This window comes from Acipenser ruthenus, chromosome 9 (assembly GCF_902713425.1).
Source record: "Acipenser ruthenus chromosome 9, fAciRut3.2 maternal haplotype, whole genome shotgun sequence".
NCBI lineage: Eukaryota > Metazoa > Chordata > Actinopteri > Acipenseriformes > Acipenseridae > Acipenser > Acipenser ruthenus.
Genome location: NC_081197.1, coordinates 35,556,232 through 35,700,410, shown reverse-complemented (window position 1 = coordinate 35,700,410; position 144,179 = coordinate 35,556,232). Strand labels below are relative to the sequence as shown.

General features: G+C 36.9%; 5 protein-coding genes across 12 annotated transcripts in view; 3 read left to right on the top strand and 2 right to left on the bottom strand.

Moving 5' to 3' along the window:
* LOC117405696 (ATP-dependent (S)-NAD(P)H-hydrate dehydratase-like) overlaps window positions 1-4,418 on the top strand; it is a 12,585-nt gene extending 8,167 nt beyond the window's left edge. For both annotated transcript variants that reach the window (XM_034008978.3, XM_034008979.3), the window contains 6 exons: window positions 952-1,060; window positions 1,890-1,940; window positions 2,041-2,145; window positions 2,616-2,736; window positions 3,111-3,231; window positions 3,631-4,418. In XM_034008978.3, coding sequence (XP_033864869.1) covers window positions 952-1,060; window positions 1,890-1,940; window positions 2,041-2,145; window positions 2,616-2,736; window positions 3,111-3,231; window positions 3,631-3,775 — 652 coding nt within the window. In that variant the 3' untranslated portion in view covers window positions 3,776-4,418. The remainder of the gene's footprint in view (window positions 1-951; window positions 1,061-1,889; window positions 1,941-2,040; window positions 2,146-2,615; window positions 2,737-3,110; window positions 3,232-3,630) is intronic.
* Window positions 1-18,538, bottom strand: part of cars2 (cysteinyl-tRNA synthetase 2, mitochondrial) — a 21,580-nt gene extending 3,042 nt beyond the window's left edge. For 2 of the 5 annotated variants that reach the window (XR_009329486.1, XR_009329485.1), the window contains exons 1-15: window positions 16,762-18,538; window positions 16,195-16,245; window positions 15,531-15,648; window positions 15,275-15,346; window positions 15,066-15,171; window positions 13,516-13,599; window positions 12,827-12,965; window positions 12,589-12,722; window positions 10,657-10,724; window positions 9,400-9,466; window positions 9,176-9,314; window positions 8,643-8,766; window positions 8,317-8,415; window positions 6,473-6,730; window positions 5,221-6,055 (exon numbers count right to left, since the gene is read on the bottom strand). Coding sequence is in view for 1 of the 5 variants with exons in the window: in XM_034008973.3 (XP_033864864.1) it covers window positions 5,984-6,055; window positions 6,473-6,730; window positions 8,317-8,415; window positions 8,643-8,766; window positions 9,176-9,314; window positions 9,400-9,466; window positions 10,657-10,724; window positions 12,589-12,722; window positions 12,827-12,965; window positions 13,516-13,599; window positions 15,066-15,171; window positions 15,275-15,346; window positions 15,531-15,648; window positions 16,195-16,245; window positions 16,762-17,144 (1,914 nt within the window). In the remaining 4 variants the exon portion in view is untranslated. Of the gene's footprint in view, window positions 1-5,211; window positions 6,056-6,472; window positions 6,731-8,316; window positions 8,416-8,642; window positions 8,767-9,175; window positions 9,315-9,399; window positions 9,467-10,656; window positions 10,725-12,588; window positions 12,723-12,826; window positions 12,979-13,515; window positions 13,600-15,065; window positions 15,172-15,274; window positions 15,347-15,530; window positions 15,649-16,194; window positions 16,246-16,433; window positions 16,549-16,761 lie in introns of those variants that run through there. The other 3 variants (XR_009329487.1, XM_034008973.3, XR_009329488.1) reach the window with 3 other exon arrangements.
* A 359-nt stretch (window positions 18,539-18,897) lies between these two features.
* Window positions 18,898-23,104, top strand: LOC117405487 (inhibitor of growth protein 1-like). The gene is made up of 2 exons (XM_034008581.3): window positions 18,898-19,459; window positions 21,783-23,104. The coding sequence occupies exons 1-2, from the start codon at window positions 19,324-19,326 to the stop codon at window positions 22,481-22,483; spliced, it is 837 nt and encodes a 278-aa protein (XP_033864472.1). The 5' UTR covers window positions 18,898-19,323; the 3' UTR covers window positions 22,484-23,104.
* An 8,961-nt stretch (window positions 23,105-32,065) lies between these two features.
* On the bottom strand, window positions 32,066-55,141 carry ankrd10a (ankyrin repeat domain 10a). The gene is made up of 6 exons (XM_034008241.3): window positions 54,716-55,141; window positions 48,349-48,501; window positions 47,477-47,568; window positions 39,965-40,206; window positions 39,254-39,340; window positions 32,066-33,273 (listed from the first exon to the last, which is right to left on the bottom strand). The coding sequence occupies exons 1-6, from the start codon at window positions 54,911-54,913 to the stop codon at window positions 32,828-32,830; spliced, it is 1,218 nt and encodes a 405-aa protein (XP_033864132.1). The 5' UTR covers window positions 54,914-55,141; the 3' UTR covers window positions 32,066-32,827.
* Window positions 55,142-62,346: 7,205 nt separating this feature from the next.
* Window positions 62,347-104,313, top strand: LOC117405885 (rho guanine nucleotide exchange factor 7-like). Of its 3 annotated transcripts, XM_034923667.2 has the most exons (22): window positions 62,347-62,740; window positions 63,777-63,860; window positions 70,696-70,780; window positions 71,281-71,414; window positions 74,028-74,229; window positions 76,032-76,120; window positions 79,039-79,133; window positions 79,509-79,604; window positions 80,790-80,912; window positions 88,229-88,367; window positions 89,543-89,602; window positions 91,164-91,310; window positions 92,177-92,263; window positions 92,382-92,460; window positions 92,794-92,933; window positions 93,537-93,761; window positions 94,662-94,755; window positions 95,163-95,252; window positions 97,853-98,029; window positions 102,957-103,056; window positions 103,566-103,620; window positions 104,130-104,313. In XM_034923667.2, the coding sequence occupies exons 1-22, from the start codon at window positions 62,573-62,575 to the stop codon at window positions 104,250-104,252; spliced, it is 2,592 nt and encodes an 863-aa protein (XP_034779558.1). In that variant the 5' UTR covers window positions 62,347-62,572; the 3' UTR covers window positions 104,253-104,313. The 3 variants fall into 3 exon arrangements, with proteins under 3 accessions (XP_034779558.1, XP_034779559.1, XP_058885900.1); XM_034923668.2 differs by lacking the exon at window positions 97,853-98,029 and having other exon boundaries at window positions 62,352-62,740; XM_059029917.1 differs by lacking the exons at window positions 62,347-62,740; window positions 63,777-63,860; window positions 70,696-70,780; ... (1 more) ...; window positions 74,028-74,229; window positions 76,032-76,120 and adding an exon at window positions 77,266-77,458.
* The last annotated feature ends 39,866 nt before the right edge of the window (window positions 104,314-144,179 follow it).

Sequence of the window (144,179 nt, the reverse complement as noted above, 5' to 3'; positions counted from 1 at the left end):
CCACCAAACAAAGTGCTTCAGCCAATTGGGAAGGCCATTTACACTGTGAGACAAAGACAGAACATCTGTAATGGAAAGAAGCATACATCTGAAGAACTACATTGATGCTGATTACCTTACTATGGCAACTGTTTCAGTTAAGATAATCGTTGATAGATGAAATGGTAGCCGTATTAATCCAGAGGTGATAGACAAAGAGAAGGAGATGTGATACCTTTTATTGGACTAACTAAACAATCATTAATCACAAGATTTCAGACCTCAAAGGTTTCTTCTCGGACTACTCTCACCTGAAGAAGAGACCTTTAAGGTCTTGAGAGCTTGTGATTAATGATTGTTTAGTTAGTCCAATAAAAGGTATTGCATCTCCTTTGTCTATCTAGTTAAGATAATGAATTGTTTGCCTTTCCTCAAAGCGGGTCTGCCTGTTTCGCAAAACCCTTCTGACTTGACTCTTTACAGCACTGCCTGACACACACGCTTCTCGCTGCCTCTACCCTGTATGCACCATTTGGTCTCTTTACAGTTTAATAGTTACAGTAGAGGCAGCATGCTGTTTTCACTGTACTCTTCTGTCCAACAGTTGTAAGCAACTGTGGTTTTGTCTTCAGGTTTTCCCTTTACTAACTCACTTTTGCAGAGTGAATAGAGTTGCACTTCACTTGTTTCTAAAATCACCTCACAAAAAAGGGGTGAGGTTGGAGGAGGGGTGGGGGTCAATAAAGAACATTAGTAAATAATGGTAAATAATGATCAAATTAAAGCAAGAAAATGACGGAGAGCACGCATAGTAGGATATTAAACCGGAAAAATAAATGAACTTGCTAAAATGCAGATGATATAAATTATTATCACGTCCCTTAGAAAGGGAACTTAGTTTTGTTATCTTTGTGTATTCTATGTTTATTTTATGTGCATGTGCCATTTTATCTGTGAAATATTTTCTTGCAGTGACAGCCCTAATGCAGTTGAGGAAGTTGAGAAGTGGTTGTCCAGGCTTCATACTGTAGTTGTGGGACCAGGGTTAGGCAGAGATGATCGCCTGCTCGGAAATGCTAAGGTATGTGAATGTTTTAACTGAGTGAGCCCATTAAGTTGTGTATGAAACAAAAAGTTCTGTATCAGTCTTCAGTTTTACTTAATAATTTTCTGAACATATCAAGCAATGATTATCATTTAATTAAAAGAAAAGCTAGTAAAGTAGATAAAAAAAGTAAAAATTAGTTTGTTACATCGCTTTGTGAAATTTAGGCAAGTAACAGATGTGCAGTACATTTAAGTTCTGACATGCTCTATTAAATTCATTTTTTTATTAGAGTAGCCTGCAATAACTGCTGATTTTGAATACATAATTTAAAGTACATTTAAGAAATAAAATTTCATTATCTTCATCAATGGGTCTGAAATGTGCAGTTTTGAAAGAAACACATGTAAAACATGATGTCTTGTACTACACTGGAGTAACTGTAATGAAACGTGGTTGGTCACATTCTTTGCAACAAGTTATTGAGAGTGTCAATATGGGGACAGTGGAAGTTGTCTGTTGTTCTGTCATTTTATACCTAACACACAAAGAAATAAATATCATAATCCATGTTAATTTAATAAAATGGCACTAGATCTCTAATCAGGGTTTATTGCATTAGTGGTCTGAATCTCAGGTGTCTAGTGCAAGTGTTTTTATTATGTATGAAACTGGGCCACAGCCTTTGAGTTCTCTGTTGTTCTGGTGTTCATTACAGACATTGATCTATTCAGAAAATAAACAAGGAGGGTTGGGCCCTATAACCCCCAGTACAGAAGTGCTGCTATTAAAGTGATCTGGGATTGGTTAGATTGAGTTCTGTTTCATTTTCAATTGTGCCACATTGTCTCCTTGTTTATTCCAGGCTATTATAGAGAAATCCAAGGCTCTGGGTATTCCTGTCATTGTTGATGCAGTAAGTACTCATTGAGTTTCTTTTACAGTAGCATAGTTTTGATTGTGTGTTTTTCTTCTCAGTTCCTAAGACTGTGTTCTTTTTTACATTTTTTGGACAGGATGGATTATGGCTTATTGCTCAGCAGCCATCTATCATTCAAGGTTACCAGCGCGCCATTCTGACTCCTAATTACATGGAATTCAGTCAGCTGTATGAAGCAGTGGTAAGCACACTTTCATAGCAACGGGTGTTAAAGGATGATATTTTACTGTTGATATCCACTACTGGATGTGATATACTTGCACTGTAATCTAGCCTTTTTTCCCCCCAGTGTCCTTAATAAATGTCTCAATGGACTTTTTCCAGTAAAGAAATTAAGCTGCAGTTTAATTTTGTGTGCAAATGGATATTGGATAAAAATGTTAATTGAAATTGTACCTACACTTATTTGTATTCCCCAATTAGTCAACATGTAGTCTCTTGATAGATTGACTCTGTACTTTAATGTCCTGTTCCAAACTGAATGGATTGTTAGATAAATCCAATTGTACACAGAGACATTGACAAAAAACATTTAGTTGAACTGTTTGTCTTCAATTTTAGAACCGTTTTGTTAAAATTGTAAATGAGTCTGATTTATGGGTAATGCAGTACTTTTAATACCTGTACTAAAAAGATCTATCTTGTATACAGTGCAGGGACTCTGTGGACAGCAGTGATAATCAAAGAAATGTTGTGAGGCTTAGCCAAGCTATGGGAAATGTGACTATTGTCCAGAAAGGTGAAAAAGACATTATTTCTGATGGAGATAAGGGTAAGTACCACCGCAGTCAAATAAACACTGAAAAGTTTTCCTGAATGTAACCATAATACAGAATATAATAAGAAAATTAAAGCCTGTGATTCTTTCAGAGAAGAATGTACTGTGTTCAGCATAATGAAGTACAACAAGAAGCTTGTTTTAAATACTTCTGTAATGTGCTCAGGACTCCAAAATAACAAAGTGTCACACTCGCAGTAGACAGCTCTGTGTTCTGTGCTCTGTGCTCTGTGAACTTATCAACAGTTACTGAGTATGATAACATATTTGCATTACAGCTTCAAAAGTGAACTAAGTGGAAAGCGCTTTGATAGGGTCTAAGCTGTTTCTGCACCAGATTGAATATCTTCTCTCTTCTCTTTATGTAGTAATTGTATGTAGTCATGAAGGTAGCAGCCGTCGATGTGGAGGACAAGGAGATCTACTTTCTGGCTCTCTTGGAGCGCTGGCACACTGGGCATTTATGTCTGGACCAGAAAAAACTAACGGGTAAGAAGTTTGTCCTACTAATGGTCATCCTACGATACCTGGAGTGGTTAAGTGAACAATAGTATTGTGATGTTCAGTGTCTGTTTACAGTATTTCAAACCTTAGAATGTATATAAAATGTACACACGAGTCTCGTAAATATAAAAATAATAAAGGAACACACAAAGTTGGAGTAAACTGACCCTAATATTGTTTTAGTGAACGTGATTACCATAACTTACTGGTTGCAATATGAATTCAGAGCACTGTGTAAAGTATAATTTAATGTGTGCAATTTTGTGTATCGCTCCCGTAAAACACATGGGTAGCCCTTCTACAATTCAAGATATCATTTCCAAAGAACCGTACTTAAAAACAATAATACAAGTAATAGTTAATTGTTTCCTATTTGTTTGCCAGGCTCAACCCTTCCCTTGTGGCTGCATTGGGAGCCTGCACCCTTACCAGACAGTGTAACCACCAGGCCTTCCACAAACATGGACGCTCTACAACAACAACAGACATGATTGCAGAAGTCGGCCCTGCCTTTAAAAAACTTTTTTAAACATAATTTAGGACACGGTTCAGAGGAACGAAAGTAGAAGTGTCAATATCCTGTCCCTCGTAGTAAACGATTTCAGGCGCCACGCTTTAGAAGGGCAGCAGAAGCTTAGTTAGCTGTTTTGAAATTGCGCACACTTAAGAAGATAATTTAGCTGTAGATTTTCAAAACACTTAACGGTAACTTCCTCATTACAGGAGAACTGCAAGGTTTTCTTAAGTTTCATCTGAAGTTTGTACAAAATTCAGTTGTATAAAATATCTGAAATTTGGTCAAATTCTACTTTTAATAAACGTATATATATAGTCTGGGCTCACTGCATTCTTTGTCACATATTTAGTCTACACTTCAGCGTTCTTTAGTAACAAGGGGGCTTGGTTCACTGCTTATGCCTAAAACGGGACAATCACACGCATGTAAATAACTGCAATAAAATATATTTTCTTCATTTTTATTTTTGTAATCATGGTATAATGTGCTGACACTGGAAATAAGTGGGCTAAGTTTTTTTTTAACAGTCTGGGATCCAAGGTTCTTGAGAGTGCACTGTCTCTTGTATTTGCAGGTTTCTATGCCTGCCTTATGGTCAGAAAATAGTTTTTCAATGTAAACCAACCAATAAAGTATTCCTAATTTTGAGAGTTAACCTTTAGAAGTCGATTGCCTGTCTCTTACCAAGGGACCCTTTACACGTGACATTCAACAGGGACGCCACATATTAAGGAATGATGAAATGGTTCAAATGGTGAGATACAAATATTGTACAAAGTCCTTTTTGATCTTGCTAACGTAGATAAATTGTTAATACATAACATGCTTTATTAATGGTTTTAAAGGATGAGATGGCTTAAGGGTTTAGTTGCATTGGTTTCTTAGTTCTGCAACTCTTCTCTCCCCACCCCTTTTAGGAAAATACAGTTGACTTTTTATGTTGTGGTAATCCAGACCCCCCACCAGTGACTGAACGCTTGGCTAATGTAACTGTAATATTGGCTATTCAAATTTGGAGCGGACACACAGCCTTCATCTCCCAAACCAATCGGGGCCCTGGATGCCTTCACCCTGACCTAGAACAGAGTTTCATTACAACTGGACATGCATTTCTCAAGATACAGCTGAAAAATTTAAATGTAACAGATATTACTGTTTTAACATTATTAAGACAGCTTTTCCAGCTGTGAAAGTACCAAACATTAAGCCAACAAGTGTACTGCCTCAATAAAGAAGAAACTTAAAAAGCAACATAACCTCAGTATGGCAGCCATTTTGGGTTAGAGGCCTAATACCATGGTCACCAACACATAGAGGATGAAAGGTTCATAACCCTGCAAATATGAAATCATGTTCAAATGATTTCTGAGATATGAGGCTTTGACACTGGTGGCCAAAAGGGTTATGACACAATCAAATGTGATCCAGGGGATCATAGAATACATATGAAGCGTTACCTTTTTATTATACATTAACCAGTCACGACTCTGATATGGTAGCCATCTTCAGTCACAGGTCAAAAAGAAAGAAGCCATTAGATGGTGCCTGCAGACTTTCCACAATACTAAAAATGTTAAGTTTCTTCCTGAAATGGGTTATGAGATATATATATATATAGAGAGAGAGAGAGAGAGAGAGAGAGAGAGAGACACACACACATAAATGAAAACACAGTATTGTATGTAATGCGTATCCTACAGTGGCTGTATTGTAAATAAAAGCATACATGTGTTCTACTACATTAACTATCTTGTCATGCTCAACCTGAAACAATGATGTACTTTTCTATCCTTGCAAAACACACTAAAAGTACAATCCCCAAATGAGTTGTGTATTCCTTAATTTCATATCAGACAATTCCAAAAGACGTGGCATGGCTATTGCATGGCTAGCTGTTGATTGACAACCTAGTATTCTTTCCTTTGCATAAATATTAAAAAAAAAAAACACATGAAATCTTGAAATTAATATCTGTAAGCACTGTCAAATTACTGCCTGCCTTGCCTAAGAAAGTGCTGTATTTAATTATTTTAACATTTATGTGTGTAGTAATTACAAGATTACCAATACATTTTATATTCTGCGCTTTTAACATTACAAGGCTGATTACAATCACATAAATACTGCAGACTTATCTTGTCAAACACAAATCCAAGGTTTCACAGTCAATTGTTTTTAATGTGCAGAGCATTGCAGCTGTAATGGGACTTCTGTATAGCACTAGTTTGCCTCTTCCTTTTGCAGCTCTGTCCTCTTCTCTGTTATTTCCCACGTTGAGGTGTTACCTCTGTCCTGTAAATATAGAACAGAGAGACCTAAAACTAATCCACATTTTACAGGCGTTGATCTTAAAATATTTTTCAGCATAGCTCACAATGCTTATATACAGCATTATGGATTTCTCTGTCAGGAAATTCAGCTTATACACCAGCAAAAATAAATACTGCATGCTTTTAATATGTTACATTATTTTTACATGCTCTGCTAACTGAAAATTGCAGCTTAAGCACACACCATTGTATGTAATGAATACTCAAAACCTGCAAATGCTACAACCAGCAACTACTCAAGACATTCCGAGTTGCTTGTAATTACAGTAATGTTTTAGCTTTTTAAATGTCTATTTCAGAAATATATCTTTTTACATTTTTGGTCGTTAAAGTCCTGTCCCCCTCCCATTTTGTTATGAAATAAGGACTCAGTGCTCACCTTAATGTTAATTCCAAGGGGTGCGAGGTCCCTCCGAAGGACATCACAGGCCTTCAGAAGAGGTTCCCGCTCCCGTATCTGCTGCTTCCTGTGCTCCTTTAGCTGGGACTTCCTCTCCTCGGACAGCTGACTGCAGTCAGATAAAACTGGAGCAAGTTCATCGGTAGCCAGGGCATAACTGCGAACCTGGCTTCGAAAACTCACCAACTGTTCAACAACACTAGGAAGAGTGCCATGTGAACTTTCTCCTGTTACACACTAGTAAACAAACAAAAAAACAGAATGGGGAAAAGGACGGTTTAACTTTCACATGATAACTGACTTGAATTTATTTATGTGAAACCACTACACAAACAGGGTTGGGGTCAATTCCTGTTTTTCAATTCCAAATCCATTTCTAATTCCTTTTTAAAATCAATTCCTAATTCCAATTCCTTCGAAGGAACTGGAATCGGAATTGATATTTTAGAGACATAATAATTGTTGCGATTGTTCAACTGCTTTCATTTGAAGCCAATTTAATTGACTAGCAATGACTTAAACTGAAGTAATGTGTTGGCACTGCGAGCTCATTTTAACAGAATACTGCACTGGGATTAATTAAACAGGAATGGGAATTGGAATTGATTTTAAAAAGTAAATGGAAATATAATTGGAATTTGAAAACATGAATTTACCCAACCCTGTACACAAAGAAACATTTCCAAGCAACACGTACGCCCTATGCAGAAAATGGAAGATAACACTACAATAGCATTGAGTGGCGCCAGTGTTGAAATACGTGATACAGACATAGCCTGTTTGCATGACAATATCAGTGAAAGTGTTTATTATAGCAGCGATTAAAACAATGTAGGATATGCCACATTTCACAGTAACATCGGCTCAAAGAAGGCTAAATGTTTCTCAAAGCAGAATATGCTGGGACATTTTGGGAAGCATTTTCTTGCTTCCAAAAACACAGAAACATCCACAGCATACTCAAGGTATTTAACTTTGAACTGCAAATAAAATAATAAGAAAAAACACAGGCCTTGACAATTCTGGCCCTAGTTATATTAACTTGTTTCTGAAGTGTAACCTTCTAATTGAAAAATGACTGCTTTTATGGAAGGTATTTCTTAACATACTGCATGCATACTGTACCAGTCAGTGCTAGCAGCTTACTTCCAGGACAGCTGTTTGGCAGTAATGAGCCAGGCCCGAAAGGCCCACACACCCTTTAGATCAGCTGAACTGACCCCAACATTTTTTGATCCTGTAGAATTTTTTTTTTTTTTTTTTTTTAATTTAGTCATTGCCAACTATTTTTATTATTTTCTCCCAATTTGGAATGGCCAAATATTTTTAGGCTCAGCTCACCGCTACCACCCGTGCTGACTCGGGAGGGCGAAGACGAACACACGCTGTCCTCCGAAGCGTGTGCCGTCAGCCGACCGCTTTTTTTTCACACTGCGGACTCACCATGCAGCCACCCAAGAGCTACAGCGTCGGAGGACAACGCAGCTCTCGAGCAGCTTACAGGAAAGCCCGCAGGCGCCTGGCCAGACTACAGGGGTCGCTGGTGCGTGGTGAGCCGAGGACACCCTGGCCGACCTAACCCTCCCTCCCCCCGGGCGACGCTCGGCCAATTGTGCGCCGCCCCCTGGGAGCTCCCGTCCACGGTCGGCTGTGGAATAGCCTGGACTCGAACTGGCGACGTCCAGGCTAGAGCGCATCCACGCGGAGTGCCTTTACCGGATGCGCCATTTGGAAGCCCTCAGAAATCTTTTAAAATACATACTTACTGGCTTTGTTTGGTGCTGTTTTGCATTAGTAAACATGCTGTGTTTTTTGGTACTGACCGTATTCTCCTTTACAGAAACACCCACTGTGTCCAAGAATCCCTCTATGTAAGAAAGAATGGCTCCAAACACAGCTGGGCTTCTGGAAGACTGACCTCCCTGTTTGAAAAACACACGGGGGGAAAAAATCTACCTGATTTAAGAACAACAAATTCACATTACGAAAACATCTTTCTTTATATTCTGCAAATCTAAATAAGCTCAATCGTTTCCTATTTCACTTTCTTTGATACCACCACATGCCTATCAGAATAAAGAATAATTTAGATATTTAATGCAAGTGGACAGCTGCCATTTCTGAGCTTTTACTATCCTGAAAAGGTTACCTTAGTAACAGCCTGAAGCTGCCGGTTGCCATGGTGAATGAGGCCCATAATTTCATCAATAGCCCTTGGGGTGTCAAAGTCATCTGTCAGTGCTGTCTGAACATTCACTTTTGCAGCCGCTAACCTTGGGAATAAAAATCACAATTTCATAATTTTTTTTTCATCCTTACAATAATATACAATACCTTACTGGAATTTAATATATCCTGTTTACTCTTTCATATATCGGCCATAAGCAAACGCAATACGGGTGCCATTGTCTCCATCGTTCATTAGATTGGTAACATCTGCTTAGGTTAAGAGGGTAAAAAGAGGTGTTTGGGTTAACAGAGGGAAAGGAGGCCCACTGATACAAAATCATCCTTATCAGTAAGTGAAGCGACATTCAAATTGGGTAGAAAAACAGGGTTAATATATATATATATTTTTTTTATACAACCAACCAAAAAAACACAGCTGAGCAATTAAGTGAGCAGAAATAAACAATTCTATATGTTTCATTGTCAGGTTCAGGCTATTTTACATCTCCTTACCTTTCCCACAAAAAGCCTTCATCAACACTCTGGCACAACAATTTTCCTGTCATGTAAGCACCCGCATCACTGAAAAATGACGAGATGGAACTCAGAACGCTTTTAGCTTCATTCATACTGGCATCGCTGTAGTCAATTGCTGGAATACAAAAATAAAGCTTGACAAAAAAGTAGAACATGTTTGATACTGTGATCATACTGCAAAATCAAAGATATAACCATACCTGATCTGTACTTGGTAAGAAGGCAAAACATTCTGAATTCATTTGCTGAAAATGTCTGGAAAAAGTCCTGGGACAAATAAAAATAAGATGCTCAACAAGAATTCAAGGTAATGTATAAATTAATCTCTAAACACAAAAAAGAATGCAGCACATAGCAACCACTGGGAAGAGGCTGATATAGTTGACACCAAGGGCATTTACAGCAATAACAACAATATCTGCAGATATAGTCGTTTCTAAAGGTTTCTTTAACTGTATGCAGCATTTACAGACACTAGGGGGCCTCCTTTAACCTGGAATATTCAAAATGATAACACTGAAGAGGAAACATGATCTATTACTTCCAAGGCTGTTTAAAATGGACAAAGTACCAGGATAGATTATTTTTATGATTTCTTTTTAATAATTATAAATTATTAGAAAAATTATAATATATATATATATATATATATATATATATATATATATATATATATATATATATATATATATATATATATATATATATATATATATATATAGACACACACACACAGTGGTTTGCAGAAGTATTCACCCCCCTGCAAAGTTTTCACATTTTGTTGAATTACAAATAATGTATGCACAGTTTTTCAAACAATCTTTTTTTATTCAAAGTTGTTGTGGTTAAACTGAACACTGTTACAGAGGACAAGGTTAAATGTCAGCAAAACTTGCAAAGAAAATGTACAAAATGAAATTTACTGGTTGCATAAGTATTCAGCCCCTTAAGTCAGTACTTGGTAGAAGCACCTTTTGCAGCAATTACTGCTATGAGTCTTTTTGGATAGGTCTCTACTAGCTTTGCACAGTAGGATGGTGACATTTTTGCCCATTCTTCACAGATAAATTGCTCCAGTTCTGAACTCCCTAACCCATGGGAGGGCCAGAGCCAATGAGACGCTCCCTTCGGAATCCCCAGCGAACACCAGCGACTTCACACAGCCAGGACCCAAACCTGCGCTGTATGAGTCACCTACACACCATGCGGCTGTGCTTTTACCAGGTGAGCCATTTGGGGACCCCAGGATTAGATGATTTCATAAAGTAAAATACAAAATTCTTAAATTTAACATCACGTATTAACCTTTTTACAGTACTTACATTATAAAAAAAAATCAGGGTTCTGGATTGTCCTAGTAACACAGGAACAACAATCCATCATATTTGATTAAGCAAATATCTACATCAAAAAAGGACACGGCATTCTCATACCATGCAACACAAATATATAGTTACCTTTATTGTGATGAAGTTTTTTAAAGATTTGGACATCTTCTCTTCACTTCCTTTAAGATGCAAATGTCCTAGAAATAAGGAATATGCTAAATCGTTCAACATTCATTATGAATTACACTTACAGCATTGATGAAAATATCATCATAAACGAATAAATGAGTTACATTATTTTACACCTTTTAGTTTTAGGGGGGGGTGATCTTTAGCTATCACTTTTCACTGTTGGGCTAAACACAAGAAACTCTTATCAGGTGGCATGCTACATTGCAGCAAACAGCAAATATTAAAATAAATGGGTCTTAATACCTCTCACTATAATCAATGTAAAGTCACTGAAGCGTTTCTCAATAGTATTAAAGGATATTATAACAGGGATGGAAAGAAGACTCCAATTGCATAAAAATTGCTAATCAAGCATGTATTGAAACCTGGAATGGGTGAAACTGTTATGCAATAGGAGTCTTATTCCCATCCCTGTTATAATTATAACAACAATTACATATTAATTTTTAATAAAGGCAAAGCAAATATAATTTTGAAGGTCATAAATAAGATTCTTGGTCATGACTGTAAACAGACTTGTCCATGTGCCAAAGACAGTGCCAACTGTTTTCATAAATCACGTGAGGCTGAAAGAAATGGAAAGATTGCAAGCGATACACTGTCTTACTTTATACATTTATGCACATACTGTATTTATCCCAATATGCAGTACACCACAAAACAAAACAGGAAGTACAGGAGCAACTCTGAATGCCATCAAATGAAATACTGACCTCAAGTCAGTTACGCTAGAAAAACAAAAAATAAACACGCTCAATAGTGAGAAACAAGGACTGTGACCCTGTTATTGATAGCATAAATAGGTCAAGCCACATCTTCCATCCACTGTTTATGGTTATACTGAGTGAAGAGAATGCACCATGGAGCAATAAGACCCGGAAGACAGCAACAGCCTCCTATTTTCTGTTCTGAATGCCCCTTTATCTAATCTCCATTTGTGACCCCTGGTCCTTGTTTCTTTTTTCAGGTCAAAAAAGTCCACTGGGTCGACATTGTCAATACCTTTTAGAATTTTGAATGCTTGAATCAGATCGCCACATAGTCTTCTTTGTTCAGGACTGAACAGATTCAATTATTTTAGCCTGTCTGCGTATGACATGCCCTTTAAACCCAGAATAATTCTGGTCGCTCTTCTTTGCACTCTTTCTAGAGCAGCAATATCCTTTTTGTAGCGAGGTGACCAGAACTGAACACAATATTCTAGATGAGGTCTTACTAATGCATTGTAAAGTTTTAACATTACTTCCCTTGATTTAAATTCAACACTTTTCACTATATATCTGAGCATCTTGTTGGCCTTTTTATAGTTTCCCCACATTGTCTAGATGAAGACATTTCTGAGTCAACATAAACTCCTAGGTCTTTTTTCATAGATTCCTTCTTCAATTTCAGTATCGCCCATATGATATTTATAATGCACATATTTATTGCCTGCGTGCAGTACCTTACACTTTTCTCTATTAAATGTCATTTGCCATGTGTCTGCCCAGTTCTGAATGTTGTCTAGATCATTTTGAATGGCCTTTGCTGCTGCAACAGTGTTTGCCACTCCTCCTATTTTTTGTTGTCTGCAAATTTAACAAGTTTGCTTACTATACCAGAATCTAAATCATTTAATTACCACCTCAACAGTATTTATTCTTGTACAAAGACTATGCAGTGCTGTAGGTTTGGGTTGACTTGTCAGACATCCAGAGTGCAGACTTCACTAAACCCCTTGGCCTGTCCTATTTGTGGATCTATCTTTTCCTGTGTCCAATTCCTGTATATTAGTACAAAATAGCCCAACATTTCTAATAATTTCCATATACAAACCTAACTGAACCCAGAAGCAGTTATGAGACAATTACAAAGATATTACAAATGTACCTGAGTGCAGAAAGTAGTTTCCCCATTGAGCACACTGATGATAAGCTTCACATTGTGCAATTTCATTTTCATGATGTGGAAAGGCAAGGTCTATCCCGCCAGAATGAATATCCAATTGACTTCCAAAAACAGTGCTGCGGATCAAAAATGAAACAAGCTAGGATGTGCTGGAGGATGAATTTATTAGAATAAATGCATGTGAATAAAGTCATTTGTATGACCTAAAAACAGAGCTGACCTTGCTATTGTGGAGCATTCAATGTGCCAGCCAGGTCTTCCTTTTCCCCATGGAGACTCCCAGAATGGTTCCTGCGGCTTGGATGCCTTCCAAAGGGCAAAATCCCTGGCATTTCGCTTATCAGTGTCACCTGTGTCACCTGAACAGAACATCTGCTTTAACAAGGCAACAGAAATAACATACAGGGTCCAAGCAAATGTTTATTGTAAGGCTAGTGTAATTCTTTAAAAAATCTTATGAGCTCTTCAATCAAAAAGATTGACTTGGCATTCCTCATACTAAGCTACGCAGGTTTAAATTAATGGCATCAATCAGTTCAATATATATATATATATATATATATATATATATATATATATATATATATATATATATAATAAAAAATAGGTATTTGAAATAGAGTGTCTATTGAACATCTTAAAACTAAACAGGTATTTAAACACTTACATTTTGGAAACAATTCAATATCTCTTACCATGAACGATTAACCAGTGTGAGAATGGTACAGTTGATATTTTCACAAGCAGACTTTAGTACTCCACTATAATGCACATATTGGCCTTGAACATATTGTAGGTTGCTGGCCAAGACCTGATCTAGCCAAGCTTTCATCCATGATTTAGACCACTCCTTTTCATCTCCAGTTTTCTTTCAAGGTGTATGTACACTATCATAAAACACCAACATACCTAGCTCCCCTCCGGAGTCAACAAACCCGCCCATTAGCTTTCCATATCGACTTCCAATTGACTTGATGTCAAAATAGACACTGCCTATGGTAAAAGAAATGTTACATTTATGTACATTTACTTCCAGATTATGACAGTAATGTTTCCTAAAAATGGTTTGTGGACCAATGAACAGCACAATTCACTACAAAAAAGATGCAATGTGTATTATACTGTGTGATTAAAAAGTCACTGGACAAAGGGAATTGGTTTTGTTTTATTTCAAATGTTTTGCAGGGCAAGGAGCTACTTGGTTTGGGCATGAAATAGTGTTGAGTTATCTCTAGTGTTATGTATTTTGTTGTTGTTTAGATTCACACTGTATAATTTTCTTTTTCAATCACATCCCGGTGACTTTTTCGAAGGTTTTAAGCTCCCCTGTGGCCTAAATTGAGCTCTCCGAATCTTCTCAAAGCTCCAAGTTCATCAGGTACACCAGAGCGTAACAAACAGCCTGTCCCCCTGCAACACCCGACCTCCAGCGAATGAAAGAAATGCATCAGCTATAATTAGCACTTCAGTAACATGGTATTCCTTGCATTCACTAGGGGTGCAGCCTGATGCTTACTATGGGGGTCCTGATACTGTTAAAATGAAACAAGTCTGTTAAACATTTGTAAATTTCGCAACAAGGCAGGCTGTCTTTCCCTCATTTGCCCTAATGTATAAAACTGAGTACAAATCAATGGCAATAACATTCCGTAACGTATGACCTAAATGTCGATTGAAAGCAAATTTTACTTTCACTTGGAATACTGGCATTTTATAGTGCCGTACTGCCGTGAACTGACACAAAACATGTTTGTTTGTCAGGTTTAATCAGAAGTTAAATCCCAGGACTACATTCCCACAATACACTGCAGAGACGTTACACACATTGTGAAATGGACAAATTTTTATGTAAACAAGCAAAGTAAAAATCAGGAAGTGAAATTTAAATAATTGTATACCAAACAAATAAAATAAAGGTAAGACAAATAATCACACATAACATATGGGTTTAAGTTGGTTCGATCATGACAGGTAAATCACACGGTCAGATTGTTATTACTCAATAAGTGTACACAAGGGCAAACAAGGGAAAGCTTTGTTTTGTTTGAAATTAACACATTTGTATTCCATTTAAATGAATGCCTTAATACATGTTAAAGGGAATTACTCAGAAAGCCAGGTTATCTGCACACCCCTAAAGTGCTACACTGGTGTAGCAGATGTACATGGAGGTTAGACATGTTATGAGAGCTCTTTTGAGACCATAGAGGTGCTTTAGACTTTGGAGTTCACCGGGATGTGATGACAGAAACCATACATGATAGTTGGGCTGCTGTCATGCATTACGTCACTTAACAAATTTCAAACAGTATCTGCAACTTCTGTGTTACTCAATTAATAAATGTGTTTGTCCCCCTTGGACAACTGAGTTCTGAATCACCATAAAACACACAAATCAGATATTTGCATCTGTCCGTGAAAATCATTTTGAATTGTAAAATGTAAATAGAAACACACACCTTTGGGTGTTGCATAAGCATGCTGGTTGTTTATTATGCCTTCTATAAAAGCAATGATTTGTGGAATATTCTCAGTAACTCTCATATAAACTGTAGGAGGAAGTACCTGAAACAAAGACAAAGCAATCAGTGGTTTAACTACAGGCTATCCACATACTGCAGAAATCACAGAACTTGACCCATTTCCATTTGTATAATGAAAGTTTTACCTTGAGCGCTGCCATATCACTCTTAAACTCCTCTTCATAAAGTCGAGCAAGAACTGTTGAAGACATGTTTAACTGTAAAAAGAAAAAGAGTATGTTTAAAACCATCACATGATATCTCTACAACCCCAATACGTTTTTAGGGACCAGCACAGTATATTGTATGTTGATGTGTACGGGATGCATTTTGGTGCATGGCGTATTTTGTTTGCAAGCATACATATTTTTTCTTAACAGTCTTTAACAAATGAGTATTTACCTCAGAGGCTCTTTTAATAATCTTGTCATCAATGTCAGTAATGACCATCACGTGGATAACATTGATTCCAAATACTCTGGTAAGAATCCTTTGCACAATATCAAACCTAACATAGGAACTGAAGACAGAAAAAAAACAAGTCAACAGTCAGGAAAACTAAATTTAAAGCAATTAAATGTAGAACTTGACAATTGTTGAAATAATAATCAATTATCCCCATTTTTTTGGATGAGTAAGAGACAGAAAGTGATACTAACGAGGGAAAATGTTGCAAAAACACGACTTAACCTTAGCTATCGACATGCCCTGCTACTAACTATGAACTCTTAAGCCCCCAGGTGCCAATAATTATTATTATTATTTCATCATTAAAACCTTAGATTGAAACGTTTAACCCTACTAGCTAAAAGTGTCAGATGCCCAAAAAATAGATTGCTTTTGTTAATATCACTGAGAGAATGTATTTGATTCTTTGCTTTTTTAGTTAGGACAGATACAGCCATCATAAAACATTTCTGGCAGGTTTCTCCATTGGCCTTAGCACTTTGTATTGTTGGCTTAATGTGGTGTAGATCACCTGGTAGCGATGTTTAAAAAAAAAAAAAAAAAAAGGAAATGAAGAAGTTAATAACATGTCGTTAGTTCAATAGTAGTAAATGCTTACCAAGCATGTCCAAGATGGGCATGATCATATACTGTAGGACCACAGCTATACCTTCAAATGAAACAAACACGTGTTCAGTGTACTTTTTAAAGGGTCACATCTGCTTGCACTGAGATCTTAAGTTGAATTTATGAATGACATATTTAATGATGGCGGATTGACCTCTGTTTACCATTGCATTTCTGTTGTGTAATTTCTATAATGTGAATAAAGTTTGTTTTTGGGGGCTGGGAACTAACCTTTTTCACTGCCCCTTTGGTCCTGGGCCATACAGTACCATACAGATATTGATAAATTCACATCACAGTTATCTTAATGTAAACTAGATGTATCCACCACCATAAAGCTTTTATTCTGAAATGACATTTATAAGAGAAATATAAGTGGTTTTTAAAGGATAGAAAAACACATCATAATATGTATCTGGGCTATATTCATGTTTTCTTAGGGTTGTTCAGGTAGACAAACTCAATCATAAGCTAGCTAACCTACCCACATTTTATAGGGAAAATCTGCAGCAGTAAAAATATGTTCTTAATTAAAAAAAAAAAAAAAAAAAAACAGTACCAGGTCGCAATTCCTTCTTTTGCCAGTATTAGAGGTTCTTTTCCTTTAGTGAGGCTGTTATATGTCTTTAAGCCGGTGTCAAATCCCATTGGTTTTTGCCATTTCTTCTCGGATCCTGTACACAACGTGTCGGATCTTAAATGGTTCACTTTGTTAAAGCATTGCACATTTATTTTCTGGAACGTCCTTGCTTTGAAAGATGACAACTCAAACACTCGTGTTTTGCTTGTGAGTCTCCAGAAAGGCAGCAAATGATTGATTATGCACATTCTGATTTTTAAAAAAACATAGTCTCCTTCATTCACAATAACTTTCTGAATATGGACTGGTAAAAAAACAAAAATAAAACAGTTACAATTAAATTGCAGTGTTTGTACAAACATAGGTCACTTATGTACAGAGCCACAAACACACAGCTAATTCTCTCTCATCTCATGCTATAGCAGCGTTTTTTTCACTGCAATAGATCGAATTTACTCGTATAAACAACAGTGAACTCACAGCCTTAGCACAGACTACATATGGACCAGAAATAGTTAAACATAACCAGAACTCAAAGCGTGCAGTCTCCACATTCTGATCTTGTCCCTCAAGTTCCGGCAGCACTCGCTAAGGCCAGTTTCCTTCAGTACAATGGGCGGGGTTAAATCTGTCACACATTTAGGAGGGTATGAGAAGAGGACAATCGGTTTCTGGCTGTAGTCTGACTACACAGAACAGTCGTAAACCATACAAGCAGAGAACCAGGAAGAGGAGGGGCAAGTCCTTCAACAAAGCCGGTTACAAAGATGGACCCCTGATTCTGCAAGACAGAGAACATGCCAAGGCAGTAAAATAAAAAGCACCTTAATGAACATTCGGGCATTGCAATGTCATCGATCAGCATTGTTTTTAGTATATGAACAAGGCAATAAAACACATTAGTAAAAATGTAGTTATATTTATGTTTAACATAGCCTGTGCTTCAGGAATCACAGTGATGTTTCACAAAAAACTGAATTACGAATATTGTCCGACGTAATTTGTATGTGTTATATAAGTATACAAGTGGCGTAGTAGTCTGTATTAGACTTAGAATGGATTTTATATATAACTCAGACCTGTCTCACCACATTATAGTCGTCATTGACAAGTATACAGAAAAAAATGTTATATTGTAGCCTTTTCACTATACGAAGCGCTTTAAAATAATAATAAAAAAATTAAACAACAAAAAAATAGCAGGATGGCTTACAGCTCCTCCCATGAATATCCGGTATACTCTCTCACGTTTTACAAACAACAAACTCAGCAACGGCGACCGCCGCTAGCTGATTGAAATACGTAACTACTCTCCTGCGTCACACACTCAATGGCCGCTGCGGCTGCAAGGGGTTATAACTACAACGTGTGGAAACGTCTTTAATGCGACTTATACTAGCTTACTGATTCTAGTTTACTAATCGATTTCATTTAACGGACTGATCATAATTCACTCTACATCTGCTGTTTACGTAACTTTAAATGTGCTCAACAGTATAAACATTCCTCTGTCTCTCATGTTGCTACGATACAGCGCATGCCCATTAAAGCCGCCCCTTCCCTTCCACTCTGATTGGTTAGAAAACGTTAGCTATGGCCAATTCAGAACGGTAACTGTTGTTTTGATTGGCTTTATTATTGTAATTCCCGGTTTGGTGCTTTTACATTTGGTTCTGTTTAATGAAATACGCATAGGTGTAGTAACATATTACTCATGTTAGGTGTAAGACTGTGAAAACACTTAAATAATTCAAGTAAAAAAGAAATGCCACAATGCAGCTCAGCCCAGATATTCGCCCCCATTCCACGTAATCTAACAAGTTCAACACTAACAACAATAAAGGGTAAATGCGCGCCATGGTGACTTTAGTACTAAACGGTTCATGAATGCTACATAAGTGAACACCAAAGGTATACCCATGCTGAAGTAACATGTAGACATTTTTAAGACTGCACTTCAAAAAGCAGGAAACCGCATTACTTTCAAAAATGTTCAATGCAAGGTGGGTTGCTCCTGGGCCCATTTTTAGAGCCATTTAAGAAAATGTTGTTGACATAATCCACGATCGAGCTGCCTGGTATTCAATGCTGTGCTGCCAGGATAAGAGGAGACTCTCTTCATGAATATTCATAGCATGTAGAAGCAGCGCCTGCGCACCGCGCCATCGAGTGTTTCCCAAGTGTTTGAAACTGGTATTTGGTTTTCCACGTTGGACCAAGTGTAACAGCAATACACATTGATCGCTGTGTTTCTTACCAGAGGAGAGAGGGGGATTGAACAAAAAGGATTAATACTGTGTTATGCTTCTCAGAAGACATCTACGTTTATTTCAAATATACATTTGTTTCTTTTTTTCTGCGTTCAAGCGAGAGGAGTCTAGCGTAACCAACCCCAGACTGTCTCTGACAGCCATTCACTCTGCTGCTGAACTGAGGAGAAGGAGATATTTCGGTCTCATTTTTCAATATCTGATTACCAAATGTAGTTTTACTAGCGTCTTTTTTGTATTCCTTTGTGTTTTGTGAAGAAGAAGAAAAAAAATGCTGAGCCCTACGAATGGGGATCCGCTCCACGTTGTTAACTATGTGGAGGACTATTTGGACTCGATCGAGTCTTTGCCTTTAGACATGCAGAGAAACGTCTCTTTGATGAGGGAAACTGACGCTAAATATCAAGGTAAGATATTAGTTTAATTTGGTTTAATATGATGTTTTCTTGTGCCATTCCCTGGCAGCCTTCTGATCTTCTCTAGCGTCAGAACCACGGGGCAGAACAAAAGATGATCACCTTTTAAACAGTCAAATGAGAGAAAACTCATTCTTAGAAAGACCCCGGGCATGTAAACTTTATTTGGCAAAATATTTATTTGAGATGCAGTTGTATTATAAGGTCTTTAACAACAAAGTGGAGATTAGACTGAAGCACAACAACATTTAGGAATGTACAATATTCATGATGGCTGTGTTGACTGTGTAGTAAATGGTGTTTGTAGTGGTGGGCAGGGTTTTTCTTTCTCTTTAAAAAGGGATTAGTTAGCAAATTCAAAACGGTTCGCATGTCTGGAGATGTCGACGTTTGTTTATCGTCATTTAGTACCCTAACTAGCCGTTATTCAAAATAAAACCTGATGTATACTGTTCACGCTTTAGTTTCAAGCAGCTAGGTCGTTATTTTTAAAGTTTAAAGGGAATTAATTTTACAAACATTTGTTGATTTGTGTTAAATAATAAACAATAACTAGAAAAAAACGACGTTTAAAAAAATACCGTGTGAAGGGAAACAAAGTCAAAGGATCATTGAGCTTGTCGCGGCAGTGACACACCATCAAGATTGTGCTGTTAAAACTACACGAAAATAAAGCTGTTAACTGCGTGGGGCTGTAAAAAAAAAAATAAAAACAAAAAAAAAACCTCCAGGAAGGTCTTGTTCTGGGTTCTTTTTCTTTTAAAATGCAACGTATGTTCGTGTACAGACAAGTTGTGTTTGTTTATTTCGTTACCGATTAGTTCAGCACTTATCCCGTTTGTAATATTTAAAATGTGTTTAAATGATTGAATTATCGAACGTTTATTTGTTAACTTAACGTTTTATGTATTGACCGGGTAATTTCGTAAAATGTAATAGTATTTCATTTCTCTAACTAGAAACCCTTCTCCTTTTTTGAAAGCGCCCACCGCGCTTGGCTACAACTGCGTCTTCTTCCATTTAATATACACCGGACGTATTTGCATATCAATTTTAGCCACGCCCTTGTACAATACTGATTGGTCTAAAACTGTAACCGGGTCCGCTTTTTGTTGTTTTCCTGTGCCCGATTGGTTTAGTTTTTAATGGTTTCAGTTTGGTTCCTGCCTACAATACGTCAGTTTAGGGAGAAGCATTGAGGGCTTTGCTCTGCTTTAGTCCCTGGTTGGTAGTTTATTGTACTAGGAGGCGGTGTTTGATTGTTACTCGATTGTTGATTGGATAATGTGAGTGCCAATCACAAGTATACCCTAGCCTTTTAGGTATAAGAACAATGCTTAATATTCCGGGCGGGCAGTGATGTAAACCATTCAAGAGAAAGAAGCTTCTTGAAATAGAGGCAATGTTGTCGTTCTTATTGTGCATTAGTTATAATCTAAATGGCATATTTGTCGCACTAAATATTGCCCATAGGTATTTTTCTTTCACAATTAAACACGAAAGCTATTCTTTTTTTGTGTCACTTTCATATTTTAGATCATGTGCGACAAGGAATCCACAGCATTACGTCAAATTAGAATAGTCGCAAGATAATAATAATAATTATTTTTTAATATGGCATTTATTTATTTAGCAAAGTTGAATGGTGTGCATTGTTCTGGAACTGCGTGTGTTGTGTAATAAATAAAAAAGGAACATTATTCCCAGGAAGTGTTGGCTTATATTACCACTAATTGTCTTAACACAACAAACGGAAGAGGTAGATGATATTGTAGGCGCGGATAATTGACCTGCCGCGCCTAACAATATTACGGCATTAGGATAAATAAAACAAATGGATTATTTTGTCTGACAATCACAAGCAACTCTGATTTATTTGACATAATGTTTTGCTTCACTCTTTCTTGCACCGTATTAGATGCATATTTTATACGTGCTATTTCTGACTTTGCCTCCATTGTTATCTATATGAGCCCGTGTGAGTTTGTACAGTAATCCTGGGGGTCTTCACAAAGAATGTAATTTACATGATTTCATTAAATAATAAAACATCTAAAGGACATTGATTAGCTCAAGTAATTGAGTGTCAGATTCTTATGAGTATAAGAATGTAGGGAATATGTACTGTCCAATAAAGCTATACATTTTATTGATTTAAACTTTATTTTTGTTTACCATTTAAACATTTCAACTTTTTTTATGTAGGTCATGGTGATAGACTTTTTCCTGATACCGATGGCTCTAATTCTATTCATACTGCCGTGCCAGGGAATATGTATGTGACTGACTGGCACACTTGTTTTCCTTCTTGCAGAGATTTTAAAGGAGCTAGATGAGAATTACGAGAAGCACAAGAAAGAGACAGACCCGGTGCAGAAGAAGAGACTGCTGCAAAGCATCCAGAGAGCGCTGATCCGCAGCCAGGAGCTGGGGGACGAGAAGATCCAGATAGTGAGTCAGATGGTGGAGCAGGTGGAGAACCGAACCCGGCAGGTGGACAGTCATGTGGAACTCTTTGAGACTTGCCAGGAGCCCATCGAAAGCACAGTCACCCCAGGAAAAACCAGCCAAGAGAAATCCAGAAACGAGACTGTGAGCACAAACGAGAAGCCCAGCAATAAGAGATCCAGACGGCAGAGGAACAATGAAAATCGGGAGAACGCATCCAACAATCACGAGGAGGAGATCACAACGGGAACGCCCAAGGAGAAGAAAGCAAAAACGTCCAAGAAGAAGAAGCGATCAAAGGCCAAGGCGGAGAGAGAGGCTTCCCCCGCAGACCTACCCATTGACCCCAACGAGCCAACCTACTGCCTGTGTAACCAGGTCTCTTACGGGGAAATGATCGGCTGTGATAACGACGAGTGTCCGATTGAGTGGTTCCACTTCTCTTGCGTGGCACTTAACCATAAACCCAAGGGTAAATGGTACTGCCCCAAGTGCAGAGGGGAGAATGAGAAAACAATGGACAAATCTCTTGAGAAATCAAAAAAAGAAAGGGCTTACAACAGGTAGTTTCATCCCAATCCAAGGTAGTCTTTACAGAGTGTAAAAGAAACATATTTATGATGAGGGTCATCATTCATTTGAAGTGCAAGGATTGTTACAATTTCAATTCTAAGTGTGGTAGGGGTAGATCTTTATTCAGAGGCATATTTGAAAGTGCTGAATGGGTCTAGCCCTACCTGCCTGCTGTTAAAGATTGGTCAGATCACGATGAAAGAGATGTGGCGTTACTCAGTTGACCTAAACAGCAGCTGTATTGAATGTACCAAATAGCTAAAGAACTAACTTTAAAGGATTCTGCGCAACTGGAATATTTGAATGTGGAAAATATTTCATTACCACTGCTGTTTAGGTCACTTGGTCAATCTGCAGTGTTCATTTACATCAATTAAACTAGCAATGGGAGGCACCATAACATTTTTCTCAGCAGTTTTCAGATTTACAAATCAGTAATGCCACTATTATTGAACTTACACTCATTTCCTTTCCTACTTGCAAAAAAAGTGTATCTCTGGGTTTGTGTTTTGAAACATGCTAAAGTGTGTTTTTTTTTTAAATTCACTAAATGGTTTAAACTGTTGCTGTATTTAATGTGCCAGTATTCATCTAGTCATATATATATATATATATATATATATATATATATATATATATATATATATATATATATATATATATATATATATATATATTCTCCAAAGCATATTGTCTTTCAAAAAGACAATTTATACAAGTACCTAGTAATGGGTATCAATACTGCCTTTATTTGAGTAAATGAAGATATTTGTACTATCTTATCCACCTTAAACCATTGGACCACATCAGTAAAGTTATAAAAATGATTTGCGTTCAAGGAAATACCCCCCCCCCATTGGCACAAACAATGCAGCAATGATTTATTTGAGGTCAAAAGTCTGGTTAAATATAGCATTTTTGTACTTACCTTGCACACACAGGTTTTTGTTTTGTTTTAATGTAAATATATGAAAGCCAACTGGTCATCTAAAAAATTAAAATAGTACCTAAGAATACAAATGTTTTCTGGTATATCTTGTTTTTTTAAAAAAAAAAAAGAAAATATTTAATGTGAAATTGCACTTCCTGTATTGAAAATCTAATTGGCAACATTGTAATTGTGTTACTGTACAGGTGTAATACCAATATTAAATAGAACAAATGAACAGCTACATATTTGAATTTGTCAAAGTGCTTGATTACACTAAAGGGCATTGGAAATGTTCAAGTCTCCTTTTACGATTGAATTTTTCAGAAATATTGTACCTTATGAATCCATTAAGCGTTCATGTCCGATGCAGGAGGTGACGTGGCGACACAACAAAAGGTATGGCTAATTATCTGCAGGTAATGGCTGCTGCAGAGTTGGGGTCACTTGTGGTGTCCCAGCACCCAGAGAATTTTAATGGTTATTCAAGCTGCTGTTGACCAGTCAAAATCCATCTTTACAATCTGCATTGTTATGCTTGATTGCATGATGCGTTTGTTTAGTGATTTACTTGCTGAATTTAGCATTACCTCTTGGGGGGTGTTTCTATGCATCTCTATTGATTCCTTGTTCACTGCCACTCAAGTATAAATTGCTTGTAATTCCGGGACTGTAGTTTTCACACACTTTAAACTATGCAGGTATATGATAATCTCCTATTCAAAATGGTTGCCTGGCAGCCATCTTGTAGGTTTTGTTTCTGGTAGTATCTTCAAAATGGCTGAGTGAGATTTCCCAGACATATAGTACTGCGGATTTTATTCATTATGACAGTCATGTTGCCCCTTTTTATGTACTTGTTTGGAGTACTAGCCTGTAAAATTTCGATGCACAGGTGCCACTGGGTTGGGAATAGCACTTGTTAGCCTAGTTTTCTTGATCGTCACATTTGTTGGGCATTATTTTAAAATCATGCAGTGGTACCAATTGCCCTACATATTTTTATTGTGTAGAGTTGATGCTGTTTATTATATTAACCTTTTATATACAAACACTAGGTTTCAAGACCTCCAAGGCCTCTTCTTTTGTTATAAGTGGTAGTTTTAAATTGTTATTAACATTGTCAGTAATAATAGTTCTGTTTCACTTTTGTAGTAAGTTTCAGGTTTTATGAAAATGTACCTTTGGCAATGCTATCAGTGGTAAGAGACAAAGACATAGTGGTATAGATGACCCAAAACTGCATTTTCATTCAAGGTATTACCCCTCACATTCCCCACCCGTGGGAATGCAAGGAGGCCATGTGGTCCAGTGGTTAAAGAAAAGGGCTTGTAACCAGGAGGTCCCTGGTTCAAATCCCCCCTCAGCCACTGACTCATTGTGTGACCCTGAGCAAGTCACTTAACCTCCTTGTGCTTTGTCTTTCGGGTGAGACGTAATTGTAAGTGACTCTGCAGCTGATGCATAGTTCACACATCCTAGTCTCTGTAAGTCGCCTTGGATAAAGGCATCTGCTAAATAAACAAATAATATAAATAAGTAACATAATCTTTGGGAAAGTCTAGTCAGAAGTAGTCTTTAATAAATATAAAAAACACTTGTTTATTAAGGGTATTTTGTCATTTTTTTATTTACAAGTGCTGACAAATTTGATATAACCAGTGCAAAATCTGTACAACTTCAAACGTATATACAGCAAGTACATAAAAAGTGTTCATACAAATATTATAGCCCACAACACAGCTGGACTCATTTTTGTCATTGGCTTGGTCTTTACAGTAAAAATGATAGCATACAGAGAGAAAAAGGATAGCATACTAACAGAACGCAGTAAGAACACAGGTGGCATGCTTGAAGTGTTTTGTACCTGCCTTTCATTTACACAGTAAATAAAAATTCTCCTTCAAACAATGTTTCACACAGACAGACTTGGATGTACAAACCTGTACAGATTTATTAATGCGCACTCCCTCTAAGAAAATCAAGTACAGCTACAAGGAAAGTTCTGCAGACAAGTTATAACTAATCAACTGGGTGGCACAAGTTTTCTAATGTGTGCATGCTCACATGAGTGATCTTTTGAGTGTGTGATGCAGCTTGTGTCCATACACAGAAGCACAATTCTAAGGGGCAAAGTTCTAAGACTTAGTTTAGTGTTCTTGAAAAATAACTTGGTCAGCTGTCTCTCCAGCTTTGCTCTACTATTGCTGAAACCCGCTTTTCGTATATTCTCTTTTGTTTTCTAGCAGCTTGTTATGCAGTTTGAAGAACATACCGCTTTCCGCACTAAAATGGATAACGATTTCAGATTTGTATATTAAAATTTGTTGACAAATCAGCAACAGTGCAATAGACATCACTGGTTCACTTGACATGGAATGGATCTAAGGTTGAAGTACCTACATACATGTTTTACAGACTATTTATTTAATCTAAAAGCCAAGTTGTTGTATATTTAGATCTGAAAGAGGTTTGATCTGGAACTTCTGTGCTCAGATAAGACTGAAATCAAGATACTGAATTGTTTTGATGAAAGACCATTTAACTTATGAATAACAACATAAATAAGGATTGCTTACCAAAACAAATCAAACTGACAGCACTAACCTTCAAAAAATAAAATATAAAATTACAGAAATTAAACGTTTTAAAGTTTCATATTTAAAATGTTATATCCCTAAAGGTACTGCTTTATGTGCTACAGCTTACAAGTAAGTAATAACATACCATTTGGGTGAAACATTCAAAAACATGAAACCTACATTACTTTAAAAATACGCTTACACGGGCAGTAATTCAATTCATTGGTATTTTATTAGAAATGACAGACTTTACACATTAAAAGCATGATGTTGATAAACAATATGGTTTGCTGATCAATAGAAATACAAATTTAAAACTTTTCCAGGATCTGCATAAGAAAGTACCAGTGAGTGGCCTCCCATAAAAATGTAGGACATCCAATCCTCAACACTTAAAAGGTTCATTATGCATATGACCATTGAATCTCAGCTTTAATTCTGGCTTAAATAGGCCTAAATAGCCAAATAAATTAACAGAAACAAATCCTTACATCCTAATCAATATATATGTATGTCGTGGATAAAAAGCATTAGGCTGAGTTTTATGGACTCTACTTTATAAATTCATACCTGACTTGCTTTTACAGTTCAAACCCACTCTGCTATGGAACATAAATATTATCCTTTCTGACATAATTACAATTTATTTAATTTATGTAATTTTTTTAAATTTATTTATAACTTTCTCTCTCCATAAAGAAATCCTCATTTACAAGAGGGCACTGAGGTGCTGCAGTATATACTCTGGTGGATAAAATGAACCACTAAAGTCTATAATTATAGAAATGCAAAATACATCTGGAAAGAATATTTTGGAAAAGGAATCCACAATGAGGCCTGGAATATTATACAACAGTAAGTTTAAGTAAGACAATGCACAATAAGGAGGGAATCCAAAACAAAGTTGAACTCCATTTTGGAATGTCATCATGAACAAATTAATTTCTGTGAGATACAGTCCATTTACCTCAAAGTATGCACAACGCAATCTCTCTCCACAATCTACAGTATCTAAAGAAAACGAATATATCTTTTTTCTTTTTACCAGAAAGGGATAATTGTTTATCAATGCCTTCTAACTTGTTCATAGGTGGCATTGAAGTTGCAAATTCAAAATTAGCGCGACCTATATGATGAAAAGTTAATGAACATAAACATGAATAGTTTAATGAACATTGGAACGTGGCCTTAAGACCTAGATGTCATGAGATTAGTTAATAAGGTGATAACATCATGATAGTGTATATCAAAATGACTAATTTACAGTATTTATTTATTTATTGCATTTATATAACGTTTATATAAACGTATAGCAAAGCACTGTACAGTACATAGCAGAAAAAACGAACCACAATACATTTGTATAGCATGTCACACATATAACTGACACAATCAGACCATTTAAATAAATAACAAATAACAGTAAAAAACATAATAATAATAATAATAATAATAATAATAATAATAATAATAATAATAATAATACAAAAGCAGCAATTTTAAAAAGTTACATTAAAAACCCACTAAGTGGGTAGTTAAAATCACTGCTTCAGAAAGCATGTTAATAAATATTTCTATAAAAAAGAACTGACCAATGCGTCTTCATTTACTCGACTATCACGCCATTCCACAGCATGATGTTGTTTTCTGAGGGTGCTCCACTCACACCAACAGGAGGATCTTCTTGTAACCTTAAATAAAGATACAGCAACACTTACAGATCATGTCCGATCTTACACGAAAAATATGAATCCTTGGTCTCTGTTATTTACAAAATGTTTCCATTGTTTCTCCCTCAGTGAATTCTACATCAGAACCTTTTGACAGCGAAATTTGCAGCCCATTCCTGCCTTGCCACTAGGTCACTCGTTTTAGCAAAAGACACGTTTCTGCTATGCTTGTGGCGCTGGGGGGGCTGGGGGGTGGCAATAAACCGCACTCAGACTTGGAATGTTTCAGAAACACTTAACGATGAAACACATTACCAACACATAACAATAAGTCTATATACGCCGTGTGTACTTTATACGTTGAAACACATTACCAACACATAACAATAAGTCTATATACGCCGTTGTGTACTTTATACGTTTTCTAACAGCACCAGTAGTACTAATTATTATTGTTATATTTACCCATAAGGCGTCGGTAGAACTAACGATTTATGGTGTCGACATTGCTAGATGGTGGCCATGTTTGTCAGCGTCAGTATCATAAAAATACAGCTGCTGTGAAAAACAGCCAAGCCACCCGCTTATATAACAAAATACAACCAGACTACATCACTTTTAATCCCTAACTTATTAAATAATAACAGCTACACCCATTCCCTCCCACTCGTCCTCCCTCTGCCCTAAGGAAATAACTCAAGCCGAATTTGAGAGAAAGACAAAAATGGAAAATCACGACTCTGTCACTGTAAAGAAAAAACGGGGGCGGCGAGCTTAATAGGAAAACGTCGTCTTCCAAAAAATGCGCCAATACATTTTTAATTACATTTACTCAAGGATTAACGTTTCAAATAAAATATGCTACTTTTGACGTCCCGCAGCACGAAAGTGCAATTTCACAACACACATTGAACATCTCTCTTCTGGGGGCAAGTTAAGGTCAGTCACCAAAGAGGCGGGTCGTGGTTAGTTGCTCATGTGGTTCAAGAGCAGGGCTGTCCCTCTTTAATGTTCCTGGCTTTGTGACTGTATCGGCTGGCTACATGTGACTAACACACGTTATAAATAGGAGACGGTAAGTACGACAGGAGAGTGATACAATGGTGTGTTTGAGGAGGTATTTGGAATTGGTACTGAACCGGTTATCTGTCATCGGAATTGGACATTTGATTCAGATCCTGGTTCCCAAACTATATAAGGGGGAGTGTTATATACATATAAACAGGTCCTACAGTTCTACATCAGCATAAAAAACAATTAGAAAGACCACAACATTCACGGAGCAAAAAATAAGTCAAACTTAACTCATCACAGCCGCGATCAGTCAGTCGTCCAAAACTTTTCATAAAAACTGTGAACGAGTCAATTACAGTTATCAACTGTATTTTTGACAGAAATGTATTCGATCATTTTTTTTAATGGTTTTACGTTTTTTTTAATAATCAGTCGGAGCGGTTTTGCAAGTATGCCGTCAAATTTTCCACAACGGGATGGTCATTCCTTTTGCGTCGTTGTGGTGCGCAGGTTCTGTCTTCTGTCTCCACTGTCAATGCTGAATGTCCTGTGAATGATAAATATTCCAAAAACAAAAAAAATTACTATGTATAGGTTGTAATGCAGCCATTTAAGTGAATGTGCAAATTATTATTATTATTATTATTATTATTATTATTATTATTATTATTATTATTATTATTATTATTGTCAGTATAATCATCTATCAGATACCATAAAATTATACTCTTTTGATGACTAAAAAATGCATTCAATGAGAAAATGTTGCTGTATAGATTTGGAAGCCCCGGGATTCTTTTGCGACTTTTGTAAATTAAACTGTAAATTAACTAAGCTTTGTGTGACGTAAAGAATTATTTTGACCACTTTGTGTTGGAAATATGTCTAAACAAAGCAATGAAACCTGCTCCCTGTACTGCATATGTGGTAGTAGAAATTGCATGGTCTTCGCATTTTTGCATGCTTTGGTTTTCTTAGCGGTCAAGCCACTCTGCTTCCGCACCAAACTCCCCTTACTACAACCAACAGACTGTTACACAGTTTCTTTCTGTGTACCAAGCACCAACACATTAATCCACTGCAACCAATCGCTATTCGATCTAATTGCATCTGAAATCTCGGTGTTAACTGGTATGAAACTCGATACACCTGTGTATCCGACCTCCCCAAGATGGCCGCACCAATCGGATTCTATACCTAATATATGCGCCATCTTGTGACGTCACCTCCGTCAGCCACCTTAGCGCCTCCGCCTGTCGGGAGGCCAGTTTTTCCACCATAGCTCTCCCTTCACGCTGTTGCAACACACACACGTGTCCTTGATGATTATGCATACCATTTTTAACGAATTGAGATACCGTGCCCTTTAAGTTCAGCTTCCTGAAGGACTGTCCCACCTCCTCAAATTGCATCACTTCAATGTCTATTTCAATGGATCTAGACGCCGGTGGATCTAAATACCGCCTCTTTTAAGTAAATAATAAAGGTCACAAAGGTGATTCTGTACAACTGTTTCTATCAATTGAACAAACTACTGGGCTTCTTAGTGAAACGTCAGTAGATCGGACTAGTCATGGGGATCATGGGGATCTAGAAAGAATAGGGCCATTCTTTTTGGGGGATCAACATCGGTTGTGTACAACTACCTTACCATACTATACAGGGATAGGACATTCTCAGGTGCCATAAACAATCCTGTTTTTTGTCTGTTAAGTGTAAGTATTGTATTACATTGAAATCTGCAGGACTTAAATAGTCTGGGCTAAGTGCAAGAACGTGCACCAAAGTTGACATCGTTTTTTGCAGTGCCTGCATAGGACATCCGTTCTATAGAAGGTACTGTAAAACAGCTGTAGGGGACAAGAATATTTCCTAGTGAAGTCATCAGCTTGGGCTCCAAGAGTTGCCATGTAAGAATGCATCCACTGTATTGCCGGTCTGCTCTATACAGTATTACAAGGTAAACACTTGTTTTTGTATTTTCAGATCTCAGTGGCAAGCATCAAGGACAGTGTTAAAACTGGTCTGTGGATGTCGGTGCGTGTTTGATCCTGTATTGCTGCCTCAAGGGGGTTGGTTGTGTATGGAGATGTAAAAAGGACACACCTGCAGATTCCGAAGATCATTGCTGAGAAGGCTGTACCATCACTGTCCTTGTCACTTCTAAAATAGTTATCATATAATTCAGATACACTGTATATGTTTTAATAAAATATGTTTAGGGTCTGATTGGAGCAAAAAAACTTACACTGAACAGGGATGGAAACACAACTCCCATTGCATAGCAGTTTGATCCACTCCTGGTTTTACTATGAGTTTAATAAGACATACACTGTGGCTAATCAAAGTCGTAATAAAACCTAGAAGGCGGAAACCGCTATGTAATAGGAGTCTTATTTCCATCCCTGCTGTAGAATAGTTTCATCCCTGCTGTAGAATAGTACTATATATAATTGGTTTATACATATTTTGCTTAACTTTGAGAGACCATTGCTGTTAGTTGCTTAGAACCATTGCCAAAAAAGCAGGTTCAGAATAAGTTTTATACTAGCATTTTACATGGAGGGGCAGCACGGTGTGGTAGTGGTTAGTGCTGCTGCCTCACAGTGCCAGGGTCCTAGGTTCGAATCCAGCCTAGGGTACTGTCTGTGTGGAGTTTGCATGTTCTCCCCGTGTTTGCGTGGGTTTTCTCCGGATACTCCGGTTTCCTCCATGCTGTCCAGGTTAATTGGTCACTCTAAATTGCCCTCTGTGTGTGTGGTGCCCTGTGATGGACTGGCGTCCCGTCCAGGGTGTAGTCTCGCCTTGCACCCTGTGTATGCCGGGTTAGGCTCCAGCTCAACGCGACCCTGTAAAGGAGTAAGCGGTTAATGATAATGAATAGATGGATGGATTTTACATGGAGAAGTATTCTGGTCCCTAGCACTATTTGCTGAATGTCTGTCTGTCCAGTTTCTAGCAATAATAGTTTAACGTAAGTATTATTAGGAAGGTCCATCCAGAAAAGTTCATAGTTTTGATCTCAACCTGAGTGTTTTGTTATCAAACTTGATATTTAACTGAACAAACTGAACACAGTTAAATTGGAATTGAGAATAGTAATCATTTATTGCAATAAAGCTGTGTAGTATGTCATGAAGAGATGGTAAATATATATATATATATATATATATATATATATATATATATATATATATATATATATATATATATATATATATATATGTGTGTGTGTGTTGATTTGTGATCCTGCTGCAAAAGATGAGTGAATTTATGGTATCTAAAAAGTTTAATGTCTTTAATAAAGCAAAGTAACTTGTCATGAAAACCTATTTAGACAATAGCGGTATTGTAAAAATAAATGTAAACCCCACAAAACAAGTTAAGTCTGAATTCTGTATTTATTTGCAAGCAATGAAAGCAGTTACACAAACTACAAAAATAATAACAGATCAAACCCAGGCTGTATAAGTGCTACAGCCTACCGTGGCAGCTTGAATACGTTTTCAGTTTAACAATCATCGTAAAATGCGCCAATTCAAGAAGCCTCTAAACTTTAGAAAGAAAACCTTGTGAACACATACCTTAGTCATTTTGGTCAGTATTGCCACAAAACAAATTCATTCAAAACAAATTTGGACTCAGTTTGTTAGCAAACTCTCAAGCTTTCGTATGCTAGAAAATGTCAAAATCTAGCTTTTAGTTTACAATAAAAAAAGATAATTTACAAGCAAAACATTGACTTGACCCATATATGGATTTTGACTTTTCATATCTACCATTTTAAACTAAGTAATTACATTTACAACTTGTTGTTTTTAATGCAATGTAAAAAAAACAAAAAACAATACAAAACGTTTGGCAGGTTTCCCTTTCTAATAATTATTAACTGAAGAAAAATTAAACAACTTTTACTGCCAGTATCTTGCCTTTCATCTAAAAAAAACAAATCTACTTCTCAAAGTAAACAAAGAACTAATGCAAAAAAAGCTTCCCTTATGAAGCGTGGTTCACTTTCTTTTGTTACTTTTTCCATAAACACAAGGAACCAGCCAGTGAAAGCATTGCCCATGTAAAGTGTAACTGTTAGATTAGAGGATCACAAAGTAATCTGTGCAAGAGCTTGACTTAGGAAACCTTGCTTTTAGGAACCGTGAAAGAGATGCATGGCGCTGTAGACAGCATTGTTATACCGCTGTTCTACTTTAACTGAACTGGAGTGTTCAGCTATGCTGCTGGCTTCTGGAATGCTCTCTGCAGTATCTCCAAACCCATGATAGTGTCCATACTGCAGTGTGTCCTCTGGATCTCCACGTTCATAAGGGTTGGCTGGTGCCCAGGAAGGCCTGTGCGACACACAGCTACTGGGGCTTCCACCAAGGTGCAGCGATCCACACATATCAGGGGCTTGAGAGCCGTTTTCTGCTCCCAAGCCATGGTTTAGGAACCCGATGGATAAGCCATTCTCAGCTGGCTCAGCTTCCATTCCATTGAGCTGTGGTTGAGGGACGTGTCTGTTTGTCGCAAATCCATTTCCCATCACCTTTCCTGGCAAGCCATTGTGGCTCACATCTGCTGCTAAAGGTGCACCTGCCATTTAAAATAAGAAGTTTATAAATGACATTCACAAACACCCACCTGATAGATGTTTCTACTGGAGCCAAGACGAAAATAGCTGCAAATGGTTAAATACTACGAATACAACACATACTCTGGAGTTAAAAAAAAGAAAAAAGGGAACACTAAAAACATATACATCTTCTGGCCTTCCCCACATCTTCATAAACTTAAGAAGGTGTGAATAATAGACAAGTGCACCAACCAATTCATGAAAAGTCCAGGCTATTTTATTTTTCCCTCCCAGTAATGGTTCAAAATAAAGGTGATGATCAGCTGCTTATGAAAATGTCAAATAACTCCTCCTTTGTTTATATTAGGATCACATTCCTTCCTGTTCACTTACTTGTATACTTATTGTTGCATTCCTGCAGCATTAGTCAGAATTTAAAATATGTTCAGGAAGTTGCTGAAGAATATTCCAAACGTGAAAAAAATATAGTTTGCACTCTCAGGAATGTCAGTGCATGTAGAAAAACTGGATAATTATTATTTTAGGATCAATATGTTTGCAATCCAGATGTAAAATTTATGTTAAGTGTCTGAAGCATTTACCTTTTGGTAAGTACAGCTAGAAATGTGGATTTCTAAAGCCTTGACCCACAAATTCTACACCTTCCTGATCTGAAAGAATATTACTTTAGAATTAAGGTCCCAACAGTAGGGTTGTCCTTCTTTCAAGCCTCAAAAAAAAAAAAGGTTTTTTTCCTTACATCACATACTAACTGGCAGTATCTCTCAGTTTAAAGCGTGTACTGTACAACTTCATTTAAGAGATGAACTATAAAGTTCCATCAAAGGCAATTATTTGGTTAAACTGATGTCAGTACATTCCAAACTGAGTCATTCAATAGCAACCTAACCTTGAATTTCAATTACAGTTCATTATGGGCTTTGGCCTGTTTTCAAAAACCTTTGGCAAAGGATAAGCATCTCTTCTCATTTTTATATATTTAGAAACATTTATAGTCCAGACTATGGAAAAGTCTTTAAAAAGCTGCAAGGAAAACTAGACTTAAAATGAGCAGACACAGGAACTGTTGCATTACCCCATGTGGTCAAAGAGCTGAAAAGATGCTCGTTCTCCATTTCGGAATTGCCTGCCAATTCCAATGTTCCAGTGCTAAAATGCATCATTTGATTTCTGGCCAAGCATTCATAAACGTACAGATATAAAGCAATGAATATAGCTTTCATTGAGTCCCTTTTGTTTGAAAGGCCTTATTGACATTTAATGAAAATGTGTACGTACACTGCATTTAATAGTAATGACATTAATTGACCCAACTAAGAAAAATAAGAATTAGTCAAAGTCTGGAATATGAAATAGTACAGTATAGAAAGGTGTGTCCAAAAAATCACTTGCCAATCTTAATTTTGGATTGGAAAAGCACAATATGTTTGACAAGCTGTAATTCTTATGTGTTATATGTAGAGGACCAACATTTATTTTACAAACTCTATAGAAAAGAATCTAAACTTAATATAACCTTCATAGCAATGAAAACATATTTAGATATTTTAATAGGCAATACTGTGCATTATCCGATACAAAACCTGCAGTAGTCCAATAAAATCTATTCTTTTTTTTTTGTATACATTAACAGCAAGTATGCAGTTAAACTGTACTGCTCACTCCGTTTTCAGCAAACCATTTTGAAAACAATGTTGTAAGCCGTCTATATTTATATGGTCAAATTAATATCCACAGCCACTGCAAAACAGAAATCAACCTGCACACCAAAATGCTAACTGCAGACCACGGAATAAACACTAGATGGTGCAATACAACCGATAACACATTTGAAAAGGAAAGCATAGTGAGCGATTATCAGAATTACGAAATCAGCACTGCAACTAATGTTGATAATTAATGTACATAACAGATGGATAAACCAACCGTGTTCAGGAAGTACTGTGGTTGAATTATTACTAAAAAAAAAAATCAAGGCAAAGCCACGGCTAAAAATATTAAACAATTTCACGGAATGGTCACGGCTTAAGATTCGAATTTAAAATAGATATTTATTAATATAATATATTGTAATATTTGTGCCAGATAAACATCTATTTAATGTAGTAAACTTTTTTTTTTAACAGTACCTCTTCAAACAACTCTAACAAGAAAATGGTTACCTTTTATTTGAAGCATGTTATCCTGTGAAAAAAAAAAAATCTGAACATAGATTCAATTTAAAAAAGAAAGGCTGAGAATATCCTTTCCATTAATGTCTATTTAAACACAGCTGTGGCTTTGGTATTGATGTACATTAAAAGTTCTGCCATCCCCGAGCAAGTCATTGTTAAACTTAGCGTTCTGCATCTACGCTGTTACGTTAAACAGCCGCACAGGGCAACAACAAGAGCTGCAAACCGGGGTTTTGTGCGCTTCTCCAAAACTAAACCGTTCTTATTATCAGCGGTACACAGAGGTATGTTTTATGCTCAAAAGGTTTCGGTTAATTTGAAGTTTGTTTCTCTTTAAAGCCGCTCCCACCCGCTTTCGTGAAATTGTTTGGGATTGTGCTCTGCTAGTTGTTTATAATCTGACCACTTCAGTTTTCTGTAGATCTGTGTCAATCAATATGCACCTTTATTTGACGTTTGCTAACCGCTTTAACTTGTACTGCTCACTCCAATGGCAAAACAAATGGCAAAATTCACGGGTTCTGCAGGACCACCGTGTCAGGATTTTTTTGTTTAATGCTATTATGCTGTTAATTTATAGCATAAAAACGGTTGGGAAAGACCCCAAAAAATTGAAGAGTAGGCATATACACACACACCTGCTCCCCTGAAGATCCTAATTTATGAAGCACCACACATTCTACACTGTAGAAATTAAATACATTTTGTTAAGAAAAACACCTGAATTAAAACTATAAATAATAAAAACACATATTTCCTGTAGGTATGGCGACCCCTCTAGAGAAGATCAAAACACTGGGTGGTACTGTATTTCTGTACCAAAGTACTCAACCAGTGTGAGACTATGAAAGCCACACTCAATATTATTGACAATCTAGTTTAGACCCATGTTGAATCGTTTAGTAGACTATTACTCAAACTTCTATGAAGAGGTAGAAAACATTACCATTCCACCCCCACAGCACTTTTAGTTTCTTATAAAAATGAATGTGTAGCTCAAACTATTTTCAGAATGAGATGTTTGGCTGTTTGGGCAATCACAGAAGTAAGCCCATGACAAAAAACATCTGTATCTTAAATCATCCCAGTGTTTAAAATCATCTGGCAAAACAGTGTTGGCCATTGAAAACTTGAAGGAGTGGATCCCAAAAGGTTTACAAACCATTGCATGGATTTTTAATCAAGTTTCAAATTAAATAAAAAGTAAATTACTTCCCCCAAAAATCAATTGGATTAGCCTGGTGGTGCTTAAAGTGTGGTATAGAGTTAAATGACCAGAACTCAACAGCATTCCAAACGTGTTCAAACTAGAGCACTATACTACTGAAAAGTGTAATTAATCTCCACTTCTATGGGCATGCATTCCCTATTATTGTCAGACATTATGTTAGTACAACTCCAGTTTACTCCTGCTCCTTTTCACTCCCATTTATTGTGTAATGTAGTTTCCATACAATATTTGCATTCTTTTACTTAAATGTAACTTGCTCTAAAAGCTTCCCAGATACTGGTCCGGTCATTTTATATTATCCATGCTTTATATGAATAGATTCAGTATCCCTGGGAATGGTTCTCTTTCAATGCAAATTTAACACACTACATGGTTCATCAAATGGCTAAAAGCAGGTAAGAATTTACTTACAACCCAGTCTGGTACTTAATGAGTTCTACATTTATTAAAACTATCCAAGAACAGAAGCACACATTCCATATATATTGGCTTCTTAGTGAAGGTATTTCTTATAATGTATCCATGCAAAGCAAAATAAGTTAAAGCATGAGTTCCTGCTTTAATACACAAAAATAAGTCATTTCCTTCAGTGTATACAGCTATGGCAAAATGTTTTGCATCACCCTATAGAAATAACTCATTTTGCTTCATAAAGTCAAATGAAACCTGCTGAATAATGTTATGTTAACATTATGAATTGCATACCATTTTGTAGCTTACCATATACTTAACGAAAAACCGACAAAAATGAAAAAATGTGATAACATGAAACACTGTACTACTATTATGGCTTCTGGTAGATTTTTGCAATGTCATTTTTTGTAGTTTCTTTGATTAAATTTTTTTATTTGTTAAATAAAATATCTAAATTATGTTCATATAGTTGTTTTTGTTTTTTTAATAATGTCTCAATCCTAAAATTCGAGGTGATGCAAAACTTTTGTCCACAGCTGTCGTTGTCATTCACTACTGAACTCACCTGACAAATGGACACAATTGTCTCAACAATAATCTAAATGCAATTCCTGTCCTCATGGCTCACAACCAATTTATGACTCCAATAAGATCAGGATCGATGTCTTTGAAACAGGAGGGGCAATTTCTGGTACATCATTTGATTGTGCATCACCGTGTCCATTAAAAAGTTATGATTCTAGCACTAACACACCACCATACAATACAGATTCAATAGTGATAGGTTACTTAGTACTTGTTAAATAAGTGACTCAGTACAATTCAATTACATATGTTGTTATATTACTGTATGTGACTTGAGAAAATGTTTTATTAGGCATTCCTTCCAAATTTTATTCTTTCAATCACTTGACAAAAGCTTATTCCCCCTTATGAACACAACACCCAGAAATATACAAGCATTATATGCAATACAGTTGTGTGCAACAATAAGGTATATATTTGTTAAATTATATATAAAAACAGGTACATCTTATCAACAACGTTACAAGGTACGACTGACCTAATGTTATAAAAAGGCACGAATACAATTGAAAAAATCCTAATCTGTAGCAGGTGGACTCATTTGTAGTCGCACCATAACAATGACTGCAAGAAACCAAAAGCAATCAAAATTAGCACCATTCTAAAACTCATCCAATTAAGTTTAGCTGCAAATTGTACTTCCACTAAATGTATTTCTTACATTCACAAACTGATATGTATTGGCAGGACTGACATAAGAGATTGGCAAAATATTGACAATTACAGTCTCCCTTAGAAATACTCATACATCCAGGCCAACAGAGATGCAAGATCTCGCTTTCAGTGGTCCAATTTCACCCAGTTGGGTGGAACATATAAAGAGCACAAGTAACTGGCTCAAGACCCCAGTAAATGGCTAAATTGGGATTTTTAGCTACAATCTCTTGGCTACCTATCCCCAGCTATAACCAGCAGCCTATACTGATTCCCTTTGCATCATGAGTAGGGAGAGGAAACCGTTACCGAACTGTTGATCCCTGTAGAAAGGAGGGAAATGAAACACATTAGAAGGGACATAGACTTGCACTGTATAAGATCCTTTAGAAAAGGAAGGAGGGGGTCCTTGTTAAACCAAATCTGACACCTCAGAATTGGCCTGTTGGAAAGAGAAGAACCATAAGAAAAAAAATTCCTTCATAAGGCAATAAGAAAAAGAGAGACTCAAAGAAGTCCTTAATATAGCACCCAGGGAACTGGGCCAGGGCACAGTATACAGTACATCACCAGTGGACAGTCAATGCAGAGCAACATATTATGAACATAAAGGCCCAAAATATTCATGCAAAAGACAAACCGAATGCGACTGCGACTCGCCCAGCTGCCTTTGAAAACAAAGCAGTGGGACAGCATTCAGATATAATTGTATCTACAAGACAACATTTAAGCTACATTTTTATGAATGTGAATTTTGTAGTTAGAAATATGCGTATTTATTTATGCACCGGCAAGGGATCTGCATTGCAGGGGCCGTGAAAAATTCAATTTCTTTTGGTCCTGGAGAACCATTCCCCACAGCTGTGTGGTCTTCTCTAATTTCAGTGCTGCTGCTGCCAAACGGAAAGTGTCTCTTCCCACCTGAATTGACTGGAGGCTCGGACTCGGTATGCATGATTTCCAGCTCTTCGTCGGCACTGCTATACATCTTCATGGGCAAGTCCAGGCCTGTGTACAGAAACAGACATATCGCAACTGCCATATAAAAGTTTCCTTGCTTTTCTTTTTTGGCACACTTTTTCATTTTCTTCAATGCAGTTACTGAAAGCCATTTAACAAAACTGATACTAAAAATGTGGAACAGGCAACAGGGCTTGAAAGTAATGCTCCCCATAATTACATTGCAGCAAGCCACTGTTCATGGTTAGCACATCATTCAAAACTACTGCTCAACACCATTTACTAGGGCCCCCAGAACATGATACATTTGGAAGCGCTTGCCCCACGTTTCAAAACACAGAGGATGTTTGCCTTGACTATGTAACACTCCCAGAAATATGCGTTGAATTTACAAATCCGGTATTGGAGCGCAAACTTAAAATGACACGATTACATTGGGGTGAGGTGAGGTGGTAAAGCTTTTTACTCATATGTAAACCAACTCACTTACTCCACCTTTCGCAAAATGTGAACAACTGGTAAAGACAGTGTATTTCAGTTCAGCGAGGTTGTTTGTTTCATTAATTGATCAGCTTTTGAAAAAAAAAAAAAAAAAAAAAAAAAAGAGTAATTTATATAAATGGTGAAAACTGATAAAATCACTACCATTGTCTTCACAATCCAGACACATACCTTCAGTTCTAGCCTTCTTCACTAGATGAGACTCCAGATATTCAAGCGATCGCTTTCTGGGTCCACCATTGAAGTGGACTCTCGAGTCAGTGCTCTGGTGAACGCCACTCAACTCCCCATTGGAATAGAAACCGTTCAGCTGATTGAGCTGATTCTGCACGTTTGACAGTAGTTGTGCACATTCCTGGAATCCCTGGGCATGTGCAAGATCTGCTGCAGTCAGGCCACTAGCATTCCTCAAGCTGCATAATAAAAAAGACTGAATTACTCTCAGTTTTCTGGTGCCGTTTACATTCAATATAAAAGATCAATCTTTCTTCCTACCACTGAAATGAACCCTGAAGGTGATATGAGAATTTTTTTAAATAAATTTGAAAACTATTTGAAATGTATTCTTTACAGAATCAACTCATCATTTAATTAAATATCTTGCATTGCAATGGGAATGACAATTGCATTGGGATTCAGTCACCAAATATGCAATGACAATTATCAATAAGAGTGCCTGAAACCTGTGTCCAAGATCCCATCATTTTTCCCTCCCCTTTGGTAAATAGTGTAACAAATATCCACAATCAAGGCTGACATAGGTATAAGGACATCCATGTTTTACAAAAGCACTACATCTTTTTATGAGGTATTCATAACATAGTTTTCTCTTCATGAGATCTTCCAGTCTTTGAGATGTGTGATCCAGACACCACCAATAATGGAAATGCATTGAAGATCAGTTGCTCCAATATTACCAACAAAAAAATTAAGAAATTGAATACAGGACTGTATATCTGGTGATGGTCGTTATCCTAGCCTGTCATTTTGTGAAGACTTCAGTAGGAGCACGCAACCACTACCAAAGAAAGGAATGGGCCTTGCACCATGCAGGATGAACCCAGTCTATTGGAACATGATCCTCTTAAGTTATGAAAAATGCAAACTATTTGTTACATTAGAAAAGGTGTTTACATGTACGGAGATAAATGTATATAAGTTGGGCAGTTTGGGTTGGAATCACATTCAATGGAAGTATTGAGCTTTGCATCTTTGATGGACGGGAATCTCAGAGCACATTTTGTTTAGAACCCATGTTTTGATCTAAAAATGTCCAATATCTGCAGAATCAGCTGGAAAGAGCCTTGATCTTGAAGACCATCCATCTTCCAAAAGGGGGAAATCAAATCAAAGAGTAGTATACATTCCTCAATTGCAGTTGTAGCACCCCCTAGATTTTGAGCAGTATCTAAAACAACTTTAAAAAGGTTGATTAGCTACCAATCCAAAGACTAATGTGTTTTTAAGTGATTAAACCAAAGCAGGGTCAAATAATGTAAGGATATCCCCTTATAGATAGAGCAAGATAAATATATGTCAAACAAGTTGCAAGTTCAGTGGTCTAAAACAATGTTAAATCAATGCGCATCAACGATGGCCATGCTTCTTCTGAAAAGTTTCTTTCATCTTCTGGCTGGATTCCAATGCCTTCTTCTCTGGGGTCCATTTAGATACATCTCTTCAAAAAGCTTTATTTATCGTTAATTCCTTTAATAGAGAAGTGGTTTCTCACTTTAAGCATGGGAAAATCGCCCTGGTGCTTGGTTTCTTTGTTACAGAATTTAACTTTTTTTCTAGTTGCTAGAACTTTCAGTACTTTTTGTCAATGTAGTTGGGTAAGCACACCAGAAACTCTGCCAATTAACTTTACAAAAAGCTAATCTTTAAACCAGAAAAGACCATTTCTCTCATTTACACACAGACATTACAAGTGATTTATCGCTTTTGGAAATTTAGCCCTTTTTGGACAAACAGGTTTCAGAAACATATAGAATGTAACACACCATACTTTGAACTAATCACTTCCCATTGCAGTAGCAAGAGTGCGCTGAGGTGAATTTATTGATAAGCAAACCACTCTCTCAGAATAGAAATTGTTCTCTACAATGTCATCCACTACATTGTGCTAAGATGACGTTTATTTTATTTAGGCTTTTAGTAAAAAAACAAAGTCAGCAACCAACACAACCAATATATTTTAATGCATTATCTTATAATTTATGCGTGTTGTCAACTCCAATAAATACTAGGATAAGAACTACAAGAGGGAGGGTGGACATTAACCACACTCAGAAACACAGGTAGACTCTTCAGATCATTATCTTGGGTTCAGAGATGCATAACTGAATAAAGAAAATAGAAAGATAATGCTGATGATGCAGATTGGTATTTTCGCAGAAAAAAATTCTCTCAAAATGTACTCCTACTGAATATATAATTGATTAACAGACAGTTTTTATTTAATTTGTTGAACTTGACCAGGTTAAAGATGAATAAGAAATCAATGATTTCAATTGTATTATCATGCATTGCTTACTACATGTGTAGCACTTCACTAGATCACATTTATGTGAATTTTGCACATTGAATGCCTTTTTAAAACAGTTATTCAGTTTACTGCAGTTCAGGGAACTTCGTTTTTTAACGGTAACATTTAGCTGGTATGGGCAACGGATGGACAACACAATGATGACTAATCAAAGAAGGCAGTTTGCTTATTCATAAATTGACAATTATTGTACAAAAGGTCCTCATTACAATGAAATACAACAATTTGTGGTAAAAACTTATATATATATATGAAATCAGTCTATAATATGTATTTTCATATGCAGGTAATATTAATAACCTATCACTCAAAAATTAAATGTTTCCAATTCAGGCATATACATATGAACATTAAAAAGAAACCAGCAATACAATATGAAAAAACACAATAAATATACTCTACACGAGTGGGGAAGTGCCAGTCACAAGTACACTTGGCATGATTTTGTCTAAATCTACAGGTTATATAATAAAGATGTGCAATATAAATACAAATACTGTTGAAGGGCAGGGCTTCTTGTTCAAAACCCAATGCACAACTAACTGTAGCATCTGAAATGTATTAGTAAAAAAAAACATAATGCCAGCAACTAGAGTGTTGTTTGGCTAAAAGGACAAAGGATTTTTCTGAAGTTAGTGTGGTTAACTGAGTTTGTTGCCAATTCATTAACATATATTTAAAAATAGGGCCCTTGTACTTAAAAAATGTCAACTGATTTTCAAGAGTAGTTACTACCTTAAGGTAGTCCAAAATTAGCACTAGATCAGTGTCTTTAAGCCGACAGTTAAGGATTAATCCATAGCACAACATATATTTAAAAATACACTGTTTATACATATATGTAAGGATTCTCAATTTGATGAGGAACGCTTTAATGTCCAAATGAATGACTGGGAAATTAGAAACATGTAATTGTTGGGCCATACAATTAGGATTAGAATTTTTTTAAATGCATTGAGCTTCCTACCCAGCTAACATATCACCTTCAGAAATAAGTTCTCTGTTAAAGCCATGCTTAGATAGTTCTGAACGATACTGTTACTATTTCTGTTAAAAATCTGATCTCAAAATTGCTATTGTTAGTTTACAAAATATATTGTACATTAGGGTAAGCAAAGCATGCAGATCTAAAACAAAAAGACTCTATAACTGTATTCCTAGCTTAGCATTAAAACCAATCACCGCAACAAATACCTCAACAGTATGCCTTGTGTGCAGAAAGGAAGCGATACTGAACACTCAATGCCACAACTGTAACGTTTTCGGAGAAGCACCTGTGGCAGTTTCAGCAGTTTCTATTTGGAATGCTCCCCCTTTCTAGGATTACTTGAAAAAATCAAGTCAATTCGAATTAAGTAGCTGTAAAACATTGACACGTGTAGTTTTTACAGTTTAGAACTTTCTGCAGTGTTTACGTCACTTTCATATGGGAAAATGGTGACTTAAAAACAACTAAAGCAAGGGTTAATACTGCAGTAACATTCATATAAAATACATTTGCTATATGCAGTGTTATAAATAGACAATCAAGCACCATTTTATGTTAATATTCTACAATAAATCTAGTCCAGTCACTCACTACTGACCAGAACCCCTATAAATATAATAATAAAAAACCCTTACAGTAGAAAGGATAGACAGTGTTTTAAAAAAGGGTTGATGGGATTATAAAGAAAAAACAATCCATTATAACCAATTACTTTAATTGCTATCACAGTACCACAGGACACATCTTTGAACCTTGAATGTCAAATTGGGGGTACGGGGTGGGAGGAAAAACAAAAAAATAGGGCGAGTTTAAAGCTTTGTTTGGATACATCTCAGAACATATGCATTTTAGGCAAATTAAGCTTTGCTGATACATTAATATTGACATCAGCCAAGGCAGGCAGGCAACTGTGCAGTCGTCCAAGAGCACAAATATTATGTAATGAACACAGAACGGTCAAAGAATTCTTGACAAAAGGTGGTGAATCTGCAACATTTTCCATAGCAGGACAGTTGTTTAAGGGCTAACTGCATGAGTAAGAGCAATTTGCAGAAGCTCTTTCAGCAGTTCAGAGGTGCTGGAACAAGCATCAAGGACAAGCAACGTTCAGAACGACTTGCAAAAGCAGAACACAATACTAAGGTTGCTGGGAGTGGACCAGATTGGTGTGATGAGGCACATCATGGATGCATCTGGCACTGGCAAGAGATTCATGTCCACCTTGAGGAATTGTGCACAATGGGTTCGAATGAAGATTTCAAATCAGAGGGTCAGCAGCACAATATCAAGACAGATGTCTGAATTTTGAATAGACAGAGGATGGAATGTTGTCATCAAGGCATGTTTAAAATGTTTCCCGTCTACAGAGCAACCTATCGTCTTCTGAGGCATCTCAATCAATGTCGACTGATGCGGCATGTGTTTTCAGCGGCCCCAGGCTCGCATACAACGACCCCCAACCATAAAAAAAATACAATAAAAACACAAAGTTTGAACTAAGCATGGGACGATTCTTACTGTTCGTCCAATCTTGACATCCATCACATCCATCTCGTAGACACCAAAACGAGAAAGTAATGAACTTCCAGAAACGTTGACGGGTTTGTAGAAGTGGAGTTTGCACATTTTGTACATGGAATATGCTGGTAACAGTCTTTAGCTGATAAAGATTAATGTTCCAGCAAAGTTTCAATTTGCAATATAATGCATACATTCTGAGAATACTTAGATCACCCCATGTATACATGTAAAGCGATGATTCAGTGCAGTAAAGTAGTAAAAGTGTCTATATCTTTCTCTTTTTTATCCTTTAACTCTTACCATGCAAGACATATCACTGGTTGCCCAAAAAATAAGCTGTCTATTTGTGCTGTAGCCAAAATACAAAAATTGAGAGAAAATACATCCTTGACATTGTATTTAATCTTTTAAGGTTATGTTTGTCAATCCAAATAAATGACGGCAATTTATTATTTTCCCTGTAGTCAATGTTTTATTTTTATTATTTTTTTTAATGTATATTATGTTTCCTACCATTTTTTTAATAGTTATGGATGAACCACCTTTGAACTCTTCGCTTGCTACTATGTGCGTCCTTGTTAAACCAATAATATTTGCAGGAAAAAACGCAATGCTCAGGTATAGCAATGCCCCATTCTATAAAATGCTAGTTCAGACAATACACCTTAAAAGATGGCATGGCAACACTGGCAAACGTAATTAAAATAATTAAATGCTACATCTCATGTGTGTTTAACCCACTGCACAAAAAAGATTGCCAAGCTGAATAGTGTTTTAGTTAGATATTCAATGTTTGAATAACCTTGAATTCAGTAAGATATATAAATAAATGTGCTACTGAATTTTGCCAATTGGTTGATCAAGTGTTGCAAAATATTAACCAGTCAATGTAGTGAATGGAATGACCACATGTCAATGAGGAGGCTCATTAGTACACATGGGCATCCATAAAGGTAAGACCTCATAAACTTGTTCTAAACCAGCATTCATTAGCTGAAAGAAGTAGATAGCAACCTCTTTGTGGTGTTTGTTTCAAGTAATATAAAAGCAGGTTCAGACATGATTACATCTCTGCCAATTCAGGATTACATTCACCTGCTTAAAGTTGTGCAGCAAGCTCTGAAACTTCATTATAAAAGAACAGGTCTGTTGATGCTGTTTCTCCAAGGCTGGTTGTCTATTTCAGCTGAACATCCATCATGAACAAATGAAAAACTACTGTAATCCCTTTGAAATACTTTGGCATACAGCACAACTGACTGAAGATCAGCAGCAGAGCAAGTAATTCCAGCACAAATCCTTATACGTTAAGAGTTAAACGAACATGTTCATTTGATATATGCTAAATTCTTATATATAGCTACTTTCAACATGAAAGGTAAAAAGAAAAAAAATGTTAAAGGCCTATAAGCAGTCATGTTAAGAGTTTTTCTCATTCATACAGAATATCCCACATTCTGCATGAAGGATAAAGACTGGTAACGTTTGCCCTTGTGATTACAGGGCTGGTAAACATGATTTACCTAGAATCTTGGTTTCAAGGGATTTCATGGTGTGGTTTTCAACAATAAACTTTGGGCTTTTTAGTGAACAACTATTTACCAGTTCATGAATTTTCACTGAAATGGCCTTTGTCATTTAGGTTAGGAAGACGACTAAAGCTGTTAAAGGAAACACATGTAGGTCATATAAAATACTTGGGCATGCTGTACTTTACTTGAAGTATTACTGGTGTGTCCAAGAGAGATATACCTGACATGAAAATGTGATCTTCAGTTTAAACAAAATGCACATTTCATCATTTGATTTTTCCTTCCATATTAAATAAATCTTATACGTGATCTGGAGGATCTATTATGAATTCTATTAAACAAACCTTTACTACAGGTTAAGAAAGGCATTTTTAGTTGAGTAAAGTAGTATGCCATTTATTTGCTCAGATATAAATCTGAATTATAATTAGATTTTTATTGTATATTCATGTGTGAAATGTCAATTAAACCAATTACATTTTTAATTGTAATACTAAGAAAGCTTTAGAGTATATTTTTAAACTGAGATGGTTTTACGAACAAAACCTTGAAATAGTGTGCTCTCTTCGAATTTCTTTAATTAAACCTTAGATTAAATAAGATCACCCTTTTGTGTTTTGTTCATGGGTTTCTGTTTTTTTGTGGATTTACATGTTTAATTAAATATGTTAAGTTGTGAATTATGGATCACCTTTTTCAAACATGAAATCAAACAAAAAAACACAAAAAAAATGATAAAAGGTTACATTTAGTGTTTATTGATTGTGTATTTTCTGGTCTAAAGTCTGTACGCTTCCAGCTATTTTGTACAAAGGAAGAAATGTGCATTTTCCTGAGTAATAGCTTAACTTAAACAAATCATAAAATCTATTAAAAAAAAAAATATTTCTTAAAACTACACAGGTTCATGCAAGTATAAAATACATATTTTTTGTTTAAAGTATATACATAAAAAGTACCAGTGTACTTTATATTAACTTGTACATGTAGTCTAGAATAATACTAAAATTATAATAATTATAATAAAATTATTTACAATAATAAAAGTAATGGGGATCAATATTTCTACATATAGCTTATGTACATGAACTTACTGTGCTTTTGCTCCTTGCAATAAAAGAGCATTGACACAGTCCATGCTCCCAGACCGAGCTGCCTTATGGATTGGAGTTTCACCTACGTAATCCTGCAAAGAAAAAAATTCTGGGTGTTCAATACTGCAAGATGGATTAAAAATGAAAAACACTGGCTTCCCTAAGCGGTAAACTTGAGACCACATGCGATACCCAACACTGAATGAAAAAGTATTTGTATGCAAGGACATCTTGCAGAAAACCAAGTAACATGGGAGAAAAATCTGGTCCAGGTACTGAAAATGTGTTGCAATAAGCAGGAGTTACATTATTAACAGGAGCAGAGAAGCAAGAGATCATTGGTCTTGCATATGACCCCCATGATTAAATGCCAAATTGGCTTTTCTCTTTTAGTAATCCTCAAATTTTCCAAGGCTAAGCACTGGAGTTAAACTGCATGCCTGGAAAAGTACCATTATTTCAAGTCTGCTGAACTCCTGTCTGTCTTCAGTGGCAGGCTGATCCTTTTTAATTGGATTGACTTGTCTTGTAACCTCAGTGATTGTCACTTACCATCCATCAGCCAGAGACAAGTAAAAAGTAAAGTAAAACTAAGAAACGAATCCCAAAGCAACCAGCAGTTATAGCTACAAATGGTTAATCATGCTGCCTTTATCATTGTGATTTCAAATGTGATGCAGATATCTTTTCATACACTAAAGGTTTGGGGTAGCCACTCTGACATCTTGTAGCTTGGATATCAGCTTGCATCATACAGCACTGTGTATGATACATTACCTCTAAATAAAAACTCTAACAAAGCACTCCACAAATTAATTGTGCTGGAAACCAAATCTTAAATGTGCTACATGTCCCATCAAATCAGCACTTACCTGACGGTTAATGTCAGCTCCGCCTTGTAGCAGCCACATTAGGCAGTCTGGATGGCCACCGAAAGCAGCAATATGGGCAGGTGTTTGGGCAAACCGGGTTGTTGTGGCATTTATTCCACTCCCCACCTGCACCAAGCGGATCACGCACTCCAGCTTTAAAATAAAGAGCATGGTTTAATACAGAACAAGGCTGACAGGTCTGCACTCAGCTACAGGGGAGTATCAGGGAATATATCATTTCTGGATATTATTAGAGGAGAAAAAGAAAAACAGCTTGTTCTTGTGCAATACAAGCTTAACGTAAAATCATTATTTGCAATCAGAAAAAGTAGTCGTTCGATACAATGAGACAGTCCGACTTCTGGGTTAAAACTATAAAATGTAGTATACAATGCCGTATTGTGAGTCATTCATATATTCATTAACCAGTACTGTTTATTACCAGAGTGACTGCAGGGCTTTGCCAAGTGCAATTGAAAAAGCTGATTGGAAGAACAATTAAGAAGGAATCAAACATCAGGCAACACCCTTTAAAACATGAGCCAACGCAGAAGACCGCCATTTTAACAATTGAGTCCCGACACTGTTGCCCCAGTAACAGGACACAGAGCCCTTGAATGACAACGGGCAGACAGCAACTAACAAGATTTCAACAAGAGAGTTAAACGCAACAAAGGGTGAAAAGTTACATTTTGATAAACATCTTTTCTTTTCTTACTGTTCCTGTTAGCTGTTTTTGTTTTCCCAATAGATACTGTGTGACTTGGGCCATTCTATGAAAACGGTATGTCTCTTAAACTAACATCTCTATGTATCAGACTAAATGGGAAGCTCAAAGTTGTGTTGTTGAGTCTATCCTAATACATGCAAGCTCTAAAGTCTAGGGCTTTCCAGTAGTATGATACTGGCAACTTCAGATTTTCATGGAATGGGCCAAGTATAGAATATCAGCTGTGCAGAAGCTCTTTATAAAGCCTATAATGTCACAAACCAATATGGAAAAAAGCATTATTATCCCTTTGATGTATGAAGGCTACTCGATCATGGTTAGACAGCTTACTTGTATACCACCCCTCCCCACAAAATCCTATAAGAATGAATTTTGCTTCAGCTGTAGACGAAATGCCTCCTCCAGCACAACACCAGTCAGTATGAATCATACTTTCCAACAAAGTAGCACAAGTGATCCGACCCATACAACATGGCACATAAACGGAGGACTGGCACACAGGGAAAAGCCAGGAGAGGAAACAGATGAACGCTTCACCTCGTGCCATGCAGACATCAAATTAACAACACAACATTCCTCTGCGCTTAATCCTGGCTGAACCATCCGTTAAACTGGCAATCTGCTCAACAAGAAATGATTAACTCATGCCACCTGTCTAGCCAGCCTTGCCAGTTCAGTCTTGTACAACTGGGCTTCTGCACTTACAATTCACCGCAAAGCTGATTTCAATAGTGTACTGTAATATACTTGTGATTCACATCTAAACATAAACCCACACACTGTAGTACTATCAATCAGGATAACAGGAACATATATGTATAGATGCCAAAAACAAAGGAAGGAAGATGACTTTTAGCACTTGGAAATCCTTGTAGATAATACCATGTCTGTTTTTTTTACAAGAAGTTAACTTAAGGGAAAAAAGGGAACCAAAACAATATAAACTCATGAGTACTATTGAAACCATGTGAATTTCATGATAAGACAGATCTTTACTGCTGTTGAACTTGCTCAGGTTTTCAATGGTGTTGTTAAAGTGGTGGATCAATCATATTTGTCCTAGTGCTCCCCTTTTGTAATGCATATAAGGTTTGTTTGGGTTAATCTTAATGTGTAGCCCCTGAGAAAAAGGCCGTGTAACTCGCACAGTTGCTGAAATAAATTATCAGTAAACAAACTACAAAAGAGCAGTGAAAGGTTAAACAGGGGGATCCACCATATTACATAATACATTTTTAAAAATGGTTTGAGTTAAGTTTCAGGAATAAATGGGGTACATATTTACTTAGAAATAAGTAATTTATAATTTAAGACACCCCTAAAATGTTAGCTGGGTATCTGATTTCTCCTCCAGCTGTGACTATCAAGGAGATTACCCAGCACATCAACATAATTCTACTTATGACTCAAGCAGAAGAAATGCTTCTTTGTGTGTCTTGTTTTCAAATTAAACAAAGTTGCCCTGGAAATCTGGCAGCACCTGCAGAACAGCTGCTGCATGGGTACTGAAACTTCTTGCTCTATAAATCAATGCAGCTACACACATACACACACAGTGCCTATAGAAAGTCTACACCCCCTTTCAAAATGTTCACCTTTTGTTGCCTTATAGCCTGGAATTAAAATGCAGTAAAATAGTTTTTTTTCATTTATCTACACATCCTACCCCACAACTTCCAAGTGAAAAAATATTCTAGAAATTTGTAGAAAATTAATTCAAAATAAAAACGGAAATAGCTTGGCTGGATAAGTGTCCACCCCCCTTGAAATAGCAATCCTAAATTAGCTCAGGTGTAACCAATCGCCTTCAAAAATCACACACCAAGTTAAGTGGCCTCCACCTGTGTTAAATTGTAGTGATTCGCATGATTTCAGGATAAATTCAGCAGTTCCTATAGGTTCCCTCTGCTGGGTAGTGCATTTCAAAGCAAAGACTCAACCATGAGCACCAAGGCGCTTTCAAAAGAACTCTGGGACAAAGTTGTTGAAAGGCACAGATCAGGGGATGGGTATAAAAAAAATATCAAAGGCCTTAAATATCCCTTGGAGCACGGTCAAGACGATTATTAAGAAGTGGAAGGTGTATGGCACCACCAAGACCCTGCCTAGATCAGGCCGTCCCTCCAAACTGGATGACCGAGCAAGGAGGAGATTGATCAGAGAGGCTACCAAGAGGCCAATGGCAACTTTGCAAGAGCTACAGGCTTTTATGGCCAAAACTGGTCAAAGTGTGCATGTGACAACAATATTCCAAGCACGCCACAAATCTGGCCTGTATGGTACGGTGGCAAGAAAGAAGCCATTACTCAAGAAAGCCCACCTTGAATCCCGTTTGAAGTATACAAAAAACCACTCTACAGAGATTCTGTAGTCATGTGGCAAAAAGTTTTGTGGTCTGACGAAACTAAAATGGAACTTTTTGGCCTAAATGCAAAGCGTTATGTTTGGCGCAAACCCATCACAGCGCATCACCCAAAGAACACCATCCCTACTGTGAAGCATGGTGGTGGCAGCATCATGTTATGGGGATGTTTCTCATCGGCAAGGACTGGGGCACTTGTCAGGATAGAAGGGAAAATGAATGAAGCAAAGTACAGAGAAGTCCTTGAGGAAAACCTGCTGCCCTCTGCAAGAAAACTGAAACTAGGACGGAAGTTCACCTTTCAGCATGACAACGACCCAAGGCACACAGCCAAAGCTACACTGGAGTGGCTAAGGAACAAAAAGGTAAATGTCCTTGAGTGGCCCAGTCAGAGCCCCAACCTAAATCCAATCGAAAATTTGTGGCATGACTTGAAGATTGCTATCCATCAATGCTCCCCAAGGAACTTGACAGAGCTTGAACAGTTTTGTAAAGAAGAATGGTCAAATATTGCCAAATCTAGGTGTGCAAAGTTGGTAGAGACCTATCCCAAGAGACTCACAGCTGTAATTGCTGCCAAAGGTGCTTCCACCAAGTATTAACTCAGAGGGGTGGAGACTTATCACATTATGTTCAGTTTTGTATTTTTAATATATCTTTTTTTTCTCAATAAAAACTTTTTCCCCTTAACAGTGTGGAGTAGTGGTTAGGGCGCTGGACTCTTCACCGGAGAGTCGTAGGTTCAATGCCAGGTGGGGGACACTGCTGCTGTACCCTTGACCCAACTGTATAAATGGGTAATTGTATGTAAAAATAATATGTAAAAAATAATATAATTGTATGTAAAAATAATGTGATATCTTGTAACAATTGTAAGTTGCCCTGGATAAGGGTGTCTGCTAAGAAATAATAATAATAACTAGAGTTGCTAGCAACTATAAAGGCTTCCAAGCAGTTATCGTGAAATTTAAGCGCATTGGTTATTATAGATGAAACGTTATCATCACAACTGTGCTAACTGTGTAAATTCTGGCACAAATATGAGAATACTTTTGAAAATTCCCTGAAACTGTCATTAAATCTAAGATGGCTGCCACATCATGTGGCAGGGCACAACATCCCATAGTCCTCTACATCCATGTCAAATTTTGTGCATTTTGGTGCAGCCGATCAGAAGTTATAGGCAGTTTTATAGCCAGGTGCGTATGTTGATGATGTCATACATCACCGTTTGACCTTAAAGAGAGGTCAGAGGTCACAGGTGATTACATTTTTTCATAGAGCACATATGACTTCCTATACAAGTTTCATTATAACTTTGACCCTGTTGGCACGCCCTAGGAGTTAAAATTTCAACGTAAATTCCAATATGGCCACCACGCCGTGTGAGCAATCGGTTTCAATCTTCAGCAGTTATTACTTTCCACCGGTCTGTACAATTGTGTTGACACTGAAGAGTATAAGTGCAACAGTGTTCTTGTTATGGGTTGCAAAAGTTTTTTTTACAATTATCAATATGGCCGCCAAACCATGTGACCAAAATGTGTCATTTTCATATCACCAGTACTTTACGTGAGCCTCTATGGTCATATAAAGTTTCATGACTGTAGTGTATTGCACCTTGGATTTATGCACGAATGTATGAAAATAGAGTCGTCGTGAAACGGTTATTTGCACGCCGCAGCCATGTTTTTTAGCGAAAAAGCATGGATTTTACAAACAGTAGAAAGAACCTGGTCATGAACATGCATGCCAATTTAGGTGTTGATTGACACTGCGGTTTAAGACAAGAAGATTGTTGAATATTTGGCACCAATCCAGCGTAGCGGGCAAAGTAATTGTTCAATCGACCTCGATTGAAAAATTCCCAAAATTTCCACGAAATCCAATATGGCGCTCGAACCATGTGACTTTTTCATTCAGGGACACCAGTCAGGTTGTCCAGCCATAGGCATCTACTTACGTATGCGTTTTCATAACTCTGCGATGATGTTTGGGAAGAAAAATAATAATAATAATAATAATAATAATGTGGAAAAAAATCCTCATTTAAATGCATGAAACTCTGAGGCACTGACAACAAAATGTGAAAAAAGTTCAAGGGGGTGTAGACTTTCTATAGGCACATATATATATATATATATATATATATATATATATATATATATATATATATAAATATAGTTTTATAGAGCTCAAGTACAGTGTGGTTTGCATTACTGTAGCAGGTCATTTGCAGAAGGACAAAATAGCATGTCAATCTTATTTTATAAATATTTCTAATTTAGTTTATAAAGTTACTAAGTTTATTAGTAACTTTATATAATGCAGACAGACTGATTTTTCGCGTTTCAAGTCAATCCTGTAACATTAAATGGTGCAGAACGAATTTAAGAAAATGCTGTTACTATGTTTTACACAGTGACCGCCTCATTTGTCAATATCAATATCATATTACAGAGCTAGTTTAGTGCCTGGTACAGCCCACCCGCCTCCTCGCCTTTGTTCCTGTTTACGATTTGACTTGGCGCCTTTCTCCGCATTGGTTGATCTGAGTAACCAATACAAACAAGAGTCACGCCTGAAAAGCTTGGCTCTGCCTCTAGGCTGCAATTATTTTTATACTGTGCATTCGGAAACCTACATTGTCATAGAACGTTATCTAAATGTATTTTTAAAACACTACTACCAATAAAACAAAATAAATTAAAAACATTAACACTAGCTTCAGCACCATTGTGGCCAATACGTTCACAGTCAGCTTGAAAATGCTTTATTTATGATCAGAAATATTAGGGGACATTTCAACACCTAAATTTAGATAGACGACATTCTTTAAACATCAGCAAAGCTGGCCATTTTGAAAAGTCTATTTATCTTTTAAACGCGTAAGAACTCAGTACGATTAGCTATCGTGCTACAGTTATTTGCAAATCTACCGCTCTGTGTTATTCAGTTAAGTACAGTTGAACATGTGTGAGGGTACAGTAAACTTTATATACACTGACTGTAGCAAATGTAAACTGCTTAGTTACCGGTAACGACAATTAAAAAAATAAATAAGCTGAGTGGTTTTTATTATTATTATTATTATTATGAAAAATGTAACTTACACATCTGCATTTACCTGTAGAATAAAACAATCAATCTAAAGTGATTCTTATTCTATAATGGCGGCTTTATTAACATTAAACGGTTATTTTAGCCGGCTATCTAAACTCCCACTCTCTAATATATACCTGTAGTTTGTTTAATTAGTAATGGTTAAAATGTACCTTTCCGAAATGCGCTGCCCAATGTATTGGCGTCCAGCCGTAGAAGGAATCTTCGGTGGCGAGGTCCGTTTTGTTGGCGGAGTGCTGGAGGAGAGAGCAGAGCGCGCCGATATCCCCATCCCTGCAGGCTCTGTGCAGAGGGTAACGAACATTCAACACCTCTTCGCTCGAAAACCCGGATTCAGACCCCACAGACATTTTTTTTCCAAGATAACTACAAGTCAGTAAGGTTAAATTGGAGTAACCGCGGGGAAATACGTGTGGTTGTTTAGTTTACGGGTGCCCCGGATGCTTTACTCGAAGCGCACGCCACTCCGCGGACAGACAAGCAAACACAAAGAACCAAACCTCGCACACGCTCAGAAGTGAAACAGAACACAAAATCCGCAATGGAGTACGGTACGGGACCGAGTGGTGATTCACAGACTAACAAAAGCAAGCGCTAGGAAATCCCGAAATGGATTTGAAATATGACTCGATGTTCCAACGCAGTTAAACAAGTGGAACAGCGCGAATGAAAAACGAATAGAATCTCGTGTTGTTTGTTAGCCTAGTAGTACCGGCCCTATACTTTAAGGATATTAGGTGTTTGTCGTGTGCCTGTTGTAATTCCTAAATAAAGCGCAGAGAAATGTATTTAAATATTCTGTAAAAACGATTTACATATATGTTATCCAAAAAGCGATTGTTTTTGAAATGTAAATACCACTATGCAAATAAATAAAAATAATAATGGTGTCAATTTAAAAAAAAAAAATCTACGAGGCGAGTATGAGTACAGTGGGATTTTATATTGCTCGTTCGTTGTTTGTACGCAGTTAAAATAACATTTGAATAAGTAGTTCATTATAAATCTGAATGTGACGTGTGCAATGAAGCAGTCTACTTGAAAACAAAAAAAATATCCTCAACAAAAAACAACTTCAGACAAAAACATGAGTGGAAAACAAAAAAAGCAGTCTGCTTTAAAGTTTTAGTTCAACTTCACTATCAGTTGTATCTTTATGTCCCTCTATAAAACTCACTCAGTGGTATCATATAAATCATAACTCTATGTTACCATAGCTACGGTTGGCATTGTCGAATACAGGAATACAGGAAGGTGTAGCCCTCCTCTGTTCAATGTGGGGGGAGCACTGTACAGCAGGTCAGGATGGGTTCTAAGCAGAATTCCAGGAGGAGGGAGGAGAGGCAGAGGACCACCTACAGTGAAAACAATGCTGAGAGGTGGGGCTTAAGGAAATAACCCAGATTCAGGAGAACATTGAAAGGTGAACTGTGGGAGAAGGCTGTGGAATATTGGCAAGAAGGTTACTGAGTACAATGGTAGCCATTTGGCTTCATTGGTCCTTAGTACCAATATATTCTGGTACCCCCCCACCCCCCCATCCCCTCCCCCAACATCACTGTGAAATTCTGCCAGCATTGTTCAATGTATAGTTAAAAAACACCAAAGTCAACCCCCAAAGCCCAGCACAGGTGGTAGTTTCACAGCATGAGGGGTGGAATAACACTCCACAAATTATTATTTGGTTCCACAATACCCATATATGCTTCAGAATGTGTTACATAGTCTGGCTATGTATCTGATACTGGCGTGCCTTGTACAGTGCAGACACAGATTTTTCCATTACACAGCTGGAGGTAGTCCAAAAACACATAGGCGTTCTGACCTCAAAGGCAGATATAAATAATATGCTTTTCATATTTTTTTAAAGTAGATATTTAAAACTGTATACAGTTATGGGTGAATCATAACTGTAACAGTGTCTTGTTTTTCATTTAGAGAGATGAAAAAAAAAAATAATGAAGTTGTCCAAACAAGTTACATACATTTGCAACTTCATCTTTTTGTATGTTTTCTATCCTTGTTTTAGGGTCAAATAAAACTCATAAATGTTTAGTATAGGACAATACTTTTGTCTCAGTTCATTCATCTGTACATATGAATCACAACAGGATCACTGTTTTTTAACTGTACAGTTTAGATTTCTGATATTTTAACTACATTTATGTTGCAGATAAATTACAATTGTTTTTGACTTGTGCTTTCATCTAATTACACCTTGTTATAAACCATTTGCTTTATTTTGTTTTCTTATGGTTAAGCAGTGTGAAGTAGTGGTTAGGGCTCTGGACTCTTGACTGGAGGGTCGTGGGTTCAATCCCATGTGGGGGACGCTGCTGCTGTACCCATGAGCAAGGTACTTTACCTAGATTGCTCCAGTAAAAAAACAACTGTATAAATGGGTAATTGTATGTAAATATAATGTGATATCTTGTAACAATTGTAAGTCGCCCTGGATAAGGGCGTCTGCTAAGAAATAAATAATAATAATAAGCCTTTACAGACAGCTCTGTTATCTCAAAAGCCCCAAGTGACGTGATTGGTGCCTAATGGTTTGTTTTACAGTAATTATCACTTGTAAAAGTCAAGAGATTTTTTGTTTGTTTGTTTGGTTTCAGTAGGGTAGAACCAAGCTTAACGTGGATTTAAGCCCTGGCCACAGCTGCACTGATTCCTGAAAACTGCATCAGATCTTAATGTGATGCATAGAAATAATAATTAACATGTGGTTTAGTTAGGGTTACTGTGCTAATTAGCACACACTTAAAAAGCCCTCTTCTATATTTATAAAACTGCAGTTTCTTCCATGAGATTGAACTGTGAACTCGATGCATAGCAAGCTAATGTATAAATTCATCCCCTTTCGTGAATGGCTTACCGTCCTCAACTACTTGTTTTTTTGGTGGAAAGCCCTCGAAACAAACTTTAAAAAATGTGAATTTTTGCAAGTTTCAGATGTGTTTTTACCATGTGGGGCATGAGTTACACAGCCCTTCTTTTGTATGCATGCAGTTTATGTACCATTGACCAGAAATGGAAGAAACACCTCCCCAGAATTTGGTACACGTGGGCTGACCCACATGAGCACTGCAGTATTGCAGTTACTTGTTTATGCCATGGTTACAGTATACTATGCATCTACAATAGTCTACCATGGTTTGCCAAGTTTTTATTTATGCTTTGTCCTGCTTGCTTGTGTTTTACTGTACTTTACCAGTGCTATACTACACTGCTATGCTTTTACCATAATTATTCTTGGTCCTTTATTAAATGTTATATGTTATTATATGTTATTCTTCCAGTATTACAAGAACAATGTGAAGCAGTTTAAATGAAGCAGGTGCAGGCTTATATTCGCTGACAACTGCTAAATTTGAGTCACCAGTTAAGTTACAGAAACTATCTGTGCACTGTTGGACTGAATACCCTTTATCTAGGAAGACAATTTGACTGCAATCAATCTTTCTCCAAGGCTGCCCTACAACAAGACAACATTAAAAACTGGATTTAAAAGCAATGCTCACAGAAACAATGTCTAATGACTGGCAAACAGTGTAACACTCTCGTCTCAAATATCTCAACTTTGGGACATAAAACAAACCTCAAACGTGTTTAAAATCAAGGGCTCTGGTCACAAAAGTTCTAACTGTTTATAAAGAAATGTTTTGTTAAGGGCATTTTTTAATCAAAGATTTAAAAACTTTTAGAGCATGTTTCTAAACAGTCTTTATAAAACATTCCTTAAAATGTTCTTAAAGGTCTGTGAATAGGGCCTCTCATTTTACATTACTATATAATGTATTTATTTTGTCAGCATGCATAACAACAGGATGTGAATATAATGTAATCAAAACAGAAAATCGTAACTGCATTGGTAAAGAACAATACAGTCCAGATCCAGGAAATGCTTCATGCTCATGAGTATGTATATTCCAGCCTCATTGTGGCCACTGAACAAAATAAAAACCAGACAGATGTGACTTTTCCCTAGAAACAGTGTCAGATGTGTTTTCTGTTATAGAAAATGAAATAGGTCTGTTATTTTTAGACATTTTGGAAACCTCCTTTGGTAACTTTCCAGTCTCTTGTTGCTGGAGGTTGGCACATTGCAGTATACATTTCTAGTTTCCTACAGGAAAATTGGGGATGTGTTGTGAGCAAGAGAACTTCCCAACTGGATTCTAAGTATTTTGAAATTCAATGAACATTTCACTAAGATTGTGCTAACCCTCCCTGCTAAATATAGCCAGCATTGTATTAAAAAAAAACACAAGCATATTGAGCAAGGAACAGTGTTTCTCTTTTGAGGGTATCAATGAGAGATCACTGGTAAAAAAAAGTCAAATAAAATAATTCCATTAATGTTCCACACTGTGGACATCTATTCACTATGTGGGTCTCAGTTTTTAGTAAACATATCATTTCATTTAAAAATGTAATATTTGGTACTACATTAGATTTAAAAAATATTTGTTTGCAGATTTTACCTGTAGAGTGAAATTGTCCCCACACCACCAGGGTCAGCTGCTTTCCCTAATTACTGACATTATTTGCAGTCAGTTAAATGCTTGACCCAAAGACACTGCCAAGGTGAAATGACCATTTAAAGCTTGAGTGTAACAGATTTCCTGAAAGACAAGGCAAGCAAACTGAGAACTTTCTTTTGCCAAGTCGAGTACCAGATGTCATGGTTTAAAATGAAAATACATATTTGCAATATCATGTTTCTTTAAAAACTGCACACTGGAGACCTGTACAATGAACAGAAATTCACAACAGAATGTATTTTGTTTGCTACAACCACTTTCAAGCCATGATGGAAGATTTTTGCTTTATATTGTCCTACTAACAAATAATTTCCTGTTTTGCTATGAAATTTTATCATTAAATTATTACTTGTGCTTTCCCGTAAAACTGATATTTAAAAAGAAAAACAATTGTTCTTCTTCTTGTTCTATGAATTGCCCTGTTGTACTTATAAATAATAAATAACTGTTGATTTATGATATTTTCCTTGATTACTTACATCCAACACTTTTGATTTTATTAATATGTAATCTCAGTTGTTTGAAAAGTGAGCAATGGAGTATATACTGTTCTGTTTTCTGTTATTGTCTTTGCAGAATAACTATTTAAGGGATAAAAGTTATTTAAATAATTCCATACATTTTTCGTGTTGTGCACTCCCATTCTCTTTGTAGGTAATGTGCAGGTTTAAAGAACCACATGTTATAGCAACTCCATATTTTACTGTAAGTTTAAAAAATGATATCTAGTACCATACTAGGTTAACAAAAACATGTCAGTTTGCATGCATTGTTACATTTAGTGGGCTATACAGTACATTTTATCAAATTTGGATCATTGGTTCCACTCTTCGGCTGAGTGTTCCATGATCATTACCTGTGTTTATAACAATGACCTAGTTTGTGAATGACAATGCGTGAAGGACAGGTTGAAGGAAAGTTCCATTATAGTATACTGTGCCTCACTTTGGTGGCTGTAGAAAACAATTGATCAGTCATACGGCAGGTGTTTCCTATATCCGGCTGTAACAGGGCGAGGTGCCCTGTACATCTGTTTTGTTTATTTATTTTTAGAACGGGGTCCCCCTCCGCCCCTGTGTTATTTTGTGTTTGTTTATGTATTTTGACGATTTATTTGTAGCGTGGATGGGTAGTCTCATCCACAGCAGTAATTTAATAAACTCGGCCACGATATAACTGGATTTGCATGTCTAAACCTTTGCTATTGTCTTCTATTTCATTTTTTCTCTAATAGGCTGCGTCACTGGTGATGCAGTAATTCACAGAGTTGCTGTTTTCTGGTGTTGCTAAAGCAAAGTTTCACCTACTGCCCAATTTTTAATCCTTTGATCCTGTGGTTTATGAGAAAGACTTTACACACATTATGATCTTGTCTTATGTTTAGTTTGAAAAATAATTTAAGAGGTTGTCCTTGTACAAGGATTACAAGGTGCAGCCCCACACTCCTGAATCAGGTGTCTCAGCAAACTTTATATTGCTTTTATTGTGGGCCAATCAGTGTGTTGCTCATAATTTCAGCAACACACTGATTGGCCCACAATAAAAGCAATTTCAGTCTATATAACGCCAACAGCATTTATTGTGCCTTCTTTGAATCAGCCGTCCTGATTGATTAATAATGCAAACCAATCAATTTGACACCATGTTGGCGCTGAATTAAAAGGGTTACACACCCAGATGGACAGTGTCCCATGGATTAGTGACCTGGCAGTACCAGGACCAACACCATCAAGAATCAAAACCACCTGTCTCGGTCCAACGATATCTCAAGTACATTGGCATCAGTACAGATTTGTTCTTATCTCTCACACATTAATTCAGGCTGGTTCTAGTGTCTTTATAGTTCTTTAGTCCATAAGCCTGGTTCTTTCAAGTCAAGGTGGCTAACCTATCAGGCCATGTGTGTGTTTTGACCCGAAACCCATCTGATGGTGTTGTTGTTGTTGCACAGTATACTGTGTGATTGATATGTGCAATACTGGACTGAGTTTACTTCAATAGGAATCAAAATGAATCTGGGAGTGATAACAAAACAAGATACATAATAATATCTTTATATAGCACCTTTCATAGTGGACCACCATCACAAAGCGCTTTACAGAGGTAGTCTGTGAACTACGCATTATATGCAGGGTCACTTACAATAGGACACTGATTTTACATCTCATCCACAGGATGGAGCACAAGGAGGTTAAGTGACTTGCTCAAGGTCACACAGTGAGTCAGTGGCAGATGTGGGATTTGAATTGGTGACTGTTAGTGGCAGCGGTGGGATTTGAACCAATTCTTTTTTTTTTTTTTAACACAACTCTCGCATCTTGCAAGGTTGCCATCTAGTGGAAAAGGAAATACGATAGGTTTGATACTGCAATACTCTACAGGGCAATATCATACCAACTACATTATTACAGCATATTCTTTATACAAGCATTCAGGGCTGCTTTACAAACCAGAAACAGCTCTACAATTAAATTAAATAAAAGCCTGTTGGCAAAAATGACCTGCCACTAAGAAGCTTCATTCCTCTTTTAAACTTGCTAGTCGCTGAAAGGCAAACAGCCAGACATCCATCTGCTACTATCTGCAACAGTATTTAAGAGCAACTTGGTAGCAGTATGACATATCACAATTATTTTTACTGTGTTAGTCTTCCTGTTGTTTAGATTACGTTTGTAAATCGTTTTCTCGTTCTGCTATCAGTTCAGCTACTATAGCAGGAGGTAACCTGCCATTGCGATTCCCTAATTCATTGTGGCAAGCTTTGCTCTGTGTTTTCCAATGCTTTTACCTATAGTTCACCGCAAGGGGGCATATTGATTCATTTGCTTTTAAACGTACATATATTTCTGTTTTTTTTTTCAAGGTACAAAAATGAAATAAATAATTCAGCACTTGCTTTCCAGTATTTTCCTTAATAATATATATATATATATATATATATATATATATATATATATATATATATATATATATATATATATATATATATATATATATATATTCACAGATCATGATAAATACGTTAACATCGGTAGATACCTCAGTACCGGTGTTTTGCATTCCCTGCCCAGACCCATTTCTATGTTAAGCCCTGAATGCAAAACCATGCAAAAAAGATTCCAGTAAAATGCAAATATATATTTGTGAGGGTTGTAAGTGGCTATCCCTGTGCTAAGTCAGTGATGTCATCTGCGGGAAGATCACTGTTGTGTGCATTGCAGGTTGTGTGTAGAGGAAGGCATTTGACAGCTTGCCAAAACCCAGAGTCAGAGGGGAGCGAAGAACTGGACCTACTGGATTTTCAAACGCAAATCGTCATCTGCATCTACATGGAGAAGGAGGGATCAATTGCAGTCTCTGCCCCAAATCTCAGACCAATGTAGACGCAAATGTTAAAAAAAAATCCACATTTATTGTTTTCCCCCCATTTTTCCCGGTTGGATTTACGGCGTGTAAACAGCTATGATGAATTCCGCAGAACAGACCGTTACATGGCTCATCACTCTGGGGGTACTAGAATCACCAAAAAAAACCATCTCGGACCCCGAAGGCTTTTTGCAATCGTCTCTTAAAGATGGGGTGGTCCTTTGCAGATTGTTGGACCGATTGCGCCCTGGCTGTATCGAAAAAGTAAGGACATTTATCTTTATTTTCACCATCCCTGTTGATTTTTAGTAAGCCCTATCGACCTTACACAGGGTAATCTATCAATCTCCAACCCATATCACAATGATTGTTTTGAGGTTTTGTGTCCGAGGTTCATTGTCCTAGACTCCTGCGATACAGCACATATGTCAAAAATTGCGTGGAGGCTTTATCCTAATTTTTTTTAATGCGACCAGTATGTGTTATGATGCTTTTAAAACAAAATACTACTACTAATAATAATAATAAACACAATAAACTAATGAAAATATGTGAACCTTTTCTAATATAAATATAGTGTTACCGTGTAAGGATAAAAGCTTGTGTCCCTGATAAAAACTAATATTTTTTTTTAATGTAAACAAACATGACTATAAACAAGGCCTGTTTTATGAAAATAAGTTCAAGACGCTAAACAGCGAAAGACTGCAGCGAAGAAACATCGACAAATGTGTTTTTTATATATACACAATTTAAAGTGATTCGATTAAAACGTCGTAATATTGTTACAAATTTTGCACCTAGAATTATTTTTGTAGTTTAATGGAAAGAAAGATGCTTAAGACTGGCTTCATTAAAAACAAAACAAAAAAAAAAAACAGAAACAGGTTTCCAGAGCTAAACACTTGTCCTCGTAATCAAAGAATATGTATTTAGTGCAATTAACATGGCCGCGTTGCAATACTATTAGTTGAATGTATTAAAATACTTATGGGAAGCAGTAAAAATGTTTTATTTTTAAAGCTGCTGTACTTGAGATAGCAGAGAAATGAATTGGCATTCCCTATTGTGTGCTTCCTTCTTGCTGTTTGCTCCCTTGTGTTTTCACCAGTGGAATCATATCAGTGTAACGTCATTTCCTTTTTTCAGTTCCCACTTCCACTTCTTCAAGGAGATATGTTACCTGAAATACAATCAATAAATCAATCAATAAACTGTCGCCACTATTTTGTCAGCAATGAATGTCGCTAAACCGAGCTTTGAGATTCGCATATTTTAAGAGCACACATTTCCCTTGTAGGTTTACCAGGAGCCCAAAAACGAGAGCGAGTGCCTCAGCAATATCAGGGAGTTTCTGAAAGGTTGTGGTTCTTTCAGAGTGGAGGTAGGTTTCTGTTTTACCGTCTTTTTTCAGACTGTGCATTTGTTGGTTTGTTGCTGTTTCACTGTTGTGAATGTCACACGTGTTTATGCGCAACACGAATACATAACAAAAGAGACGGGGGTCCCTGTATTTTATCGCATTTTGCTGTGCAGCTGCAGGCCTCTGTGTGTAGGCAGTAAGTAGGGTGTTTTGTTGTCGATAACTTAGATCACAACAGTAATCTCTAACCTTTGTATTAATAAATACGCTTTTTATTATCGTCATACGGTTTGCAGAGTATAATTGTATAATATATGCTGCATTAAAGTTGCCAGAGAGGCACGAATGTTTTGATGTGTAAATTATCATTTTTAACAAGGATCTTAAAGTTTAATCATTTTTCTTTTTTCTTTTTTTTCTATCAGACGTTATTACATCGTCTTCTGTTTTGAAATCACTTAAGTGTTTTTACTGTAGGTCACATTTATTGCCATGATGCATTTTGTAAAGCTATATATTTTGCTGTACATAAAATTCAAGACAGAAGGAAAGGAGGTGCAGGTAGTTTTTATTCCCCCTTGGGCTACACACTTTTTAGAACTTAAAATGCAACCAAACTGGTTATTGTTGGTCTGCGTTGCTGGCAGGAGGGCTGGGTCTGAATGTAAGAGTTTAAAGAGAAAACAAACATTTAACCTGCTTCCTGTAATGCTTCAGTTATATTAGAACAAGATTTAGCCTGATGGTTCATTCAAGCAATGCAAATCTATTCAATTATAACCCATGCACATTGTTTACGCATTGTAGAAATAAGCAGATGGTAAAGGCACATCACAATAATCCTTAAAGATGGAAACTCTACTATCAGACAAACAGAGATTCTCCCTTTTTAAACTATTGGTTGGGACAGAAATGTGTATGCTTAAAGGAATACATTCTATAATATCTTCCAAGGTGAAGGACTGTGCGCTGAAGCCTGTACTTCCCCCACAGTCAGTCTTGAGGAGTCTTTTCATCACCACGTCTTGCTAGAATAGTTATCGTGGGAAAATGTGACCAACAAGATACAGAGCACCCGTAATGGGATATTAAAAGTGGCAGCAGTGTGGAGTAGTGGTTAGGGCTCTGGACTCTTGACCGGAGGGTCGTGAGTTCAATCCCAGGTGGGGGACGCTGCTGCTGTACCCTTGAGCAAGGTACTTTACCTAGATTGCTCCAGTAAAAACCCAACGGTATAAATGGGTAAATGTATGTAAAAATAATGTGATATCTTCTTGTAACAATTGTAAGTTGCCCTGGATAAGGGTGTCCGCTAAGAAATAAATAATAATAATAATAACAATAATAAAAATAATATATAGAAACCTAGGCCTTTGTCACGGAATGCCATACAAAATACAAACAAAATGGAGAACAGGCACTAGGATTATAGGGGAACGTAACACTGTGCTTTCTTTGACTTTAATGAAAGTTGTTGTACACAGGTCAGAGTTTCTCATCAGAAAAGCAAAGGCTGTTATGGTGATTGCTGTCATTAGTCACGACTACTTCTATTTCTAAAGGACCAGACCGATGCATTTGATATGCAACAGCGGCCCAGGGTATCTATGCGAGGAAGAATCGGTATTAATCAGTTTGTCTGGCTTAATAGAATTAAGCAGTGTGACCAAGAGACTATTTCACAGTAACCAGGACTGTCTACTTCCATAGGAACTGACTCAGCTATCTGAATGTCTGGTTCTTGCAAAACTACAGGTAGCAGGTAATTTCCACCTTAAACATACAGTATTCATAACAATTAGCTTGAATCTTTAAAAAACTAAAACAGAGGCATCAGCCATTACATTTTGTACATTGAGTATGTAACTTCAATTTATATATTATATAATCTCACTTACCACCCTACCAACAGAAAGATTCAGACAATTGTGCAGATAAATTTTACAATTTTACAACAAGACCCATCTACAATGCCTATTTTCAAGACTCCCCCCTTGAAGTCATATAGAAGAGACAAGAATATAAGAGAATATGTGGTACACAGTGCTATTCGTCCTTCTGGGGAACCTTTGAAAGGCGCACATCCATGTAATAGACCACGATGTAATACCTGTAAATACATTCATTCTGAAACAGAGATTAGAGGCATTAAATCTTCATTCAGCATTCATGAACATTTTACATGTACCTCTAAAGGAATAGTCTACTGCATTATCTGCAAGAATTGCAACAAATTGTATATTGGGGAAACTAAAAGGCGTTTAGCAGACCGGTTTGTAGAACACTTAAGAAGCATTCACATTAACACCACTACATTTCCAGTAGTCCATCACTTCAACAGTGATGATCACACTGCTGATGACATCACAGTCTGTGTGATCAATCAGTGCTATGGAACAAATGTTACTCGGAAACAAAAGGAACGAGAGTTTATCTTCAAACTGGGAACTTTGGAACCTCTGGGAATGAACATTCTATTGTAATAATCATGACATCATCCACAGAATTTTTGTATAATTACAATTCTTGAATAACAACAAGCTTACTGCACTGTTATATATATATATATTTTTTTTATATATATATATATATATATATATATATATATATGGTTCTATACCTATTTAATAAGCCCATTTTTATGTGATGTAGAAAGCGTTTAGAGTTGTTGTTTTAATAAAGAGAACAAAGCTAAAAAGAAAAGTTTGCCATACAAGGCGATCGTTAGTCTCACTAAACGAGACGTCCTGCTCCAGGAACCTACTACACTACGGTAACCCTCTCTACACTTGGTTGGGATCAACATCCCCTAAACTAACCTACTGCCGTTGCTCCCGAAGTCCTGGACTCCCAGCGACTGCGGGTCGTTGTGACGGTCCTGGTTGAGCAGCCTTCACAGGCGCCCTCTTGCAGTTGAGAGGTTCCGTAGTAGTTATCCTGCAGAGCAGGCACTCTCCTCCTGGATGTAAACAAAGCAAGGTTTCCCTCAGCCCCCTTTTGTGTAGCAGTGGCCTTGCAGTAGCGCTGACTCTCTTTGAGTTCTGCGCGACTTTCACTGGCACACCCCCCAGCCTTCCCTATCAGTTCAGTGCCGGGCGAGCCCACTGCTCAACTGGTCGCTTAGCAACGTGTCTCCTGTTGCGCATCCCAGCTGCTTTCCTAAAGGCACACATACACTTCACGAACCAGCAATAGAGCCCTCCCTGTTACAAAGAGTAGTTGCAGTTTTTTGCAGCTGACTTCCCAGTAAAGAATATAGAATAAAGGTAAGGGGACAGTAAAGATGATAATTTATTTTGAAGCTACTATTGAAGCGTTCTCCATTGACTCCATTTGCTGTTTTTAGGTTCCTCATTAAAAAAAGTGGAAATTTATGAGCTGATCCATGAAGTTTCCATCTTTATTTGGCACCAGTCTTCATCAAAGTTGTGTCATTCAACCTGTTATCTGAGGGCCCACTGTATGTGCATGTTGTGTTAATACATTTTTTTAACCAGACTGTATTTAGGGTAGTTTATGGAAGCCATACTCTGCTTTATTTACATTGAGTCTTAGAAAAAACTTTTGATTTTATCCAAACAAGAGCATCGATTTGTTTATTGCAGTTTTTCAGCATATGATCCTATAAAGTTTTAGGAGATTGTGTCTTTGCAGTTGTGCAGTTTGCAGTCTATTGCACAACGCCAGCTGTGGAAAAAGCTGACAAGGTCTGGAATCAATTTAATACTATTTTGATCTCATTAATTAATTCAGAGAAATTCTCAAGATCAAAGATATTTCAGCAGTTTCAGAATCTTATTATATATAAGTCCAGCAAACCGTGAGATTGTTGCTTTAGAGAAGTGGGTGGTAGCCTTTCTCTCCTTTGTAAAATCACCTCTCTGGATTGTGTTGGCTTCTCTTTTATTAGAGGTTGTTTTGAAATGGTCTTGGTTGGGATGACAAGAAGCGTTGCTGCAAGAGGTCGACCAGAAGCAACAACATTTAAGTACTAAACCAGTGCATTGTACTGAATCGGTGCACATGCCCTGCGTTGTTCCTACAGCTACCGACAAGTGTGATTATTCACAACAATGCACATCCTGGAGTGACTTTTCTCACTTATAATATGGATGTGTTCTGAACATAGCATCCATAAATATAAAACACTCCATGGTAGAGGTGATACTGTTGAAAGAAATCTAGTGACATTCTTTGACAAACAGTTAGACTAAAAGTCTGTCTTATTGTATTCAGTGGTGAAATTAGTTGTTGCCATGAAAACGATTGGTTGACTGACAGGTTTGAAAGTTGTACTCGCATGATGCCTTGTGTTGTGTGAAAGGGTTATGACGGTATTATGTTGGCATAGATTGCGCAATTCCATGCTGTGTGTGGGTATTTTAAAGAATTTTTTTGAACGTCTCTGAGACGGCTCAGTAGCAGCATTTGTGTGTGAAAGGGGTATTAGATGCCATAATTTCTTTTTTTTTTAATAATGACTTGTGCATCATAAAAATGCCTACCATGTAAATATTGTTTTTATAATCTAGACTGGAGCAGGGAATACATTAAAAAATAAATAAAATAACTGTACCTGGCTCAGTTGAGTTTCATTAAATTTGGAAAATGTTTTGAGCATGAGAGCCAATGATGGCTTCGTAGGTCTGTATGGAGGCAGTGTTGTTACAACCTTGTGAACTTTAAGGACTTTCAGTAGGAGACAATTGGCACTTTCCTAGGAACCAACTGAAGCTGTTAAAACATAACTGTCTGTCTGGCTAATATTGCAAAGCGTACTGCACCTTTTCAGACTAACATGCCATTGTTTTTGCATAAAATATATATTTAATTGTAAAATGCAACTGAAAGGGTATATTTAACTACAAAAGGTGAGCTGTGGAAAACTAAATGTCTAAAGAGACTTGGCTGTCATATGTTTACCACAGTTTTCAAGGGATATCTAAAATGAAATGGGTCCATTTGCTGACTTGACATAGAAAGACACACAAAATATAACTGTTACAGAATTGTAAAGCTTAACAAACATTACTGATGCTGTTGCCACTCCCTGTGGTGCATACTGTACTTGTGATGACCTGTTGGAGCCTGATTCTACAGTTGAGTTACTGTATAACACACCTTAAAGATTAAACCTGTTCTGTGGGAAACCGTATCCTAAGAGGCTCCAGATTATTTCCCATGGAATTCTACATTTAGCTAAACATTAAAAAAAAAAAAAAATGTACTGAGATAACAGCAAATACTGTCCAGGAAATCAATTTTACCTTCTCTGTAAAAAACAAAAACAAATAACATTCACAACTGCTGACAGCAAAAGCTCTGTCTCTACTTTAAATAAGAACAGAATGCTGACTGCCTCTAGAAACAAATGGATCTTTGACTGTGGCTCAAAATTTCAGGAAGAAATCAACTTAAACGTGTATTATATAATCGGCAGCACCATCAGAAAGATTAGAGTGAAGAAGATTAATTTATATGTTGGCAAACAATACACACAAAAGCACACACAAAAAATATGGATGTCATTCTGTGGCACACTAGGATCTGTGCTACAGTTGTCATTTAAAAAAAAAAAAAAAAAATGAATATGCTGGGCATATTGGATTCAGGTTCCATAGCATTCTCTCTCACTCTCACTCTCACTCTCACTCTCACTCTCTCTAGCACAGTTTAAGAAGTAAATTCAGTTTCCTGCTTCGGGATTAGAGGGTGGTTCTTGCAAAGTAGAAAACAAAGATATGTCACCATTTAGCCCCCATACTTGTAGCCCTCCAGACACTCAACACATTTCACAAAATGGGCAAAAATGTTCACTTTGAAGTGGGAAGATGCCTGGATGGAAAAATGAGGCTTCATTTGAAAAACAGCCTTAATATATTTTCATGGTTTTCTACCCTGGAGATGCTCTCTGACTCTCTTTGTGTTTAAAGATTTCAAATGTGGCTTGAATGCAGTTATTATTTCAAATGGTAACTGTGACTAAGAGGCTAAAAAAGGAAACTGTGCAGGCTAATTCGATTGAGTTATTCAACATATCTTTGTAACTTATTTTCAGAAGCATTTTTGACAGGCTGGAAGATGTTCTGAAATCTGTGTAGTATTTACAGTGTTTTATTTAACTGCACATTTCCCTACAACAGCATATTGTCATTGAATGTTCTTCATTCAGTTTTATTAATGTATGAATTTAGTTCTCATGTCAAATGAAACTGGCACCAGTCTCAACTCATGTCAAATAAAACTGTCTCTGTATTGAGCCATTCCTTTTTCTGGGTTTTACTTTGAGCCTTTGATATTGGACTCCTCATATAATCCCATATAGACAAGAGAAGAATAACAGGAAATGTAAAGCCTTTGGCGTCCTGTTATTTTTCAGTTTTGCGCTGGACTACGCAAGACGCTAGCTACAGCCGCAGAGCACAATGAAAGTTGGTCTCATCTTACAATCTTTTTTTTGTTTGTTTTTAAGTGTACTGTATTACATTTTTGGTAAACTTTCCTTATTTATGTAAATAATAAAGGTAATATTTAATATTGGATTGCAGTTGAAGGATTTGGGATTTTAATTTTATTGTACGGTTTGGTCATTGCAAAGTGTTGGTATACATTCACAAACCTGTGTTGGAATGGAAAATCTGAATTTTATTCTGGATTTTAAAGAGTTGGGAAACGGTAGACATATCTTGCATTGGAGATAATCCAAGCCTTAAAAAAAAAAAAAAAAAAAAACAGGCAGTTCTCTGCAGGAGAATTAATAAATACAATCCACATGTTTCCTATAGTAAATTGACCTATTCGATTAATGTGTGTGTTTCTGTACTACTTAAAGCATTCTGTTTTTCCCCCTCTGTAGACGTTTGATGCAAATGACCTGTATCAGGGGCAGAACTTCAGCAAGGTCTTGAATTCCCTGGTGGCTCTAAATAAAGTAACAGCAGGTAAGGGGATTCTGTTTTTGCATTATGGTTACTGGGAGTGATCTTGCTCTCACAGGCTGAGTGGGCTTGCACACTGGTTTCTTGGTGAAATATGTGAGCAGATAATGGTAAATGATTCATAAATAATAATAAACCTTTACATTTTTTTGAGGCAGCTAGTACTTTTGTGCTGTGATTATAATTAGATGTATTATACATTTACTAGGGCAGCAGTGTGGAGTAGTGGTTAGGGCTTTGGACTCTTGACTGGAGGGTCGTGGGTTCAATCCCTGATAGGGGACACTGCTGCTGTACCCTTGAGCAAGGTACTTTACCTAGATTGCGCCAGTAAAAACCCAACTGTATAAATTCCTTTTTGCTGTTGGCCAATTAAAACAGACATGCAAATAACCCAACACACTGACAGTTGTAATATGTTATTTATTTGCTTCATGGGGAATATGTACTGTATGTACAGTACCTGACTTACCTTGTTACAGGTTGTGATCTTCCTTTTCCAGATATTGGTGTTGGCAGTGATTCTGTATGTGCTCGCCACTCCTCCTCCCATCGGATCAAGTCCTTCGATTCCCTTGGATCGCAGTCTTCCCTTAGCAGAACGTCAAAGCTGTTTCAGAGCCAGTATCGAAGTTTGGTAAGTTTGGACACATTTCAGAAGGTTGTTGGTTCTCGGAGATTTATATATTTTAAATATTTGATACATTTACTGTGAGAAACTTCAATAAAGTTATCTTGATCCCACAGCAGTTTGGCCAAGTCTATGTAGTTCTATTGTGTTCTTTGGAAAGCAACTTGCCCTCCTTGTTCCTCAGTTACACTCCAGACTTGGGTATTCCACTGTAATGCAACACCAAATGAGATCTACAAATCATTTCTAACACATAAGATAACTAGGTCAGCTTAAAAAGTAGTGGTGCATTTTTGAATGAATCCATTTTTGGGTAATCCAAAATCATGGCACTTAAGTATTTTGACAGAAAGCTGTCCTGTTGGAAGAAGATTTGATGTATAATGCTCTTGGGGATTAACACCATTGCTTGTCATGTATCTGCTGGTGCAGCTCTGAAGTTTGTTTTAAAGTGTAGCGGACAAGAAGTTTGTTTTAAAGTGTAGAGTAATAAACTACAAGGCCTGCAAGGTTCTTTGTTCACTTCACTTAAAAACAAATCATGGCTATCCTACACCTTTACTTCATAGAAAAATACCTTAAAGTGTGTGCTCTTTCTTTGGCTTTTTTCTTGGATACCCAAATACATCTAGACTAGGGATTAGCATTTCAGTATATTTTAATGATCATATACACTACATGTAAGTTAATTAACATTTACACTATTATACTTTACATCAATGTGCCATAATAATAATAATAAAAAAAAACAATCGTGGTACTAGTTGACATTGCTTCAATAAGTAGTTATTTTTATTAACAGGAAGTAACAGTATAATAGAAGCACAATATGCATACAGCCCAAACAGCAATTAAAGGCAACATAATAACGTACAGTTTACAGTGAATCAATAAATGATGTCTTGATTAGACAACTATAAAATAGAAATAAATGTTTAGTCAGTATGTCGCATACTGTACCTCCCAGTCCTGGTATACGTTTTTCTACATGAAGCCTTATAAATACTGTAGTACAGAGTAGCTGTTAAATCATTGAATGTCATCAACTAAAAGTCATCATTGTAACGGACCTACAAAACAGGTTTTATTTTATTTTTTATTTAACCCTGCCCTTCAACAGTGCTGATAGTCAATGTAGTGATCATTTCAGATATTCTGTTTGTATTTCGCTCCTTTGTGGAGTGCATTTGGTGTAGTTAGCTGTAAAGGTGCTATCTGCTGGGGCTCTAGACTGCAGGGAGGTGGATACATGCTTGTCGTAGGTGGTTTAACATTGTCCCTATGCTGTTCATGTAGCTCACTCTTTTATTGCAAAGTGTGAATATTACTGTTTTAGTAGCTACTTTGGTAAAATATCCCCAAACAATTATTTTTTTATTTTTATTATTTTATTTTTGCAACTCAAGGCTGCTACCCACCAGACACGATGTGACAAGTGAAACTGTGCAAAGATGCGACAAAATGAATAGAACCTAAAATTTCACACCACAGGCAACGCGGGAGCAAATTGACCAATCACAGAACAGCTTTAATGCACATGGTCCAGCAGGGTGAAGCAGTATCTAAAATGATGGAGGAAACAATAATACTCACAGAGCTTTATGACAAAGGTCATCGCAACTATAAGATCCAGATTTGAAAGACAATATATGGGAGTCCATTTTGAAGGAACTGGATAAGCCTGGTGTGTGATTTATTGCCATATATGTTGAAATACCATCAAAGAAGACATTCATAATTTCCACATCATGTTGTTGATCATAGTTTTGTCAATAGAAATTTTAACATTTGTATAGATCCGGCAGTTTTCAAACCTGTTGTCTCGCCTCGGTGTCGCTTCTGGTCTCTTTGCCCAATGAAAATCGCATTGCGCCTGGTGTGTGCCAGCCTTCAGATTGGAATTGTTTGAAATTAAGTGGTTGCAGTCTCGTTCATGATCTGTTTGGTATTGTCTGGCTTATTAATATTAACCACAGCAGATTAAGTATAAACAATTAAACCATGACCGCAAAGAATACTGCAGTGTAAGATGGCTCCTTTTTTTGGTAAAATACCTCTATTGTATTAATTAAATTCAATAATTAATCATGGTTTTAATATGTGCACTGGTGCATTTCAACCACCTCCATTACCCATAGCTACAGTATTGGTATCGCCCACACTTAAGTTTTTTTTTTTTTTTTTTTGTCAGGAGCATGAGTAATTTAGAGCCTAGAAAGAAATTGTCATTTATTTAATATATATTTTATAGTTGTGATGCAGTGGCAGGTTTAGCGTGGTTAATGAGTCTGTTCAGACCATTTTATATTTTTGCAATACAAGATAGATGACACGATTTTAGTAATTTTCTAAACGATTTATACATTTTCAAATCGGTTAGTCGAATAAATGTTTGCGTGCCCATCCCTAATCTAGACATCCTTGCTTTTTACTTTGCACACTTCTGTGGTAGCGTGATAAGTTATTATTATTATTTTTTTCAGCTTAAACTTGTTTCATTTCATACACCAACAGAAGTCAAAATCCGTAGTGTATCATGTCACATCCTCTGGCAACGCAGCGATCTGATTGGTTGGAAAGGTTGTGATGGTGTATAACATTCTTTATTCTTCCTTGCAGGACATGACTGATAACAGCAACCATCAGCTGGTGGTGAAAGCACGGTTTAATTTCCAGCAGACCAATGAGGATGAGCTCTCATTTGCCAAGGGGGAAATCATCCACGTCTTGCGGGTAGAAGAGGGGGGCTGGTGGGAGGGAACGCTAAACGGGAAATCCGGGTGGTTCCCCAGCAACTACGTCAGAGAAGTCAAAGGAAGTGGTGGGTTACATGGCCAGTCAAACTCCGAACTGAACTTTCATGAATTACAGAGCAAATATTGTAGTGGTGCGAAGGCAATGGACATCCAAAATAGCCTAGTGATGTTGAAAAAGATGATATGCAACGAAATATAAAAAACATTAACTGCCTGGAGCTGTGTAACATTGTCTGTCATCTGTTGCATGAAGAGCCCCCACCGTTTACCCTTGAGCTCTTAATGGATCATGTGAAGCGGATTAGTCAGTTGTAGTTTTCATGAAAGTGAGAAGGGATAATATAGTCTTTTAAAACAAAGAAATTCCAAATAATTTGACCTTTATGACCTGAGTTTTCTCTGTAGGCATTAATGTAACTTACTTTTTGTATGCCCATTTTTTATGGTTTTGTGATTTGGTAAGAAATGTTAATAGCTTTAGCATTGGTTTACATTAAAAACCAAGCATTTTATGTTTATTAAGTAAAAACAAAAAGGAAAAATGAAGTAGGGTCTTATCTTAAGAGAGTTCTGGATATATCCACTAGATATAGATTTTGAGTCCTTATACTTTATAAAAATGGTAGTGCTGTGGGGGGTTGGCGTTCCTGTTGGTTATATATAGCCTGATACTGTATGACCTTTTGTCCCTGGGTTGCCATTTTTTTTCTATTCTAGCTTGGAAGTGATCAAAAATCTTAACATAATAGCTGTGCGTGGACTGACTTATGGTGGTCTGATCTAATAAGTATCCATATCACAAAGTAGCCATCACAGGAGGCACTAATTGTTATGTTGGATAGACAATGGGCCCTATTTTAATGCAAAGGTGTTTATTTTTTAATTTTATTGGGATATATAATTTAACTGATCCTTTGTGCAACTAAGTTGTTTATAGTGTTACAGTAAATGATAATGTATCTTGTTTGCACTGGCATCGGAATAGGTCTCAATAATATGATGTCCATGAGCAGTGATAAATGCAGTCTTCTGGTTAGCAAGCAGTTCCACAAAGCTGGGTTGGAAGCTGTAACTACTGTACGGAAGGTGAAGGTCTGTTTTACAAAGCCCATTGACTCTCCGTGAGAGGCAGGAAGAAACGGCCAATCGGCTAACAAACACAGGAAGTCTTTAATTCTTGAGATCTAACATCCTTTTCCAAATAGGGTTTGAGGTTATCCATTGTAATGTGACTCTAAAACAATTTCAGGGATAGGGCAGTTAAAAAAAAAAACCCCAAAAAAACAAAAAAAAACTGTTCAGTTCTTCAGCCAAAGACAAACAATGGGCCAAAGCATTTAAGATAAGGAGTTTCTACTTTTAATCAAGTGGTTCTAATGTTCTAGGTGAATACCAAATACTTTCATGGAAATTACCACCTTATATAGGTAGAGAATTACCAGATATTGAGTTAGATCAATTTCTGACTAAATCAATGTAAAGATCTAGCCTGTGACTTCCTATGCAAATTTTCATGTAGAGGGTGTTATTGCTTTCATATTTCAATGTAACTATTAGTGATGGATTGAACCAGATGCAGAACCATTAACTGGGGTCCAGTGTAAAGGTACTAAGAATTTCTGAATCTTTTAAAAGTACTTCATTTGTAAAATAACTAGCAGACATTCGATCAAAGTGATGCAGCAACAACCAGCTGCTACAGACTATGTTTTGAATGTTTTACATTTGCAGACCCCAGAATATATAAAATTGGTATTCTGCACACAGTTTCTGAATGCAATTGCTATTGTGTAATCATCTTAGTTACAGCAGAAATAATAAGTAGGCTCCTTTTTAACAAAAAATTCACTCACTTTTTCTCTTTTAGAGAAGCCAGTTTCTCCGAAATCCGCAACCCTCAAAAGCCCTCCCAAAGGCTTTGACACATCTGCAATTAGCAAAACATATTATAATGTGGTAAGTACATTGTTTAATAATATATGCTGTGTGGCTGATAAGCCCATTGGCTTCTGGTTAATTGCATGCATTTCCAGTTGACCGATTTGTATTTTAATTAAAACGTGTAAATAACGAAGCCTATCTGGTCCATTTTTTATTAACTTTTTTTGGCACGAATGTCATGTGTTCTGTAGCAAGGGATTGCTGTACTGGGATTGTGGAGGAGTTCTATAAAGTACCGAGTGGGTGCAGCAGATGCTGCAGATCATGTACAATATTGCTCCTGCTGCTGGTGGATAAAGCTGTTTACTGGATTGTTTAGAAACGATGCCAAATCTGTTTTACAGCTCACTGAAATCCACAACCTGGCTATCCTGTAATGAGGACAAAAAATGTAAAAACAAAGGAAAAAATAAAACATGCTAACACTGCAAATTCCATTTTGAAAACAGCAGTTGTATGAATTTGAGATTGCACATTAAAGTGCTGTTGTCTGTAAAGATCTCCAATTATAACTAGAAAACTTGTTTGGGAAGAAACAAACCACGTCTGCCCTTTTGAATGGAGTTCTTTGTTTTCTGTGACGCGCTGATCAATATCCCTATAGTTACAGCAGTCACTCCAGGTCTTCATTTATAGAGTGCGAGCTGGGTCACTTCTTGCTCCAGGTATCCATTGCTTACTGTTTTATTTATAATATTGAGAGTTAATTGCTTAAATCTACAACCACCTTTTGTGACCGTTTTCTCCAAAATTGATGACATTAGCAGGTGCTCACTCCTACTGTAGTTCTGCACTTCGGACCTCTCGCCCTCCATTCTAGCTTCAGGGCAGTATTAGGAAGTGGAATCCTCTTTATGAAAATCTATCATCTTGAACTTGCTTGATTCTGGGCAGCTTTCTGATGAAGATTACTGAAAAAAGGGGGAAAGATAAAATAAAAAAAGTAAAGAACATTTTGCTGTCCGTGCATTAGCCTTTATTTTGCAGTGTGCGTGGTTACAAGGGTATGGCTCAATGTAGGTCATTTTCTATCAGTTCTGTGGCTGACAGTTATGCCTCAGGCAGTCGGCTGGCTGTGTTTGTGTGACTGTGTATTGTCAAAAACAGTTGAGACTTTCCACGCCTTCTAAGTTCAGTGAGCTTCACATTACTGTTGAGCAGGGATGGTATCAGCCATTCATTAGTTACACGATGGAGCACAAGGACTGTTCAGTAGAAAGGGCTATGTACATGCACTTGTTAAAGAGGCTTGCTTCATTGTGTGCCGGGAGGAAGGATATTGTGCAACGTTACTGACACCTCATGGGACCCTGCAGCAGTCGGGATGTAGAGAGGAGACTGAGGGGAAGAAGGGTGATTATTGAAGTGTCCATGCGGAATGCTGCTGTTAATCCTGGTTAAGGAGGTTTGGGCTAGAAGCTGACTAGAAATTAAACCTGGTGACAATACAGTAACTGCATGTGTGTTAGAAGGTCCCCCCTCTAATGTTTAATGGGAAAAAAAGAAGTGTGTATTTTATTCACTTGGTTTCCTTTTATTTTCTTCACTTGGTTTCCTTTTTTTGTATATGCAGAAAGTGAACTAACCAAAAAGTTGTTTTTATTAATTTTAAAAGCAAACTTTGCTTTAGTGACTAATGAAAATTACCCAGCAATTCCAGCAACTGACAGTCAACCCTTCTCTTACGTACCAACATGAAAAACAGGAATATATCCGCCTGAGGCGGCTGAATGGTTTGGAATGCAAGTCGGATAAAGCCTGAAAGTTACTGGCTGCAAATGTTCCTATCTGCTACTGTAGCTCGAACAGAGACAAAGGCATTTGTTGGTCTTGGGCCCCTTCTGTTTCCATTAGTAAATGTCGTTAATATTACCTCATTTAACACATTTAGTTTTTTACCTTAATGGAGCTGTATTGTATATAGGGACCAATATTTCCTTAAAGCTGAAGTGTCAGCTACTGTATTACATTATGAAGGCGAGGCAATGTAACATTTGCGTTTTGCATGATCATGACTTTAAAATAAAACCTTGTAGTTCTGAAGCTCTTATCACATGCCTTAGGCATTTCATTATATTATCTTTCCTACCCCTCAGTGCACTGTAAATAACTGTCTGACACTGTCTGTCCATCTGTCTCTTGCCGCCTCAGTACTCTTAATTCTGTTTATACAATGATGGGATGATTTGTGGCTGAGCTGTTTCAGATTTCTTTTAAATAAAACATTGAATATTGGAATATAGAGGATGGTTTTTACTCTTGGATTCTAATGTCAGCTCCATGACAGAAGAGGAACAGAATAAAATGGTCTGAACATTTTTTTTTTTTAAATGAATAGGACCATTCAGGAAGTAACGTGCAGAGGCACGGGAGGGGAAAGAAACCCTGAATTCAGAGTCCATGTGAATGGCTCAGTGTCTGATTTTCACCAGCTCCTTTCTCCAGGGGAATCGGTGGAAACGGAGTGATGAACTGCGCTACAGGAAGTGTTTGTACTTAGCTGTTTAGGAATGACTGAATTTTATTATTGAAGATGTATCTGTGGATCACAAAGGGTGCTGCAGACAGGGGCAGAAACTTAATAACATTGCTCCCACAAAGAGGGTACAGTACTTGGTTGGCTTTGAAACAGACATTGAGTTCTGTTCAGTTGATCTAAACAGAAATTGATCTAGATACACTCTCTAGATTAAAACCGTGCCTTAGTGTTCCAAGGTTCTGAAAATTATAGGTGTCTTAGTGTTTTTTTTTAACTGTTAAAATATGATTTTAGATAATTTGGAAAGACTTGGGTATCCCACGCAGCGTCACACGCTTCGGGGGACACCATGTGTTCATCTTCGCCTTTCCCGAGTCAGAAAATAAGAAAATAAAAATTGGCGACCTACTAAATTAAATAAAAAAAGGAAATATATGTTTTGTTTTGTTTTCAGGTGTTGCAGAATATTTTAGAAACTGAGAGTGAATATGCTAAGGAACTTCAGAATCTTCTATCAAATTACCTGCGTTCATTGCAAGCCACAGATAAGTAAGCGAGGCCTTCAGTTTTGGTTACGTCTATTGTTATTTTGGGAGTTTAAATGTTGTGTTTTTTGTTTTTTTTTGTAATTTACAGTTTTGCAAAAGATCTGCATGTCAAATGTAGATGTTAATCTATAAAGCAGGGCTATTTATTTCATGTTCAATGAAGTATTTTCTATATAGGCACCAATATTGTACACACATTCACTGTGAACTAAACAGAATCTTACATCCCTTAATACTTTGGGGTGACCCAATATGAATGGTAAAGAATAGTTATTAAACATTCAGCACTTCAGTTCTGCTCTACCAATATTTATCTAAACACAGTTTAATTTTTTGCTGATTTCTTCACTCTTTGCAATTTGTTTGGTAAATGTAGGATAAGTTCTTCTGATATCTCTCATATACTGGGAAACCTGGAAGAAATCAGCACTTTTCAGCAGATGCTTGTCCAGTCCTTAGAGGAATGCACAAAGTAAGTACTCTGGGAATGATTTCCCTAATAACTTCTTTACCATTGTTTGCAGGAACTGGAAACGTTTGGTGTTTAAAATATCTGCAGTGAAGCTTGTAATAGTCCCTACATTCTGATCCTGTACACTGAATATCAGTCGTCTTTTTCTGTGTTCCCTGCACATACAAAGAGAAGGTTGATGTTTCTGTTTTCCAGGCTACAGATCATGTTGATGCCTTAGCTGACACAACTACGTTTGCAATCTTGTAATTATGGGCTGTGAGTGAATGATAGAATAATGGAAAACAACATTTAAATCTGTGTTTTTTCCTGTAGAGGTTTGTAAGATAAAACCAAACACAATAAACAACGACAGGTATTGAACTATACTACAACTCCTACCAACTTATTTCCTTGTGTATGGGGTTAAATAGCATTGCATTTATTTGCTTGCTTCTTTCAAAATAAGATTTGTCATACACTTTTATATCTTCATTCTAACTCTTTCAAAACCCCTTATTCATAAAATAAATTGTATCTGTTTTAATTATAGAGCTGCTTTACTGAGAGTTATTTATCTTGATAAGTGCAGCGCCATCTTGTGGTAGACTCTAAATATGTCAAGATCTTTTCACGCAACACAGATTATTTCAATTGCTGTTAAAATATTTTTATGAGTTGGAGATTACATTTCAGAACTGATTGAAAAATAAATTCTATGAATGTATCTAAAAAATGTTGTGTAAAATGGGTTTCGTTTGTATGCTTACAGCTTATGTTTTTTGTCGTAGTTAAAGGTAAGTATATCTGTAGCCATAGCAAGTGCTCCCAGTACATGTCCAGTATATAAGTTCAGTAGCTGTTACTGATTGTTGTGGTGTGCAGGAATCTGTTATGTCGTATCTTGTTCTTTATTCATGTGAGCTTGCATTCTATACATTTTCCTTCTAAATGTAGCAAGTATAACAATTGATACAGTGATGTTACCCTTCTTTTAAAAATGTTTCTAGGTGGCTGTTTGCCTAAATGTGAATCAGATTGTGCCAGGGTACCCTGCCTTGAACATTAGACCTAACAATGTAGACATTTCGTTTTGTAGATTGTGTTGGTTTTAGTACTTTGCTTAATTGACAGTACTTACTTTGCAGAGATTGCGCACACAATCCAAGTCTGTTTTGTTAATTTTTTTCATCTTTGCATGTCCAGGGTGCCTGATGCTCAGCAGAGAGTCGGGGGATTCTTCCTAAACTTGATGCCCCAGATAAAAAGCCTTTACATTGCCTATTGTGCTAATCACCCTTCAGCAGTAAATGTCCTTACAGAACACAGGTATGTCACTCAGCGCTTATGGCTCATATGTTGTTAATTGTAAAAGGCATTTCATAGGAATTACAATGGACCACTATACACTGACTGGATGCACAACTTGCATACACCAGTGAATCTGGAAATCACAATGGTGTCACACTGCTGAGTGGCATTTCATTGCTGCTAGTCGTGGTATAAGCACATAAAATGGTATAGGAGGGATAATTAAGCTTTATGGTCGTGTTGTGTTTCAAGAAACTGGCTCCAGTGTCGTAATGTCTGTTCTCTTTTGAAACAATAGGATTAATCTGTTGCACCAGTGTAGAATGTGTATGAAAACCAGGCAAAACGTATACAGTTACTGACATGTAACAAACCTCACTTGGGCTATGTAATCACCACATCCGTTCTGGCAATAGGTTGGAACACCATTGTGAATTTAGGATATCTTGCGGATAGAAGTAAGACAAATGATGTATTTTGTGGTTGGCGATGCAATTTCCAGTCTCATCGTGCACTGTGTATTTTACACAAGGGTACATGATGCTTTAAGCCCGGAACAGACGGCCACGGCGTGGCACCGCTGGACATTTTTACGGTGTGATTTTCCTAGTCCGCACCCGGGCACACGTGAGCTTTATGCACTATGTGACTGACTACATACTGACTATTATTTGTGGTAGACTGATGGGCTATCAAAAGGTAAACTATGGTAGCCCACCACAAATTTTCGTAACCCATATTTCCATTTAACGCTACGCACCATCAGTGTTGCCAGTTCCGCAGTTTTCCCGTGGAATTGGGCTACTTCAAAAACACAGCCGCGGGAAATATTAATGAGTTGCGGGTTGATAATGTAATTAGATTGGTGGTATAACTTTAAAAGACTGAACTGTTTTCATGTTTGCAATATTGTTTGGGATACAGTACCAGCATTAGTATTTCAATAAAGAGATCACGCTGTAATTCGGTTGCTGGCCTTGTATGAATGTTGATTTGTCCCTTCAGAGCTTCCGTACAAATTTGATACTGATGTGTGGATGAGCTGTACTGGGGTTTGTAGTTTTTATCAAATTTATACTAGGTATCTTTTCTTACAAAAGCTTTTGATTTGGTTTTTTTTTATGCCAGCGCGGAATTGCGCATTTTCCAAGTTGCTCCTGCATATCTGCAACTTTTAGTGTGGGAAAATCCTGCAGAGATATTTTAAGACACCAAGCTACTATATTTTTCACCCAATTTAGAATGCCTGAAACACCACAACAATCTCCAAGGAAGTGGGTGTCAGTGACGAAAGCACTATGAGCCACATTCTGAGCAGTTTTGGTTAAAATAAATAAATAAATAAAAGTAGTGCTGGATATTTTAAATGTCGCAAGACTTTATTCTCTCGTACGTGATTCTCGGCCGCTATCTTTAAGCGTTATAGAAACTCAGTGCACTGCAGTAAGTAAACAGTTTAAAAAAAAAAAAAGATGATATTAAGTTTATTTAGGTGTTTTGCAAGCGGTGGCTTTCACTTTAACTTTTAAAACTCAGCTCCATTCATTTTGGGGTGCCAGCGCACAGGTTGTTACGCACATATTACTCAGGCACCGTAAAAGCCACCTATCTGGCTTGTTTAAAAGTACAGATTCGGGGCTTTCCAAAGACTTATTCAGTGTGTGTATGCGGTACTTCTAGCCGGAACTACGATCACCTGAAGTTAAGCCTCTGATTATGTGCCAGAGTTAACAGCTTAGGTTTCATTTTGAGTCTATTGTTCCATCATTGCAGCAGCTAGACTGAAAGGGGTGGTATTGTTGGAAAGATTAGAAGCTCAGCTTCCCCCCATGTTCATTTCATATTGAAGTTCAATGGTACAGTGTTTTATTTTGAGCTATCTATGATTAGAATATATATGCAGCAGTGACCAAACATGATTTGTTTAGAAAATATATATATATATATTTTTTTTTTTAACATATATTCTCATCTCTACCACATATAGTATGCAACTTACATAATATGAAAGGAAATTTTGTTATCGAGTAGTTAATAAATGAAAACAGTGAAAAACAGGCGGAAATAAGGCTGGTGTGTAAAGAGTTAAAAAAAAGAAATGGAGCGCTGTTTTAAAAGAAAAGCACCTTTTTCTTGTGCTGCATGCAAAAACTTCACGTCAGGCAATGGCAAAAGCAATGGAGAGTGCTCTGTCTCACAGTGAAGAACAGCTGTTGGTCTCTTGAAAGCAGCCCATTTTAAAGCAACACCAGTGTGAATGATGATGCAGTAAAAAAAATATATAGCTTTTTATATGCAAAAGTACCTTTTTTTTTCTTTTTTTTTTTCTTTTTTTTTTTCTATTTTCCCCCTAAAATTTTGGAATGCCCCCCATTGGCTACAGCATAGGGGGGGAAATCCCCTCAGCACACAAAAATGAAATTCAAGCCTTGATAGGCCAACGTGTTAATAATAAGCTTGCTTTCAGTTAAAACAAATAATTGGGCAATTTTGAAGTGACTTTGGGCTATAAACCCAACAGAAATCTGGCAACCCTGCGCACCATTAAAAAAATGTAGACAGATACAATTTTAAGGTGGTAAAGTTCAAAAAAGAAATCCGACATCACTTCTGAGGGCCACTAATAAAACAGGTTGTGTTTTATTTTTAACCATATATAACCAGATACTGCCAAAGTTTGCTAACAACCTAGTTTTTGTTAATATTTCTACCAAAACAATAACAAGCTAATAATAGTTTCTTCATATAAAATGTAGGGAATTATGTTTGACCGCATAATTTGCATTATTTTCCCAGACTTTATCATTCCTGGGGACTCAGTCTGGATTTTTGATCCAACCAATATCTCATCATTAGTTTTAAAATATTCACTGCGTAACAAATTAAATCAATCATGTTCTTGGTCCTAAATGGACTGTGGGAATTAATATGCACTTTAGTAGTATTAGTAGTCTTGTTTTTATTTTTCTTCACCTATGCCATTTATATAACCGAGCCCCACCTTTTACCTTCATTAGGTAAACAATTTCGTACCATTTCTTTTATATTTTTAAATATTCATAAAATATCTATAAAGCACATAAATAAAAAAGGATTAGTTAATTTTTCTTTACCCTGTGCACTCACACTCATAGTGTCCACTGTGCATTATCAGTAACTAAACTCTGCAAGTGTTGCATATGTTTTCAAGACGTATTATTATTATACAATCAATATACAGTAGTACCGTACAAATAAACTTGGTGACCTAAATGTGTACACAGAATATAAACATGAGCACGGCTGCTGACTTAATAAAAACAACAATAACGTCAGGGTATACATTTAAAATAGTACAAATGCATTGCACACTTTAGAAAGACATTGCCATGTGAGGGAGGCTCTCTCACAATACCGTTAGCTAATAGATTAGTTGGAAATATAAAAATAAAGTAAAGCACCTTTATTAACTTTCTACTGTGCTTGCGCTGCAGTGTCCCTACACCTCGGTAACACTGTGATAGCCTCTGAGGGTATGGTGTTCTTTCCTGTTTATTAATTTGTTTTATATTTATGTATATGTGTGTGTGTGTGTATATATATATATATATATATATATATATATATATATAATTAATCTCAGCCATAACTAAAATACAGTAGCCTACTGTATACTTGCAATCACTGTATACCACCGGCACCATTCTAGTAAAGTATAAAGCAAATTCCCTTCTCTGATTGGTTTATCTGTCATGTCACTGATCTGGCAAGCAACTAATGCGCGATTTAAAAAAAAAAAAAGCATGGAAAGTCATGAATCTTAAGGCATGAACCAATCACGATTGGATTTGCTGGTTACTATAGCTACCGCTTCAACTGAGTAGGCGTGTACTAAACGGGAAGTAAACTGAGCTGGTTTATCAGTCTGTCTGTACAAAGTAACCAAAGATTTTCTATATAGACAATCTTTGAAGTAATTGCTTAAAAAAAAAAAAAAAAAGTTTAGAAGCCGCCGGTAGTCCCGTGGGCTTTGCAACATTACAGTTCGATAGTCCGGACCCAGTTTTTGGTAGTGCCAGGCACCTGGACTACCGATTTGTCCGCCCCTGACCTGTCCTATCATCTTTTAAAAGAAGTAAGAACAAGCTTTCCAATCTAGTACTCTATATCTGTGAGCTGTCCTTTGAACCGATTTAGCCACATTAGCTTTCCCTGTGCTGGACATCATCTCATTCACATTCAGTAGTAGGCGTGTTTTTCTTTTTTTAATTATTTTTTTTTTTTTTTTTATAACCCAACGTTTGGATGCTCATGAAAGAGTTAAATCCAGTAATCCCAAAGCCCTTAGCCCTGCCTCCCTGCAACAGACTAACAGAGCCAGCAGTGCATGGTGATGTCATTGTGGAAAGAACAGTATAAGACTTAGGAGCTCGAAAAGCCAAGAAATTACCCACAAGAATATCTTCAAGAAGTGGCAGGTCCTGAAGTTGTGCAGCCCTGTCAGAATGCGGTGTCTGTGCAGAAGCATAAGTTCTCTCAGTTCTGAGAGCTCATGCTCTATATACTACAAACAGAGCCCCAGGTAAGACATTTAAGTCATTTCAAATTAGCTCTAGTTTGCATGTGAGGAGTCTGAAAGGCCAGCCAGCTGTTGTCATCCTGGTTTGGTATGCGATAGACTGTTACATAGGTAGAACTTGCTTTTAGCTATTTTCTCAGAATATTGTCATGGCCACATTGTTCAATGATAAAAGATTATGTGAAAGTAAGTGTTATTTGGGAAGCAAATGTTGTGGCTTGTGTTTGGCATGATAATATGTCTTTTTAAAAAAAAAATTGCAGTAAAAATCGGAATCTTTCTATTGGGGGTGGGGGTGAAATCTGAGATTCCGACAGGTGACCATTTAGTTAATTTAATAGCAATTAAAAAAGAAATACAACTTTTTAGTCATTTTCAAACTTAAAATGCAGTTGAGTAATTGCTGTAATAAAAACAAACCTCTATTCACTGCAAAAGTGTTTGTCTACCTTCTGTAGTTTAATTGTCAGTTACAGGGTAGCTAAATGATGGTTCTGTTCTCAGTAAATTCCCTCTAGAGCAGTAGTTGACTGTGCATTATTGTTTGAGTAAGTACAGTGGAAATGCTGTATTTATGGAGAGCCATGTTCTTAAGTGGTGTCAGCTGCACCCTGGTATTAATATTATTTTTTTGTCTGCTTTGTTTGTCCTTGAGGTGCACCGGTTTCAAAAGTAGTCTACCTCACAAAAGGATAATTGAGCCGCTCTTTTTGTACTTTTGTAAATAGGGAGTTTAGCGCCAGCTCACGGCTTACAAAGGATAGGCCTTGAAGTCGCTCTTTTTTTTAACCCCTTTTTAGGGCCAAATATTAAGTAAAATATAGATTGTTGCTAGGCCACTATCCAGCCATACCTCTTGTAGCTGGAGGTGCTTTAATTTATTATTATTATTATTATTTATTTCTTAGCAGACGCCCTTATCCAGGGCGACTTACAATTGTTACAAGATATCACATTATACATTATTTCACATTATACAGATATCACATTATTTTTACATACAATTACCCATTTATACAGTTGGGTTTTTACTGGAGCAATCTAGGTAAAGTACCTTGCTCAAGGGTACAACAGCAGTGTCCTCCACTGGGGATTGAACCCACAACCCTCCGGTCAAGAGTCCAGAGCCCTAACCACTACTCCACACTACTGTCCTAACTTCCTTTCAGGGTTTGAAGTGGTTTTGAGGGTCTCTCAGTGAGTTTAGGTCCAAGGGTTAATTACCTGTAAATATTTTTAACATCCTTTGCTTACCAAAGACTTTAATGAGAGGAGCTGTAAATTTTTTTTAAAAACCCGCCGCAATTGTAGTGTCCAAACAGCAACCACCTCCCACTTGGTGCAAGTCAAACAGTTTGCTGCACCCCCAGGAAGACCTTTTGAAAGCTCTTCCACAAACAGGGCTCAGAATGGTATGGTTCAGTGACGAGCTGTTCGCCCTCCATCATCCTTAAAGGCCATCTTATAATTCGACGAGACTGAGAATGTGGTAGCACCTTAAGTCAATGGCTGAGGATATGTGTTTGTTAAACCACTTTTTGAGACACTTCAACAATATTAGTATCTTTCTTTGGATTAAATTATTATAATTTTTTGTAATCTTTTGAACAGTTCTTTATTTGAAAACTGATTAACCATTAACATGTATTACCGAAATGTAATTTGATTTCACCCTTGTCCATGTACACTGTCGTGTTGTACATTGAGTCGTTGATTAAAAACTCAGTGTTTGTCTAAGATTTTACACATTTTATTTTTAGTACTTTTGGTTGAGTGTTTAAAGATAGTACAGGATTTTGACTACCATTTTAATTGCCAATGGAATTTGGGTATTAAATGTCTGCTGCATCTAAACAGGGATTTGCATCCATGGGATGCTTAACTGGATTGAGATTGAATATTAGTATGATCATTTTGAACTAACAGTGATTTTTCTGCTGGCTCAAGCAAGATTCTAAATCATCCAGTGAGAGGACAGTTGATTTAGTTTTAAATTCAAATTTGAGATGCCAAGGTCACTTCTGATACAGTTGCCTGCATACATAATGACTTCTTATGTGTGTGACTACTGACAACCAGAACTCATGATGTGCTGAAAATCCCAAAATAAAGCATGAGCTCACATATTAGACAGCGCAAGGAAGCTTTCAGATATTATCGGTTCCTCTATTTCTTTTGTACTTGTATTTTTTTAAATTAGAGTTTGGCTGGAAGTACAAATCCTGGAGCCAGTTTCTTAAAACAGAGACACTGCCCATATTGTTGTTTTCTATTAAAACTGTGAAATGTTCTGTTTCACACAGAACTGAGGGAAAAATGACCCACGCTTGTTTAGTTGCTGATGTCAAGCTGGCCCCAAACATGTCATTCCTTTTGTGGCTGTCCTGCTCCATGAATGAGAGCGGGGTTTGAGTGTGGGGGGTGGTAGGAGTCGGGGATCTTCAAAATGGTTTTCCCATTTGAGGGCCTATGTAAATTCTCCCTTGTTTTATACTGGGCCTTCATTTGTAAAGACGATTTATCTCACCCCCCACAATCTTTACAAAACTAGGACCCAGTTTGTGTTTCCCAGTATTGGTAGCTCATCTTATTAGGCAATTGGAAGCCTAACCAAACATATTGCATCGTTTCCATTATATCTATTTCAAGCATTAAGCTAGTGAAGTGCAACGACTATGTGTTCCATGTAATTGTGATAATAGTAGTATAGTTAGCATGTTGTGTTGTCCTCCTTTATGTTCTCATAAGAACAATGATTGTGTTTTGATTCAATCAGAGAAGAGCTTGGTGAGTTCATGGAAATGAAAGGAGCCAGCAGTCCAGGGATCCTCATGCTAACCACAGGCCTCAGCAAACCCTTCATGAGACTGGACAAGTACCCAACCCTGCTTAAAGAGCTTGAACGACACATGGAGGTACCGGTCTTTAGTCCACCCTTTAACAACGTCATACCTGGAGTGATATCATTGGTAAAAGTATCAAAACCTAGTCATTTATTTATTTATTTATTTTCAATGACGTTATGTTTTCTGTGAAATATATTTTGTATCTATTACTATCTGTAGCCATATATTCAGTTTGCTTTACCCAGACACAAGATTACTTATGCAGTCACTCTACTGCCATTTTCAGACTCCAGTCTGACATCATACTAAAAAAACAATTAAAAAAAATCTAAAAATATTTAAGAAAAGTTAAGAATAGTAATTGTGTTTAGTACCGACAGATTTGAATATGTTGGAGGCACTTTTTGTTTTTTTGTGGGGGGGGGGGGGGAGCCTCGCACCATAAATAATCTGCCATGGTTAGACAAATTTACTTTTTCTTAATTGTTCTTAAATATTTTAACAGACTTCAGCTATTATGGGGAATGCATGAATCAGCATGTATTACATTATAATACATGCTGATTCATGCACAATGTAATTAATCCTTTTAATGGCTGTCAGAGGCACCTGTTTCATCAAGGCAAGACTGGAGCACCTGCCTATCAGGCAGTGCTGAATTGTATTTTTAAGGCTGCTGACTTCCCTGCCCTTACAGTTTGATCCTTTACAGTTGACAAGACAAACTGCTGTCAACATCCATGAGAAAGATGACCAGACCCAGAGAACATGAGAGATAGAAACTGTCTGCCTTTTATATAATGAGGTTGATGATCTGGTGTCGCATTTTCTAAGATATTGCTGGCCTCTCTGCTGGCAAAACCTGAGCCTTTTCCCTCCGTCATATCTGGTGCTAATTTGAAAACCCTCTGTAGCAAATTACCTGAATCAGCAATAAAGCTGTCAGCATTGGGATGAATATAATCTCTGACTGACTGAGACTTACTGGCAAATCACTGTGTTTCAAATCAGGCTGTTTTTAAAGGTGTGTTTTTATTTTTTTATTTAGAGTGTTGATATTTCCTTTTAACCCGAAGTCCTGAAAGAACATGTACAGACACAAAGAGATTTGTATTTATTTATTGCTGCAACGTATGACTTTACACGACTGTGATACTGCACAAAGGTTTCTGGATTATGCAAAATTCACATTCAAATCCACTGCGTAACACTGATAACACGATCTGCATTCTTCTCTTTTCTAGGATTATCACCCTGATCGACCAGACATTCAGAAATCCATGACAACCTTTAAAAGTCTTTCTGTAAGTCCATGTGGTTCTGTAAAAGCCTGAGCACGGCACTTTCTCTATCGCAGAGACCATTAGAAAAAATAATAATGTGTAGGCTACTATTATAATACTGTATATGTGTGCCTGCTAAGCCCACCAGTAAAATTCAAATCTGTTACAAATTTGAATGTGTTTAGTAGGTGAAAAGGTATTTTAGCCGCACACCATCCATGGAATTCGTCAGCTACCTCCATAACTGGGTATCTTTTTTTGTCAATGCTTCAATTAATTGTATGCCTGATCAGTGTTGTTCCTAATGCAAAGCATGGAGGTAAAACAAACAATAGGCTTATTCTATTAAAGACCACAAAACAGTGAGAATCGGACGTGGTCCTGGTTTTTGTTTGGAAATGTTATGATTAATTAATAATGAGAAAATAATTCGGTTCGTGGTGTGGTTGGAATTAATTGTATTCCTTTTTTTTCTTTTTTTTTCTTATTTGCTTTATTTCTAGTATCTGTGTTTTTATTTTTTTATTTTGTTATGTTGATTTTGTGAAGCAGGTGGGTTCTTTCCTGCAAATTCACAATAACGGCTACAGTAAGAAAATAATTGAGACACATTCAATACCAGGCCTCTGCAGTTGAAGTCGGAGCATGAACTAATTGGGCCACCCTGAACTACACTCCGATATGGTGTTTGAGATCTTCTGTGTGATCTTCCTTTAGAATGGGTCGCTCTGTCCCTTTGCTATGTAAGCTAGGCATTCCAGGGCTGGATTGTAGCTCTTTATGCTAACTGGGTTTTTGACGTGCAGCTGCACAAAGCTTCTCTCGTGTTTTATTTAACTGCAGCCAATAGGTTTTGGCAGAGATGGCATGTTTTTCGGTATTGAGATGTCTGCCATGCACTGGATTTCCTTGATGTTCAGCTCTTTCTTCATCCCACATGTGCTGTGTTTAGTAGCGACAGATTTGAGTGTGTTGGAGGCACATTTTTTTTGTTTTTTTTCCATTACAGCAGAACAATGTTTATCAATCTCTGACTCGTGGTGGCGATAGACCTTGAGTCTTGTTTTACCTTGTTTAGTCCTGCCAAATGTCAGTACTCTCAGTGGTTTATTTCATTGGCAGGTGATAAATTGTTGATGTTGATTAAATGCTTTAAACCTGGGTTGGCAACATTTAAAGCTCTTATTTCAGAGCCCATCTCCGGTTTTGAATCCAAACGAGCATTGTTAGATCAAGTTCTGTAAGTTTGTGAAAAGAAGAAGGTTGAGAAGTGACAAAGTATATCCCCCATAAACCTTGTAGATGATAAGTCAAAGCATTTCACTAAATATATTGGGGATCTCTATCTATCTATATCTATCTATCTATATCTATCTATATCTATCTATCGATCGATCTATCACGTCATTTAATATCAGTTAGAGTTCAACATAAACATGGTGTGAAAAGAACATGGATATTAACAATATCCAATTAAACAGAATGGTATCCAAATTAAAACCACCATTCTGTTTTGACCAATGAGTTGTAATACTCCTGGTTTAAATGAAATAAATCTGAACGAAATGATTCATTTTGACAGGCGCAGTGTCAAGAGGTACGGAAGAGGAAGGAGCTGGAGCTGCAGATTCTGGCTGAAGCAATTCGCTGCTGGGAGGGAGAAGGCATCAAGACACTGGGCACTGTCCTCTACATGTCACAAGTCATGATACAGTGTGCAGGGAGTGAGGTGAAACACCAGGGACCATGTGTTGTATGTCTGGAGAAATGACAAGATAATTAATTATTTACCGTATTGATAATGCTGTTTTGATTACGCAAATCTGAGTTATAACTAGTGCAAATTTCAAAAAGTAATAAAAGCCATTATATTGCTCAGAATGCAGGCAGTGACAGCATAGCAGCAGGGACAGGGGAGGGGGGGCCGGCCCCAGTGTGTGTGCCCTTATTTTACAGCAAGACGTTACAATATGAAACACGTTAAAGTAGAAAAATATTCTCGTTTATTACATTCCACATAAGAAAATATATACAATCTGTATAATAATCACTACACAACATTTCCAGAAAGTTGGACACTGTTTAAGCGAGGCATTTCAAAATGGCGTGCTTGCCTTTTTTCAGTCCCATAAGATTCTGACTCCCTCTGAAGTAGTCCAATGCTTTTTTGACCCAGATGGCATTCCATAGAGAGCACTATGTGTGTGTGTGTGCATAATCTGGTTTGTTTACTTTTTGCTGTCCACAACTTTTACATAGAGGCTCAAGAGCTGCTGTGTGTGTTGTGTTATTTTATTTTATATGAATATTAATGCTCACATATCACACTGAGCTCTTTTTCAATTTTTCAACTGTCACGCAACTTCTGGTGAGGAGGTAAATAAGTGCAAGGTATTTTTTACATTTCTAGCAAATACAAACATCTGATTTTTGTCCCCGAATACATGTCAAAAATATTGGTTCGGATATTTGTCCCACACTAGTTATAACAGTGATACAACTTCATTATTCTCACACACTGAAGCGAGTCATTTTGCACGTTTTCGGAATTGTAATTTTCTGTTAACAAACCCGTGTGTCTCTATGTCTCTTCAGGAAAAGAATGAGAGGTACCTGCTCCTGTTCCCCCATGTCTTGCTGATGTTGTCAGCCAGTCACAGAATGAGTGGCTTTATTTACCAGGTAAGACGTTTTTGTTGGTTAATTTCTGAAACGTCGGGGGACAATGCTCTGAAAGCCTGAGTAAGATGTGTCATGTTTCATCACTATGGTTTTAAATAGGCCTGGCATTTCTTTCTAGGGTAAACTGCCATTAACAGGAATGACAATCTTGAAACTAGAAGATAGTGAAACCAACAAAAATGCTTTTGAAATTTCAGGTAAGATTAGAGTTTATAACTCTTCATATGTACAATACATTTTATTTGGGGAGAGCTGTTTTTTTATTTTTTGGATGAAGTAAAACAGTAAACATAAGAAAGTCAACTGTTTAAAGGTATGTATGAAACAATAATCAACCCAAATATTTAATAATCTGCTTATTATATCTTTAAACTGTATTCTGTATTTCAAAATATATATTTAAATTCTTGTATGATATAACAGTACACTTTTAAATTATAGCAATAATTTGTCTAAAACAAAACATATTTTGATAAATGTATATTTATTAATATATTCTCTTTTAATACACATACCTATGTTTGCTATAGGAAATATGATAGAACGGATAGTAGTGACCTGCAACAATCCAGAAGACCTGCATGACTGGGTGGATCATCTCCACAGACAGACTAAATCCGCTAGTATAGGAACCTCTACTATCAAGCCACTCTCTGTACCATGTCACACAGTAAGTACTGCATTAAAGAAATTACTGGGTTTAAAATATATTTAAAAAAATAATAATTCAATTTAAATTTATTTATATATTTTTTCATTTTCTTAACAGCAGCAGCGTACCCTAATACTGCCTTTTTTAACCGCTGTAATAATCCAGCTGGTGTTTTCACCCCTGGAGTGATTCATTGAACCCCTTATTAATATCACGACATGCAATAAAAACAAAAGGAAACCAAATGGCTTTTGAAGGTAGTCTTTAGGAATATGCTTTGTGTCCAAAATCATGTGATTTCAGAGAAAAAACAAACAAAAAAAAACGGTGTCATTAAATTGGTGGGTATGATTTTTAAACCCCAATAAAACACGTCCTGTGTGTAATTTATTTATGGTGGTGACAGTAATGGCCAGGATAATACTTTGTGAACTGGACAAAAAGTAACTGTGTATGAAAGCTCACATTTTAAAATTAATAATAAAAAATACCTTGATATATCATATACTGGGTTAAAGACAACCAACAAATTCTCTACTTTTTAAATCTGCTGTTTCCTTACTCGCTGTTTTTAGTTTTCAAAGCATCTTAACATTCCCTTTTTTCCTATTACTATTCCAGCTCCCTTTACATCCTGTAACACCGTCCAGTAGACATTCAGAGAACAGGCCAGCGACAGGGACTCCTGCCTACCACACCCTCCCTCACCCCTCCTCTCACGGGACCCCTCACAGCACCATGATGTGGGGCCCCCTGGAGCCCCCTAAGACACAGAAACCATGGAGCCTGAGCTGCTTGAGACCTGCACCCCCGTTGCGACCGTCCGCGGCCCTCTGCTATAAGGAGGTAAAATACCCAAGTTCACTAATCCTGTGCTGCAGGACCCATGAATGGCAGGGAAGGTAAATGTATTAACTTTCACTGAACTATACATGAACAATGTCTGCATATATATGTTATTCGTCTATGAATGATTATATTTTCAAGGTACATAATTTGTTCTTGCCAATTTGGATTTTGGAAAAAAATTAGGCAGGGTGCGAGTTTAAACTGACTGTACGAATGATTGTGTTTTTGTAGAAGTGTAGTTTCTACCACTAATCCATGTTTCCACTCTCCTGCATCCTTTGCTTTTTTTGGTTTTGTTTTTTTTGTGATTTTTTTTTAACCTCTATCCTTCCTACGCTTGTTTTCTTCCTCTCGGCTTAACCTTCTGCCAAAAACATGAACATAATTATGAATGTCAACTGATTCCACTCAGCTGCTAGTTACCATGGTAATGAAACGCGTAGAATAATACAATGCTCTTCAAGTGCACACATTATGCATGGAATGTATGAGTTGTAGGTAGAGGCAGAAGTACAAAATACTTATTTGCAGTAGAGAAATTAGCACATATCTAAAGCTGAAGATTTTTGGCAACAGTATGTATCCTATTTAAAAAAGTGAAATGTAATATACTGATGAATTGTAAGTGTACAGCATCATTATTCTGTGATTTTGTTATTGAACCATTTGTATACTAATTATTTTGGGTGTGCTTTATTGCTTTTCAGTTAGGTGCTCCAAAGGTTAGAGTAGTGGGCTGTTGTGCTCAGTAATACTGGTGGATAGCACTGAGCAGTTTTAAGGGGAAAGTATATATTAATTGAACATTTTGTACATCTACAATTTTCTTATCCATGAAAAAACTGTGCAATAAAGCACAGTTTAAAAATGTGATCTTTTTTTCTTCTTCTTTTAAAGGATCTTAGTAAAAGTCCTAAAACTATGAAGAAACTGCTTCCTAAACGCAAACCTGAACGGAAACCATCTGATGAAGAGTTTGCAGTGAGAAAAAGTAAGTTGCATTACTGTTCAGCTACTACATCTTGCTCAACCTCAGACCTTACTGAATAAATGCATTTGGATCTGGGGTCTGTTCACAAGCTTTTATAAAAGAAAAAATAACCCTTTTCAGTTCAAAGACTGTTTGGCTTGGTGCTAACAGGTGCTACCAGAGCTTTCCTCCACAGCTCTGTGAACCCTGACCTGGTCCAATTGCCAATTAACCTGGATTGCGTGGTGGCTGTGCGATGCAGCAATATAATTTAAAGATTTAAGTTCCTAAAATTTGCCTTGACGGTTTTCAAAGTGGGTTTGGAATTTTATTCTTGAGTATGCTCAACACTTGATCAAAAAGAGCCCCATATTTAATCCTGTAAGTAGTAGGAGCTTAGCTTAGAGCTGTTTATTTTCTCTTTTCAGGTACAGCTGCCCTGGAAGAAGATGCTCAGATTCTTAAAGTAATAGAAGCTTACTGTACTAGTGCCAAAACACGTCAGACGCTAAATTCAAGTAAGTCATTAAAACCGTCTCTTTCCACAGAGTATTTAAAATGGCCCTCATGACGTTACTTGCAGTGAACAAAGAGACACGTGTGTTGTTGCCAAGGAAACTTTACAGTTCTTCCCAACACACATTCTCATTTGTTCATAATAATGTCTGTTTCTATGAACAACTATAAACATGAGATATACCAGGCCTTGGATTTCAAGATTATTTAATACAAAAATTATTTGTAGAAAACACACACTGATTTAATAAAATATATGTATTAGTTTCATACTATATGAACAAACAGCATGATCAAAGATGTTTTCATTAGTTTGGTTCCAGCAAACTGTTTTATCTGAGAGGGTCAGTCATGCAAGCTGTAAGCTGTCCAGCAAGAACTGACTTACCTCATTTTAAACTACTTTATAGATCTGTTAAAACATTTGCTACACTTGACTGCCCAAGATTAATCCCTACAGGGTCAAAAAGGGATGAGAAATATCAGTAGGCAGGTACTGCGCTTTGTGAAATAGTTCTTAAACCAAAATCCTAGCAGTGATATTGAATTTGTTTCTGTATATTCCTAACAAGAAGGAAATTGACAGGGATGTAAGTGAATATTTTTGTGTTTTTACCTTTGATTCCCAGCGGCGTTCCTCAACAACAGAAATTGTATTTTTAAATGAACAAGTGCATTTTTGTTCACATTGCAAAAAAATTCAATTTAAAATTATATATATATATATATATATATATATATATATATATATATATATATATATATATATATATATATATATATATATATATATATATAATTTATTGTATTCCTTCAAATTTAAGACGCAGCCCAACTCTCAGTTTGAGGAAAAAATAAAACTTCAAATAAATATGCATTTACAAAGTACAACCTCAATTATGTTTAAAAACAGTGTTGTTGTAGATTAACCACAGAGCTTGTTTATTGTGCTGCGCACTGTATAATACTTAAGATGGCGTCTCTGTCGTACACATTGTGGCAGTCCTAAGGGCTTTTAAAAACGCAGGATGTGGGCATAGTTGGCCGTCATTGGTTGGATAACACAGGGGAGACTGCTGAATGTAAAACAAGAACCAAGAACAAATTAAAAAAGTTACCTGCCTGGAGTCTGAACAACTAAAATAAAGAAGAGTAGCACATTAATGTAAACAAAACGACCTGCATATAAGTGATGCTTTCAGTTATTTTGTTTCATGTAGCAGTTGCTGCAAATTGATATTTTGTTTTGTTAGTTAAGAACTCTGTGGAGCTAACTTGTTAGTGTCTGGTGATTTTTTGAGAATTATATCGTTTGGATATTATTTGACATAAATGAAAATGTAAAGAAACGAGGTGCTATGACGACCTATGTTTAATTAACTATCAACAAAGGGAGTTATCATATAGGGGTTCTCATCACCCATCTGTTTTCGCTAAACTAGAATAGATACATTTTGCTTTTTTTGTGTTTTTCTGTGTAAGTGTGCACGGGGCTGGTGTGATCATCAGTGTTGGGATTAGGATACTGTTCTGTAGGAACTGCCGACCATCGCATCATACCACCACTCACTGGCATCCCAGTAACCCAGCAACCACAACAGCATTGAAGTACTGTGGTATTGCTTGGCATGTCTAAAAATACCGGTGTCTGATCAGCATTTCCGATCTGTCCAAGCTGGTACTGTTTGTTAGAAATGCTGAAATTGTACACGTTTCTCTTAGAATTCCTCAGGAAGCTTAGTTTGTCTTTTCTCAGCAGTAAGACACGTTGCTGCTTGTGTATTCAGGCAGACACCTTTGTTGTCTTTTCTCGGCAGTCAGTCACGTTGCTGTTTGTGTACTCGGATAGTCACGTCTTTTGTTGTTGATTTTATACACGCATCACTATACTGTAGTCAAATTTAAGACGCGGGGTATGTTTGAGAAGCAAAAAATTGTTAAAGTGTGTCTTAAATTCGAAGGAATACCTACTTTAAATCAATGTTTGTGGAATTTAGACGATCCAGTGTTGCTCAAACACATGGCTGTAAAAAAAAATAAAAAAAAGGTTTAAAAAACCTATAAGCATTTCATTCTTAACAATCCACCATCTGATGATTTTTATCTGAGCTTTTTAATAATTTGGGAATCAAAGGCTTAAATCACCCTGTCTTAGTGCTTTTTTTTAATTACCTCAATTTTCTATATGGTCACTGTGAAAATACCCTTTCTCTGTCTCCTTGAAATCATACTTATACCTCATTTTTGTATATCTCAATACTAACCCTGAACTTTGACATTAACATTTGCCACTTTCTGAGTTACTGCATCCTAGCTTTACTGTCCACGAATGGATTACTTAAATACACTTTTTTGTTAAACAAAATTAGCAAAAAGGAAAAAGGCCCAGTCAATCTATGATCCATCTTGAGGGTATTAGAATGTTGGCTTAACATTTGACTTTTTTTAACAATGTTTTCTCTCTTCCTTCTCTTCCCTTCACCCTTTGCGTTTTGTTCTTTTTTTGTTTTGGGTTTGTTGCTTTCACTCTCCCATTCTCCTGTCATGATTTTCTTCCCTGCCCTCCCATCTGTATCATCTCATGTCACCCACACACCCTTAGCATGGCAAGGCACTGACCTGATGCATAATCACGTCTTGACTGATGACGACCAATCAAGCCTAGAATCGCTGGGTCGTCGCAGTAGTCTTTCCCGCTTGGAACCTTCCGACCTCTCTGAAGACTCTGATTATGACAGTATATGGACAGCCCATAGTTACAGAATGGGGTCTACATCTCGTAAGAGCTGTTGCTCATATATCTCTCATCAGAACTAAGGCACTCCTAAGCTTTTCTTAACAGCTGCTTGTTGCATTGATTGTTTACTGTTTCTGTGCTGTTTTTTCTGCAGTTTGGTGTTTATCTTCTCTGCTGTGGTTTTCCAAAGTAAATTGGGAGGGAAAGGGGTATAGGGGACATGGTTTGGAAGGGCTCAACTTGTAGATTGTGTGTGTGTGTGTGTGTGTGTCTATATATATATATATATATATATATATATATATATATATATATATATATATAATAACAAAAATTAAGTTAGTTTTGCATTCTGTTAAATGACATTTACGGATGTACTGATGGTTCTTGCTTTGATTCCCTAAATGATGAATTTGTAGATTTCTAGTATTGTGAGTCAAGTGTTCCTTATTTACGACTATGTACATTCATAGTGATGTATTTATTTCCTGGATCCCCATTTGAAGTAAATGAGCTGGATAAAATGATCAAATATTGTACTTGCAACTGCAGTATTGAGATTCCCTCATTGCAATTGATTTTAGGTTGGTGGGGTGGGGGGGGGGTATACTATTTACAATTCTTTGAGAACAGAAGTGGGCATAATATCGGTGTGCTGTTTTAGTAAATGACCAACAGATATGTTTGCATTATAGAACATAGAGTTAAGAAGATTTCACCTGTAAATTCCTAAAGAGTGTTCTGTTCTTAAACATGGCTGTAAATACAGGCACCAGAGCAATATAATACAATATGAGAGAAATGTTATAGAACCTACTGTTTTTACTAAATGATCTCAACTGAGCAGTGTTGACTGGTGGACTTCAAACGAGTACCGTAAGTGTTGTGTTGCATAACCTGTTCATGCAACTGTCTGTCTGTTTTAGCATTGTCTGGTTTTTTGTTTTTAATTCCAGCTTTCTTGCACAGCTTGGTAAGTTTTGTTCATGGTTATTTTCAGTGAGGCATTGGTTTTACTAGTGTCTAATCAGCAGTGCAAGATTTAACACTAATGTTACCTCCCTGTTAGAGCAAGTTTAAACAGCCTTTTTTAATTGGTTTAATTGGAATGTATTTGGAAACAATGACTAATTGCTTATGCATTAGGGTACTTTAGAACTGAACTATCTGGAGTATTGTAAGAGTAATAGGAACTGCCACTGTTTTACCATATGTGAGCGGTCAAAAAAAAAAAAAAAAAGGTTTGCATCTCCAACCTACTTTTAACTTTATTTATTTATTTATTTTATTTATTTCTGTTTTTTGTTTCTTATTTGTTTTTTTTAAACTTGCAAATAATTACCTATACTAAATAAGATGCTACTGCTCGGTGATATATTGAAAGTGGTAGACATATGAGCAGCTGTGAATGCTTATGCAAAATAAATGCACATGGCCAAGATATTATTAACTTAAAAAAATAAATAAATAAATAACATTTGTGCTTTTAATGTGCAGAAAAACGACTGGGCCAAATTGAACTAATTTGGAAATTAGTAAGTTGTTGTAATCACTTTGGCCATATTTATATACAGACGTGCTCAAATTTGTTGGTACCCCTCCACAAAAAACGAAGAATGCACAGTTTTCTCTGAAATAACTTGAAACTGACAAAAGTAATTGGCATCCACCATTGTTTATTCCATATTTAATAGAAATCAGACTTTGCTTTTGATTTTTTATTCAACATAATACTGTAAATAATAAAACAAATGAAAATGGCATGGACAAAAATGATGGGACCGCTAACCTAATATTTTGTTGCACAACCTTTAGAGGCAATCACTGCAATCAAACGTTTTCTGTAGCTCTCAATGAGACTTCTGCACCTGTTAACAGGTAGCTTGGCCCACTCTTCCTGAGCAAACTGCTCCAGCTGTCTCAGGTTTGATGGGTGCCTTCTCCAGACTGCAGGTTTCAGCTCTTTCCATAGATGTTCGATAGGATTCAGATCAGGACTCATAGAAGGCCACTTCAGAATAGTCCAATGTTTTGTTCTTATCCATTCTTGGGTGCTTTTAGCTGTGTGTTTTGGGTCATTATCCTGTTGGAGGACCCATGACCTGCGACTGAGACAGAGTTTTCTGACACTGGGCAGTACGTTTCGCTCCAGAATGCCTTGATAGTCTTGAGATTTCATTGTGCCCTGCACAGATTCAAGGCACCCTGTGCCAGGCGCAGCAAAGCAGCCCCAAAACATAACCGAGCCTCCTCCATATTTCACTGTAGGTATGGTGTTCTTTTCTTTGAAAGCTTCATTTTTTCGTCTGTGAACATAGAGCTGATGTGACTTGCCAAAAAGCTCCAGTTTTGACTCATCTGTCCAAAGGACATTCTCCCAGAAGGATTGTGGCTTGTCAATATGCATTTTAGCAAATTCCAGTCTGGCTTTTTTATGTTTTTCTTTCAAAAGTGGAGTCCTCCTGGGTCTTCTTCCATGGAGCCCACTTTCGCTCAAAAAGCGACGGATGGTGCGATCAGAAACTGACGTACCTTCACCTTGGAGTTCAGCTTGTATCTCTTTGGCAGTTATCCTTGGTTCTTTTTCTACCATTCGCACTATCCTTCTGTTCACTCTGGGGTCGATTTTCCTCTTGCGGCCGCGCCCAGGGAGGTTGGCTACAGTTCCATGGACCTTAAACTTCTTAATAATATTTGCAACTGTTGTCACAGGAACATCAAGCTGCTTGGAGATGGTCTTGTAGCCTTTACCTTTACCATGCTTGTCTATTATTTTCTTTCTGATCTCCTTAGACAACTCTCTCCTTTGCTTTCTCTGGTCCATGTTCAGTGTGGTGCACACAATGATACCAAACAGCACAGTGACTACTTTTCTCAATTTAAATAGGCTGAATGACTGATTACAAGATTGGAGACATGTGTGATACTAATTAAAGAAACTAATTAGTTTGAAATATCACTATAATCCAATTATTTATTATTTTTTTTAAGGGGTACCAACAAATGTGTCCAGGCCATTTTAGAATATCTTTGTAGAATAAGCAATAATTCATCTCTTTTCACAGCTTCTTTGCTTTATTCTATGACATACCAAAGGCATGCAAGTATACATGATAAAATAGCTTTTAATTTCATCACATTTCAGGAGGAATGAAACATTATTTCAATGAGCTGTAAGGGGACCAACAAATTTGAGCACGTCTGTAGAATGTTTTGCATAGTGCATCATTTTGCCAAATGTGGTGTGGTGTATTGCAGTTGAGAACAAAATAGTCTTAATATTGTGACATTTTCTCTGTGAAATTAATTTTATCGAATGGCTAAAGAGACAACTTAAATAGGTAATTGCCTTTTTAAAAAATCTTTACTGTATGTATATTTGAATGTTGCATATTTACTGTACAGTATGTGTATTGTCAGTGTTTTGCAGATGGCAGTGAAGTGTTTTAAGTCATCTGCATTGTAATATACCGTTTGAAATAAATTTTGCATTTGTTAGATTTGTTTTATGATTTCTATGGTTGATAAAGATGTATAATTACAGTAATATATACTAAAGAACACAATTTTTAACGCTAATATTATTAAGTACAGGGCAGTTGTAAACATTGATTTATTTCAAAGAGTCATTGGTTAAAATTAATAATACATTGCTGTTTAGTTAACTGAATCACAAAGACCATGGATTTGTTAACTGTTAAATAACTGCATTTCTCAGACAAAATATCATGCATCTTATATTAAGGAGCCAGCACTAATGATTTTGGAGTCATCTGACACATTTTTATATTCTTTTGAGATTTTGGCTGGAAGGTGCTTAAAGTGTAATTTTGTTACCAAATCTTGAATATAAATTAAAAAAAAAAAAAATCACATGTAAGGAAAGCGGACGTGCCGTCTTCTGACGGGTCTGGCTGATTGGCTAATCACACTGTCCATGAAAAATAAGCTCTCTTTCAATTCCTTTTAGAAATAGCATGTTTTCCTCACACGGAATGTGTGGAGAAAGCAGAAAAGACTGAATGATTATATTTGTGACTTACAATATTCACATTTCTTGGGAAGAAAAAAAAAATATATATATATATATATATATATATATATATATATAATGAAAGATCCTAAACTTATAATTTTTAACATGGTGATTTTCTTCTACATAAGTGTCCTACATCACATGTAGTAGAATTTTGTGGATTTTAAATTGGCTAAAGGCCTACACAAATATCGTAAGGAATGATTTGAAATGGCTGTTATACTGTGATACATATCCCAAACCCAACCTGGTTCAGGTCCAGCCTAGGTCAGTAGTAGTTTAAAAATAAAAAAAATAAAATAAAACCTTTCAATCTGTTTTTTTTGTGGATCTTGGCACAGTACCTAGTAGATGAGTCACAACATCATGTAAATCTATCTTGAACCTTTTGTTGGCAGTCAGGGATTGATGTGGGGTGGACAGCTGCTCCCCTTATTGGCAATTGAGAGTCACAGTGCTGGAGAAGCATGAGAAGTGGCTGGCTGTGCTGAACTTGTTCTGTGTTTAGAGAACATTCCGGCAACTTCTGACCATACTTTCATTCCAAGAGATGGGGATCCATCCTGTGAAAATACTGAAACTACTTAGCACAATGGACATAAATTGTTCATACAAAGAAATTATGAAAAATAATGATGGCTGCAAACATTGATTTAACTGTATGTTCACTCTCCTTTTTTAAAAAAAATAAATAAAATAAAATAAAAAAAAAAAGTTAAATTTAATAGAGCCCTACTGTAATTTTGCGTTTGGTACTTTCTTGGGAAAACTGGAAGATCAATGCATGTTAAGAATGAAAATCAAAAATGCTTGTGAACTAGTAAGAGTGCTTAGAGCATAACTATCTAGAGTATTGTTTCTTTGCTGAAAGAAGCACAAGGTTACTAGAAATGACACACTGAAACCAAACTGCTGACTCATGTTTTAAAACAGGTTATAGGAAAGAATCCGGCCCTCACATGCTGTTTCCCGAAGAGGAGAAGATTATTGTTGAAGAAACCAAAAGCAATGGTCAGACTGTAACAGAAGAGAAGTAAGAGCGGATTACTTATATCATTATACAGGCTTTATTGGGAGATTTGCAGAAAACTGATAACAAAAAAAAGTTGGGATCTATATCCAGTTTTTTAAATGTTTTGCTTAGTCCATATGATTAATCATTTTAAATTAAGGGAAAAAAACAAAACAAACCCATAACCAAGTAATTTCCTGCCATGTTCGTACTGGAGAAAAAAGCTGCAAAACACCTGAATCTGTTGAAAAGCAAAGAATCAAAATGACATCATGGTCTATTGCGAAGACCTTTTAATTTTGGAAGGGTCAGGCTTGGAACATGCTGCTCTGTACCTTTGTACTGTTTGGTGTTTAAAGAAAATTGCAGTGCAAATTACAAATAGAATAAAACAAAATAAATCCATTATGTGGTCCAACCCATAAAAATGTATTAAAGAAAAATAAACCACTTTAGGCACTCAGGGTTCTACAATTTATTGATACCTGTGTGTATCAATATTAATTAGATCTAAACATTTATTTTTAAAGGAGCCTCGTGGACACAGTTTATGCATTAAAGGATGAAGTACAAGAATTAAAACAGGTAGGTACAGTAGAAAAACACACTTATTGCTGCACATTTTATTGATGTACAAGTGAGGGTCATTTCAGTGCATTTTATTGATGTACAAGTGGGGGTCATTTCAGTGCATTTTATGGATGTACAAGTGAGGGTCATTTCAGTGCATTTTATTGTCTACTGCGGTTTTTTTTACCCTGGAAGGCAATGTAGATTTTTATGGCATGTTTAGAGCCTTGGTAGGTACAACATCTTGTTCTGGGGTGCCCAATAGTAATAGACTTTTGGGAATGCTGTTCAAAATCAATGTGAGCATGCAGGTTTGTTTCTATAAATCCCTCCCCTATCAAATTTGGTTGATGGATCCTGTCAAAATTGGCACCTGGACGGTATTTAAACACTTGACCTTTTCAACAAGAAGCATGGGTCCTGCACCTAGAATGTTTTTGTAATCCAAAGCGTTTAATTTAACCTTTTAAGCATTTCTGAATTCAAAGTTTTTAAATGTGACAACATGTTCTTGCTTAATGCAGGATAACAAGAAGATAAAAAGGTCACTGGAAGAGGAACAAAGAGCCCGTAAAGAACTGGAGAAACTTGTTAAGAAAGTATTAAAGAGCATGAATGATCCATCCTGGGATGAAACCAATTTATAACTAATAATTTACCTGGGTGTGTAATAAACAAAACACACACACACACACACACACACACAAAAACATTACGCATTCAGCAGGACACGGAACAGATTTAAGACGTTCACAATATTGGAATTAAATTAACTTTACTAAATCTTCAGGAATCAAGCCAGCCATCTGTCTTAAGATTGTGATTGACATGACAATAAGTGAGCCTAGACCAATACCAAGCTTGAAGTTGGTATTAACAATGCTCTGTAAAACTCTGTGCTGAGGGGCTGTTTGATGCATTATGGAATCCTCCTGTGATCACAACACTGGCCTTACCTGAGCTTGAGGGAAGAAGTGTCCAAAAGTTCCTTATATCAGTCAACTGTTCAGGGTCCTGTTGCAGATCTGGTGCTGTCAGCCAATCTGTGAGCAATCTGACATCCAGCACACCAGCAGAAATGACAAACATTGGTCTTAAATGTGGCACTTCACTTGCCCCAGAGAGGACTAAAAACATAGGGTTCGGAAAGTGAAGACAGAAACCCAGTTCTGAAGAACAGGCTTCGGAGGAGGCAATGCTTGGTGGAGAAGCTGCCTTTGCTATGCCCAAACTTGAGCGCACTTCATTCTCCACTGGCCAGCACTGTTGTCCTATGCCTTTAGGAGCACACACTGTAACACAGATTAAAAGAATGGCAAAACAGCAATACAACTCACTGAAGATACTGGACATTTTTCAGGTAAATTGAATACCGATTTGTCTTTCGGAACTTTTGTAGATTTTGTTTTGAAATTACCTCATTTTGGTGCATGTGTAGTGTTTATTTTGTGGGGGGTGGGGGGTGGGGGGGGGGGGGGGGGGGGGGGGAGGGGTTGTTTAATACAAGGTTCTAAAATCTTTTTTTTTTTGTATATAACACTGTTCTTTGTGACTTCAGTAATGTATTTCTTAAGGCTCCTCATGTATCATGTCATCTTTCTTAACGGTCACAGTTTTTATAAGTAACAGAAAGCTGTTCGCTTGCCAGTTACTGTACGGGAATAAAAGATTACTGTACTGTATGGATTTTAGAAATACATCTGAAAATCATTTTGCTGACAACACTTTTTATTTCTAAATTATGTATTTAAATTAACTTACTGCATTGTAGTAGAAATTCTGAACAAAGAATGTGCTTTGGGTTCCATGTGTGATTGTTATCAGAAACCTTATTTGTCGCTGTTCCTTTACTTGTGACCACTGTATTTATTTTGTGTCTCACTAACATGTAACATGTTTCAGTTAATTAAACTTGTAAATAGTTGCCTTTTTGTTGGATTGCTTTTTTGGTTGATAATCCAACACCAGAACAAGCTATGTGCCAAAAAAAAAACCATAAAGGAAACCAAACAGTACCCCCTCATAGTTGTTGTGCATTTTAGGTGTCATTCTGTGCCTAGAACAAAAGAAAGAAACCTGCAGCTAGAGCCACTGAGCCTTGTTTTGCTGCTCTCTTGCCCCAAATCTTCTATGCAATAAGATAACCTGCACAAAAAAGTTTTTAATCTAGTTAAAAAAATGAATGGGGTCTTCAAAGGGGGTGCAATTTTAAGACATTTTAATATTTCTGTACTGTACTCCAAAGTACATCCAATAAGATACTAGATCTATGTGTTCTGGTGTCTGTATCGATTTTACGTTACATTGACAACATCATTATAGCATCAGGTGAGATGCAACAGGAAAGAAGAAATGCACAGGGATGTATAGTGAAGCAGAAGAGTTAAAAGGAAAGAATAAGATCATGAAACACAAGGAAGAGTAAAAAGAAAAGAAGATAGTATAACAGAAGGAAAAGAATGAATGACTCAGTGAAAAGAATGAGTTAATTTAAAAAAAGGTGAAAAAAAGAACAAGATCACAAAAAAGAGATAGCGAGTTAGAAAGTAAAGGGACAAGCAAAAAATACTGTAAAAGGAAAAAATAAACCACCTAATTTGTAGGAACTGTATTTCTGCTTCACAGATGAGAAAAGCAGGGAGAAAAATGATTCTGATTGTTTCTGTCACTGAACATCTAAACTTGCTGGCTACATTGTCTTAACTTGGCTTTAAGACATTAGGAGATTACATTTAAATAACAGATTTGATGTAATGATTCTTGGCATACAGTATACTGTATGTGCATAAGGAGAAAATAACATGAACTGGAACACACTGGGATGTCATGTTATAAAACTGAGAATAAAAGAAAAGACAAACCGCATTATTGCCATAGCAGTCAATGATACTCTGTGTTAGCCTCGTTCACATTATACACTTCTGATAGCAAGCTCTCATTGTGAGGTTACAGCCAGCGGTGCAAAGCTGTTTTCACTCAATTGTGTTCTATCTGGGGAGGACTTTTGTTCAAGCTGGCACACTGACCGAGTCCCTGAAAGCAACACAGCACTCGTTCAGCACTGTGCAGCTCTGGGCACCTGTTCCCACCCAGTTACATAAGGTGACCAGGTCAAAAGATGGCATTTAACCATTGAATGCAAATCATGTGAATTCTAGCTAACATTATTAGCCACTATAAACAGCACCAGAAATATGTTTTTTTTTTTTGTTAAGTAGCTAAAGAGGAAAGTGTTCAATTAAAAGGAGGACAGAAGGATAGAGAAAGCTGACATTTAATTTAATCTCTTGAATTTGCTTTCAAAAGACATAAAAGGAATCTTAAAATATTAGTTATTGTAACATACATTCAGCACAGCAAATTGATATTAATGGCATAATGGAGTGGCAGCGCAACCTAATTCATGTTGCTGGGTGGAAGGTGCAGGGCTTTGTGCTGATGACATTGTGACATCGACAGCCTGGGAGGAGATGAGTGAAAGATTGAGTGGATTTTCATTTAATTGGAAAGCCAGCAGAGATCTAAAGCAGTTAAGGTAGAAGATGTGCCTCCCCCCACCCCCTGCACAACAGCATTGGGTGAAGGTTGTATATAAGGTGGCCTTATTAAAGTGACAAGGCAATTTAATTCCTTTGTGCGCAATGATTCTACTTCATTGATTTACAATGGAAAGGATATAATTTTGCTGGTGTTGGCAAAAAGCTAAAATGTCAGCCTTTTCAAATTGCCATACTTGCCTTGTTCTGGATGAATAATGAATAAGTCACCTTTTGTCTACAGTTAAATATTCCTGCATAAATACAAAGGAACATCAAAACATAAAAGAGTGCCTGATTTATACTTAAAATGTAGATCAAAACCTTTGATAAATGGTGGGTAGGAGCCTCACCAAGACCTGGAGTTGAAGAAAGCTGTGACATTGAAAGGTATATACAATTCAGTAGTTTAAGGGGAGCACAATACACATCTGTAGGATTCTAAATGCACATTACTGTCACTGGGTAAAGTCTGAAATGGAACAGAGATTAGAACACAGCATTCTGATACAGCAAACCAGGACAAGTAGTTGAAACAGCTTCCACAAATACAAATACTTAACTGTGCATTCTAATGACAGTGACTATATTTAACCAAATTATTTTATTTTTATTTGCATAGCACTTTTCTTATTGTATTAAGGCATCTCAAAGGGCAAAAAGTTGCTTTCAAGAGTTCAAACCAGTGGCTTGTGTCTAAAAACACCATCCCTTGAATCTTATATGCCCACCAGAAATGTTTAATCCACTAAACTCCCACCTTTATGTAATTACCTTTATTTGTACAGAGAAAGGGAAGGAGCAACCAGGTGTCCCCACCTACATGCATGTTTGTTGTGTATCCTATTTTTATGTAAATTATGCATGTATAATGCTAGTAAATGTGAACAATGTTTGCAGGCTGTTATATATTATTGTAGGGGAGACGGGACACGTCGGAGGGGACTGGATTGTACAAGTTTGGTAATGGCATGTAACACGTAGATTGAATTATAAATGTGTTTTCATTAACAACAAAATCTGTAGGAAAAAAGGTGCCATGTTAAGGGCATTATTCATCCAGAAAGGTAAAACAAGCTACACTGGTTAGGACAAAGTTAGGACCAAACAACACTGAAAGCAAACCGAGCAACTATTTCACAAATAAGTTTGGTCATAAAATTAAAGTTTTAGTTGAAAATGCACTGATACAGATTTATATGCAAAGAAAGTTTACTTTGTTACAAAAAATAAGGGGGAACGAATATTCTCTGACGCCCGAATTAAACATCTAAAAGAACTGGGTGTTTGTCCATTGTTTCAGGTTGTTAGTCTGACAATATAAACTTAATGGTCATTTGAGGAGTATCTCCTGAAAAAAAAGAAATCTAGGACTGTTGGAATCTTGTGTGCTATCGAAACTTAAAGAATTATTTTTTTATCAAGGTACACTTACATTGTACAATACTAGTCAGTACATTATATTATGTAACTCCCTTCCAATGATTGCGTCTCTTGTGAGTCAGTATGTGATTCTCATATGATTTCAGCAACCAGGAAATCAAGTACACACAGGATGCAAAAGAAAACAACACCCTGTTGATTCTCCATAGCTTGGGTGCTGTTCCTATGTAAATGCACTTTCATAAAGTATGGCTCTTTCACAAGCAAGAATCCGAGAGAGAATGCATTCAAGATAAGACCTGTAAACTAACCGATTAGACTGTGGACCTTTAGCTTGAACCTAATGCATGTGCTATATACAGCAAACAGGTTTTGAAATATATGCCAATCATTTGTCATTGTGACACACATTCAATGCCGCAAATTAATATTAATGACAGAATTGGTGGCTCATCCGTCTGGCAAAACGTGTCTGATTGTAACTCAGCTAGCACTCTTTTTGGTATTTTAAAGTGAATTATTTCCTTACAGTTTGATTCTCTTAAATGACAGACCTGTTTGGAGAAGGTACAAGAGAGCTGTATTTGTTTTTATCCCTCCAAATCTGGTAAATGTAGAAGATTGCATTATTATTATTATTATTATTATTATTTATTTCTTAGCAGACGCCCTTATCCAGGGCGACTTACAATTGTTACAACATATCACATTATACATTATTTCACATTATACAGATATCACATTATTTTTACATACAATTACCCATTTATACAGTTGGGTTTTTACTGGAGCAATCTAGGTAAAGTACCTTGCTCAAGGGTACAACAGCAGTGTCCCCCACTGGGGATTGAACCCACAACCCTCCGGTCAAGAGTCCAGAGCCCTAACCACTACCCCACACTGCTGCATTCTATTGTCTATTTCACAGTTTACCTACAGACAGCTTTTTTCGGTGGGCAACTTTTTTTAAAGTTGCCCACTAGGGAATGTTCAAATCAAGACAAGGTTGTTGTGTTAATGCAAAGGCATAATAGGAATCTGTGCTGTATTGCATTGTATTATTATTTTTTTTTTTACTAATGCAGGGGGCATGTTCTTAAAATCATTTTGTGCTGTTTAAAAACATGGGGTGGGGTGGAGGTGAGTTGTCATTGATGCTGCTTGAAAGTTCAAGGTTACTCACAAATGAAACTCCACAGCAGACATGGCAGAGTGTTTCTGGCAACAAAGATGTGTCTGCAGAAGCAAGGTTTGTTGTTGATGGAGATCTGCGTCTTATTGAGAGCTGTGCAATACCACTTGGAGCTCACTGAACAATCACAGAAAGCTACCTAAAAATGAAACAGCATTTATTACTGTTCATATCACGTTTAATGTTTGAGGAACGGTGCTTTAAATGGCACCTTTACTGGATAGTAATGGTAATAGAAGGCGTGGTGGTCCAGTGGTTAAGAAAATGGCTTCATACCAAGGGGTTCCTGCTTCAAATCCCAGCCCCTTGACTCACTGTGTGTGACCCTGAGCAAGTCAGTGCACCGTTCTTCGGATGAGACGTGTAACCGAGGTCCTATTGTAAGTGACTCTGCAGCAGCTGTTGAGATGCATAGTTCACCCCCTAGTCCTAAGTCGCTTTGTATAAAAGCATTTCCTAAATGACTAAATAATGTAATAATTAGCATTGCCGTGACCTGAATCGTGTACAGTATGTTCTCAAACTATACAATTAGCATGGAATATACAAATTGTAAAATCAGAATAAACTAGGGAAACACAATCCAGTTGCTTGGTTGAAATGTTGCTTTTTTTTAGATATATGCCTTACTTTATACACTTGTAGTTCCTAAGTCACTGCAGTAAAACATGCTGGATAATGACAAAAAAGAGGAATGGGTGATATGAGATGTGCAAGAGATCTAGGAAGTGCAAGCATCACTACCTTAAAACAAGGCATGCAAATTGAGAGCAATCTTTGACCTAGTATGGTGTCAGATATTTATCTTTTAATGAAAGTACATGTTTGCTGTAACATGTGCTTCTTTCAAAGGTGAGACCTACAGCTATGGACAAAGGTTTTGCATCACCTAGAGTTTTATTTAACATCAAGTAATCAAAGAAACTACAAAATGATACCGTTAAGTATATGGAAAACTACAAATCGATATGTAATTCAATATGTTTACGTAACATTATTCAGCAGGTTTCATTCGACTTTATGGAAGTGCACAAAAGGTAAGATTTGTGGAATGATTTTTTTAATTATTAACCCCTCATAATTATGCATATTTACTTGTTTCCCCAAGCGTTTCACCAATGGTGCTGTCCTCGTACTCACCTCTGGCTGGCTTCCCTTCCTCGGCCGTATTGCTCAGTGTTTTTGGCTGTTCCTGAAAGATGGCCCTCCAGCAACTACTTCCTATTCCACTGCCAAAGATCTGCTCCCCACTGCTGTCAGGAATAACTTTGGTTTCAGGTCCTCCCTCATAATAAACGCTTGTGAGTGGCACGTGTGTATGTTGTTACATTATTGACAAAACCCACAAATCACTGGTACCTGGAATAAAAATACATGCTCTGATTTTAGCCGGGTTTACTGTTCAATGTTTTGATTTCCTCATCACCCTGAATTGCTTGTAAAATCTACTGTAGAGACCTCTTCTTAACTGTTGGGCAAACTTAAAAACATCACTCTCTGTAGTGTAATGTTCATTGCTCATGGCTAACTATGTATTGTATAAAGAGAATACTGCAGAATATACAACATAAACTGTCTGAATAATCAGGATGTGTATATTGCAAATTCTACTCTTTTCATTCATGGCCTCTATATAGCATTAACTGAAAAGCTGGCATTTTATTATAAGAATTATTTTTTAATGTGCCGCTGTTTTCATTACATTTTTGTACACTATAATTTATTAAGTTCTAGTTTGGGGATTCTCTTATTTTTATGCAAATATGATTTTTTGAACTCATTAGACAGGCAGGGTTTTTTTTTTTTTTCTTAATTATTTTCTTTGCTAGCCTTTTTGTGATATAATGAAAACGGAGGCAGTGGAGCCTGCTCACTGAATAATGCCAAAACAGACAAAGCGCTTGCTGAATTGTTTGTTTGAATCCTGTTCTTTAGAATGTTTTTATTTTCTGGAAAGCGTCTGGTTTTTAGTGACATTTTGTCTATGCAGTCATTTCTCGATCAGGCCTGGCAAATTGTGGTGCAGTAAACTCATCAAGGTGTCTTTCTTTCCTGAGCCATGAATCAATCAGTTGTAGCCCCCCCCCCCCCCCCCAGTTCTATTCAGTGGTTAGTGATCATTTAGATTTGACATGTATTGTTAGACCTTAGCTTGGTTCCTCTCTGTAGCCTGTCATTAATTTCAGCCTCTGCTATTCGAAAGTAGAGTGAAGGATGGATATGGGCTCATTGCCTCTCTATTGCACAAAATAGCTGCGCAATAATTTTTTGTCAATGTTTTACTCTAAAAGCTTTCCACGTCAGCTTTGAAAAGAAAGCAATAAAGCCCATTCAATGGCATGAATAAAAAAATCCTTTGGGGGTTTGGCCACAGGCCTTCTTTTCTTTAGCTGGTAATCAAATCGGAGCTGAAATGAAATGGTTTTCTTATGAAAATAGCCTTTGTTGCAGGGAAGGCTGGTAATTCATAAACAATAACCTGCTCCTTTGTGTGGATAATAATATATTCATGTTCTCTGAGTAGGGTAAAAGCCAGAGCTGCAGCATTATGGTACAGTATATAAAAGACAGCAGGAGCTGCCTGGAACAATCTCTCTCGATCTGCTGCCAGCTTTGCTTAGCTTGCTTGGTTCTGCTTTTACCCCTGCCCCCTCCTTCTCTCTCTACAAACTTTTGCTTTGTTTTAATGCTCACCAAGGAGGATGCTGACTGATCCGCGGTCCTTCCCACCTTGTATTTATTATGGGAGACCTTCAAGCTCGCCTTGGTTGCCTGGGAAGGATGCTTGCTACCAGCTGCTGGAAAGGGAAGCTTCACTGTTACAGGATATACATCATTCACAGAAACTGCCTCCCCAGGTTGAGTGGTACAGGTCGATGCCCACCGGGGCTCCCTCCACTGGGGCAGGTGGAAGTCTTTCCCACCAGAGAGACACAGAGAGAGGAAATGCTATTGAGCTCTCTGTTTCCAAGCTTTTTTCCAGCAATTTGTTTTTGTATTTCTTTTGACAAGATGGCTTCTGTTATATAAAACAGGTGTTTAAGAAAAAAAAAGAAGAGTTGCAAACCAGAGCCTTCACGGTGACTTCAGACCTGCATCTATTCTGAACTGCAGGTGGACTTCTGAACAAAAAATAGTAAGACTTATCTTTGCTACAGTTGTTGTTTGTTGTGATGTATGAACTTGCCTATTTATGCTCCTCCGTGCCCAGGTAAAGGATACTTTTTAAATGTATAAATTTCAGTGCTGTATGGGGTTTGCTTCTTGGCTTCTATTTGTGTTTACAAATATTTTGTGGTAGTTGTGGGCAAACTATTGGGAGATACTAGTTTCTAGATATGGGAAAGCTGAACTGAGTCATTTAAAAAAAAAAAAAAAAAGGTTTCTGAGGGGATATATTTGCTTTGACTAAGATATTTTCTTAATATAGTATACTTTTCTGCTGAGGAGTTTAATGGTTAGGGTTTGTATTCTGATTTCACTGATGCTTAGAAGACATCAATGTCTTTTTATAAATGAAATAGTGATAACTGTGCTGCTCAAGGGAAAGCAAGATGAGGGCTGAGTGCTGAATTGCAGTAAACCTTTACTTAATTGTAATTGGTAAATATTAAACAAGAGAGCGACTCTGTATTACTTTCATTAGGTTTACTTCTAAAATGGTGCAATCCTTCCCACAGTTAAAAGGAAAGTGGAGCAATGCTTTATACCTATCTGAAGATCACGACTGACTAATTCCTTATTTAGGGTTCACTTTGAGCATTTTCTGGTCCAGTAAGAAGCTAAACACTAAAATGGTTGGTATACAATGACGGCTGTTCATGCTGTTTTTGGATCGCTCTGCTTAAATATTTATAACTTATTTGTTTAAGTTCAGGCTTATGTTTTCAGAAGTAATCCAGCCAGTACGGGTGCTGTGCATTAGCTTCTCAATGGAAGCTGCTTGTTGTTTTTTAGTTGTGCTTTATGCTCATTAGAAGTCAATCTCAAACTACAGTACTGGTAAACATGTTTCCCCAGGGCTTGAAGTTATCATACTACCATAAAGCTACACTTAAATTTCATTTCAGACAAAGGTGTTTTTAAATAATTTGTAACTTCTTGTTGCAACCCTAAAAATGACAATTACAATACAGATCATGTTTGCTGTGCTTTTTTATATGAATTTCTACTCTCATGGTGCTGTGATTAGGGCCACTCAGCCTCATAATCGAGCCTAATCAAGGCCAAGTCTAAATGCAAGAGCTATTTTTGTTGTCATGTTGTTCTGGAGTCCTAACTTTCCATTTACTGTATCAAACATTTTAGTTTTGATTTTAATGTTACAAGTACACCTTTAGCATGCTATGACATGTCATCATGTGCAAATTAGGAGATGCTGCTGCCTAGCATAATAGTTTTGTTTCACACAACTAAGGTTTGGTGTTCACATGGTGTGTGCAGAGTTAGTGTGACTATGAAGGTTATTGGTTGTGATACTAAGCATATAGGGGATACATTTTAATTATCTGGAATAGTTAAAAAAATATGTTGCTTAAAAAAGGCAAACCCAGGTTTAATGTTTACACTGAAGAAGGCACTAGACGAAATGTTTGTCTACGTCATTTTTTTATTACCAGTTTTTCCTTGTATTTTGACAGATTGCTCTGAAGTTACAGATGAATAGCTCTTATTATAACTTTTAGTTCTTGCCTTGTTTTCTGATGCTTTTGTACTGCAGTTCTTAGTTACACTTACAGAAGAATTTTTGGGGGTGTGAGTAAACAGGATATTCTAGCTGTCCGTTTGCATTATTAAGCCATGTGAGACATTTGAAAATCTCATGACATTTGGTATACAAGAGCATCATGCAATTGTGCCATGTCAAGTACATTTGGTATGAGGGAATTGCGCACCCCATTGTTGCAAGCACGTTATGATTAGTTGTGCGTCTCCCATGCGGTAAGTAATGTCACACTATCAGCTTTAGTGCACCAAAAATCCACTAACTTTTCAAGCATTTTTCTCCTTGATTTACAATAGTTAGCTTAGGAGAGGATAAATATGGTCATACATTGGATAATCTTTTTTTTTTCAGACACTGAAGTGAGTTTTACTATGCAACTTTAAAAAGTAAAAAAAAAAAAGATTTTAAAGTTGACGTTTAAATAATTGTTATACTGCAGCATTAAGAACAGAAATGCTATAAATGATGTTGCATACTGTATATTGCATTACTTTCTTCATGGGAATGGGGAAAGTACTTTTTGGGGACTCAAACAATTCAGACTGAATACAGTCATATAGCAAAGACCAATTAACAATTACCTTTTTATGATATTTGCACAATCAATGATTAACCCTATTTCGCTATAGCTGTAACTTATTAGCTTTCAGGTAAATGCTTTTATGGACATTTTTATGTTTTTGATTTCAGCTTTCCAGAAAGTCATGTACATAAGAAGGTGACTCTTAAACTCTGACATATAGAGTAGGATAGAACTGGCAATGCCAACCCAAAATTATGTTAGCATTTCAGTTAAGAGGAATGGTTTGTCTGAGATACTATTCAATCAACTAGTGCTAATCCTTTACTATAAGAAGAAGTTTATTCACATGTTGAGTTATAGAAAAGAGAAGTACACTTTGTATATAACATTATTCGATTGCACATAATTAGCAGATGTATTTTTCATAATGCTTCACTGTGCTCTCTCTCTGCCGGGGTACTTGGCGCTATTTATTCTCCGAAGTTCAAAGATGCAGGACAGAAAGGATGCTACTGTTTGAGGTTCCATTGTCAGGCTGTGCAAATGAATGTGAAGGGCTTGTTGTCCTCTTGAAATTGCTCCTTTAAAAGCCGTTGTCATTGAGATGACATCTGTGAGTCTCACTGTATAGTCTATTTTAATCTTGATTACAGCACTCACGCAGAAAGATGCAGCTCGCATGAATAAAAGAAACATGGGGGAACAAAATAATACAAAAAACTGTCTTGATGCATGTTTTATTCTTCTGCTAGGACAATATGCAAGAGCGTAAATTGAAAGTGATATTGAATTTGAGACATTCACAGCGTTCTTTTTATTCTTCAGCTAATAGGATCAGGATGTTTGAAGGTGTACAGCAGAGCTGAAGCAATGGGAGGGAAAGCAGAGATGGAGGGAGGGAAAGGGAGAGTAAGAAGAGAGTGAGAGGGAATGTTATTGATTATCTGCTCCTCAGCCACACTATCTACAATGCATTTGCTTTACATTGTTTCTACATTATAACAAGGGATGGACTGGTTGGTATTGAGAAAAACCTGTGATATGTAGCACAAACTTTGAGGGGTGTTCCTTACATGACTGATTCATTTGTTATGTAAAAGTAACCCCAGACATGCATTCTGTTATACAGTATATAAAAGCTGCATCTCCCTGCTGCAAGTCAGTTTCAGTCACTAATGGGAAAGCAGCACATCTAAATCCCTCAGTTTCAATGTCACGTTGAAGTAGGACTGTTCTGGCTGCCCGATGTGGACCTACACCTATTGGCAGTGTAATGACAGGTGTTTCTAAATTAATTGAAATGCAAATTAACATCTAATTAGAAGAACACAATATTAACAACCAAAGAAAAGCCAGGTTTGTAGAAAAGCCAACATTCTCAAATGTTTTTTTTCATCTATGTTATTATTATTAATTAGTTATTTAGCAGACTTAAAGAGGGGGTGAACTGCACATCACAACTGCTGCTGCAGAGTCACTTAAAATAGGACCTTGGTTTTACGTCTCATCCAAAGGACGGAGCATAAGGAGGTTAGGGGACTTGCTCAGGGTCACACACACTGAGTCAGTGACTGAGCTGGGATTGAACTGGGAACCTCCTGGTAACAAGCCCCTTTCTCCAAGGACTGGACCACCATGCCTCTGTGGCTGAACACAGTGTGTTCCATGGGTGTAACTCTTGCACACAGTACTGTATCATATTTTAAAATTACAAGTACAATAGAATAACGGTTTAATAATAATAATATTGATTCATTCAAAAAAGATCTCTCGTGATAAACAATCAAACTAATCAGAGGTAAAAGACAGTTGTTATAAGAGTTGGGAGAGAGTCACCCCACTCATTAGTTATAGCTCTCACAATTCAGTTTAAAATGTAATTCCCCACTTGAACTTTTAAATTCAATTCGAAACAAGTGCTCTGAATTATTCAAGGGTTTGTGATACTGTGAATCCATTCAAATAAGTACTTCAGTATACCTTCTGCAGTTGTGTTATAACAGTCACATATTCGGCAGTTACAACAACAACCCAGATTGCCATCAGTGGCATTCAGACCTTCAAAGGCATCTGTGATTATGTGGAGGAAGATGTGCCAGTCACAATGCTCTCATTACCAAATGTCAAGTTCTTCATAATTACTCTTTGGTGTTTATTGTCTCCGAAAAGATCATTCCAAATGCCTGCTTTGTGGCACCTGGATCAAGATTTGAAATGGGCTGGCCTGGCACATCTGTAGTGTGCTGAAATGTAAAGGCGTAACACCTTAAACAATGACTTGTATCTGTAACACTGATTATTATATCTACTGACAGCTTTCTGTAAATGTCTGTTTACAACACATTTTTACAGGCAGTCTGTTACGGTTACACGGCTGCATTTTACCCTAATTTTACAATTGTTTTTAAAAGAGTGTAACTTTAAAAAAAACTTTTTGGAAAATATCAGCTTGGGCGCCGCCCCCATGGAAGCTCGTGTCCTCAGTCGGCAAAGGAATAGCCTGGACTTGAACTCGCGACGTCTAGACTATAGAGCACATCCTGCACTCCACGCGGAGCGCCTTTACTGGATGCGCCACAATATGTTATATCTTTTTCAGTTGAAAGATATTTAGTTGAAATTTAAACAGTCCTGGTGAAAACTGATAATGGAAATGAGGCCTAAAGCACCCATCCCATTACAGATGCCAGCCCTCAATTATTTGTATTTTTTTTTTTGCTCTAAAAGGTCAATTATCTGATCGTTTTGTCATTTTTTTTACATCTTTATTTCAGCTCTTAGTCAGCCTCGCAGAAATGATAGGGCAGGAAGGGCCACATTACTGTTTCCACACGATGCACACAGAGGGGGCCATCGCTCATATGCTCATTAATAATGCTTGTCAGCGTTTCCTTAACTGACCTCAGGACCTTAGTACAGATGCCAGGAGCTTCAGAAATCCAGAGTGTAACCTTGCATTACCTGCTACTGTAATTGGCATGATGGAGGCCCATGACTGTTTAACTCATTGTTTGGATGCAAGGAGATTAGGTCATTTGATAAAGAGAGGATTGATTGAAAGGTTAATGAACTGGCAATGCTATCTTGATGTATTTTTAAATATTTATACAGGATAGTCCTCTGAGATTCCCCTGCTCATTCACAGGGGCACCCTGATGGCAGAAGGACATTGCGTTGAATCATTTAGAAAACTAAATAAACTTGACACTGAAACACAGCAGTGACATAAACTATGTTAGAATAAATTGTGTTGTGAACAATGATACTGTAGTGGTGAAACCGTGACTCTAAACTAGACGTGAAAACCAGATTTGACATTTAGAGCATAACGACTCACATTCTTGGAATCTTTTACGTACACACACACACACACACACACACACACACACCGGGCACAGCCCCTTTTATACTCTTAGCTCAACCCCCGTATGTAAATCAGGGGCAGAGCTTACACACACATCCCATTGGCCCTCGGCTGCACACTTCGGACCAATGGGAGCACACACTGACAGGACCAATTACAGGGGAGACACAAACACACACAAGCAGGCTAGAATTACACACACAGGTAAACACAGCGGTGGTGGGAAATGTAGAGCAGGAATACAGGGAGGGAAACACAAATGCACAGATCGCTACAATATGTCTTTTGATTGAGCTACGCAGAGAGTCGGATTTGCTGCTGAGTTTTCAGTGGTTTATCAGTGACAGTATGAATGTGTGTGTATCTCAACTTAAGCAATAATGACCGACAGGCAGAGCATTCCCTGGCTGTTAATGCCCTGGCTGGGAGACTTGAAGGCCCGAGGAGTAAGCAAGGGACTTCCAGCCGGGACATTAACGGCCAGGAAATGTCCTGCCTGGGGGTCATTATTACTATTTCAAACTGTCTTTATGGTTTTAATAAAGATAACTTATTTTTTCTTAACAAACAAACGAAACATTTTAAAAAAATCTAAATACAGTTTAGTTTTTAATTTATTTAGTGTTTCGCGCCTTTCCGAAAAGTTAGTTTTAAATAGGTAAATATAACAAGCGTATTCTATAACTAACACTATTATTAAACACATTCATTTATTCTTAAAAGAAATGAATTATTTTAGTAATTTAAATATTTGATTTATTTACTTTGTAATTGCAGGTTTCCTGAGAGTGAGGTTTTGAAACATAGCGGGTATCTTAGTGGCTGAGCTATCTGAGGGTGGAGCACGCATTGGGCTTCGGTTTTTGAATGTGCTTTGCAGGTATGCAGTTTATTCGTAGGTTAGCTGCTGATTTTCAGCTATTGAGGGCTGGTGGACATCAATAATTGTAGGAGATAAGACTAGATGTTCTTTTTGGCGGATTGATACCGTACTGTACTTTATCGGTGATGGTTGTGTGGCCATTCTGAGGGTATTTCCTGGCCATTAATGCCGTCTACAGCAACCAATCAAAAGACAGCATTTCCATTCTCTTCACCTGACAGGTTTATGATTAAGCGATAGAGCCCGTCGATGCGGGCTCTACCGTGCGGTAGATGACCGCGACTGGAGTTACGCGTCCCGTAGGCGAGGGCGCTAATGAAAGTCAAGGTCATCCACCACACGGTAGAGCCCGCATCGACAGGGCTCTATCGCTATTAGAAAACGATTTATTTATTTATTTTCTCTTTAAAAAAACAAAACAAAAAAAACTTTAAAACCGTATTTACAGTGAACGTCTGATATTTCTGCTGAAAGGAAAATAGTCCCTAACATAATTAGAATAGAAAAACGACATACACGTAGAGACAATATTATTATTATTATTATTATTATTATTATTATTATTATTATTATTATTATTATTAGTGGGGCTTACGAAGCAAGAGTCCCCACTTTAAATGTTCTTCTTTGGCACGCTACTATCTCTTACACCGTTTAAGCTATTTATTGGGGTCGTACGCTTTCTTAGTATAATTTATCTGGACATGTACAATTGCGGGGGGTCATTCAAGCTGGCAGGGAGTGGATTGGCTGGTGCGGAAAGAACTGAAACAGGGTTGGCAGTTTGAATGGCTGATTTTGAAAGAGGGTGTTGTTTGGCCCCAGCTGATGACAGAATTGTGGACCAATCGTGTCTTCCCTGTTGATTTGGTGTCCAGTAGCTGCAAATTGAGCCTTCATTACAGTGTCCTGTCACAGGCATGATTTCTCTTGTCCTTAGACTAGCGTCAGAACGTATGTGTAAGTAGCTTTTTTATGTTATCAGATTAGTTGTAGATTAGAATGTTAAGGGAAAGCAGTTCAAAGTTCCAGCGGGCATCTATGCAAAATAGAAGCAACATCTAAATAAATAACACCTGCTTAGTCTCTGTAAATTGCCTTGGATAAAGGCGTCTGCTAAATAAACAAATAATAATAATCAGTGTTACGTTTTTTGCTACATGAATATGATATATGGATTTCATTTGCAAACCACAAACGCAGATTTGTCACCAGACAATTTAAATGATCTTTCTGAGAATCTAGTTTATTTTCTTAGTTTAAAATGCTGAATTTTCTTCTAACGGAAAATCTGAAGTTACCATGCTGCAATTGCATGTAGATCTGGAACTTTGTCTAATGTCTATGCCAATGTTTAGTTGGATTAAAATGAGTGTTCATTTTTTTTTTTTTTTTTTTTTTACTTTAGCCAATGATAGAACGATGAGTGGACGCATGGGCTCAATAGTGGTGAAACATTAGGAGATATTGCCATCTAGTGGACATGGGCCATATTTGCACTTTGAAAACTGATAAAGTGGAAGATTAGAAACATACGCCCATTTATTCTCCTAACACAAGCATATCATGTAAGAATACTGTTGCTGAAAAAATATTTATTCAGATACTCCATCTCTCTCAAAGCAAAAAAGTGTGTTCATGTGTGTGATAGCTTAGAGAAACAGGCAGCCAAAATGAGACAGCAACGTTGTTCTTGTTCCTATCCTGCTTGTTAGAAAAACTCAATACAAGATTAAGAAGGGTTTTAATGAAAGGCTGCACATGAGAAGTAGTGCACATCTCAAGGTGCTAGGTTACCTTTGAGGGTCAATATACATGACAAAACAACAGAAAATGAACAAACTGTATGCCTGTCTCAGATTTTGATGCAACAAGACACGTGGCAGATATACAGTACATGCAGTATATGTAACATACATATATGTCAATTGTAGCTGTACATACATACTTATGTAAGGCTGTCTTTAAACTAGCAAGTGCCAACACCATCTAATAAACATCTACTATGTATAGCCAGCAATACAACATGAAACTCTATCTACAGTTGATTTTCATAATTGCAAAAAGCAGGATTAACATAAGAAGGCAATGGGGGAGTAAAAAAAAGAACTATGAAATGCCATTTGAAGCTACTTACTCTAAATATCATTTAAATAAAGATGTGATGTTCAGAGTCTCGAAACGTTGGGTATGATGACCTCATAGTTTCAGCGTCACATGGTATGCATGATTTCACATTACTGTCTTGCCAGGGCTTGTCCCATTTGAAGTTAAATCAACAGCAAGAATGCTAACAAAACAAAAAAGTGCCCATGCATTCACATGTATTATTATTTGCATTCAAGATTTTGATTACTGTGGGTTGAACGTTTTCCATTTCTACAGCTGTTATGTCTTAAATGTCCAGAAGGTGGTGCTGGTGTGCGCATTTTTCACTATTGCATTTGGTAACATAGAGAGTTTGCACTGATACGAGATAATGATGCTTAAAAAAAGAGCAACTATAATTAATAATGATGAAATGTGACAGGTTTTATACAACCCGCAGAAAACGCATAACAAGCTGTTTAATCTATGGATAACATGCATAATGCCAGATTTAAAATGGAACCTGCCACACAACATAATCTGAAATCACTACACTTTTAAAACAATACATATTGAACTTTTATTTATGCAAAAAACTACACATCGTGCAGCTAACAATAATACTTTATGTGGTTTACAACATATACCGTTGTTATTGAGGAGGTCTAATTAACAAACATATTATGAACTATTATATTTTAAGCCCTGCATTGTTTCATTTTTTAACACACCCTTGCCCACGTCTGCTATATAATTAAATTCAGTAAAACATAGACTAAGCATAAGAAGCAACGCTGCTCTATCAAACCCAAGGTCTCCCCTGGTGTGCTGTTCAGTGGCCTGAAACCTAGTCACCTGAAACCAAGTTCCAAGACACAAAGTGGCTTTGTGTTCCCTCAGCTTAAAAAAAAAAAAAAAAACACTAGTGAGCTAATACTTTTAAATCTTAAAAGAAGGTGGCATTTGAGCTGTGTAATCTTAGCTGTTATTATCCCCCCTAAATTTCACCTTCAGATACCCTACCTGCGAAGTGTGTATCTGCCCCAGACTAATGTAAAAGGATTAGGATGTTATTGTGTTTTAAACAAATGATATGGATGGAGTTACGACTAATACAGTGGGTAGCTACTTCAGCTGTGTCTCCCAGCCCATTACACAGGCCACTGTTTAACCACAGCAATTAGGGTACTTACATAGATTTTCCTCCCAGGTTAGATAACATTAAACATGTTTTGAATGGGTGTTTCAATGGAAATTTGACGAGCAGACTGATTCTGCAGTTCCATCAATCCACAGTATGTCCCACATTTCCATATATCTGGAGAACTAGTGATCCAATTATCATGGAACTTGGTATACACAGTATTAAGTAGAAGTTATTGAGAGTATCAGATTCTGGCAATATCTGGAGTTTCTCTGTTCACCCATCAATCTGCATGTCACACTTGCATTTTTTCATATACAGTACTGTGCAAAAGTTTTCGGCAGGTCTGAAAAAATGCTGTAAAGTAAGAATGCTTTCAAAAATAGACATGTTAATAGATTATATTTATCAATTAACTAAATGCAAAGTGAGTGAACAGAAGAAAAATCTAAATCAAATCCATATTTGGTGTGACATCCCTTTGCCTTCAAAACAGCATCAATTCTTCTAGGTACACTTGCACAAAGTCAGGGATTTTGTAGGCATATAGTCAGGTGTATGATTAAACAATTATACCAAACAGGTGCTAATGATCATCAATTCAATATGTAGGTTGAAACACAATCATTAACTAAAACAGAAACAGCTGTGTAGGAGGAATAAAACTGGGTGAGGAACAGCCAAACTCAGCTAACAAGGTGAGGTTGCTGAAGACAGTTTACTGTCAAAAGTCATACACCATGGCAAGACTGAGCACAGCAACAAGACACAAGGTAGTTATACTGCATCAGCAAGGTCTCTCCCAGGCAGAATTTTCAAGGCAGACAGGGGTTTCCAGATGTGCTGTCCAAGCTCTTTTGAAGAAGCACAAAAAAACGGGCAACGTTGAGGACCGTAGACGCAGTGGTCGGCCAAGGAAACTTACTGCAGCAGATGAAAGACACATCATGCTTATTTCCCTTTGCAATCGGAAGATGTCCAGCAGTGCCATCAGCTCAGAACTGGCAGAAAACAGTGGGACCCTGGTACACCCATCTACTGTCCGGAGAAGTCTGGTCAGAAGTGGCCTTCATGGAAGACTTGCGGCCAAAAAGCCATATCTCCAACGTGGAAACAAGGCCAAGTGACTCAACTATGCACGAAAACACAGGAACTGGGGTGCAGAAAAATGGCAGCAGGTGCTCTGGACTGATGAGTCAAAATTTGAAGTATTTGGCTGTAGCAGAAGGCAGTTTGTTCGCCGAAGGGCTGGAGCGGTACATGAATGAGTGTCTGCAGGCAACAGTGAAGCATGGTGGAGGTTCCTTGCAAGTTTGGGGCTGCATTTCTGCAAATGGAGTTGGGGATTTGGTCAGAATTAATGGTCTCCTCAATGCTGAGAAGTACAGGCAGGTACTTATCCATCATGCAATACCATCAGGGAGGCATCTGATTGGCCCCAAATTTATTCTGCAGCATGACAAACATACAGCGAAAGTTATTAAGAACTATCTTCAGCGTAAAGAAGAACAAGGAGTCCTGGAAGTGATGGTATGGCCCCCACAGAGCCCTGATCTCAACATCATCGAGTCTGTCTGGGATTACATGAAGAGAGAGAAGCAACTGAGGCTGCCTAAATCCACAGAAGAACTGTGGTTAGTTCTCCAAGATGTTTGGGCCAACCTACCTGCCGAGTTCCTTCAAAAACTGTGTGCAAGTGAACCTAGAAGAATTGATGCTGTTTTGAAGGCAAAGGGTGGTCACACCAAATATTGATTTGATGTAGAATTTTCTTCTGTTCACTCACTTTGCATTTTGTTAATTGATAAATATAAACTATTAACATGTCTATTTTTGAAAGCATTCTTACTTTACAGCATTTTTTCACACCTGCCGAAAACGTTTGCACAGTACTGTACCTCATGTGGAGAATATATCAGCATAACAATCTGCCATTCACATTCATTGGGATTCCAAATGATGCTATCCCTGCAATAAAACGATATTGTACAGTTTGGATGAACAAACCTCATAAAGAGTCCATTGACAGCATACTGTAGCAACAGTACACAGCAGCTGGTCACTGAGCCAAATAAATGATTCGGTTCATGTCAAACTCTGTCCATACCTTAAATAGAGAATACATCTTTAAGGAATACTTTTATGTTAAAAAAAAGAAAAAAAGTTATAAAATCCTTTCTCTTAGTGATCTATACTAGCTTACACAATTATTCAATTGCTCTGAATTACAAAGACTCAACCTTAAACTGAACTGCAAATCTGCAAGTCTTATAAAACTACAGAACACCAAACAACACTGGGGTCTGTTTTAATCTAAACAGCGGCCCTCATTCAGTGTATTTTTATTGCAGCTAGTATGATAATAATTGGGCCAAAACTGGGAGGTATTAAAATCTGCCCCTGTTTAGATTACTAAAATAGACCCCACATTCTGCATTCCTCAGATAAAACACAATACATCTCTAGAAGGCTGTGTTACATGCTGATATGTGTTAAATATCACATCATAGTATGACCTATAAGGTAATACCTTAACTTACTGAGTTCTACTAACTTCACATATAACTTGTCATTATAGGCCTATTACATAGGAATTCTGAAACTTTCGAATAACAATACAAGGCAATACCTCTAAAAGTTCACAAATGTATTAAACTTCAAAACCCAAATGTCCTACATTATTGAATAATATCGAATTCACTAGCTAGGGATGTAATAGTTTACTGTATGTGCCTTCAAAAACAACTACTGAAACTGTGATGGCTGACATCCTACAGCTAAGCATATTTTGTCAGTCTGCTAACAACAGTATACTATACTGTTTAAAATCCTGTACTTGGTGTAATTGCTGTAATGCAGGGCTCATCGCATTCAATTATGATCCACAGAACTTTCTAACCATACTAACATCTCAATCCCTATGGAGGATATAAAATGCCTATAGGGATAAACACATTGATTTACCCTTTAGTGGTTTATTGTGACTTTGAATTATGCAAGCAGTGGATTAGTTCGGACAATGTTACAGCAATCCACTTGTTCCATGCATCCATCATCATTAACTATCGTGCTGATTAAGTGATGAAGAATCATTTCCATAGCTAGTTTGTTTCTGACCCTCCACTTCTCAAGCACCATACATCACATCATTCATGTTGTCAATAAAGGGGTTGGTGACTGTCATCACCACAGTAGCTTGAAATATCTGGGTGGATTCATTTAAATTATGATTTATTTGGAGAACAGTTTTTCAGTTTAATGACTTACTTCTGATGTAGTTGTTTCCCCCTAAGAAATATGTATTTATTTAAATATTATTCAGCATATAATTTATCCATAGAATGAAGGTCAATATAAACTTTGTGGTAGTTTCATTCTTCCACTTACTTCCATAAGCGTCTGCTAAGAAATAAATAATAATAAATTCAGATTTTACCATCAAACCACGGCAGTCACCGTTCCTCATGTTTATTTAATAAAGTAATAAAAAATGTTAATTAACACTTTTAATTAACTATTGGTTTTCCAGCTATATAAATATTTAATTTAATATTAATGTTTTCAATCTTTGAGAATATAGATATACCGTACTGGTTTTACTGAGAAAAGAATATCAAACATGATGTTCTCTAAATATCCACTAGGTGGCACTTGGTTCCTGCAGTTAGAAGTACAAAATTGTACCTGCGGTTTTGGATTTTTGCACCACTGTATTAAAAAGCCTACAAAATATTCTGCAGGTTAAAAGCAATGTGTATTTCATTAGTTTTGGACACCTTTTCTAGGAAGTATAGATGTGTTTTTTTATTTTAGTTTTATTGATTTTTTCTTATTTTTTAATTCGCACTTTTCGAGTGTTTACTCCCGTACATAACGAAGTTGTTAAGATAATTATATTTTATGTTGCCGTGGAAACAGAATGCTATATTGAATATATATGTAGAATGTTTTATTTCTATTGTTATTTATAAACCGCTGAAAAAATGTATATTTTCAAATTATAAAATATTGAAGATAATAGGGCTAATATTGAACGTATTTCTATACAAAATGAGAGATTTATAAGAAAAAAAAAACTGTTCTAATTATTAATGATGACATGTCACAGGCTTTATACAACCCGCAGAAAACACATAAAAAACGGTTTAATCTATGGATAACATATATAATACCAGATTTAAAATGGAACCTGCCACAGAACATAATCTGAATTCACTACACTTTTAAAACAATACACATTAAACTTTTATATATGCAAAATATTTCAGTTAAACTTTCATTTCACATAGTGTAGCTAACAAAATTATTTATTTATTTAATACAGTAGTGACACTTCAAAGAACATTAATGATAGGCCAGAATTCTTATTGTTATTTTTTGCTTACAATTTAGTTAGTTTGTACAATTGAGGTACAAATCTGTATGCAGCAGTTATGCACTATTTAAAATCTGAATATAATCAGTATATCATATTATTAGAGACAGATAGATGTAGCTGTTGTTACAGGTATTCTACTCCTGCGATTGTCTTGTGCGCAGCTATGACCTTTGTGGCACCATACTCGTTGGTAGACAGCTGCAGCTGCTATGGGGTACCTGTGTGTGTAAATATATGACGTATAATGAAGCTGCACATACATTGGGTTGGTAAGTAAAGCGAGATGAGTGATAGAAGAACATTTAGGCAGAAAGAGGTCTGCGTGAAATGAGGTTCATTGTGAGAGCAACATGTGCACAGTGCAGCTGAGTAAATAGAGTAGATTGTAGCAATTGTGGGAGGCTGGCATGAGCGTGGTAAGAAAGAACTGAGCAAATATGGTGGCAGCAGTTGGAGAAATCTGATCAGAGATTGTCCCTTCATTTACTTGTTGAACATTAAACGCAGAAAACTGTGTGTGTGTGCGTGCGTGCGTGTGTGTGTGTAAATTCAATTTGCGTGTGGTGGTCTGGGGGACAGAGGAGTGTTTCTGAATAGCCTCCACCTGACATTCTTATTAAAATAGATTAATGCATGTATCACAGTGCATTTGGAATATTTACAAAATAAGGTTTTAAAATGTAATCACAGGCGCTCTCGTCTGCTTTGCTGGTCTAATAGCACTTGCTGCAGGACCAGGAGATGAAGGGTTGCGCTGTTGCAGCTGTGTGCATTAGAGAGCTAATAAAAGGTGAAAAACAGCGTGCTCTCAAAACAGAAAACAAGGTCAGGTAACAGGGCAGTCAGTCACGAAGGAGGGCTGTTCCCTCGCTGCCCTGGCAATTCACCCAGCTGGATTAGTTCTGCATTGGTACCCTCTACACGTTCTGTTCTCTTTGGCCTTTTTGAACTGCCAAATTAGGTGCCAAGGTGCCAAGTTTTGTGAGTTGGACTATAATTCAGGAAATAAATGGGGCAGCGAAACAAACTGTCTTTATTTCACAAAATAAATAGGTTTAACGATGCAGCGACCTGGGTCAAGTTGCCGTCATTAATTATTTATGCTGATTATATGATTATTTATTTAAAGCACTGAAATTAAAAATGATAAGGGTACTTGTGTAAAATAGTGCAGTAAAAGAGTTGGTTTCCCTCCTCTTGGTTTGGTTTTATTTTCATGGTGGGCGCCCTCCTCAGGGTACAGCAGATGTTTTGTCCGTGCCGTGGCGTTTCTCGAAATAAAAGATATTTGCCTTTCAGTGCAGCATGTTGGCTTAGTCAGTGTTTGCAGTTATTGAATGTGTTGTTGTTCTAGAATGACAGGACAGGTTTTACCCTGTTTGTTCAGGGTTCATTTCTTTCACCTGTGCTGTCTGTGTCACCGTAGATGGGTAAAGGTCATATGATATTGTAATGATGCAGGAGGCCATGGACAACAAGCTCAAACTGGTAGGAAACCACCCTGCTGATTGAGGTAGTTTGTCCTCTTTCCTCGCCATACAGCATATACAAAATGCAATCTGTTGCTACTTGGGGTCACAACAGGTATATTCACTATATAGTTTATACATTTACAATATAGCCTACACTAGGGTAACAATAATAACTGTTAGGAGAAAAACGAATTGAGTGAAATGGGGTTTAACTGCATGGAAGAGGGCTCTTCTTTGCAAAGAAAGATAAGATCATTTTATAAATACAGGTCAAACATTGAGCAATTGTGGAGTAATTTATTTGCACATATTTCTATTTTACTAAAAACATTTTTTTTAAATTAAAACTGAAGAAGTGAGCCTTTAGTTTAGGTAAACTGTATTGTTTATTAATCTAAAGTGTGTTCAGCTCTACAGCATAGAGCTCTACAGATGAAAATTACATGGAAGTGTGGTTGTATTTGGTTTGGGTTTGGTGAAGAAAAATTGGAATTAAACAAAAACCCTGAGGAAATCATTCTTACTGACCCAATCCTTTGAATGTACATTTGATCCTTGGTTTGTTTTAATATTAACAGGCTGGGATGTGGCTGACTGCTAATATTCCTGAATTTTGTAATACAATGTATTGTAGCTCCATATTGTAGATGCTCTATAATATTGAGATTTGCTGTTAGTAAAGTAAAGCACAATATCACTGTCAAGAAAAGATCCCATACTGTGTGTAGCATGATGAATAGATTAGCCTCAATTAGAGTATTGTGAAGGTAATTAAGAGGATTTCATAAACAGCGAGCATGAGTTAATTCATTTATTATACTTGAAATGCTTGCTTCTTATTTAGCTTTTTGGTGTTTTTGTGAGTAATATTGCTCTTGTTTGGGTTTTGGAACTGGCAGGTGGTAATGATATTTGAAACTGTTTATTAATTATTCTTGAAGCTGAGAATTCTGTGTGTGTCTTTTGAAGAGACAAAGCATAAGGATACTGGCATTGTGGCATGAACAGGAAAGGAATATGGGGATATATTTTACTTACAGTATTAATCTGAAGTTATTAAAACAAATGATATTAATCTATCATGAAATTACATCACATAAGTAAACAGTAACCTCACCACCTCTCTGTAAATTATATATTTTTTATTTTATTGTACTTGAATGTTTCGGTTTTACTGATTGAATTATTTAATTTAAAACCCACAGACATTCTTTCTCTCACAAGTCCTACACATGTTGCCCGAATCATTGCTATGTTCTGATTGAATACAATTGAAGATAAGTTGGAGATTCATCCTGCCAGGGTATTCATCTAGTATTGTAACAACGGTTTTAGGACCAATAAAAGCAACATTTTTCACAGGGCTATGCTTTTTTTTTGTTGTATCATTACAACATATAAATCTATTTGGCTTTCCTTTTAAGAGAAACATTGAATGTATCTTTAAAATAGCACAGTCTGGTACTAAAGCAAGTGCTAAATAGAATAAAAGGTAAACACTAACACCTTAAAGGGGATGTGCTGAGTGCTAATATTACTGTGGAACACAACCCTGTGGTCTAAAAGTGGTTTTAAAATTATATATATATATATATATATATATATATATATATATATATACTGTGTATATATATATATATATATAAAATATACACTGAGTGCACAAAACCTGCTTTTTCCATGAAATAGACTGACAAGGTGAATCCAGGTGAAAGCTATGATCCCTTATTGATGTAACCTGTTAAATCCACTTCAATCAGTGTAGATGAAGGGGAGACAGGTTAAAGAAGGATTTTTAAGCCTTGACACAATTGAGACATGGATTGTGTATGTGTGCCATTCAGAGGGTAAATGGGCAAGACAAAATATTTACGGTAAGTGCCTTTGAACGGGGTATGGCAGTAGGTGCCATGCGCACCGGTTTGAGTGTGTCAAGAACTGCAACGCTGCTGGGTTTTTCACGCTCAACAGTTTCCCGTGTGTATCAAGGATGGTCCACCACCCAAAGGACATTCAGCCAACGGCATGGCCAGTGGTCGAAAATGGCTCATTGATGAAAGAGGTCAAAGGAGGCTGACACGAATTGTGCAGAGCAACAGACGGGCTACAGTTAGTCAACTGACAGTCCAGTACAACATTGGTGCCGAAAGACCCATAAAAGAATGCACAACTCGTCGTACCTTGACACGAATTGGGTATGGCAGCCGACGACCTAACAGAGTTCCACTTCTTTCAGCAAAACACAAGAAACTGCGGTTGCAGTGGGCTAAGGAACGAAAACACTGGACAATGGAGGATTGGAAAAACATTGGCTGGTCTGATGAATCCCGGTTCCTGCTGTTTCACGCTGATGGGAGGACTAGGGTATGGAGAAAACCACATGAGTACATGCATCCATCATGCCGCATTTCAACATTTCAGGCTGGTGGTGGTGGTGTGATGGTGTGGGGTGTGTTTCTATGCCACACATTGGGCCCCTTGATAAAAGTGGAGCCACGTTTGAATGCAACAGGATATCTGAATATCATTGCCAATCAGGTGCATCCCTTCATGGCAGCAGTGTGTCCATCTGCTAATGGATTTTTTCAACAGGATAATGCCCCATGCCACAAGGCTAGGATTGTCGAGGAATGGTTCCAAGAACATGACAGTGAATTCAGCTTACTGCAGTGGCCTGCCCAGTCACCAGATCTCAATCCAATTGAGCATCTGTGGGATGAGATGGAACAAGCTATCCGGGGTAGAGATCCACTACCAGCCAACTTGACACAACTGTGGGAAGCATTGGAGTCAACATGGGTCAGCATCCCTGTGGAATGCTTTTGACACCTTGTAGAGTCCATGCCCCGATGAATTGAGGCTGTTCTGAGGGCAAAAGGGGGTGCAACTCAATATTAGGAAGGTGTTCCTAATGTTTTGTACACTCAGTGTATATATATATATATATATATATATATATATATATATATATATATATATTTGCTGTTGTTGATTTATATTGATTCTGTATGTTTTCTTATTAGATATTTCCAGACTTTTGATTGAAACAGGAGTGTGAAATGCACACAGTTGGATGCAATTGTAATTGTTTTCTTCCACTCAGCTGTCTTGTATAGAACTGCAAGCTATCAGACTTGGGTTTGGTTTTGAGGAATAGCATTGTAGATTAGAATATTGTGCATAAATGTATATTATGGAAACAGATTTACGAAAACACTGTTGAATTCATCCTGTCCAATGGCTCTTCAGCCGTTACAGTATATTAAGCCACTTTTGCTGGTTAACCCTTCTTTTTGCGCCAAGGGAGCCAGAGTTATTCATTTATAATTGACAGCTATTCACAGCTGCATGTGTGGAAGTAGCTGTTTGGCTTGTGAAGCCCAGCATAGCAAATAGCACAATTATTTTAGTGCAATTATCCCTGTGGATTGCCACCTAGCTTTCAGCGTTCTGTGGGCTGTTCACACAGTCATTTGATAGGTAAGCCTGCCATTAGCTGAGTTCTTTTTTTAGGAGTTTGATGGGGGGAGCGAGGAGGGGCACAGACCACACAGACAGACGTCTAAGTGGTGTCCCTCAGAACACACTGGGCATCCCCAATGCTTTCACTTCTCTTGCTTTTGATTGCTTGACAATGCATAACAATTACATTAGCGACCGAATGGACATCCAAAATATATATTGTACACAATAAAACGTGAAAAAAATACATCTTGTTAACGCTTTATTTTAAACATCACTTATTAGGCATGTATTAGTAATGTATTTATGATTAACTACCACTTAAAAATTCATGTATAGCCACTGTATAAGACTTTATTAGGTACTTATTACGCTTATCCCAAAACATGCCTTATTAACAGGTAATTGATCATTAATAGAGGATTTGCATCCCCTATACTGAAGTGAAGACTATTCTGAAGTCCATGTTTAACGACCAAGTGAAATGCAGAAGTCCTTAATGAAGGTAACTGAGAAAAAAACTGAGAAAAAACCTGGTGTCATGCATGAGATATGAGGTCATACAACAACACTTCCTAAAACATGTAAGTAAAAATTTTTAATAATTTAATTTATTATATTTTGTGTATATTGAATAATGGAAAAGGATTACTCTAGAGAAAATGGCCTATTTAAATTTGGACAGACGTTGATGACGTAGCAAACTATTCAGGCCTGGATTGCTTTCGTAACGGTTTCTCTAAATTAAAAAATGTGAATTTAATGCATTTGAATGTATATATATATCTAAGACTGCATTTGTTTGGGCTATCTCTATCTATCTTTCTTCTATCCTTATGTCTGACACAGATTGCATGATCCTAATTTGAGGTTTTCTGTGTGTTAAATAACCAGTTATCAATTCTGGTTTATGTACTTTATAAGTAATCATTAATGTTAATTTATTTTGCAGCCAAACTTTCTATTATTGATTTGAATACTTGCGTCAGCAGGAAAACCCCTCTTAAAACCGGCATTTCCTGGACTGCCAGAGAATTCCCACAGCAAGTACTGATAAGTATCTCTTAAGGTGATTGTAGCTAACTAAATAATTCCAGAATGTGTACCTATATTGCACTTTCTGAATTGGCTCGGCCAGTTGTGCGCCACCCCCTGGGAACTTCTGTCCACGGCTGGCAGTGGAATAGCCTGGACTCAAACCGGCGACCTCCAGGCTATAGGGTGCATCCTGCACTCCATGCGGAGCACCACTTGGGAGCCACTTGGGAGCCCCCTCATTTCATTTTTTTTGCTCTAGGGTGTCTGAAATTAGCACTGCTTTGGGTATGATGTAAACTAGCAGTACCTTGGTTCCTTGGGATTGCTTTAAAATACAGCAGTTCTTTCCCTTGTCTGTCGAACTGGTTGCTTGAGCTTGGCAGTGTTCACTCTCGAGGAAAATAACTGGTGAAATAAGTAAAGGCTTGATTTATTAAACTTGTACAGATCAGGAACAAAGAAAAAAATGTGGGGGAAAAAAATAAATCTGAACAACAGTTTTATTGTAAAACGTTTCTTAGATTGGGCACTACATTTTAGTTAGAATAAAATGTAGTAGAATATAAATGTATAGAACTCGCAGCAGTGTGGAGAAGTGATTAGGGATCTGGACTCTTGATCGGAGGGTCGTGGGTTCAATCCCAGGTGGGGGACACTGCTGCTGTACCCTTGAGCAAGGTATTTTACCTAGATTGCTCCAGTAAAAACCCAACTGTATAAATGGGTAATTGTATGTAAACATAATGTTATATCCTGTAACAATTGTAAGTCACCTGCCTGTCTCGTTCCATGGGAATATTTGGAGGAAGAGGAGGCATGTGGATTTAATTAAGATCATTAAACATGGACCCGCATTTCAAGACAACCTGTAAGATCCAAGTTAAAAACGAGGGCATTGTGAATGGTGAGCTGGGATACATTTTACATATCTATTCAATGGCCAGATAACCTATTGGTGAACAAACGCTGTAGAACTTGATAGGTTAATGGAAAGGAGTCTGTCGGACACTTTTGTAATTGGACATCATAAATCTAAAGGGGGAGTGACAGGTAGACAAAAGCTAAGATTCTTCTGTATCAGTACATCCCAAGTTAGGCCTATATATTTACCTAAATGTGAATGGAGAGTGAAGGGGGCAATTTATATGTTACACTCAGAGATCTATTGCTGCTGCCCTATACATTGATTTCCTCCCCATGGTCTATTCTTGACCAGGAAATAGACATACACAGCAGCGATAATGTGGGGTTTCGTTATCAGATCATGAACAGCTCCAGATTCCGTTGGTAACTATTAACCTTGCATTTTATCTGACTTTAGTGATTAGTACAAAGCACATAAAACTGTATTGATGGGCAGAACAGGGTTAGAATGAGGAGCTGAATTATTAGAGGTTAGCTTAGGATTTGCTGACTCTGTGATACAAACGATAGTATTATACTGCTGCTTTTGGAATTGCTAATTTGTCATTTCTTTCTTGGTGTAGTCAATGAGCTGACACTAATGAATGTAGAATAGTCTTATCTTTTTTTTTTTTTGTAAGCAACAGTGCCCTGGCTAACTATATTCAAAGGAGAAAACAGAGGTACAATATATAATTTGGTATAACAATATAAAGTCTCAACACACTGTTGATTAAATCATTATTGTATATTATTCCAATATCGCAACTACCATTTCTGAGCATCTGTATCCAGCTTTTAAAGACAAAAAAATACAGTATATTGCCTGTCTTTTAGACTACATAAATATCTATTACGCAGTAGATTGACTGTGCTTTGCATGTTAATTTGTGCTAAAATAAGGTTTGTTTTTCATTATTTTGAACCATATTCATGGTGTGAACAGAGAAGTCATAAATGCTGGTGGACCTCAGGTTTCTATGGCTAGGGTCCAGACAGAATTGAATTAACAGGAATTCCTGCATGTATATCTAGATTCTCAATCCTCTTTGAGGATTGAGAATCTAGATGGTTCTAGTAGGCTACTCTGGGAACTACACCAACAATACTGTAAAATACACATTAAATAGGCTTTTAAGCAAAATTATGATAATTCTGCTAAGCATTTCAGCCATCAGCTGATGATAGACAATACATTGATAAAAGTCACTCAATGAGGGAATCAGCTCTTCTGTGTAACAGCTGCAATTATCAAACTCTACATAAACTACTATTGATTCTGTTCGCATTGGGTGATAACAGGGCATTTTCCACTTATTACAAGTGCTGTTCGCTTGAAACACTTATCAATAGAGAGGAGTAGAAGGACTTGCTCAAATACTGCTGGAACCGAGCAAATATTGGTTCCCAATTGATTTTCATGTTGTTAAGACACATACAAAAGCAGTATTATTATGGAGCAGGAATATTTTCTACACCATTAATGGATGCCATTTTTATATTGTATCTGCTTTTAAATTTCTATCAAAGGTTATTGAGCATTTTTGTTTATGAATTACAGTTTGTGTATCTTAACGTATTTATTAGTATGTATGTAATAATTAATACATTTAACATTGACTTGTAGTCATAACGTGTACTAACTCATAAAGCAGCTTTCATTTGGGTAAGATAGGTTTCACATTTACACAAACCAGCAAGTGTGTTCCTGTGTTTTAGAAGCCTTGTAATTCTTTGGGCTTCACCCAATGCAGCATTGAATAAATCCCAGTGCAACATGCTGTTTGGGGAGCAATATCATCTGTTAGACTGTCTAAACTACAAGAACAGTCTTTTACACATGCAAATGTCATCAGTTATACAAAATGAATTCCTTATAAAAGCACCTTTAATTGGCACAATATGGACATCGTTCTTGACATGGGGGTCTATTCAGTTGATCTAAACAATGACACGGAGTTACTCAAATGAAAACAGTTATGAAACTCCCAACATTGCATGTGATTCTCTTGAGCGTATTTCTGTCCGCAAAAATATTTAACTCACCTGAGAGGGTACATTTTAAAGGATAGAGGTATTGAGATCTGCCACTGTTCTGATGAATTGAATGCTTGAAATATTCTTGATATTTTATACATGTTTATACAAATTTACACATTTCCAGCCACCAGTTCTGCAACTGTTAATATCTCAATTTTAGCTTTTCAGATTTTCAGTGTTATTGAAACGCCATAGGCAAGATGTAATTACACCTTTCACTTTGCCTTCAGACCTAAGATAGCTGCCATAATGGGGTCATGTGACTTTTTGCTTTTTTGATGATAAAGACCTCGCACTTAGAGATATTGGCTTCATACTCGGTACATACCTGTATTCTATGATTCTCTCCGTCACGCTCAATCGTAGGTATTGTACATTAAAATTGTAACCTTTAGTGCCACCTATTTTAAAGCTGCCACTCCCACAGTGTCAAAGCCTCATATCTCAGAAAACAGCTGAGTTGGTGACTTCATACTGTATTTGGGTGGGCTATATAAACCCTCCATGCTAAATGGTTTGATGACCATACCATTGACCTCTGACTTAAAATGCATTAATAATGACATTTATAATGTGCTTGAATAATCTCAGTTCCCTATGCTGATTTGTCCTTAATAACCTAATTTAGAAATGGCTTTATAGATATTTAAAACTTGCTCTTTCATATTTATGTAGCATCTACTAATTATTAATAAATGGTTAATAAAGTGTTTATTAGCAGACCTTATAAAGCATTAATAATGCTTATAAATATTTATAACTTGTTTGTTCATAGTTTATATACTATGTATTCATCATCTGTAAAGGGTTAATAAAGTGTTTATTAATTGACCTTATTGTAAAGTGCTACCAATAATTTTGCCACAGGAATAAAGCAAGTGACAATTAGCCAGTGAAGAACATTATTACAAGATTAAATATCTTCTTTTTTTGTTTTCCTGCAGGATTTTTTCGACACAATATTGTCTTTTTAAAAAAAGTAGCACCTTGTTTCATTAATTAAGAAATTGACATTTCATAGGTTATTGTTTCACTTTGCATATGGCCTGTAATTGTTTAGATTGAACTGCAGAGATAAGCCCTGGTGGGGTCAGAGGTAAATATTCAGGTCGGGGGTGGGGGGGGGGGGGGGGTCCTCTCTCTGTGTAAGCTCGATTCAGTGCCTCAATTGTAATGCCTTGTTTTGCAAATAGGTGGCACTTTTGACATGTATTTAAACTGGGAATATTCAACGAAAGCAGTATTCAGCATCTTGTTTTATCTCGGTACAGATTCTTGGCTTGTCTGTAAAAGGCCTTTTGTGTGTTTCTCTTGTGTAATCATGTGAACTAGCCACCAACAATTAAGCCACTTATTGCTTTTGCATTTTTCGAAGAAGTTAGATATGGGGGTGCATGCAAAAACAGGAGTCGTTTTTTTTTTAAAAAAAAGCAAACTGTATTTTAGTTGTTTAAGGGCAGATTCATTAAACATGGACCAATTAAGTGATACTTCGTTTTAAGCAACTAAAGAACAGAGTAACAGCTGAAGTACATTATAGAACGGGTGCTTCTTTAGAAACACAGGAGCATCCCCGAGTTAAATTACAGAAACAATACATTCATCTACCTTTCTCAAAATAATGCTACATCCACTTAAAAAAAAAGTATAAGGCTAATAAAATGCTCGAACAAATGTACTAGTGTCATTACCTGACAATCAAGACTATATCAATGCATGGTTAATAATAATAATAATAATAATAATAATAATAATAATAAACAGTATACCTTTTTAAAATGACACCTTTTTTAAATCAGCATGCACTAACAATTAATAAGGAGGGAAACAAACAGCCTATCTTAAAAAAGAAAATATTTTGGTTTATATCAAGCTAAAACTATTTTCTTTTTTTTTTTAATCTTGCAAAGTGAGCGCAAAAAAACAGACTGTTGTCTACCAAGTATTGCTTATCATATTAATTAAAATCTGGTGACACAATCACACTGGCAGCTGTGTGGGAAAGCGGGGGAAATTAAGAAGCGTTTGATTTGTTGTGTTGCTAATGTGACACTTATTATACAGGTCACCGTAAAACAATGCCACAGCCAAAATATGCTAATGCTGGCGCAGAGTCTCTGCAGTTGTGCAAACACTGCCGTTTAGCAAAATATCACACGGTTTTCACAAATAATGAACTATTATTTTTAAAGACAAAAATGTAGCCGTTGAAAGTACTTATTTTACCACTACAAGGTAGCGACTGCAGCAGCTGTCGAATATGGGCGTCATTCAGCCCTAACTTAGCCGTTACAGGTAACAGGAAAATGTTTGTATCATTTATGTGTGTGAAAAAAACAAAAACAAAAAACAAATCTGTAGTGACATGTAAATTGAAGCCAGTACAAGAGGAAAAAATAATGGGCACATACAGAATTAAAAATAAAAATGATAGAATTGTTTAAGACAAAGATGAACATGTTAAACATTATGAAAAGATACATTTCCCCATTTTCTTAAGATAGACATGATTAATTATGGTCTTGTGGTGCACTCATTATTTACTGCACCTTCATTGTTAGGGCTATCTAATTTATTTGATTAATGAGGTTTTATTTTAATAGCATGTAAGAAAAAAAAAGTCAAAGCTGAAAGACGTGTTAGTTGAATGGAGGTTTAGTGGGTTTTAGCTTTTCTAGTTTTTGGAGCAAGGGAACACATTTTGAATAGATGATTTATTTTCATATTATACAGGGCGTACACATGCTCAGTAGTTAAATGTGTTGACCTGTTACTTACATTGATTGCCTCACGCTTAATATACTTGTTATCTTTTAAAGTTGTATTATAGATGTGAATTTGCAGTTTTCCACCATGATTTCTTTTCTTGTGATTGGAAAAAAAAAGATTTTCCTCTGCTGTTTTGATCATTTTACTGAAATGGGGTGGAAGAAGTCAACCATTTGTTTGACAGTCTTTGACAGCAAATTATGTAGATTTTGCTCGAAAAGACACTCTTGTCATTTGGAAGTGAATTCTGAGTGAGCAGGTCGAAGGTCAGGGGAGAGGGTATAAATGGGACTGGTATTTCACCTTGAAGTGAGAGCGGACCAGCAAAGAGCAAAATAATCAAATATTGGTGGTAGCACAGATGTGACACAAAAGGTGATTCAATTCCACAGTTTTTACAGCCCGAGATTGTATACGAGTCCTTTTGAACCTATTCCACATGCAGGTAAAAATAAATAAATACATAATAATAGTAATAAGAAGAAGAAAGACAGACTACCCTGGAAGATGGGAAATGCACATGTGCTCCTTAACTGTAATAAAGTCGAATTTGGGGCTTTCTTAAATAATTGTATTTCATGAAAAAACTTTTTTTTTAATTAACTGTTGGAAAGTTGATATATGTAGTTTTGTTTTTTGTGTAATGTAATATTTCCTATTGAAGTAAACACCCTGTGCAAAGTTTAAGTATTAAGACAGCAACATATATATATTTTTTATTTATTGGGCCATAGTTTAAAAGTCTGTTTATTGTTGGGTTTGTAACTTTCCAAGTCTTTTTATTTGTTATTATGAAAGACTGGTGTAAAATATGGCCTAGTGTTTCAGATACAACGTCCTTATGTGCTACTCTCACAATGTTTCTTTATGCTTAGTTGCATCAAATATTGTAAATATGATGTATAATGCCCATGATAATAAGCCTGGCACCTTGCAGACCTGCAGAAACAGTATTGAAGTGTAACATAGCTGTTGCCATAGCCTGTAATTACTGCCCCTTGAGGTGGCATTAACCGTGTGGCACAGCTTTTTTGCAATTCTCTTAATTTACCAACAGCTGCCTGTAAATGTAATTTGAGTCTAAAAAAGGGATATTTTAATTAGTTGAAACACCCTAGAGGAAGCTATAATTATGAGTCGTGATGATCTTCATAAAAAAAAAAAACTCCCCCGTTTCTGCTGTGCAATCAGACTAAAGGAGATTTTCTACTGACCCATTAAACAAAGCAGCCTGGGCAGCCTTGCTGTCTGACCCAGGGAAGAGCCATATAGAATACTGTCCATTGGTAGCCTGGCTCACTAGGTTTCATCTCTGCATCTTACAAGATTAACACCTGTGGTTTCATCTTCTGCTGAATAACATGCGTGTACAGTACACTCATTACATAGCACTCACTTGTGTACACTGTCTTCTATAGTTAACATATACTTATTCAGTTTCCAAGATTATCTCATCTCCTTGTTCTTTCTTTGTGGCTCATCTGCATCACACATAATAATAATAATAATAATAATAATAATAATAATAATAATAATAATAATAATGTTTATATATATATATATATATATATATATATATATATATATATATATATATATATATAAAAATCAGGTGACCAGAATTGTAAATTAATTTTAAAATTCTAGCTGGTTGTAAGTGTTAAAGTCTACTGTTTTGAATGCTAAAGGTATTTCAAAAAGAAGTAAACAACCTAAACACATCATTATATTGTCAGGGCTGTCAAAACCTTGAGTTAGGATAGAAAATGTCATTCTAGACATTTTTTTTTTTTTTTTGATGAAAAGTAAAAAGATGAGTTTTTGAAAATGTTGAGACATACCACAGTGATAAAATATTTCTCCAGAAAAAATAAAATAATAAAACACCCTCCTGATATTCCAGTGGAAGTTTGAAAAAGAGTACAGGGTGCAGCCCACATATTAATTGTGTGTGTTTGGCATCCCATCTACTGTAAATGTGCTAACACACAGTGTATATAAACACCACTCCTCTTTACACATCAGCCCTTCGTTTGAAATGTTCTCAGATGAGTTTTTGCAATCTAGTGGAACTTTTGAAGTTCCTGAGTGCTTGCAAGTTTGCAGATGCCACCAGCTCCCTTCCTACCCTCACTGGAAAGCAAGCATTCTGAACTGCGCGCTCCCAGGGAGCTGACATCACAAACAGTAAAAATGATAAACGGCTTTGGCCTCGGTAATTTTCATTAAACACAAAGTGTCACATTTAACCTGCATTATGGGAATCAATTACCCGCATATCAACAGCCAAGCAGAGTAGAAACGGGATGCCCTGAGCGATGGCGTGATGCTCCATCTGGGGATAAGGGTTTTCAATTAGAAGGTAAATAACTGGAGAGGGGATCAAATCCTACAGTGACTCCCTGAGGGGCCTACCAGAAGTAAAGACTTCATATCCAAGTAATAGTCAGCAATGTCAACAGAGCACTCCCAGCCATCTGGTGCCAGAGCCGTGTTTACTTTCTCAAATCTCAATATTTACCGAATGTTGATCAGCCCCCGGGACTGCTATGGCTGACTGCCAGGGCGTCAGGGGAAATTCATTTTAAAGGTGTGTTTCATCAGGCTAATTAATTTACAAGCACCTGTTTCATCGCTGGGAGCTTCTGGCAGAGCGGATGAGCAGCCGTGGGGATGAAGTCTTTTTATCCAAACTAAATAGATTTCAATTGGTTTTAATTTGCTGATGGCACAGCTGTAGGTTTCATGTGAGCGCAGCCTGCAGGATTGTTTACAAGCCAGTCGGATGGTTTGCTATCAGTGGCTACAAAATGATATGTAATTTTCAATTTTGCTATTCCTGTGCAAATACCAGCCTCCTAATTACAACAACACGCTTAAAGGAAAATGTCACTGAAAGCACGAATTCACTCCTGTGTGATGCACCAGTGGTATCAATAGTGTTCATTCTGCCACTTTAATGCTTTTTAAAAGACGTTCCCTAGGAAAGTGAAACCTGCCATTTCCATTGTACCACCATGTTTCTGTGTAGTGGCTTTGTGGTCCTACGCTAAGCAAGGTTTGACTCATTAGAAGAAAGGCAAGGTTTCCTTTCATATAAACTATAACCATCCATTAACCTTGGGGTTGTCCTGGAAACTTGCTTTCATCTAATTAAAAGGACAAATCCTAAGTTATGCACAACATGCATGGTGATGCAGAGCTCATCCATACCCACAAAGATGAGTGAGTTCAGAAGCTTGAGCACATAGTGTACTGTACCGCCTGCACCTAGTTCTTATCTTTTTTAAATACAGTATAAGGGGCATACAGTAACTCCCTTTGGCAGCATATGGGTTCAATGTATTTAAAAATCCTAGATGCAATGTGTTGGTGCCACTTTTTGGATGAGTGGCACTGACTTAGAAAACCTTCAAGGAGGTGTCTATGGTTCTGGGCTCTTTTACCTTAACTATACAGTAACTGCCCTGTTAGATTAAGAAGAGGAAAGAGAGAAACGAACAACAAAATCATTTTGAATTCTTAGCAACTTGGTCCTGGGGCACTCTTAAATGACGGAGCTCAAATTATACTGTCCATTCTACTCTGAGATTTTTGGAACGTCTGAAGCAGAGAGTGTCATGGGTCCTAATGTGTTGCCAAAGAGAGTAAATATTGCTTTTGTGTTTGGATTTCTAGACTGAAACAAGGAAGCAGAGTGGTGGCGCTTCCTTGATTCCAAAAGAGTCCCTTACAAAAGCATAGTGAAAGCATGGGAAAGCAGAGGTAAGAATTGTAAAGAATAGTGAGGTATTGTAAAGCATATTAAAAAACATGGCAAACCAGAGAAAACTGTTGTAAATAATAGTATAACCATGAGAAGCATGGTAGAACTGCAAAAATAATGTGCAAAAATACAGTGGTAAACTTTTATAAGAGGTTCCCCTCTGTAGAGCACTTATCACCTCTTTATTTAATACATTCTCTCTGTAATTGATGCGCATTCGTAGGTGCAAGCTCATGTTTGTGTGATGCTAGCACAGCTGCTTTCAAAATGATCTAGATGATTGCAATGTCAGTTTCAACTATAGTGCCTGCAACCAATCGTTCATCAACCATGGCCCTAGCCAAACACAAAAAAATAGCTTTTATTTCCTTGGCAACAGTTTTTGCTCCATACTGTGTATATATATATATATATATATATATATATATATATATGTACTTATTGTTGCTGTTCACAAGTTTGCAAGTATACTGTATATAAGGATCTTCAGGGTTTGCCCTACAAGTAAATAGGATGATGGATTTCTTCTTAAATAGGTCTTGCTGAAACCCAATATGGAAGGATAGATCTGCGCAAGCACATGCCCTTAATTTAAAACTGATTTTTTTGTCAGTGTTAAGAATATGGCCAACCCCCTTAAAATTATCCTTAATCCACCCTTTGCTGTAACTGCAGCCCACAGCTCAAAAAGCTTAGCAGCACAAAAATAAGAAGGATCACAGTTCTTATCAATATGGTTTAGGGGTAAGGGGATCAAACATGATCATGAGGGATTTTAAGAAGTAATCTCCTTGAGCAGATTAGTGGAGACCAATGTGGGTGTCTGAAGGGTTAGTCTCCAACCATTCAATCAGCTGTCTGTCACAAACAACAGATAGGTTTCCCTGGTTATCTCAGGCACTCATCCCTTGTGATGTACTAGATTATAAAGTTGTGTATAAAATATTTATCTTAACATTCAATTCCATGTGTTCACAAACAGCCAAGCAATAATTATAAATCATCAGATACATAAAGATGTGATATCTACAAAAAAGGCCCGTACCACAACATGGATTGTTATTGATGTGTTACCTATTTGACAATGTGGGCATTAATCTTTACACTATCAGTGTATTGGAGCGGACATTTTGAAAAGAGCTTTGAAACAGACTTTAAAGTTATAAGTGTCGGGATGTTAACAATGAAAAGAAAAATGACAGGTACGTTATTTAAACAGTTGTAGCAACACGTGGGGACGTTTAGCGCTATATTTTTCATAACCACGCTACTTAATATTTAACATTTCCTGGAAGGTCTAGGTCAGTAGGTACTGTATCAATGTAACACCAAGATTGCGAACTATGCATTTTCTCAATTTTTGTTCTTAAATAAAACTTGTTACAAGCATTCCCATTATAAATTGTTCAGATTATTAATCTGGATCAGGAAAGCCTTATTTCGATTGCCTTCTGGCCTCTGATTGGTTGGGCTACTGATGCCTAGGCTATACCTCCAGAATTGCTTCCTCAGGTTATTATTATTTATTTCTTAGCAGACACCCTTCTCCAGGGCGACTTACAGTTGTTACAAAGTTTCACATTACAAATATAAAATACAAAATATCACATTACAGATAACAGCAGATATAAAATACAATAAAATCAGTAGTAAGAGCAAATTCAAATGAGAGAAAATAAAAAAAATACCGTAAATAATTCCATTTAAGAGCAATTATGACTAAGAGCAGTTAAACTTAAAAATATTTGGTTATAAGAGTAAATTCCATTAAAAGCAAGTAGTAAGTACAATAAATGGATATAAGAACGATTTCAAATAAGAGCACTTACAAAAAACGTGAATACGGTTACCTTTAAGAGTAAAATCAAGAATAAGATAGGGAAAATATATTTATGATTGAGTGCAGT

What these genes read in the sequence shown, in the direction of transcription:
- LOC117405487 (XM_034008581.3), top strand. Translation starts at nt 19,324, where the DNA reads ATGCTGAGCCCTACGAATGGGGATCCGCTCCACGTTGTTAACTATGTG. An exon ending in AACTGACGCTAAATATCAAG is followed by an intron (nt 19,460 to 21,782) that starts GTAAGATATTAG and finishes TCCTTCTTGCAG; the next exon opens with AGATTTTAAAGGAGCTAGAT.
- ankrd10a (XM_034008241.3), bottom strand. Translation starts at nt 54,913, where the DNA reads ATGTCTGTGGGGTCTGAATCCGGGTTTTCGAGCGAAGAGGTGTTGAAT. An exon ending in TTGCAAGGAGCAAAAGCACA is followed by an intron (nt 40,207 to 47,476) that starts GTAAGTTCATGT and finishes TTTATTATGCAG; the next exon opens with CTTGAGGAATGCTAGTGGCC. An exon ending in CGAGCCTCCAGTCAATTCAG is followed by an intron (nt 33,274 to 39,253) that starts GTGGGAAGAGAC and finishes TTTAAATGGCAG; the next exon opens with GTGCACCTTTAGCAGCAGAT.
- LOC117405885 (XM_034923667.2), top strand. Translation starts at nt 62,573, where the DNA reads ATGATGAATTCCGCAGAACAGACCGTTACATGGCTCATCACTCTGGGG. An exon ending in CAACCTTTAAAAGTCTTTCT is followed by an intron (nt 89,603 to 91,163) that starts GTAAGTCCATGT and finishes TCATTTTGACAG; the next exon opens with GCGCAGTGTCAAGAGGTACG. An exon ending in TGAGTGGCTTTATTTACCAG is followed by an intron (nt 92,264 to 92,381) that starts GTAAGACGTTTT and finishes ATTTCTTTCTAG; the next exon opens with GGTAAACTGCCATTAACAGG.